The 138,427-nt window shown below is 36.3% G+C and overlaps 2 protein-coding genes across 10 annotated transcripts; both read left to right on the top strand.

The window, feature by feature from the left end:
• The first annotated feature begins 22,032 nt into the window (after positions 1-22,032).
• Positions 22,033-105,271, top strand: pcbp3 (poly(rC) binding protein 3). 9 transcript variants are annotated; one of them, XM_065252189.2, is made up of 17 exons: positions 22,033-22,297; positions 47,063-47,115; positions 48,860-48,914; positions 49,006-49,115; positions 49,473-49,613; positions 78,220-78,386; positions 79,023-79,046; positions 79,130-79,162; positions 82,236-82,352; positions 82,550-82,681; positions 83,594-83,722; positions 84,648-84,791; positions 89,201-89,242; positions 92,662-92,737; positions 94,775-94,827; positions 95,381-95,550; positions 101,001-105,271. In XM_065252189.2, the coding sequence occupies exons 6-17, from the start codon at positions 78,312-78,314 to the stop codon at positions 101,053-101,055; spliced, it is 1,050 nt and encodes a 349-aa protein (XP_065108261.1). In that variant the 5' UTR covers positions 22,033-22,297; positions 47,063-47,115; positions 48,860-48,914; positions 49,006-49,115; positions 49,473-49,613; positions 78,220-78,311; the 3' UTR covers positions 101,056-105,271. The 9 variants fall into 9 exon arrangements, with proteins under 9 accessions (XP_065108261.1, XP_065108269.1, XP_065108265.1 ...); XM_065252193.2 differs by having other exon boundaries at positions 22,034-22,297; positions 84,648-84,722; XM_065252191.2 differs by having other exon boundaries at positions 22,034-22,297; positions 101,620-105,271.
• Positions 105,272-119,995: 14,724 nt separating this feature from the next.
• Positions 119,996-124,198, top strand: lrrc3 (leucine rich repeat containing 3). The gene is made up of 2 exons (XM_065252202.1): positions 119,996-120,080; positions 122,521-124,198. Exon 2 carries the CDS (start codon positions 122,882-122,884, stop codon positions 123,674-123,676), a length of 795 nt encoding a protein of 264 aa, XP_065108274.1. The 5' UTR covers positions 119,996-120,080; positions 122,521-122,881; the 3' UTR covers positions 123,677-124,198.
• The last annotated feature ends 14,229 nt before the right edge of the window (positions 124,199-138,427 follow it).

The raw sequence follows: 138,427 nt of genomic DNA, 5'->3' as shown, positions 1-138,427 counted from the left end.
AATGGTTGATTAGCTAATTGCGTTAATGAGAAATTGAACAGGTGTTCCTAATAATCCTTTAGGTTAGTGAAAACCAATATAATCAGTATACCCATAATGTTATTGTGTCCATATACAATGTAATCTTTTAAAGCATCTTTATGTATATCTTCACCACAGCTGTCAAGCTCCAGAAAGCGAATTCGATTTTTTTGGTGAGAATCCATCTCTTAAATCCCATTCACCATATTAAAACTGGCACAGTGTTTAACCGAACTCTGTAATACTGTGATTTGTGTATTTGTGGGATTCTTATAAAATGCCTTATTTTATGTTTCACAAAAACAAAAGTTTGACATGAAATTGAGAAAATGGTTATAATTCATCTTTTTGGATTAACTTTTCCTTTTATGGTTGAGTTAGGATTAAGTAACATTGTGTTTATTTTCTCACTTTAAAAAAGTGCTTTTCATTCAGCGAACAACTCTCAGGCAAATGTCTGCTCTGCACTTATGGCAGAGGGGTCTGAAGTCCTGATTCATGCATGTCTCTAAATTGCACAGCATGCCTCTTTGATGACATTGCAATCCTTCCTCGGTGCCTATTGCACTGACTGTCCGCCTGAAGGGTTTTACAGCCTGTTCAATAGGATTTAGCAAGGTGGCCTTGGGAGGCCCTCAAGGCACAAATCATGGACTGCTGACAGGAGCTGGTGAAGGGGACTCTTTTGTATCTCAGGTCTTAAAGGTCTTCTGCAAGCATTTCAGACAAGTCAACTGAGCATGTGGTAAAATAACCCATGATAACAGATTTGGGAAAGACACAGTATACAAATAAATAAGCAATTAAAAAGATTTTGATAAGAAATAAAAAATGGCCCTGCGTGTCCATGTAGTTTACAAAAACCCATGAACTTTTATTTTTTTTTACAAACCACAATACGTAATGTAGTTTAAATGGAATCAGCTAAAGCCACTGCAGGAGTTCAGCAAGACGGATGGATATATTAAAAATCTTTTTGTGATTTGTGCGTGAAACCACAGAAAACATATAAAAAGTAAATTTATCATCTTAGGTCAAAATGTGTGAGGAATATCAATACATTTACTCCCATCAGTAGAAGGCCATTGATATATTTCATTTGCTATTTCTTATTTTTGTAATTTTCTTTTTTTCCCCACATGTATTTATCATACATATAATACATGCGTGGAAAAGGAAAAAAAATCCATTGTTGCAACATGTAATTTTGTATTTCAATTTGTATTATTTTTATTTATTTCGGATCTAGGATATTTCCCACCTCAGCCCGGAAATTATGCCTGTAATGGCGCTTTTTTAATGTTACTAAACACTTTAAATGTTTTGACTTTACTAAATCATTAGTAACATTACTAAATACGTTTAATTTTACTTAATCCATACTTTATTTCCGGTTTCAAGTTGTGAAATCCGACGAAAATTAACCATGGTTATATTGTGGTAAAAGTGTAGTAACCATGGTTTTTTGGTGTATTGATTACTATCAGCAAAACCATGGTTTTACTACACTAACTATGGTTTAACTATGGTTTTTGAAAACCATGATTGTCAAAACCATGGTTATTTTGTAGTATGGTTTTACTACAGTAACCATGTTTTTTTTGTTTTAACTGTAGTAAAACCATGGTTAATTTTCGTAAGGGTGTGCAACGCAGCATAAATCTGACTGTGACAAGCCCATCTGTTGACATGGGAAATGCTCTTCACGTACAGTCTGTCAGCTATTAAATCATAAAATACTTTAAAAACGTGTTAAATAAAAAAAACGTGTTTTTGGTATATTTGGATATTTTTGTGTATTTGACTTAATGTGTTACCGCTCAGCGCAACGTATGACGTTAAAATACCGCGAGGGCGATATAAACGCGAACAAAGCAATCTGATCTTGCATTCCTCTCACGATACTTTGGAGTCTGAGCTGCGCAGCGCTGCATGAAGTCGAACAAATCTGACGTTGTGGAATAAAATCAGTAATGATTTTGTATCGGTAATGTTTAGTAAATCAGTAATGTTACAAAAATACAGAAGTAGTCATGCAATAGCAGATGCTGCAAATGGTAAACTGTAATTGCGTTTATTTATTGTTTTTTGTCTAACGTGGCCTATGAAAAGACACACGTGCCATAAGCTATCACGTGCAGCTGCAACGGACATACAGGTATGTTTTCACAGCCGTCAGTTTTGGTTTTGTTATTAGCACAGACTGTATGTTATGTACTGTATTAAACATTAGGTTTTTGCATGATATACAAATGTACAAAAGTCATTTAGCAGCTAGATCACATCTCTGCAGCTATTTTCAGTCCATTCTGTCAACTTTTCCCATTTTGTCATAGCTGTGCATACTTTTCCAGGTTAAGATGAGTTTCATTTTGAGTTTATTGGTGTACAAAATCGTAAAATAAGTACTAAAGAACGAGTTAGTAGTATTTTAATATTAACCATAAAGTTCCCATGAACATTTGTAAGTGTAAGTGCCATGCATTTTGTATTTCCATGGTTTAACTATTGTGGTTAAGCTATGGTTTCTGTGGTGAGACAATGGTAAATTTGTGGTCGTTTTGGTTTAACTACAAATACCATAGTACAGTAGACCCATGGTTAATTTTCTTGAGGGCTTTCTCAGGATAAGAGCCACACCAAGGCATGCATGAAATTCAGTTTTAAAAAATGTACTAAGAAATACAAAACTAGATGTATGTTCAATAAAAACAAACATGCATATTTTCAATTGTAAGTGTTTAGCAGCAGAGGGATATCCTAAATTTAACACTTAAAAAAAAGAAAAAAAATTGTTTATTGCCCCCTCCCCAAACACATCAGATGGAGGGCCCAGAGTCAAATCTCGCTTCCCCCTTCACATGAGCTTGATGTACCCCACCGAGTGATATAGTATGTACGTAAATCTTTGTGACTGCAAACACGAGGAACAATCTGCAGCTGACTGCAATCTCTAGCGCTGGCACAGGAAATCTATATTTAGCAGCAAGTAAGTAATAACAAAGCGCATCCAAATGGTCTACAGACGGTAATGATACGAGAGCGGGACAAGATGTTGGCTTTAATTACATTGGTAGGAAAGGCAAAGCCATGTCTGTTAGACGTGCTGTGTTTATGCTGTCTTTGTGAGTCACTGAAAGATGTTTCGCTGCTGAATGCTTTTGGCTTTATAAAGCTGGTTAATACCACTGCTTCATTTACTCTCACTTACTTGTCTTTGTGTTTGAAGGTGCCATCAGAAAAAACATCAATGAGATGCAGCTTAAATTAGATTGCACACAAATAGCTTCAAAGATATGACAGCCCTTGTGCTTCAGTAATGTGTAAAAAAACAATATATAACTTAGTCTTTTATTGTTGGACTACAAGGACATTTTTAGATCAAAAAAATATCATAGTGATTGCAAGCACATGCTATCAATTCCGAAATGCACCTTTTCCCAGTTGTTTATGAGCAGAGAATTATACATGTTTTTTGCAAAAACTGTATATGCATTTTGTTTGAAAAGCACAACATGGCCAGCAAGGTCACAGTGCTCCCTAGCATTACGGAAACCTGCCAAAACATTGTGATTTTAATCCTCATATGTGCTTCTGACAGCAGAATTATCTTAAATATGATCTCAAATAAATATTTTCCTCAAATATTTATTTATATAAAATATTTTTGAGTTTTAACAGAAAAAGTTAGCTTAACTTCTTAGTAAAATGTGGAATAGGAAATAGCACATATAGTGCTGTGACGATGCAGTGTGTTTCCCATTAAAAAATATCTGTCTGAAATTAATTCTGTCTCGCAAGGCTCCGATTCTGTGTTTATGCACAACTTATTCGTGTACTACGGCTCTATGATCAGTAGGAAGTCCTTATCTAAAATCACTATGGCTGTGTCTTAATCAGCTCCCTTGTTCAGTAGTCAGGGCACTAATCGGCCATTTTAAGGGCTGTCACAATCGCAAAATCCTTCCAGTGCACTGGGACGTTCATTACCTAAAAATTCCCACAATTCAACCCAAAAACCAGTGAGCATTGATGGTCCCTTTGTAACCCTTACCGGAAATCGTGAATTTTTCTAAAGCTCTCAACACAAAAATCAATCAACCTACTTAATATTTAAATTAGGGCTGTCAAAATTAATGCTTTAATAACACGTTAAGGCAAATTAATTTTAACGCCAAAAATTGTATTAATGCAACACACAATTTCAGTTTGACCCTCGGAAATCGTGACTTTTTCTAAAGCTCTCCAACACAAAAATCAATCAACCTACTTAATATTTAAATTAGGGCTGTCAAAATTAATGCTTTAATAACACGTTAAGGCAAATTAATTTTAACGCCACAAATTTTATTAATGCAACACACAATTTCAGTTTGACCCTCGGAAATCGTGACTTTTTCTAAAGCTCTCCAACACAAAAATCAATCAACCTACTTAATATTTAAATTAGGGCTGTCAAAATTAATGCTTTAATAACACGTTAAGGCAAATTAATTTTAACGCCACAAATGTGATTAATGCACGATTAAAGCAACACCAAAGAGTTTTGGCTCTTTGCTCCCCCTACAGGTTAGAAGCGTAATTGTCCATTACCCACTGTCATAAATACTGAGGCATAGCTGGCTCTGATTGGATTGTAGGTCTGCCGTAAAGCAAGTTTTTGTAGTATTCATTCGGACTACAGGACCACTACCCGACGTTTGGAAACTTCTTTAGTGCGGTTTTGGCCGATAGAGGGCTGCAAAGCGAATGTGAAAGTGCTGTTCATCCTGTTTAGAGTGGATGAACGACTGAAACTGTTTTGGAAGCGTTATTTCAAGGTAAAAAAAACTCTTTGGTGTTGCTTTAATGCAACACACAATTTCTGTTTGACCCTTGGTCTAGCCCACAGCTGTATGAATTGAGACGCAGCAAGTGACCCGCGCTGTCTAGATGAGTCAGAGGTTTTCATAAAAATAAGAACATTAAGCTCTTGTCTAGCGAATACAATGCTCTAAATGGCCATTAAACATCTAAAATGATCTTTATTTTTACGTTTTCTGAGAGGCACTTCTGTCCCATATCCATAATCTAGATTAAAGATGCGTCTTCATTCACTTGTATTTTGGTTTCATTTTTAAAGCATGCAGAAATGATAGAAAATAGACTGCAGGACTTGCTTGATTTTAAAATAATTATTAAGAGGGATAAAGTTCAAGAACTGACTGATGTTAAAATAATTATTAAGAGTGACAAGACTCAAAAGCGATCTTCCTGACACTGACGTCTAAAGTGCATGCACACAAAGGCGCGAGTGCGCGAGCCCGATATATAGAGACATCTACACAAAATTACAGTTTTAAAAATATCTGTTTTGACAAGAATTCACACAAGTAGGACCTATAATCTGTTATATCTGAAGTGAATGTTTTGTTGAGGAAAAGTATCTGTTGTGTATCATTACATATACACAATATACTGATTCACGACCTCAGGATGTAGGAAGCTGATTGAGACACAGCCTATGAGTTTGAGTTGTTTATAATGTGCTTTTAAAAAAGTAACACTCGTCAAACACAATCATTCAAAATATTCTTTATTATCATGAAAAATAACTTAAACAATTTGAAGAACAGCAATATGAAAATGCTTATAGACAATTCCAATGCTGAGTCCCAATTCGCATACTATCTGTCCGAAATAGTATTCGAAACTAGAATTAGTACGTCCCAAATCGTAGTATGTTGAAATGAGTATCCCAAAGATACCCGGATGGTCTACTATTTCCGGTTAGAATTCGAAGTGCAGATCAATTCACACTCTAACGGCTAATATTGCCCACAACCCATTGCGTGCGGGAGGGAGGAGCTTAACCACACTGTAAAATGTATTGTGAAAAAAAAAACGATGAGAAATAAAGATGGGAATAGTAAATAAAATTATATTGGACATAAGTTATAAGAATGAATGAAATATTGTTAACAGTTGTGGTGTGCGTAACTAGGCAACCACGTTTTCGTTCACGTTGCATGACTCATCGAAGTACGTCCCAGAACGTGCATACTCTTTTGATACACACTCAAAAGTATGTACATTTTCCTCACAAAAACAGTACATACTTTTAGGTCGTAGTATAAGTAGGCGAATTGGGACTCAGCACAAGAATAGCGTTTTTATTAACATCTCTTTTGCCGCTCAAATTGAGTTTCTGCAATAGAGCGCCCTCTGGCTTTTGGATGTGGTGGCATTTCACCGTTATTCATTAAAATTCATTCATTGGGAAAACCCGGATTTGCTTAATTAATCATCCAAGCCCTAATCCTTATGCTTTAGTGTATGTTATGGATATACAAAATACCTGGATAACTTTATAAATAGACATGACAATAAGGGATACGCTATAAATCGCATTCGATTGTCATGCGCGTCTTGTCAGTAAAGTTGGTTCCTTGATTAGTGTATTTTCCGGACTATAAGTCGCTCTGAAGTATAAGTAACATCAGTCAAAAATGCATCATAAAGATGAAAAAGTCACAATGGACTACACATTAAAAATTGCACAAAATCCAAGCCGAAGAACAGAGATTTCATCTGGAAGGCAAGTTATTCAACTAAACAATAGCACACAGATTATTATGCTTGCAACAGTTTAATATTTTGCAGTTCATCATAAAGCTATAGACCAGTTTCTGTAACCAGCAGATGTTTATTTATGCCTGGTGATTTGTTCATTTTAGATCCTGCGTACACTTATATTTGTTATGAATTTTTATTGGCAGTTTTGTAGACATTCTGCACACTGCAAGTCATAAAGACATCAAACCCCAATATAATGACATTGGCTCATACAGTGGCACACGTTATAAATCCACATCTCTACGCGGTGCCCATCCTTCCCACTAAGCATGACATTTAAAGCGTGATTGTACTTCAGAATTAATGAATAATTGATGCTATCTAACCGAAATTGTACGCGTTGTATGCCATACTGTCTCTGCTGAAAATGTGTTTATAATGAAACCGATCTTTCACTTCAAACTGTCTCACACTCGATGTAAATCAGTGGGAAAGGATATGTAATGAAAGCCCACCTAAATGTTTGTTTTCTACAGTGGTTTTGGAAATTTACCCATCAAGCTATACACAAGCCATTAAATCTCTCGTGCATCAGTGGATTTATGTCTAAATCTGTGTTATTGCTGGCACAGCGTGGCAACGGTTTTGGCAGGTTTAGCAGTGGAAGTTAAGTGCTTTTCTCCTCACTTCTCGTCTGTTATCCCCGAGTTCACTTGTGCCTTTCAGACTCACGGCTTTCCACACACTAGTGTCTCTGCAGCCGGAAACATATCCAATGTGACATCTCCTCCTGTTGCTCATGAATTTTTTATAGGCCCCCCTCTCTTCCCAGCCCTCTCAGAGGAAGACCAGCACTCTGGAGCGTGCCATAGTCTATAGCACGACGCTGTCAACTCCAAACTTCAGTTCTTTTAAACAGGTTTACTCGTAAATACTGACAAGCTGATGTATGTGCTGGTAGGGCTGTTTGTGAATACAGGTTCAATCTGAACCCCCCTGCTGAATCATTACATGTGGTTGCTTACTCATGCCATGCATATCAGCCCAAGTTATTTACCCATGATGCACTTTGCTACCGATAGGTACATTGATTGAAAGCCGGCAGGGGTGCAGCGAGAAGCGAGTGCTTTTTTGAGCTTGGGATCCCCGACCCTGAAATAATTCCTGCGTCGCTGGGACGCCAGCACAATCGGGTGATAAGAAAAGTTCTCCACTCCTCTTCGATAAGCTTCTCGAAGGTACATCCGTTCCGTCATGCCCTCATTTATTGAGTTGCCGTCTTTGTGGGTTGTTAACAAGACATTATTGCATTTGGTCAATGTTACTTCATGCTTTGGTTCACTGTCAGAGAAAATAGTCAAAATATGTACTTCAGCTGTATCTTTAAAAAAAATATAAATCTTGCACCTAAAGAGTTCATATTAGTACCTCAGGATACATACCTGTACCAAAGAGATCTTATTAATACCTCAGAAATTAATATTAGTATTATAAATACTGTATACCTAATGGTAGGGGAGAGCGAGGTAAGTTGTCACAATGGGTAAGTTGTCACACTGATTATAACTCCAACACTAGAGGCTCAAAAATCAAATAGGCACTTTTTCTGAGGACGACTTCTATAGTTAGCTTTGTGTTCACGTGGTCAAGTTCGCTTGAAACTGACGTTAGCTAAATTTTCTTATTTTTGGCTTAAAAAGTAATAAAAATGCTTTTTATATTTTATGCAATACAACTCTGATAGATATGAATGTTAAAAAATTATTATTTTGCAAAAAAATAGAGGAGACAATAACATAGGGATGGGCGATAATTTGCATGTGATTGTCATTGCACGTCAGTGAAGTCGGTTCCGTGATTAGAAGTTAATTTCCATCAGCTGCTTTCAGATGGAGGGGCATTTACCACACAAAGCCGTAGTTCACTGACAATTGGGGCAATTTCGCATTAATTATCATGGACGTATCGCCTGCGATATGGCACAGCTTGTAAGTGAACTACGGCTTTGTGTAGTAAATGCCGCTCCATCTGAAAGCAGCTGATGGTGATTTAGTTCTAATCAAGGAACTGGCTTTACTGATGAGATGCGCATGATATTGCATGCAAATTATCGCCCATCCCTAAAATAAAGTGTCTTTTGATACTTTAGCTGATGTGCTATGTTGAGCTAACCCCGAGATTTAGCTAACATTAGCACACATGCCAGTTTGGGGCAAGTTGTCTCAATGACTTTGGGGCAAGTCGTCACATGCTTTTCACACTGGAAATTAGGGGTGTGCATTGGCACTGCCCTCACAATTCGATTCAATTACGATTCACCAGGTATCGATTCAATTCGATTCTACAATGCATTGCGATGCATCAGAATTCTACTGTACACAACAAGGCAAATTTTTCATCAGTCAAGTTGTAAAGTCAAGTGCAACCATTCTCAACAAAAACGGAAGCTTAGCAGCTTTAAGACAATGACAATTATATACCTGAGATGAGAATTTTACACACAGCGTTACTCTTGTCTAGTTTCCCATTAACTTTGTAGAATCCGAAATGTGCCCATATGTCTGCTTTCCATGGAAAAGGGCGGTTTTTATTGTCCACTCGAGGCCAGAAAATAAACAGTGACCTAATCGATTATGGCACTTTGCTGCATCGATGCTGAATCGGGTATGCACGCATTGCGATGCATCGCCGAATCGATTATTGTTTACACCCCTACTGGAAATAGTTAACCCTGGGTTATTCTAAACCCTCGGTTAACGGAATTCTGGGTTATCTGTTTCACGGTCCACACTGTTCATACTTAACCAGAGGTTAAGAGAGAACCCTGGGTATTCATAATCTGACGTTTCACACTGTGCATTCCTAAACCCTAGGTCAGGTGTATGGGGCTAATTTGATGCCAATATTATTGAAAATGGACAGAGTAAAAGTCACAAATAGATATTATAACTTGTAAACACAAAACGCAATCTACAAATAGATTAAAAATCCACAAACACAGTCCTCGTGATCCGCAAATGTAAAACAAGATCTACGAATCGTCTTTGTGATCCACAAATATAAAACATGATTTACAAAAAGAAATCAGTGACTTGTACTTGAAAACCAGAATTTGAATGAATGTAAAGTGACTTCTTTGCAGATGAATATCATTTTCTATTTGTAGATTGTGTCACATTTGTTTTCAGAATTCTGACACTATTGTTTCGCTTTGGTGACAAAATAATGCCATAATCGTTGAAAATGAAGAGACTACAATTTGTAAACACGAAACAAATCTGCAAATAGGTTCCAAATCTGCAAACAAACTCCTCATGATCCGCAAATGTAAAACGAGATCTACAAATATATAAAAATCCACGAACAGACTCTTCATGACATACAAATATAAAATGCGATTTACAAATAGATTTAAAATCCGCAAACCAACTCTTTATGATTCACAAATAGAAATCATCGACTTGTACTTGACAAACAGAATTTAAATGAATGCAAAGTGATTTGTCTGCGCATGAGGGTCATTATTTGTTTGTAGATTGTGTTGCATTTGTTTTCAGAATTTTGGCACAACTGTTTCGCTGTTTTCCATTAAAAAAATCTACAAATGCCCTCCTCACAATTTGCAAACAAACACAGTCTAACTTGTATTTTCCAACCATTGTAAAAAGACATTCTTACACATTCTGTGCAAAGTTCAGCATGCAAGTGTTGAATCTGTGTTTGCAAATCACAGGGCATTCACGAATCCTTCTGCACAAGTCTACAGATCTTTTTGGCACTATCTTTCCGCAGAGTTTGTCACTACGATCCACGCGTGTAGTCAGCCAATCAGGGGTATTGCTTCAAAGTAATGCCACGCCCCCTCAATAAGCTCTTTTCAAAATAAAAGCTGGGCACACTGCCATTTACCGTTGCCGGTGTTACAGCGCTGAAAGGCGGCCAGACCGCGTTATCGATATTATATTAATGATATTAAAGCATTTATGTATAGCATGGCAAATATGTAGCATTAACGTGAACTAGAACAACCCCTCGTTTAAGTTATTATCAGTGCCTGACAATTCAGCCGAGGTCATTAAATCGTTAAAAACACTGCATGAAGCGGTTTTATCCTTAAAACATCAGTGTCTCTTCAACGAACATTTGCCGAGCGTCAGCGAGCCAGCTGGATGGAGTGGAGCTGCTAAGGTGACGCAGCTAAAATAAAGCAAGCGGGTGCAACGATAATATTGGATGTAACTTGCCGTAATTATCAAAAACATGAGCCTTATTTGACAGCAGCACTAATTGAACTATTTGACCATATGCATTTGATATACATACCGTGACCGGAATGCACTTACAAATCGCGCTGTTATTAGAAACATTTAACTGTTTCCAGACTGAGCATGGAGACAAAGCACAAGCCGTTTATAGAAGCAGCTGCCTGTCAGCGTGTACGGAATGAAGTCAAAACGGTCTCGGTTTTTAGACCGGCAGTCTGCCTGTGCCATTCCACCCTAATCCGGACTGCAAATTACATGTTAATATTATATCCACCATTTACAATCCTTCCTTTAAGGTCTGTTCTGCTTTTAACAGCTCAAAGCTATTACTCTCTGTAGCTTTCGAGTCCGTTGTAGGCTACAGGTAAATTTTGCAGTTGTTTTAGTTAACTTTGCAGAGCATTTTATTGTCGGAAATGGTCCTGGGCTGGGTTTTCCTATAACGATTGAACTTAGCACTCAAGAGCGCTTTCTACAAGGTAAAACGATCGCTCGCAGCTGGGTTTTAAGTGCTACTAACGAGTCGTTATCCCTTTGTCAAGTGCTGAAATGTCACTTACTGAATGACTCGTAATTGTAGCAGAAGCTTATTTAGGCTAATGATCTTCAGCCGATGTGCACTAATATTTTTTAAAATATTATTAATTATTTTTCAATGACTTATTAAATGTTTTAATAATTTGTGCATCATGAAATATTCTTTTTTCATATTTAGTTAGGACTCGTCCCACTGCGCAATGCCTTCTGCATTTTATAATATAGTTTAGATTATTCTTTTTATTTGTTGTTTATTATCTATGTTTATTTATTATTAAGGATTATTGCATTGTACCGTAAATATTTATTTGGTTTCTTTAATCAGATGCCATACCCTTCAAAAAAATATTTTTTTACTGTAGCCTAGATGAAATATAGCAGCAATTGGTAGGAACCATTTATCAATTTGTTAGTACCAACTTTTACCAAAATTGTACCAAATACGTTTTCCTTCTTAATTAATTTATGTTTAGTCATTTAAATTTCATTTCTCGTTTGAATTTTAAATATATTATATTAAAGTAATTTAAACAAATAAACAAAGAAAAAAAACCCAATAAATAAATATAGCCTACATTGAAAACATTACATTATCGTTATTGCAGGAGTGCAATTTGCTGGTTGTCCTGCAGGTGACCTTGTAACACTGCTGTCTTACGATGCACTTATAAATTAACGATTACTCCAGAGCACTCGTAGATCTACGATGATTTTCGAGTGATACTTAAGCTACAAAGCTTTTGGGAAACGGCCCATAATTCTAAGATGAATTTTAAGATTGTTTTTACGATCTACTTAGCGATGCTTTTGGGAAACCCGGCCCTGCTCGTTTGGAATTTGCCTGGCGCACAGCTCTAGTCAGAAAGATTAAAAGGCGGGCTTTGTTTTAAAAAAATGTAATGCATTTCTTTATATTACAATAATGAACAAGTCACCCATTTATCAAGTATCGATTTATTATTTTCACTTAATCCTTTTTGCTTTTTACAAAAAGTAGAATAGGCACGCATATTCTGCATTTAGCCAAAATTATGACTGTGGCATGAAGAAACTTTCCTATTTTAGTGAAAAATAAATAAGTTATTTTGCTATTATTACGTAGCATATATTAATGACTTTTAATAACAAATATGACCGTTTTAAACAAACTAAGTACACTGATAAAAATAATATGAAAAAAATTATACGCTGGATTTACTAAAAAAAACAAAATACAGTGCATCATTTTTACATACACTTTTTTAAAGTAAGTTTTACATTGAATTTAAGCCTTTGCAATTTAAGCAATTGCAATGTTTAAGTAAGTTTTACATGGAGAAGCAATTAGGCCTACTAAAAATTCCATGTAAAATTTACTTTAAAAAGTGGATGCAAAAATGATGCACTATATTTTTAAGTTAATACAGCCTATTATTTTTTTATAATTATTTAATTTCCTTCTCACAAATTTTACATGATAAAATTTAGGAATTTACTAAATAATGTGTTAATCTAGAATTACTCACATTTTTGCATTATTTGTACTCAAAAATAGTTTTTGTTTTAACCTATTTTTTTATACAATTGACTAATTTTATTTAGTTAAATTTACTAAGCCACAAAACATTTTTTACAGTGTAAAATAAGAAAAACGAAGTAGGTAAAACCGCATACCCAGCTAGACACTCAAATCGAGCTAGGCACTCAAATCGAGTCAAAACAGTCTTGGCTTTTAGACCCGCAGTCTGCAATCCACCCTAACCCGGACTGCAGGTGACATGTTAAAATTATTCCACCCGTTACATCAAATCAGTAGTGGTTCAAGCATATGTGCCGAACCCCCCCTCCCCTTCATTGTCCCCCAACCCTACCACCAGTGAATAAATAAATACATTAAATAAAAACAAGCACTTAAAACAAAAAGCACACAGAATTCTTTTTTTGGTTTTTAACTGAATTCTAAACACTAAAGTTAATTCCTTAAAGTTAATTAAGGGTTAATCCCTAGTCCTCCCCTCGCGAGTTGTTTTTTGTTCTGGGCCTAAATGTGCATTGAAATATAGTTGAATGTATTTCATAAAATTAATAAAAGATATACAATTATAAATTATTGTTGAATTATCCCTTTTTCCAAGTCATTATGCACAATGTATCAAACTTTGAAAATGAAACAAAAACAATAACTTAAAAGTCCTTTTAAAAGCAGTAGTTATTAATGACATAACTGTATATACTGTACATTGTATATTTTGCACGTTTCTCATCCTCTTTTTAATCCTGCTTGACTGAAGGCTTCCGTTAGAACGTTTCTCGTTTGTCGTAAGGTTTTTGTACATTAAAGCTGTTGAGTTTCTCCCGCGGACTTTTCCCCCTCGCGCTCGGGCACGCTGTCTGCACATTAAAGCTGTAGAGTTTCTCCCGCGGACTTTTCCCCCTCGGGCACGCTGTCTGCACGCTGTATATGAACTTGAACGCACCGCCTAAAGTCGAGGGCAGGGCGCACACTTCTAGTTCTAAACAGGTTAACTGAAAGCACAATGACATTAAATGAGTGACGCCTATTTCGTTTTTTTTTTTTTCGCAGACGCGCACAGCTCCAGTCAGGACATATTAGCCAGTTTTGTATATCAGTAGGTTCCAAACTATTGCAACCCCATACGTATTTACAAGACCTACATTTTTTTATAGAAATATAGGGGAAAACACATTTGTTCCCTTTTAGTAGTTTTTTAACAAGTTTACTTAAATAATATTAAAATATAGGGCTGCACAATTATGGCAAAATCATAATTGTTTAGGCTACTGTATTTGCACTGAATTGGAAATGATATATTAGAAAAATACAATGAATTTTCAAGGCTGCAGAGAACAGTATAGCAGATATGGCTACTGAGGATTTAATTATATTATTTTAATAGTCAGCGAGTCCCACTCCGGCCCTCATTTTGAGTGTCTAGCTGGGTGCACATTTTTACCGACTTTCTTTTTCTTATTTTGGTAAAAAATTAACAAGTTCTATTATTATGTAATATGTAGCATACATTGATTTTTTTATAACAAATATGACTGACTTATTCATTGGCAAATGCAGAACAATGAGGAGAAAGCAAAGGTAGGCTACACGCCTTTCTCCCTTATATGATTAAAGGCTTAAATGTCATTTTTAAAACGAAAGCACATGCTTGTCAAATTTATGCTGGCTGGATAAATGCAGAATCAACAATATCTTAATTTTTTTTTCGATTTATTTGTTCGTATTCATTGACCCTTTTTTTTCTTGTGCAAATTAGCACGATTGTCTTTTTCCTGTCACTCAACACGAATTTATATAGCCTATATTGTTTTCCATGAACACAAATACATATATCAAATACTGCCTGACGAAATTTTGTGACCGAGCCAGCATAAATTTGACAAGCATAAACAGTCCGCTTTCGGTTTAAATTTGTTTTTAAATTAAATACATTTTAAAATTACATTTAGCTTATGTTCCCCATGATTAATCTTCTCATCGCAAGGTAGAGGCGTGTCGCCTACACAGTAAAACTCCCAGTGTTAAATTAACACTGCTGGGAGCATATATGGTCCCACTCTGCAGAGTGTTAAATTTACACTGAATCAGTGTTAAAATTAATGAGATAATGAAGTGATGATTAAGACATTAATGGTGAACACCTGCTGGTCATTCTGTGTCAAATTAACTTCATTTTAGAATTGTTCATGTCTCTAAGTTTTTATTTTATTTTTCTGGAGAAAGTAATACTAAAATAATGAAAAAGGTCAAAATATTAAATGCAATAGATATATAAAAACTGCAGTCTGTATATATGAGTCTATCTTACAGAGTTTTAAAAAGTTACACTGAAGCAGAGTAAAAAGCTGCAATCTTTAACTTTTGCCTCTCTATCATCATCTCTGTTTGAAACCCAAACTTACAACTTTGTTGTAGAGCTATTTTGTAGACGATGATAAGTTTAACTTCTAAACAACTGTTGTCAGAAAAAATAAAAGTGCTCAACTATTCCAGCATCCACACATGTGATTTAGTAGACAAATCTTCTTTCTGATACGATGTAATCACAAGTCAAATGGATATTTATCACAAAAATTATCACAATAAATCTCCAGTTTGTGTTTTAGATTCATTTGAAGTCACCATTATTGTGATTAGTGTTTCCTTTAGTTAGGTGTTTGTCCCTTGACCTTCACTAAACTAACTCTCCAATATTAGCAATTGCAACAGTGTTTCAATAAAAGCACTTGTTTGTTGCTTGATGTAGAAAAAATCTTATCAACCCACCTAAAATTGATTGTTTTAAAAATATTAATATATGATATGATATGAAAAAGGTAAAGAAAAAAGCATAAAAAATGTTTCTCTATGCAAATGACATAAGGGTGGTTTTGGATAAGGGTGCTTTGATTCTATAGTTTTTTTTTTTTTTTTTTTTTTTTTTTAGAGAGACTTCATGACTTCGGATACAAATCTCAACAATGGTGACAGTAAATGGTAAGAAAGTTGCACAACTGTGTCATGTTGCAATGCATGATGGGAGTTATGAAAGAGTTTTCTACAATCCTGGTACCCAGCATGCATTGCGGCATGAAGCTTTGTTGTTGATTGTCACCATGGTTGAGTTTTATAGGGTGATTGTTGATGTCATGAAGCTTTGTTGTTGATTGTCACCATGATTGTGTTTTATAGGGTGATTGTTGATGTCTCAGGGTGTCTGACTGAAACCACAGATTAGATTTGTGTAAAAAAATTAACTTTTAAGGGTATGGATTTACAGCATAGGAACATCACAGGTTTGACTGAACATAAAAAAATGTAACTTACATTTAGTGTTTTTTTTAGTTTGAGATCAGTGAATCACAATATTTAACAACTACTGTAGCACACCAACAGTTTATAACTTCATCTGTGTCACCTCCATCTGCTCCAACAGATGTGTTTAATAAACACAATGAACAAAAGAAAGCCATCTCTAATCTTCAAGACTCAAGTGCACAACTAATGGAAACACTAATCGGGACAATGGTGACTCACTTTATTAACCAGAAATACAGCTGTTGTATAGAGATTAAACTTATCATCCATGTTACTCTACAAGCAAGTTGTAACTTTAAGTTTCAAACACAGATGATGATAGAGAGGCAAAAGTTAAAGATGGCAGCTTTTTACTCTGCTTCAGTGTAACTTTTTAAAACTCTGTAAGATAGAATCATATATACACACAGCAGTTTTTATATATCTATTGCATTTAATATGTTGACCTTTTTCATTATTTTAGTATTACTTTCTCCAGAAAAATAAAATAAAAACTTAGAGACAGGTACAATTCTAAAATTAAGTTGATTTGACATGAAATGACCAGCAGGTGTTCACCATTAATGTCTTAATCATCACTTCATTACCTCATTAACTTTAACACTGATTCAGTGTAAATTTAACACCCTGTAGAGTGGGACCATATATGCTCCCAGCAGTGTTAATTTAACACTGGGAGTTTTACTGTGTATGTTCTACATGTTCCTTGTTGTTCTGCATTTGCCAATAAATAAATAAATAGGCTACTTAGTTTGTTTAAAACTGTCATATTTGCTAGATAATAATAGCAAAATAACTTATTTATTTATCACTAAGGGAAGGTTCCTTCAACGCCACAGTCATAATTTTGATTAAATTCAGAATATGCCTGCCTATTCTACTTTTTGTAAAATGCAAAAGGGATTAAGTGAAAATAATTAATCAATACTTGATAAATGGATAATCAGTCCTGACTAGAGCTGTGTGCCAGTCACATTCCAAACGAACAGGGCTGGGTTTCCCGATAACGATTAAACTTAGCACTTATGAGCGCTTTCTACGAGCTACTTAACGAACATTCGTTGTTCATTTACGTGCGTTTCCCAAAGATGTACGTATAACGATCGCTCGCAACTGGGTAATGCAATAATCCTTAATAATAAATAAACATAGATAATAAACAACAAATAAAAAGAATAATCTAAACTATATTATAAAATGCAGAAGGCATTGCGCAGTGGGACGAGTCCTAACTAAATATGAAAAAAGAATATTTCATGATGCACAAATTATTAAAACATTTAATAAGTCATTGAAAAATAATTAATAATATTTTAAAAAATATTAGTGCACATCGGCTGAAGATCATTAGCCTAAATAAGCTTCTGCTACAATTACGAGTCATTCAGTAAGTGACATTTCAGCACTTGACAAAGGGATAGCGACTCGTTAGTAGCACTTAAAACCCAGCTGCGAGCGATCGTTTTACCTTGTAGAAAGCGCTCTTGAGTGCTAAGTTCAATCGTTATAGGAAAACCCAGCCCAGGACCATTTCCGACAGTAAAATGCTCTGCAAAGTTAACTAAAACAACTGCAAAATTTACCTGTAGCCTACAACGGACTCGAAAGCTACAGAGAGTAATAGCTTTGAGCTGTTAAAAGCAGAACAGACCTTAAAGGAAGGATTGTAAATGGTGGATATAATATTAACATGTAATTTGCAGTCCGGATTAGGGTGGAATGGCACAGGCAGACTGCCGGTCTAAAAACCGAGACCGTTTTGACTTCATTCCGTACACGCTGACAGGCAGCTGCTTCTATAAACGGCTTGTGCTTTGTCTCCATGCTCAGTCTGGAAACAGTTAAATGTTTCTAATAACAGCGCGATTTGTAAGTGCATTCCGGTCACGGTATGTATATCAAATGCATATGGTCAAATAGTTCAATTAGTGCTGCTGTCAAATAAGGCTCATGTTTTTGATAATTACGGCAAGTTACATCCAATATTATCGTTGCACCCGCTTGCTTTATTTTAGCTGCGTCACCTTAGCAGCTCCACTCCATCCAGCTGGCTCGCTGACGCTCGGCAAATGTTCGTTGAAGAGACACTGATGTTTTAAGGATAAAACCGCTTCATGCAGTGTTTTTAACGATTTAATGACCTCGGCTGAATTGTCAGGCACTGATAATAACTTAAACGAGGGGTTGTTCTAGTTCACGTTAATGCTACATATTTGCCATGCTATACATAAATGCTTTAATATCATTAATATAATATCGATAACGCGGTCTGGCCGCCTTTCAGCGCTGTAACACCGGCAACGGTAAATGGCAGTGAGCCCAGCTTTTATTTTGAAAAGAGCTTATTGAGGGGGCGTGGCATTACTTTGAAGCAATACCCCTGATTGGCTGACTACACGCGTGGATCGTAGTGACAAACTCTGCGGAAAGATAGTGCCAAAAAGATCTGTAGACTTGTGCAGAAGGATTCGTGAATGCCCTGTGATTTGCAAACACAGATTCAACACTTGCATGCTGAACTTTGCACAGAATGTGTAAGAATGTCTTTTTACAATGGTTGGAAAATACAAGTTAGACTGTGTTTGTTTGCAAATTGTGAGGAGGGCATTTGTAGATTTTTTTAATGGAAAACAGCGAAACAGTTGTGCCAAAATTCTGAAAACAAATGCAACACAATCTACAAACAAATAATGACCCTCATGCGCAGACAAATCACTTTGCATTCATTTAAATTCTGTTTGTCAAGTACAAGTCGATGATTTCTATTTGTGAATCATAAAGAGTTGGTTTGCGGATTTTAAATCTATTTGTAAATCGCATTTTATATTTGTATGTCATGAAGAGTCTGTTCGTGGATTTTTATATATTTGTAGATCTCGTTTTACATTTGCGGATCATGAGGAGTTTGTTTGCAGATTTGGAACCTATTTGCAGATTTGTTTCGTGTTTACAAATTGTAGTCTCTTCATTTTCAACGATTATGGCATTATTTTGTCACCAAAGCGAAACAATAGTGTCAGAATTCTGAAAACAAATGTGACACAATCTACAAATAGAAAATGATATTCATCTGCAAAGAAGTCACTTTACATTCATTCAAATTCTGGTTTTCAAGTACAAGTCACTGATTTCTTTTTGTAAATCATGTTTTATATTTGTGGATCACAAAGACGATTCGTAGATCTTGTTTTACATTTGCGGATCACGAGGACTGTGTTTGTGGATTTTTAATCTATTTGTAGATTGCGTTTTGTGTTTACAAGTTGTAATATCTATTTGTGACTTTTACTCTGTCCATTTTCAATAATATTGGCATCATAATACCCCCATACAGGTGTCTGAAACCCTGCTCATACACCTGTCTGTAATTATCAAGCAACCCTGAACACCTTTAGTATCTGCTTAAACCGTGTTTAATTGGGGTCATAATATTCTTACCCTGCTTTGTTTCACACCTTTGGCACTGCAATGCGGGGTTAACCCTACAAAAGCAGGGCTAGCAGGGTTTCAAAACCCTGGGTAATTTCAGGGATAACCCTAGCCTGGGTTTCCCCATGCTGCCTTGCGCACAAATTTATACACGCTGCAAGTCTAGCATGGAAACCATGGACCATTTTTTCCCAGGAAATAGGGAACCAATCACAGAACGGGGAGGGGGCAGCAAGACGATGACACATCTATGCGAGACACCGAAGCAGTTTTGTTTATCCAACACGGCAGCAGAAGCAAAGTTACATTTCGATGCAGCCTTAGATAGTGTTCGAAGTAGTCTTGAACGTGAGTTTATTTTAAAAAAGCTCAACTTTCGGCGTTAAACAATTTCATATCAAAGAAGGATGTTTGAATATGGCAAGACATAATAGCCACGTTAGTTTTATAGGACCGACCTGCTAGGCGTAATCAATTCGTCTACGAAGTCCATTTAACTTATAAATGGTAAGTGGTATTTATTAGTATGAAATTGTCATTATGCCTGTACTGTGGTTTTGTACAAGTTGTGTTGCTTTTCAAAATCAATATTCAGCTACCGGTTTAGTGGCACAGCTTTCAGCAGTGTGCACACGCACCCGATAAAAGTTGTTGATACTTGAATTTATATCGCTCTACATACTTCATCTGGTATAATTGAAACGATTGGCTATGAGCTACGTACAGACGCATTTGATAGACATTCGTAGCGCCCAATAAACGGCTCTGGGCATTAGTAAACCACACCTCAAATACAAGAAAATTTGCATATGGTTCCCAGACCACGTCTTATTCTCTATGAGACTGGTCTGGTGTTAGCCAGGCTAGGATAACCCCGCTTCTAAATTACAATTGTGAAACGATCCTTAAAGGGATAGTTCGGCCAAAAATGATATTAAACCCATGATTTACTCACCCCCAAGCTGTCCGAGTTGCATATGTCCGTCGTTTTTCAGACAAACACATTTTCGGATATTTTAGAAAATGTTTTAGATCTTTCAGTTGATTAAATGTAATGTTACGGGGTCCACCCATAGTCCACGACCTTTAAGTCCAAAAAAAGTGCGTCCATCCTTCACAAATTAAATCCAAACGGCTCCAGGATGATAAACAAAGGTCTTCTAAGGGTAATCCGCGCGGTGTTGTTGTAGAAATATCTATATTTAAAACTTTTTAAACGAAAATAAATACCTTCCGGTAGCGCCGCCATCTTATTCGTGTCCGCATTCAGGATGAGAGCTTACGCAGCCTACGGAGGCTACTCTGCTGCTGCTCTGTGCCCCCGTCCTCCGAATTTGTCATACGTCACTAAGAAAAGTGCGTACACTACGCTTATAATCTCTCCTGAATACAGAGGAGTCTAAGATGGCGGCGCTACCGGAAGGTATTTATTTTCGTTAATAAAGTTTTAAATATGGATATTTCTACAACAACACCGCGCGGATCTTCCTTCTTTTATTTAATATGAAATTTATAGCATTGTGATATATGGTGCTCAGTAAATTTTAGACAGTGTTAAAAGTGGGACAACTTACCCCGCTCTCCCCTACATATTAGGATTGTTTTAAAGGGTATTGGCCCTTTGACAGCTGGGGTACATATTTTGACAATTTCCAGCTCAACTACTAAAGCATGGCTCTACCAACAAGCATACAAGTACATGCTGATAAAACAAAAGAAGTCACTCTAAAAGTGTGTGCCAGATGTAAAAATGAAAATGTAATTTAAATCGCTTCTTACTGCTGCGCAGATGATAGGACTTTTTATTTAACATTCTAACAGCTATATTATATATAACATTTGCTCATTTAGCACTGTAAGACCAGAATATCGATTTGGAAGATAGAAAAATAGGTCTTAATGAAATGAACCCTGTTCCGGCTCTACAGTTTCGGCTGTATGCGAGGAAACTGTTAATATTTGAAAGTCTCAACGTGGTCAAAATACCATAAAGTGATAATTGGGTGCATTGATCATCGTGGCACAATTCCTTACTCATGTTCCTTCTTTATAGGTATCCTTTCTGCCGGCTTTACTCCATTGCAGCCTTTCCGTGCCTTTGCCAGTTCTGCAGTGGAGCATGCCGAGTTATTCTGCTGGGTTAAGCGCCTCGCAATCTAATTACTCTAATGTCGGCCGTGGTCTTAAATCACACTTATTGGGTAAGTGCACCCGTTTGTCTGTCCTTCAGCAGAGAACCTCCATGCTGCTCTCCGACTAATTATTCCAACTGGATATGAGCAATTGCACTTATTGGCTAGGGCATGGCACCGGCTGCCCGCTCTCCTATTCGCTGCCGGTGATGCCTGCACGCGATTGGCTCCCGGGAGAGATTGGGAGGGGCTTTCTCTCTTTCCTCCCTGTGCCGGAACGTGTGTGGATGCGAGGAGTCTTTCTCTCGTGTTATTTGAGTGGCTGCAGGTACTGGTGTCTGCCTCTGTGCCGGAGGGGTAACGAGAGAAAAAAGAGGACTAGTGCTTGATATCCCCCTCTGGCCTCCCCATCTCCCTGCTCCCTGTCACTCCATCCTTCCTCCCTCCCGGACCACCCGTCAGCAGCTGGATCAACCCGCCCGGACCCTTCTCCCACAACCCCTTTGACTATCCTCACTTCACCGTCCCGTCTCATCAACTCTGTGCGGGTAAGATACAAGCTAAATGCGACTCTGTTTCAGTTCTTTCCTCTCTGCATGTCATTTTCTTTCACTCACACACACACATGCTCTCTCACTCGTTCATACGCACTCGTCTTTACACTGTTTAGCTTTCAAGTTTTCCCTCTGGCAGCTCCTCAAAGGCAAGCGTGCGGAGAGAGATAAGGGAGAATCTGTGAGGTCACTGTTTTCTAGTCCAAACTTAGTTCACACTGAGTACTTAGAGTAAGTGCTTTCTAAGATCTCTGCCTCCTCCCGTAATACCCAGTGGATACAGAAACCGATGCTGTGTGCATACTTCAGTTTTACACACTTTGGTGTTTGTTGATGTTTTTCAATGTTGAAGCGTCACAAAAATATGCACTTCTTCGATTGCAGACATCATGCTGCAGGAGTTATTGAATCGATAAAATGTTCACAACGTAATTTTGTCATAACAATGGTCTACATGGTAAGAAAAACTCTGTGCAAGTACGCAGTTGCTTAGTTAACACATTGCATGCGCACAGTCCTGTATGTTGTATTTAAAAAGTGTTACTTTTAATTGAATAATATAATATGCAGAAACCCCTAATTGATTAGTTTTTCCCAAAAAGTGTAAACACTGGTGTTTTCAACAAGCTCTGTTTTGTAGTTGTGCCTGCGAGCCTTAGGCTTGCTTAGCTACAAGCGTTTGTTTAAGATACGTTTCAGGCCTAAAGGTTTACAGCCCGTGCACAGATAAAACACGATGGTGAGGTTATATAGTCCAGTGATGTAAATATGTACTGCGTAAGATCGAAGTGGTGGAACTAGGGATTGCCAAAAAAAGATGTTGGAAATATTTGTGATTTTGCCAAAAATGATAATAAAATATAATTTGCATGTTTCAAAAATTTGCATGCGTTGGTGAAATTCAAAGAGTGTGACGAAGTATTTAAAGTGAATATGACGTTGACTTTTTACAAGTCGCGCACACACCGTAATCAGATGTGCTGCTACATGATGCTCTGAATGCGCATTTATGCAGTGAAGTGATGTACTCGATGATAAGATTTTATGCATCGTTAAAACAACAATTAAGATATTATCGCAAAGATAAATCTTGCACAGTTTGACACAACTTGAACTTTTTGGCCAAAAGTAAAGTCACTAAAAATGTTGGGTTGTTTTAACCTATAGTTGGGTCAAATATGAATAAACCCATCAGCAGGGTTAATTTAAACCCAAATGGTTGATTCTCACGAAATCCAGGTTTATAAGGTGTCCAGCATCAGAATTTTTTTTGCACATATAAGATTAAGGTCTGAACTTACTATAACCATTATTTTTAGAGGATTTAAAATATTTCTTATAGAATTATTTACATTTTTTAGATTTTCATTATCAAAAATTATCATTACCACAACATGATATTACATTAAATATATGCATTTATGAACTCATGTTTCGGTAATGAAAACTAAAAAGTTGTCTAGGTACTATGTCAAACAAAATTTCTAATTTATCTGGAGAGAAAAAATAAGAACTGCTTACCTGGTAGCCATCTTGAGTGTCACAGTCAATTATGTCCCTTCCAACTATTTTTTTTGAAAATGTTAGTTCCTTGAGGGCAATGATTAAAAATTGTTGCGGAGGATGAGAAAATTGGTCTTGGACACATTTATATTCCTTATTATTGTCTCTACATTTATTAATGATCACCAAATACCACATGTTTCTTTACTGTAAATGTTTGTAGTATAACATGCACTGAAGCTTTTTATTTTTTATATTTTTTATTATAAATATTTCAACACATTCTCACCCCATTTCGTCAATATTTGACGACACTTGACCATTCGTCATATGTTGACGTGAAGGGTATACCTTTCGCGTCATTTTTTGACGAACTGGGGACTTCAATACTATTACGTCCGTTGCATTCTCTTTCCTATTTTATTACCATTTGCGCGTCGGTTTAGGGTTAGATTACGCAAAATTAAACAGTGTACGCGAAATTAAACAGTGTACACGAAATTAAACAGTTGTCACCTGGCGTTGGGGTTAGAAACAGTTGTCACCTGGCGTTGGGGTTAGAGTTAGGTTTGGGTAGGGATGTCATTATGTAAATCTAACCCTAAACCGACGCGCAACTGGTAATAAAATAGGAAAGAGAATGCAACGGACGTAATAGTATTGAAGTCCCCAGTTCGTCAAAAAATGACGCGAAAGGTATACCCTTAACGTCAACATATGACGAATGGTCAAGTGTCGTCAAATATTGACGAAATGGGGTGAGAATGGGTTGAATATTTCCATGTCAAAGAACCCAAATCCAGTCATGGACACGTGCCGCTAATTAAATTTTTAAATGTGGAAAAAACAAAAAAAATTGGTTTGTATGATGTCATTTGAAATCATGTGCAAAATAGTACATGAATAGATGTTTATAACTATATGCTTCTTATTTTGATACTCTGCATTTACTTTTTTTTATCAAAATGTTTCATGACACCTCATAAGTCTAATTTTGCGAGAATCACCCAAATGCTGGGGTTGCTTCAACCCATAGTTGAGTTACAACAACCCAGCATAGGGATATTTATGGGTTTGTCCATATTTGATCCAACTATGGGTTGAAACACCCAGCATTTTCTAGAGTGCAATTTCCAGTCTGTTTGATTAACAGTGTTCTGGCATTTGTCATTTTTACAACCACGTTAAACGTGTATGTATCTCCATCTCTGTGTCCATACCTTAGACAGGCTGATTGATCACTTCTTGTAGCGGTTTTAAAATGATGCAAGGTTATTGGAAGCGATGAATAGCTGGAAGCGATGAATAGGTGTCTTAATTAACACATTTATTCCTCTGGTGCCACGCTGGACTGTTTCCAAAAGTGGGATACAGATAAAGCGATTGCTCAAACAATAATCAGATCTTCAGCTAACTTAATGTGCTACATGAACATAGCACGACTGAGGAGTTTGTCTGTACTGTATTTATCTTCCTTTAAAAACTGAGCATTGATCTGTCCAGCTCTGTAGCATCTTGTGTCCCGCCAGTCCTTGTAAATGGTTCTCAAAAAAGCTATTAGACGCATACAATATATTTAACATTAATTTCATGCATTGTCTGCCTCCTCCATTGTTTTATTATTGACAATCATAACCCGCATCATCACCTATGCATTGGGAGTTAGTTTTAATGTATTATTGTTACTATTTTTATTTATTTATTTATTATTTTTCTTTCTATTTATTTATTTAAAATGTATTATTATTATTACATATTTTCATATAGGAATCAATAGGATTGTTATTATTATTTTTGCAGATTATTGTCATTGTGTCACTCGCAGCATATATGAGACAGTCTCCTCCTAAATGCAACAAACATGCCTGACTTTTTTATTTAAAGTTTATCTTATTTACATTTAGTCATTTCACAGACGCTTTTATCCAAAGTGACTTACAAATAAGGTAACAATGGAAGCAAGCCAGATCAACAAAAGAGCAGCAGTGCATAAGTGCTCAGAAAACTAGCCTCACTTCTAACACAGTACACACAGCCGTAAACACTTTTTTCTTACATATTTCTTTATCTTAAATTTTTCAAATGAGTTGCTTAATGTGAGAAAAAAAAATCTTTATACATGGATTTTCCACTAAGAAGTTTTTCATATCGCTATCGCATAGTAGACCTTATTTTGAGTGGGACAAATTTTGTTAAAAGCTGGGGATGAGAGTTTATTTCTTCCCATAGGCCCACCCATTTTTTTTTTTTTTTTGTTAGCATGGGGCTTAGGACTTTTTAGTTAGTTCCACAACAGAAAGTTGCTGGTCATTAAATCTATGAATGTTGTTGAACAGCATAGAGTGTAAACAATAGAAAAATAGCAAAATTGTTAGAAATACATAAATATTCTTTTATGCCTTTTTCCAAAATCTTGCATGAACATAAGGTTGATATGTCTGTATAGAGCCAGATGGTAGTCACAAGGTAAAGTGTGATGAAAGAAGAATAGATTACTGTGGATAGATAACACGGATGAGATATAAAGTAACTGCACACTAACTTCGGTTTATTTACAGAAACATATCTTGTTTTTATTTAATTTTTTTTCTAATTTGCACTCCACAAACGTTTGCGTTTTTTCCATTATATGATTATTAGTTTATTGATGTTCATGGATGTTTATTTAAGCTAGATTTAAACAAAAAAAATTGTAAAATAAAATAAGAAACTTTTGTTTAAATGTAGCTTAAATAAATTGATTGCAATCACTTACCTTAAAAAATTGAGTAAATTGAATGAATACGTTTTTCAGTGCATATAAATCAGTTAAAAATTACATTGAAAGATCATATAATCTCATAATGCCATCTCTGTTTACTCATAAATAGCTCAGGGCTTTTATTTAGCTGATTTTAAATAGTGGTGGATGCCAAGTACAATACTGCGGTAAACACTTTCATTACCGTGACAGTCTAAATCCTTGAGATATAATAAACTTTATAATAAATACTAGGTTCTCGGCTAAGGAAGTTATTTCACTGACAGCTTGAGTATTTTGACATGTTCATGTCAGACGGTGTGGATTTGCTCTGCACTTTTATTTTGCGATTTCTGTTTTAGCTGTGATACTTTAGCTTATCACATATAGCATGACTATGATTACAAATACGGGTTGATTTTTAAGCTAGAGTAAATTGGAAATGTCATCGATGAGGGCTTATATTGCTAAACCACTTTAGATTAGTTTCAGTTGCGTATTTATTTCGCTGTATATGTTCATCGTCTCAAAACAGATGCATAAAGTTTTGGGAAAAGCTATTACTTGCCAGACGAGTTCAATTATATTCTCTCTAACAAGACATGTTTTTTTCCGCTGACGCCCGTGATCTCGAAGCAGCTGGTCTTTTTGTGCTTTGGCTGTTTTTTCCTCCGGATCTCACGCTGTCCTGGCTTCCGAGTTGCTGGTTCGGCAGAGTTGCGGTATCAAAAGGCCTCTGCCATTCCTTGGGCTTCCTCTCCATTCCCTATCTGCCAGGAAACCACGGGAGCCTGGATATCACTTCGGACTGAGATCCAAACTAATACGTACACAAAGATTGTTTTAAAAATGCTATTACTGTAGTGCCTGTTTACAGGATGTGAAAATAATCCAGCTTGACTTGACAGAGCAGGATATATTTTATGTATTTACAGTATTAAATTTCTGTAAAGACAGTTAGTTTTTCCTCTCATCCTCGCTGTGGCCGGATAGGTACGCAGGTCTCCTCCGCATGGCTGTGGAGTACGTTAAAAACGTCATGCCTGTCTCATAACTCTTAAGCAAATGCAAAGTGTTGCCGAGGGCTGAAATTGAATGCCGCACCTTTTCAAAGTAAAGGCCGGAAAGAATTATAGCCTATGAAATCCCGGGCCTTTTGTCTCTTCGCAAAACCACTCTGCAGTGTAATTTAACCCGCCGATGGTCCGTGAGATCAATCAGGACCAGGATGCTGAGGGGGCGGGGATGAAGGGAGTGAAACCAGCCCTGGACCCCCGCTGCTGTCGTTCTGAATGCTTGGCTGGGTGGTGCTGCTATTTTTATTTTTTCCAGTGTGTGATGTAGTGGAGACGTTCTGGAAAAGGTTAGGGAAACATTGCAGGCTTCTCTGAATTTGCAGATCCGTGGGTCACGTAAGCCTAACTGATCCCGCTGACTGTTTGATTAAGTCAGGTCATCCTGTTGTTAATCTGTCAATGATCCAGTTTAATCACTCCTGGAGTCCAGGCTATAAACTATGTCTAGGAAAGCATGCAGTCAGTTGACTTGTGCTACCTTCCTGTGTTTTCTGGTGGCAGAGATGGGAATCAAAGTCTGGAAATTTACACAGTTTAGTTTACTTTATAGCAGGGGTGTCACTATTCTCCAAATCCTCAATTCGGTTACATTTTCGATTCTAAGGTCACATTTTGATTAAATTCTCAATTTTTACATTCTTTTTAAAGCACAAAAAAATGCCATTTTTAGACTAGACTTTTATGAAATATAATATCTGACCTTGTACCCGGAGATGCCCTGCCATGTTAGTCGTGCAGCCAGTGGAAAATATGGTACACGAACACACCTGATAAAACGAAATTGCTGAATTGCTGAAACACGTTACGAAGACTGTGAACTATGTAGTACTGAATTGTGGAGTTAGCCTGTCAAACAGTTTTTGTAAATCAGGATTATTTTGGGTGGGACTAAAATGGTGGTTGATATTGCACTTAAGCCAGCGAGCATGGTCCCACCACTAAAGCAGTCTCGAGCATCCATTTAAGTTGCAGCAGTATTTGAAATTTAAAATGTACAGCAGCTTTCTCGCGAGTGGGCGTGGTTTCAACTCAGACAGTGGACACACCCCCAGCGTTTGATTGTCCCTTCCCTTTTTTTACAAGATTTTGAGAACTTATTTACTCTGTGTTTTTTATCATTAAAGGAGCATTTCACCCGTAGAAACATTAATCTTTATTGAAAGTGTGTCATATTTGTAGTCGAAATGTAACATACATTTCGAATTTGGTGCCTATTTGACCGAGAAAAGGGGTGTTTGTAGTCTGACTCCCTCAACAAAGATACAGCACTTCCTTCTTTCAATGATGCAAAATTATGATTTTTACATCATTGAAAGAAGGAAGTGCAAAACTGAAATCTGTATTTCTCCTGTCTCAGTGGCAACTAAGGAAATGATGCACGACTATTAAAAAACATGACTGGGGTTCTAACTATACAAATATTAATGCAAATGGGTGAAGTGTCCCTTTAAAATATATGAAATATATTAAAATATGTCTGTGTGGTTAACACGATCGCCGCAAACTCTTTATTTTTCAATCACTCCGCAAAGAGACTTAAATTACTCTGCTGACTTTTGACATACAGATATGATTTATACATCATTTAAAACATTAAAGTGTCTATTTTTTTCTGTCCACTCCCAATAAAAACAGAATGTTGTGCTTTTCGCAAAATTAAGAAAATAAACATGATGCGCGTTTTGTTCTCTCTCCCTCAGTGAAGTCCTTTCAGAAACGCATCAGAAAAATTTACTGTAACTTAACGAATACTTGTCATAGAAACAAAAGATACATGTCTACATAATGCTTGAAATGTCAGCTTTTAAATGATGTAAGTGAGATCGAAAACATATATTGTCATTCGGTGTAAACTGTATGAGAAGGAGGAGAGGTACCGTCTTTCTCCTGTTACCTGTTTGTCTGTAATGAGATGAGATCGCCACACCCCCGCGCCATTGAAGTGACCGAGCAGAAACATCCGTGAGTGATGCGCAGTGATGCGCGGCCAAGATGGCGACGGCAGGCACCGCCTACTTTAAGCTTCAAAAACGATCTTCAGAAACCTATGGGTGACGTCACGGACACTACGTCCATCTTTTTTACAGTCTATGCTTTAATGTCATTTAACCGGGAAGTAGAGGGCTGTAGTACAAACCGGACGTTCGCTGTAGGCTTTGAAGAGGGACTTCTGTTAAAGAAAATATATCGCCTGGCAGTGAACTTTTGAACTTTATCATTTTACAGGTATTATTTATGCTATTATAGCAACATTACACACTAACTAAAGTTTGAAAATGGGATCAGGAAGAACGTGACCTTTAACTGTGACAAAGTCTTTTTTCAATGTTTAATTGTTTTCTATATTAAATAATACAATAATTCTGTGAAAAATATAACTTTGTCATCTTCAATATTTAGTAAGGCCATATCAAAGATTTAAATAAATAAGTGAAATCAAAATTCAAAGATTTAAATAAAGATTTTACAGACAAGGTTTCAATTTCTTAAAAAAATAAATTTTACTCGTCCTTGTGTTCTTCTGTATGACTTATTTTCTTTTTCTTCTTTACAAAGTAAATGGTGGCTGTGAGTCACTATTCACGTTCATTGTATGGGAAAAAAGTCCAAACAGGTTGACTGCAAAATGTATAGCGTACTGTACCTATGCACTTCGAGTCATATAATATGCCAGGACAAATCTTAAAGAGATTGTGAAGCCTGTGTTATCGCTCTGTCCTGACAACATTGCTGGATCTCAGCGTTTTTGTTTGATTAAAAACACACAGGAGTTTGTTGCACACGTTAGATGGAAGAGAAGGGCTGACAGCTTAACTACTGATTCTTCAAGCCTCTTAGGCTAAGCCATGGCACTCTCGTGATGAACGCCTTCTTTACATTCTTGCTTCCTTTCCTTTTTTACTCTCTTTCTCTCTCTCTTTCACTTTCTCTCTCCCTCTCTTCTCATTGAGCAGTGGGATCAGTGACAGAGTGATTCATGCAGTGCTGAGGCTTTATTTAGACATAATCCGTTGAGTGTCACTATGGCATAAGGCTCTGGTCAGGTTCTCCTACCATGCGCTCGCCTTCCTTTACGCTAACGTGTGTATGGGTCACATGACATGACGTCCAACCATGAATGATGCAGCATTTTCCCATCTGCCTTGCCCCTGTTATCAGGGCATCGGCATCGTTTCCCTATAAGCGTCGCACGGAGGAGAGAGAGTACGGCCACTTTCGGTTACAAAACCTTAAGCCTCGAAAGCTTTTACTAAAAGCTCTTCCTCATGTTCGGCATCTACTGAGGCCCTCCCACCTTTTTGCTGGCAAAGCCTTCGATCCGGAGCAGTGTGACCGTAGCGATAGCCAGATTGAACCCCAGCGGGGTGGGGTGTGAGGGTAGAGGGTGTGACTTGCTGCCTGGAAAGTCTTTTTAGGTCCTGAAATGGACCCCTGAGTGTCACTTACAATCTTAAACCTGTACACATCAAGCGTGTTTTGACGCTTGGGTCTGTTTTGTCAGCTGCTTAGGATATTTCTTGGCTTGGTTTCCTTTCAACAATAAATATGCTTGCCTGACACACTTTCCCGGGCCGATCGCGTTCACTCATCCAAAGCGGGCTAAGTCAGCAATAACTGTGGGTGTGTGGTGGGGAGACAGAGATTGAGAAAGGAGGCTTGAGATCCTCTCAGCCCCGGTACCGTTCACTGTGTGTGTATGTGATTTGCATCTTTATATTAGCTGCCAGTATATTTACAATAAATGAGTGATTATTGTTATAATGAATATTTTTTTCATTTGACGGTTAGTTTTGTTTAACTTGTTTCACAATCCCTCTTTGTTTTCCAGTTCGCAAGCATGAAAGTGTTAAGACAAAGACATTTTAATAGTGTAATTGTTTTAAGGCTTCAGTAGAAAAACATATGTTATTAGATTAATTTCTGTACTTTGTGTTATTAGATCAATGCACATAAAGTAATGATTAAATATAATTCTGTTAGCATTCCTTGCTTTTTGCATTAAACATTTTGAATAGTAAAAAAAGTAAAAATGTCATTTCTGTGGTTAAAAAAACTAAATATAGAAATATATATTGGTGCCAACCAAGTGCCCAACAGCATTTGGGCTAGATCACTTCCCCCCCTAAAACTGTTTTCCTTTGATAATAATTTTGATAATGAAACTATACACCCTTGCTTCATTTAGTATACGCAAATGTAAATAGGGAATGTTTATCATTTGCACGTGTTTCAAAGGCTTGCAAATGTTAACATTCAAGTGATTTTAAACCATTTAGCCACAAAAAAGGCACTAAAGTGAGCAGATTCCTGTATGAACAGACGCACATGTGGTTAAATGTGTCCGGTCCAGCTCCAGTCAGACGTGATCATCCTTCAAAGATCAGAACTCTTGATGTGTAAACTTTAGAAAGAGTTGCGCTACTGTTTCTCATAATGTATTAACATACATTTGGCAAATATAGCAATGAAAAATTTAAAGTTTTTATGTTGGGCGACTGTTTATGCTGCGCCGTTTGGAATTCACCCTCCGTCTGTGTGTGTGTATGTGTGCGCGTTTAAGTACACTCAAAAGTACATACATGGAGAGACACGTTTAATAAAGCAAGCTAACATAAAATCTTTCTGTTAACAAAGCCCAGACTCCACAAACGGCAACAAAAACAAAGTGGTCAAACCTACCACCACGAAACATAACAAAGTGTTCCAGCCAATAAACGACAAGAAGGATTTGGGAGTGGGGGTTGGGCGCGTTCATGACTCTTTCAGAAAGCATAGAAGGAAGGGAGGAGGAGGGGAGGAGTTAGCTAAGCTCCCTTTTGTTTGACAACACTTCGAATGTCAACAAGAAGTGACGTCACACAGATTCACTTAGAGCGCCTTTAAATCTGTGTCATTAAAGGAATATTCAATTTTCTTAAAAGAAAAATCCATATAATTTACTCACCACCATGTCATCCAAAATGTTGATGTCTTTCTTTGTTCAGTCGAGAAGAAATTATGTTTTTTGAGGAATACATTGCAGGATTTTTCTCATTTTAATGGACTTTAATAGACACCAACATTTAATACTTAACTCAACACTTAACAGTTTTTTTCAACAGAGTTTCAAAGGACTCTAAACAATCCCTAACGAGGCATAAGGGTCTTATCTAGCGAAACGATTGTCATTTTTGACAAGAAAAATAAAAAATATGCACTTTTAAACCACAACTTTTTGTCTAGGTCGGTCCAGCGCGACCTAACGTAAATGCGTAGTGACGTAGGGAGGTCACGTGTTACATATATGAAACGCACATTTGCGGACCATTTTAAACAATAAACTGACACAAAGACATTAATTAGTATCAGATGACATACAACAACATAGGAACTGTCCTCTTTCAACACACTTGTAAACACTGTGGCGGAGTTTTGTGTTCGTCCTCTGTGACCTCTTGATGTCATGACGTATTACGTGAGGTCGAGCTGGCGCATCACAACCGGATCTAGACGAGAAATTGTGGTTTAAAAGTGCATATTTGTTATTTTTATTGTCAAACATGACAATCGTTTCGCTAGATAAGACCCTTATGCCTCGTTTGGGATCGTTTAGAGTCCTTTGAAACTCCGTTGAAAAAAACTGTTAAAGTCGCCATGAAACGGAAGTAGCGATTGCCTTATTTTTCCCGTGGTGACGTATATCCGAATGAAACGGCTTTTGAGATGAAATAAGGCAGGGCTGGATTTGAATTTGTCCATCGAGATCTGATTGGATCGTTTGAAGTTGGGTCGTGTTGCTAATTGCTAATCACTGCGATCTTCTCCCGGACCCCGCCCACCTGCCATACTTTTGACCGGAAGTGAAGAGAGATCGTTTTGAGGAGGGGAGGAGATTTGCATTTTTGATTAAAGATTATGAGCACACACGAATTTAAAAAAAATAATGAAGCTCACAGATAAGTCATTTGTTAATAATACCACACTATTAAAAATACATATATAGTTTTTCATTTCAATTTCATTGCGACTTTAAGTGTTGAGCTAAGTATTAATTGTTGGTGTCTATTAAAGTCCATTAAAATGGGAAAAATCCTGCAATGTTTTCCACAAAAAACATAATTTCTTCTCGACTGAACAAAGAAAGACATCAACATTTTGGATGACGTGGTGGAGTAAATTATCTGGATTTTTCTTTTAAGAAAATGGACTATTCCTTAAATGTTAATCAAACAACTCAAGACAAAGAGAAAATCACTAGCTCTAAAAAAATTATAATTATATTTAATAATAAAGACAGTATTATTATTAATTTGATTTGATTTCTGTACCTAATGCTAATTTGAGACGTTACTTAATGTGCAACTTTGTTCATTTTTATAAATGTTTGTAATTTCTTTATTTGCTCTTATTTGATTTTCCCCACCCTTTTATTTCCTGATCCGAAAAATGATCTGATCTGTGCCTCAAGAACTGTAATGTGATCCGAACCGTGAGTTTTGTGATCCGTCACACCCCTAAACACATATTGCTAGACAGGAAGGGACCATAATCTACATTAAGCTTTAATCGCGCTTAATCTATAGCAGAATAAAAGTTTTTGTTTACATCATATTATATGTGTGAACTGTGTATATTACCTTGTATAGATAAATGCACACACATGCATGCATATATTTAATAAATGTTTACTTGTGTATATACATTTGTTTATTTATGTAGTATTTATATTATATATATAAACATAAATACTTAATATATAAATATATATTTTGTTTCTTAAAATAATACATGCATGTGTGCATATTTATATATACATAATTATTAAACACAGTTCACACACACATATGATGTGAACAAAAACTTTTATTCTTCTATAAATTAATCGTTATGCATCCCTAAATTTAATTTTTCTCCAAATTTATGCATGGATATGTAAGAGAATAATACAAGTGTTTTTAATAATATAGTCAGAGAGATGTTGGTTTTGCTGATTGTTGATGATTACTGGCTGTGATTTATCACAGTGTGTTTAAGCAGTCACGTCACAGGAAAATAAGTGAACAGTGTTCCAATGTGAAATTAGCTAGGGTCCTTATCATTGCCCGAATCTGTGTACAGGATATACTGTACTGATTCACAACCTCGGCTGATACGTTTACAACATATTTTTTCTGGCGCTGATGTAAACTGGTTAAAGCAGCGAATGCTTAAATTGCATAAGCAGAGTTTATGCAGGGTCCATACATATCTATGGCTTGCACTACTGTTCTGATCCACATTTTAATGTGATGGGTTGCATGTTTGTAATGTACAGTAGGATACCTAGGCAATTCAAACCTCTGTTTGAAACACTTAAGATACAGTATTATTTATCTTTGTATTATTATCCTAAGATAGAGCTGATATATATTTACACTGTAAAAAAATTCCGTAGAAATTTGCAGCTGGGTTGCCGGTAACTTACCGTAGATTTAAATTTATGTTATTACTGGCAACATTTTGTTTAAAGTTAAATTAACATAAAACGTTTACAAGTCTTTGTCTTTACAGAATAAAACTAGAAAAACTGCATCAAGCAAAACATTCTGGGAAACAAAATCTGAAGCAAAAAACAGAAAAAGGTTGATGATGATTTCTGGTTCCCAGAATGCTTTGCATGAGGCTGTTATTGTATAGTTTTATTCTGTAAAGATAAAGGCTTGTAAATATTTAAAATTTATTCAACTTTGAACAAACTCTTGCCAATAAATTTAAATCTACGGTAATTTACCGGCAACCCAGCTGCAATAACATTGTAATTTCTACGGATTTTTTTACAGTGTAGATATACGATATATATTGTTGAATATTTTCAAATAATATAACGTTTTATAGCTTTATCCCCTAGCCCTAGTTATGGAGAAATGCTGTGTGTTAGGCCAAATATCGAGTTTATCCTTTGTTGTTATTTTGTGAATAAAGGCTAGGTCAATGCCCTTACACATTACTTCATCATTATTAAGGTAAGCTGCTGAGTTCATATTGATCCTTTCTGTTCATGTACCTTTAATATTTTAGATGATACAGTCCTGTACAGCGAGAGAAAGACTGATTGAGTACTTTGGAACAGGGCCATGAAATACTGTTTATACATTACACCACAAATGATGCACATACATTTTCTATGTCATGAGTGATAGAAACGTTTACCCAAACCATACGTGAAGGATTTCACCCATGGTGAAGACACTAAACTCAAAGTGTGGGCAATGCATGAATGATTTAAATGTAATGTAATTAACAGGATCTATTTGATTTTTTTGACATTTTAACAGCACATCAGAAGTTGAGACTCAATCTTCTTCCTGCAGGAAAATCTGAGCCGCAGATTAGTTAACACTCGGCAATTTCTCCCACAAGGTTGGGGGATTTGATCTATGGGTTAATTCCCCTCTATCTTAACTCGATGAGAGCTGTCTGTGACATCACAGCAGTATCCTCCACTGCGCTAATACCTCGGCGGTGAAGGTATAAAGCAGAAGATATCACTATCTATTCTTCTCTGGAGGGGCGAGGTACAGAGCTGAGGAGATATTCAAATCTGCAACGTGCCTTTGAATTTCTAAAGGAGCATTTTTGCTGGATTAAAACTTGAAGGCCTCTAAAGGAGAACCTCTCCAGGCATATAGATGTGAAAGTGTCAGGCGTTCTTGCATGTCTCCCTTTCTTTATGCAATGCTAATTTACAATCTTTTACTTTGGCATTTACCAGCTCTTTTGAAGCCATTTCAGGGCAAAGCTAATTATTGCTTTTTTTCTACCATGTATATGAAAACACTTTTAAATTTATAATAATATGCCTTGTATAATTTTTCCTATGAATCAATAAATCTTACATGTATCCATTTGACAGACGCTTTTAGTAGGATGGTCTTTATAATGGGTCAATTTTTTTTTTAATGTTCAACTCTCACCCCCAAATGTGTTAGAATATCAATAAAAACACACTGTGCAAAATTTTGAATTCTTCCTACAATATCTAGAGGTTGCTCAAAGCCTTTGAATATGACTAAAATCACATATTTTTGCAAAAACTTTACCATTTAAAAACGCACAACACACATAAAACTTGCTTCTTGGAGAGTAACTTTGTTCCAGTTATTTCAGTCTCTTCTGATCCGAGTAACTTATAGCGGTTGCATAGCAGTGTTGCTTCAGTGTATATTGTCTATTGTGCTCAGGGGCGGAGTGGGACCCAAAAATCTACCGGGAAATTTCATAGACCACCAGCCCTCCATGGTAAAAAAAAAAAAAGCAAATGCTGAAATCTAAAATTACAATAAAATGACTGCACAACAACATGAAATACCAAGTGTAATAACTATTATTTAAAAGATCTTAAAGTCAACAACAGTTCCTAGTTTTAGGTAAGATTAAGCTTACTATGGTTGCAAAGCAGTTGCTTATAAAATGATTAAGCCTGTTTGGAGAGAGATGTTTTATGTGACAAAATGTCAGTCATCGTGTGATAATGAAAATATAACGCAACTTGCGTGTTCTGAGCAGGTGTTGTCAATGAACAGGCTGTAAACTGTTGGCTAAGTTACATACACTCGTGAAAAACTGATGCTGATTATCTGGGAAACATTCTCTAACAGCAGTCAAGTTGTCATTGTTTGTGTCAAAGTTGTGCATTTGTTGTAACATTAAAACAGAGATCAGACTTACTCTGTGCTGCTCAAAGTGATGCTCGGAGCTCCATTCCTCTGTGGTGTGCGAGGCTATGCTTTTTATTGGTTGTTGCGTTAAATCTTACCCAGATACAACAGTCCTATTTTCTGATTGGCTATTGTGTAGCCTCTTTCTTTATTTTTTGATTGGCTGATAGAACTCCAGGGGAGACGGGCTTGATAGAGAGAGCGGTGCGGCCAGATACATTTTGAGCGCTAAAGCATATTAAATATATGATAAATAGTTTTTAGTGTGGCCAGAGTGCACAACTAAAGACTGAAAGCACGGCTATTATCAGACCGGCCTTCGCGGCCTTAAAACACTACCGGCCCACCGGGAAAAGTCCCGACTTTCCCGATTGCCACTCCGCCCCTGATTGTGCTTCACACATTGAAGCTTTCTTGCTTTGAAAGACACATCACAACTAAAACAGGTGGTCAAATAAGTCCATTGCTGCCATAAGTATATATTATTAAACAATTATACATGCTAGCACAAAGTATCACATTATACGCGAAAGTGTTAAACTTCAAAGGTCTTGAGCAACCTCTAAATATTAATTAATATTGAAAAAAAATTGCCCAATTTTTTTTTATTCAAACATGTTGGTGGGGTGAGAGCATGAACTTTTAAAAGTTGAAAAATAAGGACCACCCTAGCTTTTAGCCAAAGTGAAGTACAGTGCATTTAAGGCAGGGTTTTCCACAGCACTTTGCAGTTCAGACGGCCCGCCTAAGCTGGGAAACCCTACCGCCTTAACTAGGTTGTTCAAAAAAATAAATAATAATTTCGCTGCACAAAAGGCCATCAAGTGCATCTCGGAGAATTACATTACAAGCGCATGTGGTAGTAAAAACTAGGTCTGGAGATGCGTGTTTGACGTCGTGTCGAGCTACGCAGACCGACGTATGACATCAGTTACATTACCATGTGTGATTCAAAAACAAACAGATAATTATTCGTGACTGACCGCAGCAACCCGCCGATCTGTGCAATGTGCGCCAGCCCGCCGATCCCGTGAAGCCGGCGACACAACTCACATCACTGAGGCACTATGGTTTAAAAGGATGCCGTGATTTTCGGAAATACAGTCAGTCAGGTGCAAAATGTACAGCGCCGTCAAAAGTTTAATGGGTTATCATCTCATATTTAAACATCAAATGTCAAGAGATACCAGAGAGCCATACGAGCATTAACATTACATCTTGACTGAGGTAAGAGGACGCCACGACACAGCTAAACGCTAAAATGATAGCAAAACACTTAAAGCTGCTTAATGTTATGCAGTTAGAGCTTTGACTGGACGTGTTTAAAAGTGCGCTGTTTTTGATGCACATCCACAAAGGGAGTTAAACTTTCTTTTTTTTTTAGATAACTTAGTTGAAAACTTAGTTGAAGTCTTGCATTTTATGCAGATAGATGCACGTTGCACATTTATGTTGTATAAAGGCTTAATATTATGCAGAGTGCATCATATAGAAAGCGCTTCGGTTTGTGTTAATTAACCCTTTAGTTTCACTTCATCACGCAGCTATCCTGTTAGAGGTTTCTGTTAAAAATATTTAATTCATTAAAAATCTAGTATGTGTTCATTGTTCTGTCATAGTTTCTTTGAAATTAAGTTTTATTTGAGTGTTTTTAATAAAAATATTTTCATTTTCACCATGACGTGTACACCACGCCCATTTGATTGCCCCGACCCCAGTTAATCGAGTACTAGTTCTTCAGACCTATGGATTAATCGAAATGAAAAAATGACATAAATGCACATCCCTAATAAAACATGTGTCTGTGAGAACTGTAAGTGGACTTATGTTTTGGGTTTATTTAAGCCTGTTATTGTATTAGTGTATAGTTCTTGCAAATTTAAAGTTTCAATAAAATAAATTCTTTGTAATATAGGTAACCACTTTCTTCGTACTCAGCATTTTACAGCAGTAGATAGAGTGAGTAATAAAACAAATTTTACAGTATTTATAGTGTACTTGTCCTCAGTACTTGACTCTGCCCTTTTACTAAGTGTGCGAGGGACTTCAATAGAAACCCACCCGTACTTTGAGCGCACACCGTGAAGGGGACTTTGAGACGACCGTCTCCCTCCGGCATAGATACCCAGGTGGAATAGAGGCTTCTGGGGGATTCAGTCTCTTCTCAGCACAAAACTGCAATACACAAAAGGAGTCCGGCACAAAAGAGGTCGACTAAAGGATATCTATGAACTGGAATTAGGTCTCAATTAACGCCAAGGGCGTATAAAGCGTAATGACTCATGTGGGTAATATGATGCAAGTGTCTTGATAGGCTAATACGGCCTATTGAAAAACAGAGCTTACTGAAAATGCTAAGAAATTAATAAGTGTGTGTGGCTGTATACACTGTACTTGGGTACAGTATGGTTTGGGTGTATTTCTTATAAAGCGATTATGAGGTTCCTGTGTAGCTCAGTGGTAGAGCATTGCGTTTGCAGAGCAAAAGGCGTCTGCCAAATGCATAATTAAAATCAAATTAATAATTTTGTAAAATAATTTCTTTCTTAAGCCATATGCCATTGTCTATCCTACATAATTTTAAGAGTTAATGAAGTGTCTGTACTGCATTTAATGCCTGATTGAGTTGCAGTGTTTTAAATCATCACTATATTTCACAGGCTTTGGCTCAAATCTCTATTAGGTTTTGTCAGTTTTATTGGGTTGTATCACTTAGGAGGCAGTGGAAGTCTCTAAAGAATACACTGACACCTTTGCTGAAATTGCCTTTTGAGATTTGGTCATCTGTTGAGGCAATTTTTCAATTAATTTCATGTTTCATTTTGTTTCGCCAGACAGATGGACTGCTGTAGGAATAAGCCTTGTGAAAAATATGCTTGCATGTACAGTATTACAGTGTTGGTGTGAAATACTTAATAATTTATTATATTGATTATGTTGTGTTTTTCGGTTGCTCAGGAATATTTACATATATTGTCTTTTATATTCGATTAATGATTATAATTACTCAGATTGACGCCTTTAATTGAGAATAAATAGTTTGATTTAAAACATTTATTAATAAGCTGTTATATAAATGTAATTTACTGTATGTGCAAAAGTCTTAGGCCACCACCACCAGACTTGTTGTTTAAGAAGTTTTAATGTCCATCCATTTTTTCTAGGGATGCACCGATAGGATTTTTTTGGGCCGATACCGATTTAAACAGACAACTTCTGGCCGATACCGATGCCGAAACGGATATTAAACACTTGTATACAATACTATACAGTTGGTCTATTAGCTAGTTTATTTCTGCATCAAATTATTTTTACTGAACATGGATTTGATCTGATTAACATTCAGCTGACCAACATAATAAGAGAGGCACAAATTAAGCTAAAACAAATATAATAAGACAACATGACAACCTTCAAAGGTGGTTTTTGCTGTTCAGCATTTATTTTATTAACAACATTTACTCATTTTTTACATATAATGGATTTCTTTATGCAGTTAATTAATAAACAATCGGTATCGGCCTTTCTCGTGCTATTGCCGATATGCCGATGGTTTCAAATTCGTCAAAAATCGGCCGATAAATATCGGCGGCCGATACATCGGTGCATCACTACTATTTTCTTAAGATACAAAAAGAAAATACATGATATATGTATAATATAATACAGTATATTTTTTATGACTAAATGTCATCTTTGGACATCGGCAGTGTTTTAGTGTGACCTCTCTTGACACTAAACACATCTTGAGCATTTTTGAGCAGAATGAAGTAAAAATACTTATTTCTTTAAAATTAGAAATAAGTTAGAATTTAATTTTATTGAAGTTTAAGAGATCCTGCAGTTTTCTACTAAACTGAAAAAATTATTCATTAAATTTACTCCATTTTTTTTAAGGTACCTGTAAGTGGTTGCAATCAATTTATTTAAGCTACATAAAAAAAAATAGGAATACAAAATAAACCAAAAAAAAACTTTTGTTTAAACGTAGCTTAAATAAATTAAGTAAATTGAATAAATCATTTTTTTTAGTGTATTGTGTAAGTGGAAGGGGAGTTTACCCTAAAAACTTGAAACATCAGTTTACATTTTTATACAGTCTTTAATACTACACACACATTTCCTGTTGTTTCTGGATGTATTCTGTTAAATAGAATAAGAAACAATTATATATGATCCCTATAACATTGCAAAAAACAAATCGTGTCATGATGGCCTAAGACTCTTGCACAGTACTGTATGTTTATCCCATTCCCAATCAAAATGATTGATTGGTCGCTATTGGCTTGCTACCAGAAATGCTAATTTTAATTACTTAGTTTAATATTAAATTGATGTCTTGTTTACAAAATCTAAGTTATAATTCACAGATAAGGGCATTGTATTGAAGATTTGTGACCGCCAAGCATGAACAGGTTTGTAATGCAGAACATAAAAAGTAAGCTTACGTTGATGAAATGTCTTTAAAGGCTAAGTCATTACATCACATCTTAGTTAAAACGCACAGCTAAGGACATTGTATCGAAGATTTGTGACCTCAGCCATGATCACGCACTAATGTCTTTGAACAGGTTTTAGATGCAGAAAATGAAAAGAGCTGAATACAGAAAGCTGGTGTTGGGGAAATGCTTTTAAAGGGCCCGTGATAAGCTCCTTTTCTTGGTGCTTGTGTTTGTAAGTGACAGGGCCCTCGTACCCCTGTCAGACTGTTTCTGCACATAAGCAGTTCTCCTAACATTATGCTTACTGCTTCTCCTCTTGTTTTGTTCCTCTGTAATCCCTCCTGCATTCGCTCGGCTTCATTCCTTGTGCTTGCGCTGCTGAAACCGCAGCTCGCTTTTTAAACGCTCCCCTAAAGTTTTCGAGCTGACCTTCAAAACACCATGCGATGAGAATCCAAAATCTTTCTTTTCGTTGTGTTTCATCACTTTTTGTATTTGAATACAATGTATTACAGCAGCAAAAATGTTATTAATTCAGAAGACTTTATATGTTGTCGTTTTGCTGTCGGATGCTCTGAAGAATGCACGTTTCTGTGATGTCCTTGAAATCCTTGAAAGTTTGCGAATCTGGGGGTAAAACTCACTGGGAAGTTTTTAAAAATATACATGCATAGATACAGGTCATTAAAAGTGCTTGAATCTATTTTATGTAAGAAGTTTTTTGGAAAAAAATCCATATTATTCCCTGTGTAATGTAGGATAATATCATAAAACTTCTGGGGCCCTATTTTAACGATCTGAAACGCAAGTGCGAAGCGCAATGCGCAAGTGACTTTCTGGGCGGATCTTGGGCGCTGTTGCTATTTTCCCGGCGGGAGAAATAACTCTTGCGCCAGGCGCAAATCAATAAGGGGTTGGTCTGAAGTAGGTTCATTATTCATAGGTGTGGTTTGGGCGTAACGTCAAATAAACCAATCAGAACGCTATCCAACATTCCCTTTAAACGCAAGTGCGCAAGTTCCATAGCGGGTTGCTATTATTATGACGGATTTACCAGGCGCACGCCAGGAGCGGTTCACAGCCGAGGAGACCGACGTTCTTGTAAGAGCAGTCAAAGAAAGAGAAGTTGTTTTGTATGGGGATAGGAGAAACCCGCCCAAATCAGCATAGGTTAAACAGGCGTGAGAGGAAATAGCCACAATTGTCTCATCAGCTGGCATCCCCATCGTTGTGCCAAGCGCTACAATGATGTCAGGAGACGGGGGAATCCCAAGCTTGCCAGCATAAATCGGGCACGCAGTGTAACGGGAGGTGGATCTGCCTCTACACAGATCTGCGTCCACCCTCACCGCTGAAAGGGTTTGGGGGCTTTGAAATCGGAAGCAAGGTCCAACCCCAAAGTACACTTACAAATCAAGTTCATATACATTAAGGTTTCTTATGAAAACATTTTAATTATTATTTACATAAAATAAACGTAATACAGCCACACAACAAACTTATGAAAATATTTAAATTGTTATTTGCATAATAATTTTTTAACGCAGCCACACAAAATAAATAAAAACTATCACCACAATGCTCACCACTATGATTTCCCTTATCTCATGTGTTAATATTTTTTATTGTAGAAATTTATGATTTGCAAAAATAACTGTTGCATCTGTGTAGATTAGATAAGCAAAGTGTGTGCGTGTTGTGCATGCTATACATTATAGTCAAGCATGCGCCCTTAAAATAGCATAATGAACAACGCGCAACAGTGGCGCAATTGTTTTTTTAACTGCAAAATAGCATCAGGTATGGTTTGCGCCGGAACACGCCTCCTTTTTTGCGCTGAACCGCCCAGGGAGCGCAAGTTCATTCCCTAGTTTGCCGACGTGCGTCTTTGGAGGGAAAAACCCGCTGTGCGGCGGTGCAAAATACGAATTATACATGCGTCACTGACGAAGTCAATTGCGCTGGGTGCAAGATAGGGCCCCTAGACTTTTTAAGCACATGTGTTAAACTGTCTGCTTTAAGTGGTTATATCTTCTATATGCGAATGTTGATTCATACCAAAATGCTTTTTTGCATAGTTGTGTTTGACACATGAAAACATCTCGGGGTACGTTTGTAACTGTTGTTCCCTTAGAAGGGAACGATACACTGCGTCTCCCTTGCCATACTTCATGTGTCCCTGTAACGCCGTCTTTGGCAATATTTCAGATAGCGATATACTTCCTGGCTCCCATGTCACCCTGTCTTTGTCGTTAAGCCTCACCATTGGTCGAATTTGATATAAACATTCAGACGCCCTTTCCCCCTCGAGCCGTCCCCAAAGTGTCACCGCAGTGACGCAGCGCGAGTTCCCTGGAAAGGGAACTGTAACAAAGTATGTTAAAAGGTAACACGATGTAACCTTGCTCTCACTTGAAATGTGTCCCCACATTTAGTCCTTGAATTTGAGGGTATTTGCTGTCACAAATATGCGATTACATGTTTATCTGACAAGTGGTTTTGTGTCCGCAAAGTACTGTAATTCTACCATGTTTAGTTATTTATTTGATATAATACATGTCATAATTTTCTATCTTTTAAAATCAGAATTAACTACAATGTAACTACAGGTCGGATGCTCTGAAGAATGCACGTCCTATAATGTTTTGGCACTTTTTTGGTGCTTGTTGTATTCGAGAACTAAATTAGGCAGATGCTTAATGAAGAATGACATTGCAACCCACACTACTTTATACTGTTTGGTTTGCATTCGATGATGCGATTGTCAGCAGTAGACGTCCAATTTTAAACTGGATCCTAAAGCAAAACCTATGAGAACCACTGGGGTGGGCAACCCATATAAATGTAGTCGCAACATCCCTGGTTAAAATTATTGAGGCGTTTGATCGATTAGACCTGCATTTGAGAGAGATTCCTTTGCAAATCGATGACTGCATCCACGTAAGCGCTAATGAAATTGCACACCGGCAGAACGGAGTCGACTTTTCCATGACGGAGTTCAGAGTCGGCACTTTCTCTAAAAGCCCTGCGGAAGTCTTTCTTCGTTTAATGTCTCCATCAAAATGTCATTTAATTCCTGAATTCCAATTCTTTGTGTTTATTTGTGTATTTATATACTTATTAGTGAATGAAATGCTTAAAGCACTTTTTTTCTGCTGCTGTAGTTTTATTGCCCTCGAAATGCTTAGAAAGATTTACGTATTTGATTAATACATAGGTGCTTAAACAGTATTTATCAAAGTTAATTTATAATCCCCCAGCTAGATGGTAATGAAAAATATCTGCTTTCTTCTTCTCGAGCATGATATTACGTTTTGAAGCACAATGTTGAAAGGGCTGCAATTCATTATTAATGTGCACAATATAAATAGTTTAGATCCTATTAATATTTCATTTATATTTCAAAATTTGAGTGACTGCTACGGTATAGGAGAAATTGTAAATAGATTATAAAGGCTGTTTATCTGAAATCAAGCCGATAGGAAAAACAACCCTGTATCTACATTTGCCATGTGTTCGTGTCCCACTGAATCAGAAGCAAAAACCATAATAAATATGAACTTGCATCGTAGTGGGAGACTTGTTTACTGTATCACCCGCATGCTGTCATTTTAATAAGTGACTTGTGGCGGTGCGTCTAGTGCGGCTCACTGGGCCGTGTGTCTTAAAGAGATAACTTATGTATTTTATGGATCTTTTGATCTCCACCGTCACCACAACTCGCTCAGGAGAGCAAGCTTTAATCTGGCTGATGTGTGCTGTTGTTCACGGCAGAACAGGCCTTGACTCAGGTGAGGGTCAGGTGATAATCTGTAAATGCTGGGACCTGGGGTCCTTGGAGAACAGTTGGGTGAGATACAGTGTAGGAAGGAAAATAAGCTTTTAGAAATCATTAAACATTTAATACAGTGTGATTTGTGTGTCAAGTCCTCATACTTAATTTCGGTGGACATCATTTCATCTCAGTAGCTTGTGCTGTGTGTGTCAAACTTGAGATGAGATCATAAGTCTTTTTTGAGGAGCTTTTGTGATGGTGCAAACAAGAAGTGTTTTATTTGCATTCTCATGCAGGGGTTGTAAATACTTCGGACGAATTGGATAAATGTTTTTTAGGCTGACTGACAATTGGAGAGTGATCAAATTAAGCCAATATTTGACATGTCTTTCTTCTTATAAGACAAATTTTTCGTTATAACTAAAGTTATAACATGCATATAACTAAAGTTATAACTAAAGTCTATATGGGGTGATTTCCTAGACATGTTTGAACTGTCTTATCTTAAAAACAGCTTTATATATATGTGCCATTGCTTTGTCTTTAGATGCACAAATGTGTTTTGTAAGCTATGTTTTTGAAAATGAGCTAAATATCCTAAAATAAATAAAGACAAGATTAATCTAAACCCTGTCAACCCAGTTTTTACCCTCTTAAGAAAATGATTGACATTGTACTGCAATAGCAGGTGCCTTATTATGCCAATAGATGGCAGTGTTGTCTTAAGTACTTCAAGCTGTATTTTATGAGAGGTCAAGGATCAAACTTTCAGTATAATAATGTGATATAACTGTATAATAATATATGAGTTACTTTATTACACTAAATGTTTCTAGCTAGTTAAATAAAATAATTGTTTGTATAATATAAGACAGAAGCAGTGATTTCATTTTGTTATTAAAGGGCTAGTTCACCTTAAAATGAAAAATCTGTCATCATTTACTCATTCTCATGTTGTTCTAAACCTGTATGAATAAATTTTTTTCTGATGAACAAAAAATTAAATATTTTGAGAAATTATGGTAAACACACAACAGATAGTGACCATTGACTTCCATAGTAGGAAAAAATATTTTGGAAGTATTGTGATAAATTATATTTTGATAAATGATGGTAAGCACACAGTTGATGGTACCCATTAAATTCCATCATATTTTTTATTCCTACTATGGAAGTCAATGGTCACTATCTGCTTGTGTGTACAATAATTTCTCAAAATGTCTTCTTTTGTGTTCATCAGAAAAAATATATCAATACAGGTTTAGAACAACATGAGGATGAGTTAATAATGACAGAATTTTAAGGTGAATTTTAAGAGCAGATAAAACAATTGACTTTTATAAAGTAAACAAATAAATAAATGGCTAAATGTTTTTTATTATTTTAGAATAAATACCACATATTAAATAAAATTGTTCACTGAACAGATGGTGACACATGTTGTGTTTGACTCCCGATAAACAAAAGAACAACATTATAGGAAGCTTTGTTTACAGTAAAATATTTATTTACATACGCTTATTAATGCATTTTTGTCTGTTTGAAGGAATTTATCATTGCTTGAAGTGGAAGTCTGGATTTGACGGTGCAGTCACAGACGTAAGAAATGATCCTCATTGTAATAATGTGTTTCAAATGTACAATACATCCTCATTTTTTGAACAAAGGATGAACTCTTTAAGCTCAAAATCCAAATTCTCAAGAAAATTTGCTTTGGAGCAATACAATATGTATTGTGAGAGGTGTTATACAAATACAATGAAATTGAAACAGTCACACATGAATCAAAGACATCTGGGCAATTCCATGCAAATGTCAACCTTAGAAAAGTTTTTAATCATAGTGATATCTCAGTTATAATTATCTGGTGGTTTATACACCCATACAAAGTCTCTATTAAAGTTTTTAAAGCATTTTTTTGTTATGTTTCATAGTTAAGTAAGTGCACATTTTAGAATTGTCAACTCCGTAACGTAGACTCCTTATAGGTTCCTTCATTATAAATGTGCATACAAAACTTAAAAAATTAAATAAATATTTGTTCTTTGAAGAGCCATCCACTATATACTTGTTGGGTATTATTGCTTCTGGTTGGTGCTTTTTTAATTCACAGAATTCCTACAATGTTGTCTCCCAAAAACCTTCACATCCATAATGCATATGTTTCCCTCATCTAAAATAGAAATCATGAGTATACACTGATACTAGACCAGTGATCTCAAACTCCAGGCCTGCGGGCCATTTGCGGCCCTCCCTCCCCTTCTCTGCGGGCTGTGTCTGCTGTCAAAAATATAACACAACTTGACCCATAGAGTGTTTTTTATTTATTTATTTATTTTAATATTCATTTGTTTATTGATTTAAACATTTAAGGGTCTGTTCACTTCTTTGTTCTTTAATTTTCTTTGTTTAGGTTTTAATATAAAGTTATTTAAGATAAGGTTAAGAAAAGATTTATTAGGGGTGGGCCGATCCACTTTTTCCATTACCGATCCGATTTCGATTCCTATATTCTGAGTATCGACCGATACCGATCCCGATCCAATTCTTGTATTTTTCTTGATCCATTTAGAATTGTGTGTGTGTACACACATAAATATATATACGGTTATTGTGTTTGTGTGTGTCTTGTGTGTGTTTGACGTGTTTTATTCACCGCTACTCCAGTGCATTAACTCCGCGAGCACCAGACCAACCAGAGTTTTTGTGACCTTAAATATCTTCATATATGCAATTGTTTTTCACATAAGACTTTGAATATAGTGTGTAAGAATGTTTATGGTGCTTATATGGTGTTTATGGTTATAATAGACTTTTCTATAGCATGATAGTAACAACAACGAGTACCGCACAGTATCGAATTTGGATCGGCCCCGTTATTCCGATATCCGATCCAGCAAAAAAGGTCCAGATCGACCCGATATCCGATCCAAAGTATTGGATCGGCCCACCCCTAAGATTTATACTGTTAAAATAATATATAAAAATACAGAAAGCACTGTTTCTATATTTTTTAAGTATTATTATATTTTAAATAATAGAAAAGAATGTATATTTACAGAAATGTTGTGTTTTTTATGTTAAAATAGCTCTGCGGCCCTCCAACGAGATGTCAGTCTCAGAAATGGCCCCAAGCTAGTCTGAGTTTGACACCCCTGGTCTAGACTTTATCATCAGGGGACTTATGAAAATCTAAACAAATTGTTCAATATATTGGTAATAAATGCAAAAGTTTTGACTGCAAGTGTCACATCCATAACGCTAGAATTGCACATCAGTGAAACAATTTTGTTTTGCAAAATATAAATCTGCAAATGCTTATTATTTTCTTTACTTCTTGCAGAATCTTGGTTTGAGAAGCATCACTAGCCTCTTTTACAGAGTGAGGATTTGCTCAGGTAATGCATCAGTTTTTCATTCGAAACACAATCTGTGAATAATTACATTTTTTTTAAATTGTTTTCTCACATGTTTGCGTCTTATTGAAAGGTGAGGTACACTGGACAGACACAGTTCTCCCAAGTCTTCTAGAAGTGTGACGGCACGTGGTCACATGACCTGGAAGAGAAAACCCAAGAGACTTTTGGGATCCCTATCTGGTTAGTGACTCTATCATTGCATGAATACTAAATGACTTCTCTGAAATCTCAGAGATATATATGTCCAAAAATATATGTAATATATTTTCTGGTTAAAACCCCACTTCATTTTTCCAGACTTAATCCATTTGACCTCCAATTGTCAGATGTTCCTTATCAAGGATTCACTTAACCATGTGATAAGTAAATCAGCCACATATGTTGGCCTGTGTTTTCTCATCCATGATTTTGAGGCAAACCCCTTATGAGTACACAGGACCCTGATGTGGGGAAGGTGCAACGTATGGCGGCCTCGCATGACTGACAAAACATCCCGATGATGCAGTGTGTTGTTTTAATTTGCCCGTATGCCTGCAGAATGGGCCGGTTATCAACCTGGAAAGAAGTCTAAAGGCTGATGAACTGATCCGCACAGTGACACAGCTGCGCTCTCTTCCCCTCTTCATCTGTCAAGTCTCTCCATTTATGTCCTGAGATCCACCACTTTCAGCAACTCCGGTAAGTAGTCTTTTGAGAACCCTTCAAAGCCTTTTCTTCTCAGTGAACTAGATCTTGCTGGTTTCTTTTAGGCCTTCGGGCCCATTTTGAGATCGAAAATTCCATTAGAGGAAATAAGATGACCTTTTGCAGTGGCAATGTATGGATGATTCAGTACCCATTTATCCTGGAGTCGTCACCGAGTGACATACAGTACTTTAAGTGGGTATAGGTGCTAAATAAATTCATACAAAGAGTACAAGTATACATTTTTTCAGATTGAAGGTCTGTTGTTATGAGCAGGTTTCTGGATGGTTTAGCTGTGTAGGATAATCAGACCATGATTAATTTATCCGGCATGCCTTGAGATCTCCGTGCTGACTTCAAGCTTTTAGTTCAGTAGGGCTTGTTTGCCTCTGACGTAGTGGATGTTATTAAATCTAGGGTAGTATGGTGGTAATTCATACTCTTAATTGTGTTTGCATGCATGTTTTGCATCTGTCAGGTAGTTACATTACCCGCTCTTCCCAGCACGTGCCATTGCGTCATTGTTATTTCCATCCCACTGACCTGTCTTAAACACTTTAAAGGAAATTCTCGGGAGGTTTTCTCCTTTGTCATTGCAAGTAGTTTTACTACATTGGCAGCTTTTGCCCAAGGGCATTCAGGACTGCGGAATAGTGCATTAAAAATAACTCCCTGAAAGCGGCGAGAGTTGTCACAAGTTGGCTCGTGAGGAACAGAAAGCTTTGGTGGCAAAAGGGAAGACCTGTCATGAGTCATGATGATGCAGTCGAAAGCTCACCCTGAGATGTTTGGAGATGATTGTGTGGGAGATAAGAACAGTAATCGAGAGCTCAACCGGACAGGGTGTCCTTAGATATTTAGAGATATTTTGGTTTGTGTGGTAGATTTATTTGAACTATCCCAATAGCACATGACCAGACTTCTGGGGCTCTATCATACATCTGACGCAAGTGTCTTTTGCTAGTTTGAACCCGGTGCATTTATCCTTTTCACGTTTGTTTAAATAGCAAATGCATTTGCGCACATGGGCCTTCTGGTCTGAAAATGAGGTGTGTTCATGCACATTGTTGGCGCGTTGCTATTTTGAGGCCACTAAAATAGACTACGCCATTGACCAACTAAAACCTGTTCTAAAGTCAATGGCACAATGTTATTTTTGTTATTTAAAGAGGGCGTTAGTAATATGCACCTATAGACGGTTTCATCGGACGCACGTGATACACGTCTGGATCCGAACTTTACTTCCGGTTTGGTTTTTTTAATGGTCTGACTAGTTGCTAAACTGATCTTTTGAACAAATGCCTCGTCGAAAATAACAAATGTTTTGGTTTCCTAGGTAATCTATGTGTTGTTTTGTTTGCTTGTTATATAAACTATGTTTAAAGAACTTTGTTGTTATTTATTATTAGCGGAGTTTACCGGAAGTTACGTGCGGGCCGCGACAGCGGCTTGTTTATGTTGTTACTGCTGAAACGGTCTATAAACGGGACGACAACGCGCGTTTGCTTATTACACATATGGACAGCACACAAATGTTTTTAAATATAAAAATTAAATGATTAAAATGGAAAAGATTATTATTGAGTCTCTTGGACATAAATGAGGAACGATTATGAGATGTTAGTATTGTATATGATGACTTTGTACCTGGGGATATGGTGAGATGAGAACCTTTTTCAAACAATGCTTTTCAAAACACTCACAGCGCTGTCCGAGTGCTGAAATGTCTCCACACGTTTGTAAATTCTTTATCTTCTGTTTGTTACAAATAAAGTTTTTTTTAGAGTACAAACCTTTTCTTGCATATTTGTAAATTATGCTTTGAGATTACATTGATCATGTAGGCTATCCATACATTTACAACAATTAAAAGTCTGTTAATTTGACTGCCATGACTGAAAGAATACAACTTTTAAAGGTTTTAATACAAAAATAACAATTTCAATACAACTAAAAACAACGCATTTTTTAACATCAATCTTAAACTGGTGGTCTTCTTCCTCCGCTTAGTTTTTCAGTTTACAAATTTCGCCATCTAAATAGGGAATCGGCATGGCGTGAGCGCAACTAGCTTTTAAAGGGGATGAGAGCTGAGACTCTCATTGGTTTATTGCACGTTACGCCCAAAACACACCCATTACGAGAATAGAAACAACCCTTTTAGACTCTGCGATTGGTGCAAAAAAATTTTTTCCTGTCGTTAAATTAGCAAAAGTGGATTCGGACACGCCCGTTTAGACAATGCCCTTAGATCATTAAAATAGGGCCCCTGATCATCCCCTGCTCGTTATTGTAACAGCATAGCTTTTATTCCTTTAATCTAAAAGACAACACTGTTTATTACGACATTCGTTATGGAATTACAAAAATAACAGTAATTATGTATACATCAATATACACTATGATTCTAAAGTTAAGAAATACTTTGAAATGTTTGTATCATTTTAAAAGTCTTTTAATGTAAAGGTATACGTTTAAATGTTTTACTTTTGTAGACAAAACTATAATTGTGCTAACTAAACAATTTTTCTCATTAGAATACTAAAATGCCAATGCATTTTTTTAAATCAATGACTTAAGCCAAATAACGAAGAAAAAGCAGCCGAAAGTGCCCAGAATAGATCCTCCTGAAAAAAATGTACAATTTAAAATATATATATATATATTAGGGCTGTCAAAAGATTAATCGCGATTAATCGCATCCAAAATAAAAGTTTGTGTTTACATAACATATGTGTGTGTACTGTGTATAATTATTATTTATATATAAAAACACACCCAATCATGTATATATTTAAGAAAAAATTGTTATATTTATATATTAAATATTTATATTTATATATAATATAAATTATAGAAATGTATATACAGTATTTAAATGCAAATATTTCTTAAATATATACATGAATGTGTGTGTATTTATATATACATAATATTTATACACAGTACACACACATATGCTATGTAAACACAAACTTTTATGTTGGATGCGATTAATCGCGATTAATCTTTTGACAGCCCTAATATATATATATTTTGGCTAGGGATGCACCGATACCGATACTATATCGGGTATTGGCCTCGATACCACATTTTCTAAAGTACTCATACTCGTTAAAAGTCCCCCGATACTAGGGATCGATACCACGGTCTGAGAAATGTCTATGTTTGAACGGCGTGTAAGGGGTTAATGCCTCTTGTAATGTCCAAAGAGGCAGAGTTTACAACAAACTGGAAAACTAGTCCCTTGTTTTTTTGTTAAATTATATGACTAAAGCTGTTACCTTAAATCATGTTTTTTTATTAAGTACTCGGTATCGGCAAGTACTGAAATGCAAGTACTCGTACTCGTATTCCAAAAAAGTGTTATCGGTGCATCCCTAATTTTGGCAATTAGTTACTACATTGCAGATGATAAAATATAAAAGAGTTTTGATTTATTGGGAACACTTTACAATAATGTTGCATTTGTTTACAATTAGTTGACGCATTGCATTAGCTAACGTGAACTAACAATGAACAATACTTTTACAGCAAGTAAAGCAATTTATTTTAGGTGCTTTTAGTCACAACATAATTCCTATAGTTATATTTGTGTTATTCCATAGTTTTAATTAGTTTACTATTATTATAAAATGTGGAAAAATATAAAAAAATTGTAAATGTTTTGAACGGTAGTGTCCATTATGTAAATAATATAATGTTATTTAGTACTTTTTAGGGGTAATGTGAATGGCAGGGTGGTGGTTAATTTTCATAAAAAATAATGTCACATTGAAAAAAACCCTAAAGGGTCCTAAAAATAGGTCAAAAATAATAAGTTTAAGCAATACTATAATTATACCTGTGCCTCATATGGTTACATGAAGTTTCTCTTGTTAAAGGGATAGTTTAGCAAAAAAATATTATTACCCCATCTTAATCGCCAGCATCGATTAGCCTCAGAAGGTCTTTATTAATCCTCTGTGGATTACTCCGTTAAAAGATGAATGCACTTTTAGGGCTTAAAAGTCATGAACCCTGTTTTCTACTGTTATAAGCTTAGAAAAGCCAGGACATTAAGATAACTTAAAATGTGGACATTGATGGACATATGTAGTCAACGTGGTTTGGGAATGTAATGGATAAAGTCTTGTAAAAAGGATGAGATTTTGGATAGTTAGCATACTGGAGCACTTGGGTACAGATTAAAGCAGGCCTGTCTGTGACTTCATGGTGGGTGAATGCAGGACTCATGCAGATTACTCTTATTAACAACTCAGAAGAAGCAACATTATCAGCTCAGCGGGGACTGGAGTCTCCCGTTTGTCACTGTTAATGTTTCCAGTCCGTTTCTCCGCTGTGTAAGTCTGTCTCTGTCTGGTGTGCGTGTGTGGTCATAAACTGTAATTTGTTGTTCTTTAGTATTCATCTATTCATAGTGCACAGCTTGGGCAGATTTGCTCGTGTTTGTATGTGATGTCACAAATGCATGGTTAGATATTTGTCCCATCCCATTTTTCCCCAGATTTCATAACTCATTGAATGTCTCTTATCGTATGCAGTGCATGATTCCAGATCCTGGAATTTATGTAAACCACAATGCAAATGTATTAATTCAGTATATAACCAAATATATTTATAAAATACTTTAGTTTCAGCTACATTCTGTCCCTTGTACATAAATGTCTAAATATGCACATAGACGATTAACAAATGCTACTCAGCTACTGAACCAATGAGCAAGTTTAGTGACCCAATTGGCCACATGACTACAGCCTCAGGCCCAACAATGTCTCATTGTCAAATGACCTCTTGCAATATTTATCAACTTGAAAAATTGTTCTCCGATAGCGTTTCTGCTTTTCAGATTTTTTATGTACACCACTGTGCATTCTTTTCCTGCGTATCTAAGCTCAACGGCCCCACACTCCAACTGGACTCTTTAGAAATAACAAGCGATCGTCGCATCGATCCCATCTTGAGCATTGCAGTGCACTTTAGTGTTTTGCATAATTCACATTGTTAAACCGTCATGTTTTCAACAGCACTTGGTTGTTGTTTTGTGTTCAGGTTTTGCAATACTTCCCACTTTCAATAATGATTCACCGTGATGCTGATGAAGATCCTATTTAGATTTTGTTTCTTTGCATTGCACGTTGAAGTCGCCGACATGCACCGAAGACTGTGATTCATGCTGTACATGCAGTAAAGAATAGCCCGGAGTCTATAGAAGGAGAGCGAAGTTGGCAGGATAATTATACACTAGACAGTCACAGTGACAAATTCCTCTGCCACTTCTGTCCTGTGTTACTGGGGCTTGGCACCCGGCCACATGAGACACAATGTTTGGCCTGTGCTTTCTGCATCAGACAGGGTTTGGTTCTCTAAAGCAGCATTTTGATAAGATATGGCTAAGGACAGAAAGGAGAGAAAGAGCCAGAAGACTCTAGAGATCTCTCTGAATCACTGGAGCTGTTTGAAGTATGATGAGGCTTTGCTTTAAGGAACGCCGAGCCATGTGGGGTTCTGCCAAGCTGACCCAAACAGACATCTGTGTGGAGGATGCTCCACATTAACATTAACAAAAACATGCACTCTTAAAAAGAAAGGTGCCATAAAAGAAAAAGGTATATAATAAACGGTATAAAAGAAATGATTTTTCTATGGCATTGCTGTAAAGAACAACATTTGAATTGCTTCTATACACTTCTACTCTGCTATTGCTTTTTTACTTCTTTTTCTGTTTTTAAGATTATTTACTTCTAGATATGTTCTAGAAAGCATTTGCTATTGCATTATTCTTATCTTTTTATAGAGGCGTTTATAGAAGTGCAGGGAGTTATTTTCTTTAGGAACGTGATTTCTAATGTGATGTCTGCCTCTATCATGAATACAGCACTTGAATAGTACTGCTATCCACATTCATTGAATTGTAAAATAATGTGGTTTCCCACAGCTGTCACTGCAATTTATGGGACTGCCCACAGGTCCCTGTTTTTCAATATTATATTGTTGGTAAGAAAAGTGTACTTGTGGACTTGAAGAAAATCTTCACAAACGTGTTTATTATTATTTTTTGTTTTGTTTACTCGACTACAGCACAGGATGCAATTCAATTCCTTTTAGAATGAGATACATTGAATGCAACACATGTATTCAGCGATCCTTTATTAAATAAAAAAAATCTGTCTTGCCAAAGATAGCCATGTAATAAATAGTACTGTACCAAAAACAGCAAGCATCAGACACAGGACTATGCGGATTTGAGACAAATTTATCATAGAAATTCTGAGGGAGTAGACAAACCTTTGCCAAATTTGAATGATAGCTTTTAAATAAGTATTTAGATGAGTTTATTAATAAAAAAAAATATTAGTAAATATGTGTAAAGCCCGAAATACACTGCACGATTTTTGCCCTCCTATAAGATCATAACCTTATCACACTGTGCGACATGTATCGTTTAAACTCGAGTACGAGAGGCAGACACGTTGCGCAACGTCACCAGCATGCGCTCTTGGTAAACAAATACCGGCGCAAAGGGTCGTAGCAGCAAACACACTGTGCGGTGATCATGCCGAATTTCTGACACTGTCAAAAAACTATCGTAGGCAATCTTTGGACACAAGACCAGGAAAACGGCCGTCTTTGAACCTCTCTCATTGTACGACATAGGACCACCGATGAAGAGCCACGATCACAGAAATCGCGACGATTGTTTCACGATGGCAATCTTTCGTCTGGGACAGCCAATAATCGTGCAGTGTATCCTGGGTTTGAGACAGTGAGACTGGGTCTATTCGTCTATAAGTGTTTTTAAAGTTATTGCTGGAAACTAATAAAACCTAAAGGGCTTCAAGGATTGTCAGAAGCTCATATAATAGATCATTTATTAGTTGATTTTGTGTACTGTTTGGCTTAGTTTGATAAAACTATTCGATTAAAATATTCACAGCATGAGCACTGAAAAATATGCATTTCAAGAGAAATTAAACGAAGTGGCAGATCTTTCATCTCTGTTAACAACAGTCATAGAAATGTTTCTTAGTTGTGTTTGTATCTGCTTTCCAGAAAAATGCATTTTGAAGTATTCATAAATATACGGATTATAGTGGAGCTGCATGCTGTACCGTAGGTCTAGCTTTGATGTTTTGTGTTTCGATGTAGCATCTGTCTTGGGACAGTGTGATGCACAAGGGAACGAATCCTTTAGAGACATTGTTGTTCAGGCAAATGTGAAACGTCTGTCATTTACTCATATTCGTGAATCGTGTCATTACAAACCTGTATGACTTTCTTTCATGACTGTTCATAGACTTTCATACATTACTGTACCTAAATGGTACATCTTGGGACCTTTTTAACTCTTTCCCTGCCAGCATTTTTTTTTAAAGTTGCCAGCCAGCACCAGCATTTTTTTGATTTTCACAAAAGTTTAATGCCTTCCAGAAAATTTTCTTTTTAAAGGGGACAGAGAATGAAAAACCATTTTTACCTTGTCTTTGTTGAATAATGGTAGTCTAACCACATTCACAAACAAACAAAAAGTGCTAAACATGCTAAACATCTCAGTCTCATAGAAATTCCTCTTTTAGAAATGTCAGCCAGAAAACGGCCCAATCTGAAAAACTGATGCTTATGACATCACAGGCATCTCACTGCCCCTCCACTGTAAAATAATTGGCTACATTTTTTGAGTGGCAGCAAAGTCAGCCAATCAGTAATGAGATTGCAAGTTAAGCCAGTAGGGGGAGCCAAATAGGTGCAAAACCACTTGTTTAAAATCCCCCACCCTAATAGAGCTATCTGAGAGAGGTTTTTAGGAAGCTTCTAAGGCATTACAGACCCAAACAAAAAAAATTTTGTCTACATGTCACATCACAGAACAAGGATAAATACTCCGTTCAATCATTCTATGTCACCTTTAAAATATATAAACATACAATATATCAAATGAAAGAACAGACCATATGCTTTCAAAAAAAAGTTTCATCCTACCTTCATTAGTTCTCTTTTTATCACCTCTCAAATATGGGTAGGTTTCTTCAAAATTTCAAATTTCTTTTTTTTTTAGATAATTCCATTTTTTGATAGAGTTTAGATGCAGAGCGAACCTCAAAACACGGATATACTTCCAAGTTTTATAAGTTGTGGAAGAGTGGAGCAAAATCAAGTTGGTAGATAATAGCGGTATTGTGGAAAGTCGGAAATACTCGTCAATTTCGAAAAAATGCTTCCCTGCCAATGACAAGTTAACTCGTCAATGGCAGGGAAGGAGTTAAAGGGACACTCCACCTATGTTTATTTTCCAGCTTCCCTAGAGTTAAAACTAGGGATGCACCGAATCCAGGATTCGGATTCGGATTCGGCCGAATACTGGGCTTTTTGACGGGGTTCGGGTTCGGCCGAATCCAAGAATTTTTTTCCACCGAACCGAATCCTAGGCTTGCGCTACGCTGCTCGACGTCACGCGGCCGTTGATTACACACATCGGGTGCTGACGTGGAGATGAGCTTTTTCTTTCGGTGAGCTTTAGGGGCTGGACACACCAAAACTTTTAAACACGGCTGAAAACGCCTTGAGGACACCAAATGCCAGCTGTTTTTCAGCCGAGCGCTTGGTAGCTGTGATGCTTCAGCTGTGAGCCGGTTGGTTGCTGTGGTAATGTCCCGCCCCTCCTCCATTGTAATTGGACGGCCGTGTGAAAACTGACATTGACGAGCGGAGCTTCTCAATCAAAGTTAAATATTGTTTTCAGCGCGGAGCTGCTTGCTTATTGGAAAAACGAGCGTGTCGCAACGCATCGCTTTCATTATGCATAGGCTTATGGTAATTGTCAAAATAGTTTTCCAACTTGTCATCCTGGCATAATGTACAGTTAAAATTAAATAAAATTAAAAATACATGCTGTGGACGTTGTATAATTCATTAATGTGTTTTACTGTGTTAATGGAATAAGGATGCGAGTAGGATTCGGTATTCGGTTTCGGATTCGGCCGAATCTTAAACGATGGATTCGGGATTCGGCCGAACCTAAAAAATCTGGATTCGGTGCATCCCTAGTTAAAACATTTGATTCTTACCGTTTTGGAATTCATTCAGCTGATCTGGCGCTAGCACTTTTAGCATAGCTTAGCACAATCCATTGAATGTAATTAGACCATTAGCATCAGGCAAAAAAAAACCCAAAGAGATTCAATATTTTTCTATTTAAAACTTGACTCTTCTGTAGTTACATCATGTACTAAGACCGACAGAAAATTAAAATGTGCGTTTTTTTTTTTAGGCCGATATGGCTAGGAACTATACCCTCATTCTGGCGTAATAATCAAGGACTTTGCTGATGTAACATGGCTGCAGCAGGCGTAGTGATATTACGCACTGCCCGAAAATAGTCCCCTGCCATTGAATGTAACCAAGGGGACTATTTTGGCTGCTGCATAATATCACTTCGAAACTCTTTAGTTAATCTTTAGCGCGATGCTAATGGTCTAATCAGATTCAATGGATTGTGCTAAGCTATGCTAAAAGGGCTAGCGCCAGACCCGGAGATCAGCTGAATGGATTTCAAAATGGTAAGAATCACATGTTTAACTCTAGGGGAGCTGAAAAATGAGCATATTTTGGTACTACCTTCAGCATATAAAGGCTACTACCTTCAGAATTTCACCTTTCCCCTCACTAGGAAGGGAAAAGTAATACAGGGACAACATAAATAATGACAAAATATTTATTTTTGGGTAAACTCTTACTGTAATAACAACGTTTAGCTTGATCCCATTAATGCAGCACCCAACATGTTATGCACATTACCCAGCATTGCATTTTTGAGCTTTGTGAATTATCAATTTTGTTAATGCGCCGTAAAGGTGACGGGTCCACCCTGAACGACGTTCCATTTCAGACTGATGTCCCAAACTATTGCTTTTAGCCGCAGGGGTGTCCCATTATTGAAATTTCTGACTGGAACCAAATGGAGGGTCAGGCGAAATTTTCCATTACCTCCTAGCTGCGTCTGTGTGAGTTGGGTGGCTTAAAAGCTTTTTAGAGCAGCGACCAAACGCCTTTCCACAGTGGTGCGACTGAGGCCCTGGGCAACAGAATTTTCCACTTATCTGCAGCCTGTGTGTGAAGGTATGGCCAGAGGATGCACTTAAACTACACAATCCCACAAAACCTCTAGACCAACGTGTGTCTTGAACTTTTAGAAAGGAAGATCCATTCTTTCGCTGACCTCAGGACAGGCACTGATGTAAAGAACGGTGTGAAAAGAACTGAATTGTCACAAAGGGAGTCATAAAGAACTGGAGAGTTGTTTATTTGCGAGCATCTGTGGAGAGGAGTAAGAGGCCGCAAGCGTGCAGTACTGGCTTGGGTCTCTCTTTGCGCTCAATGATTTATGGATTTTTTAGGGTACTCGAAGCACAGCCACTACAGCGGCCCTTATGTCACAGCCCAGCCATGCAGTCAGTAATGCGCTTCTTAATTAAACCCTGCAGGCTTGCGGCTCAATTTGTGCTTACAAAGTTAAACTGATCAATTCGGGAAGTGCTTCTGCAGAGCATGACAGCTTTGTCAGCCGTAAAACATAAAAACAAGTCGTTGGTACTACGTAATCTTACCATTATGTTCCATATGCAATCAGATCCCATTGGTGTTTAAAACGTCCATTTCTTTACGATTGTTCTTTATTGTATCCTTTATGCCCGTCAGAGCCGATTTGCTTGATCAATTGATGAGTATGTGATGCTTGCCTGATGGACCCCACCCTGCCTGACCTTGCTGGGGGCAATGGTTGAGTTTACTTATAGGCCAGAGAGCTTTCGATTTCTTTTCATTGTGCCTACTGTATTCCATCTTTGGTCCTTATTCATCCTCAAGAGCATTTTCCTTTCTTTGGTAAGGAGACAAGATCGGTATGTATTTCTGAAATGATTGAAAGTTCACGAGCGTTTGAAGTCTTGTCACTTTAATTTAAGTTTTTTGTGTTCTTTGGTTTCCATTAGTGGCAGGACAAAATTTAGATGCGATTGAGTCGCTGGCTGCTCTGAAAACACACTGAGATGAGACCTGACGTTTATCTGTAGGCCTACTTTAGTTTTGTTATAGTGTAGACGGACCCAGAATTTTTAAGAAAATATATTTTTTATTTTATTGGTGAGTTTTCGCTCTGTTCGAGCTTGGGATACTTAAATGCCATTTAATTTTTATAATTCTCACAAAAACACAAATTTATGCATAAAATAGAAGATAAAAACAAACAAAATTTAAGCTCACTGAAGATAAACAGTCAGTGATGAAAGAATAATAATAAATTATAATGTATATTATATATCTTATTAAAGGTAGAAAATTGATTTAGTCAAGAGCAGTGAAAATTTCACAAAAACATGAGTGACAGACCTAAGCAAAATTGGGTAACTTCCCCTTTAAGACCAAAGTACGGATCCAATCTACTGTTACACATGCATTTTCCTTTTCAGCTGTTTACTTTCTCTTAAGCCCTAAATGGTCGTGTAGGATACTTGCAAAGGGAATTTTGACGCATATACATATTTAAGGCGGACACTACTTAAGGTATTTTAAGTAAATTTACCAGGCATTTGTGCTTTATCAGAGTGTTTGTCTTGGGAAAAACTTTATTTTTCTTTACTAAAAAAAAATTCACTACATTCTAAAGCATAGAATCATACTGTGTATTCCTTTTATATTGCATATTAAAATTGATTTAATACCTATAAAAATTGTGTACTTTTCTTGAGTAAAAGTACCAAAGTAAAAAAAAAAAGATATTTAATGTACTTAAATATTAAATATAAACCAAAAACTTGAAATTATGAAATGTAGTGGAGTAAAAATTATGATAATATGGAATGGAGGTTTTCCAAAGAAAAACACTAATAAGATACAAATACTTAAAAATTTACTTTTGTGTAAAAAAGTAAAAATACTTAAGTAGTGTCCGCCTCTGCATATAACACTGTTGAGTGATTCTTGCGAAATTAGACTTATGAGGTGTCATGAAACATTTTGATAAAAAAGTAAATGCAAAGTAAGAGTATCAAAATAAGAAGCATACAGTTACAAACATCTCTTCATGTACTATTTTGCACATGATTTCAAATGACATCATACAAACCAATTTTTTTTTCACATTTAAGGGGAAACTTTTCATTACCGCAACGTGTCCATGACTGGATTTGGGTTCTTTGACATGGAAAATGTATAATTAAAAAATCTAAAAAATTAAAAGCTTCAGTGCATGTTATTCTATAAACATTTACAGTAAAGAAACATGTGGTATTTGGTGATCATTGGTAAATGTAGAGACAATAATAAGGAATATAAATGTGTCCAAGACCGATTTTCTCATCCTCCGCAACAATTTTCAATCATTGTTTAAGCCCTCAAGGAACTAACATCTCAAAAAAAATAAAAAATGTTGGAAAGGAAATAATTGACTGTGACACTCAAGATGGCTACCAGGTAAACAGTTCTTATTTTTTCTCTCCAAAAAAAGTTGAAATTTTGTCATAGTACCTACAGTAGACAACTTTTTAGTTCTCATTACCGAAACATGAGTTTGTAAATGCATATATTTAATGTAAAATCATGTTGAGGTATAATGATAATTTTTGATAATGATAATCTAAATGTTAATAATTCTATAGAAAATATTTTATTTAAATCCTCTAAAAATAATGGTTATAGGAAGTTCAGACCTTAATCCTATATGTGCAACAAAAAAAAAATTGGCTTCAAGGACTTTTTAAAAAATTCTGATTCTGGACACCTTCTAAATCTGGATTTCGTGAGAATCACCCTGTTGTTTGTGTTTAATGGCTTAAAATTACTTATTTTAAAACTGTGGTGCTTAAATACGTGTACAAACGTTAGGTTTTTGTGACCGTGCACAAACCATGTTGACGTGGGTGCGTAACCTCGATAGAGACGATAGTCCAAAATCTCTACCGGTTTATTACCCACCCCTAAATTAAAATGAGACACAGTAAAAGGAAAGAATTGTAAAATAAATTTGTATTTAACCTTTATAAGACATCTTTGAGTTAATATTGAAATGCCTGACTTTTTGTCTTTTTTTATTGTTTCCTGGTGGCTTACACCTTTTATACTTAACCTATAAACTAAACCTTTTTTAAGTTTTTCTTTCAATTTAATTGTCACTATCCAAGAAAAGTAACTGAGATATTAAAGAGATCTCATTTTCTAATTTGTTTGATGTAGATAGCCCCCAAATATTATCCCGTTTTCACAAGGTAAATTCTTTAATCCTTATTCCGCTGGAAAAATAGTCCCTGACTAGCTGTGAATGGCAACAGAATGTTCCGCAAAAGTGAATAATAATGTTTCACATATTATGTTGCTAAGTCAATAGCTGTGTTTTATTTGTAATTAAATGACCAATCAGAATCAAGGACTGGAACTAACCATTTGATAAAATATGTGACATTGGACAATTCTCAGTAAACATTTCTATTAGTTATATATGTTTAGTTCCCATAAATATGATGCTTTTGACCTTAGTGATTTATAATTAATTCCTGTTTTGCTGGCCAAATCTAGCGGTGGAGTTTGTAATCCAGCAGAGCTTCCCATAATTCCTCAGATTAAAATGAGTGCTAGGCAGAATGACTGTCAGATGATGTTGATGTTGATTGAAAGTTGCCCCTCACCCCACTTAAATCTTCTGGTTTTTAGGCCATGCCTGTTTTTGCCTGTTTTCGTGCCATTGGTCTTTAGCTCTGAAAATGAGGACAGTGGGGGTGAGGGAAAGGTGGAAATGGGCATGAAAGCATATGAAGGTTGAAACCAAAATGTCACAACAGACAAACATTCATCGTAATGACAGAAGTAACTGATGTTAGAGACTACAGATGGTAAGAACACCAGACAACCTGGATTGGACCAAACTACGAGTTCGGGCATTAGCAGTGGTGGGTACTGTGGAGATACCCAGACGGCTGCGGTCTTGGGTCTCGTATCTGCCCCTGAGGCTTCATAGTGAACATAGTGTCTCTCGTCTACTCTTAAAAACCTTATCACCAGACGAGCAATGACAATAGGCGCCAACAAACAAGGGATTTACTGCAGTGAAATTTGGATTTAGGCGATTTTTTGCGCATCATATTCGGTAAGAGGTCACGTGTCCAGTGCCTCTCCCACATGACCTCGTACCAGGACCAATCAAATGATGCCATTCTATCTGGGCTGAGCGAGAGGACTTTGATGAAATCATTTTCCCTTTGTGATTTTTAATTTCAGTCCTTTTACGAACGTCAATATCGGTGGCCGTCGATTAGGAGCCCTGTAAAGGTAAATCTACATTTTTAAACATTATTTTTAGCATAAACTTCTATATGAGATTTTGGCCTAAAATTTGCAGCTGTGATATCTATCGTCTTTTTTATGGTAGTTCAATGGAAAATAAAAACCTTACGGCGTACGAATGAATGTTTCTGCTAAGGTTGAATAGGCATCGCATCTGGTGATGCCCAAGCCTTCCTATGTTGCCAGTTAGAAGGATCTTTTTTAAGCCCTAGACATTTTGACCAATAAAATGGTCTTTACGTTTCAAGAAACTGTGAGATGTATTGCTCAGGTCTTAGTCAAGTGGCTTGCGATTGATGTCATTTCAATACAATCGATTTGTTTTGTGCTGTAGGTTCAAGCAAACAGCTAGCCATTTTTACGTAATATTCGTATTGCATTCGACAGTTGTATGCGTGCCGCAGACAGTATGGCGTGAAGGATTGTGACTTGTGTGTCAGTCTCGATTTGTAACACTAAACACGTTCATCTTTTCATTAATGATCGGAGAGATGCAAATGTCTTCGTTACTTCAATTATTGTCATGGGGACTTTATCTGTCACAATGAATGTTGGCGCAAGTTACCCAATGGCAGCATTTCAGCAGACTTATATTTGAACAGGACAAGTTGATATATATATTTATTTGGATAGTTTTTTGGAATTGTGAAGCATACGAATGTGCACAAGTGGTAGCTTTACTGTGACATATATCTCTAAAATATTTAATGGATTGTTGGTGCCAAGCAAACATTTTCTTTTATAAAAAGGATTGGACTTGGCGTTTGTTTATGTGTAGATATTCACTTAAATTTTGCAGGCTGACTCATTGATTCAGTTTAAAGCATCATCATGTTTTTCTATGTGGTGCCTTCAGACGACCAGAGGTGTCTCCATTTAGCGCGTTGTCGCATTCATCCCCCTTCGATCAGCAGGCCGCTACAGTAGCATGTGTTATCGGTATCAAAATAAGATCGTTTTCTACATCTCACATTGACATTGCTGGGCGACTGAGCTCTTGATTATAATTTGGGTTGAGATCCAAGCAAGGGCGACTGATACGGGATGACAGTTTTCTGGGCGACTGTCAGGCTATGGAGGGGAGGGCGCCCCTGCAGACACGTGTGGCGCAACAAAAGGCTTTCATAGAGTTGGTCTCATCGAGAGGCCCCTCCTTTCTCACCATACAATGTGCAACCAAAGGGACCCCGGCCTTGGTGATGCCGCTTGCCCTCAGGAAATAAACATGATAAAAATCCGCATTTTACAGTGAAATGCTTCGCTCTCACTTTGTGTTAACATTTCATGTTTGGATGGAAGACATTTTCTTGAGGAAAAAATAGGAGCAAATGACATGATCTGTGATTGCTAACCTGGAACTTAGTAAACAATAACTGGACCTTATGCAGAATTGGCTGAGTTATAATCAGTGGTGTTTGTTCTTTGTTGTACTTGCATTGTAAACTTTCAGGAAAAACAGCTGAGGATGTGCTTAACATTTTTTCAGCAGAATATTACACTGCAAAAAAAAGACTTTCTAACTTAGTTTTTGTCTTGTTTTCTTAAACAAATTCTTAAACAAATTCTTAAACCAAGATACAATTTAAGTGAGTGTGTGCCTAAAACAAGCAAAAAAATCTTCCAATGGGGGTAAGCAAATTTTCTTGAATTTTTCTTGAATTTAGTGTTTAAGAAAAATGTTCAAGACTTTTTGCTTACCCCATTGGCAGATTTTTTTGCTTGTTTTACATTCAAAATTACTTAAATTTTATATTTTTGGTCTAAAAACTAGACTTATTTTCTTGGGTCGTTTTGCTCATCAAGAAAAAGCATCTTATTTTTAAGAATTTTTAGAAATTTTTACTGAAAACAAGACAAAAATACTAAGAATTTTTTTCTTGAAAATAATTTTTTGCAGTGTAAGTAAGAAAGTCAAATTATTTTAAGAAAAAAAATCTTAGTATTTTTGTCTTGTTTTTAGTTAAAATATCTAAAAATCCTTAAATTAAGATGCTTTTTCTTGATGAGCAAAACGACCCAAGAAATTAAGTCTAGATTTTAGACTAAAAATATCAAATGTAAGTGATTTTGTGCATAAAACATGCAAAATAAATCTGCCAGTGGGTAAGCAAAAAGTCTTGAAAATGTTTTTTAAACACTAAATTCAAGGAAAATTCAAGAAAATTTGCTTAAACACTAAATTCAAGAAAAATTCAAGAAAATTTTGCTTACCCCATTGGCAGATTTTTTTGCTTGTTTTATATACAAAATTACTTAAATTTTATATTTTTGGTCTAAAAACTAGACTTATTTTCTTGGGTCGTTTTGCTCATCAAGAAAAAGCATTTTATTTTTAAGAATTTTTAGATATTTTTACTGAAAACAAGACATAATACTAAGAATTTTTTTCTTGAAAATATTTTTTTGTAGTTTAAGTAAGAAAGTCATTATTTTCAAGAAAAAAATCTTAGTATTTTTTTCTTGTTTTTAGTAAAAATATCTAAAAATTCTTAAATTAAGATGCTTTTTCTTGATTAGCAAAATGACCCAAGAAAATAAGTCTAGTTTTTAGACCAAAAATATCAAATGTAAGTGATTTTGTGCATAAAACATGCAAAATAAATCTGCCAATGGGTAAGCAAAAAGTCTTGAACATTTTTCTTAAACACTAAATTCAAGGAAAATTCAAGGAAATTAGCTTAAACACTAAATTCAAGAAAAATTCAAGAAATTTTTGCTTACCCCATTGGCAGATTTTTTTGTTATTGCTTTTTTATAAAACTTCATTTTATAAATTGTACCAATTCATCTCTTGTCAAGATAAATAATAGCCAGTTAATAAGACTGTCTAATCTGAGTTGATTAAACAAAACAAATTAAGGCAGCAAAGATTTTTTACAATGTACTTTAGCTTGTGAAAGACTTAAATTTTTGTAAATCGGACGTTGATGGATGGTGGACACATTGGTTGACAATCGTTCATAAAAAATTTTTGGAGCCCTTATGTGCTTGCAACAATCAAAGTGTAATACTCTGATCTTTGTTTAACACTTTTACTGTGTTCAAATCCCTGGATGGATTACTTCACCCCCCTCCTTTTCAAAATCATCCGCCATCAAAGCTTGACAAATCAAAATAATGTCTGTCAACTATTGCACACTTCTAAAAAATACAACTTGTGGTGTTTTGTCAGAAAATGTTAGCAAGTTTATTCTGAACGTCATGTCTATAGTTGCTTTCTGCCCGTGGCTTTGAATTACTGAGCGGGCTTATGGTTTTATGTTAGAATGTAATGACTGCCTTGGAGGATTAGGACAGACCAGATGACGATGGATTATATTTAGCATTTTCTCTGCGCGCCTGTTAAATTGCTTTGTGTTTTCTGTGTTTGTAAAATTTCAACTCCTCCATTATCATACACCATTGTATATTCTGTGCATCTGTAATGGCAGCAGATGAATTGCCGTAACCCAGATCTCTGTTCTGAGGTTTTAATTTAATTCCTCCCCACAGTTAGCGCAGTGACCCTTTAAGGACCTCATCAGAGGACACAATATCCGCAGCGCTCATCCTTATATCGCCATTACAGAGACCATTTGCATGTATTATACACTTGGGAATGCTTCATCAATAGGAAATTAATAAATTAGATTACTTAAATGGGTGGTCTGTTGTTGTGATAAGGGACCAGCTTGTTATCTGTATTACATACCCATTTAGGCATCAGTACTCATATTTTATGTTATTCTGAAGCTCACTATACCCGATAGAGGTTAAACTGAGATCTGATTTTTTGTAACACTAGACAGGCTAGTATAGTCATGCATATACATTTATTTTCTGTGATCTCTTTATCATTGCACAAACCTAAACCCTGCCTTAAAATTTTGTGATAGTATCTTGATGTGATTTTATAATCTTGTTTAGAGTCACTTTTTCACATGTAAGAGAAACATTTTTGTCTGAATGGATACATAAAGAACCTTTTTATAGTAGTGAAAAAAATAATCTATTACTATATTTAGAAAAACAAATTTATTCAATTGTAGAGAAGGGTTACACCAGGACAGGATTTATAAACAGAGTAAGCAAAAATAGTTCAGACAGCATGAACAATTGAATTTGTATTCGTATAAATAATATTTGACAGACTTTCAAGTACCGCTTCCGCCATGCCATTGTGACGATTATTCCTCTCTTACCTTCCCCATTCCTGTTTGCTTTGTGTGTCTCATCCCCGTGCCGCCCATAGTTGTGATTTCGAGAGCAAGAGGAACGACAAGGAGCCTCGGGCTGTAATTTGCCCTGAAATCTCGAATGAGCCCGTGTCTCCAATAAACACTGTCGTCTCTCATTAGACTCTTGCACTTGATACCCTGACAAGACTAGTGATGTGTTTAACACGATAAATCATGGCGCTTGATCTGTACAGACCCCCCATCAACTCACGTCCACTTGTTCTTACATGGACAATGGTCTCAAAATGAGTCTGCTTCTCGCCACATTTACTTTTTCGGTGGTTGTATTTTATAATTGAGAAAAAGCATTAAAAGTTTTACATCAGATTAAAGCAGTTTTTAATGTTGATTTAATGTTGTTTTTGATTGATTTCTCTTTAAAGCTTATAGGAAAGTGCTAATTTTGAAATCAATGAATTAAATAATGTACTGTAAAGTAAAGTGAAAGTACAAACTCAGCAGCCTGTAACTCATCTACAAACACAGGAGTTTGATGAGTGCTTCAGTGGTAGACGGCGTGTCAGCACTTTGCGCAGATGTACCTGCATTGATGGATCTTTTGTCACCCAGTTTTTGATATAAAAACATGGAGTGCAAAAAAATTTTAATTGAAACATTTGTCAGGGACTATTTTTTACTATTTTAAGGCTTTTAGTGATTTTACTTCACAAAATTTGCATTGGTATTTTTTGCATTATTGTTTGCTTAACTCTTTCCCCGCCAGCGTTTTTTTTTTTAAAGCTGCTGCCAGCCAGTGCCAGCATTTTTCATGATTTTCACAAAAGTTTAATGTCTTCAAGAAAATGTTCTTCTTAAAAAATATATAAACATACAATATATCAAATGAAAGAAGAGACCTTCTGCTTAAAAAAAAAAAAAAACGTTTCATCCTACCTTCATTAGTTCTCTTTTAATCACTTCTCAAATATGGTGATTCTCGCGAAATTAGATTTATGAGGTGTCATGAAACATTTTGATAAAAAAAGAAAATGAAAAGTAAGAGTATCAAAATAAGAAGCATACAGTTACAAACATCTCTTCATGTACTATTTTGCACATGATTTCAAATGACATCATACAAACCAATTTTGTTGTTTTTTCCACATTTAAGGGGAAAATATTCATTACCGCAACATATCCATGACTGGATTTGGGTTCTTTGAAATGGAAATATTTATAATTAAAAAAATCTAAAAAATAAAAAGCTTTAGTGCATGTTATACTATAAACATTTACAGTAAAGAAACATGTGGTATTCGGTAATCATTCGTAAATGAAGAAACAATAATAAGGAATATAAATGTGTTCAAGACCAATCTTCTCATCTTCCACAACAATTTTCAATCATTGTTTAAGCCCCCAAGAAACAAACATTAAAAAAAATAGTTGGAAGGGACATAATTGACTGTGACACTCAAGATGGCTACCAGGTAAGCAGTTCTTATTTTTTCTCTCCAGATAAAAGTTGAAATTTTGTTTGAAATAGTACCTAGACAACTTTTTAGTTCTCATTACCGAAACATGAATTTGTAAATGCATATATTTAATGTAATATCTTGTTGCGGTAATGATAATTTTGGATAATGATCATCTAAAAAATTTAAATAATTCTATAGGAAATATTTCTTAAATCCTCTAAAAATAATGGTTATAGTAAGTTCAGACCTTAATTTTATATGTGCAAAAAAATTGGCTTCAATGGCTTTTTAAAAAATCTGATGCTGGACACCTTCTAAGTCACCCGGGTAGGTTTCTTCAAAAACACAAAATTTTGAGCCAAAAGCTGAGATAATTGCGTTTTTGTCAAACACTTCTGATAGAGATCCCATTCAGAGTGATCCTCAAAACATACACGAACATACAGCTGTTTGCCCTATAGGGCAATACTTCTGGGTTTTATAAGTTGCGGAAGAGCCACCTGTTGAATAACAGCGGTATTGCAGAAAGCCGGAAATACTCATCATTGGCAGGGAAGTGTTTTCTTTTAAATGACGAATTAACTCTTCAAAAAAGAGTTAAATATTTGTATTGTGATGTAACCATTTTATAAAGCAATAAGGTACTCAAAGGCTAGTGCTGTATTGTGTATAATTCCATGATACAGCACAAGCTCTCGTACATTATTGCTTATATATTTATTATTTAAAATATATTTAAATTCCTCGTGAAACGGAAGTCGCTACCAATTTTACTTCCATGTTGTGACATATTTCCGAGTAAAAAAATTTGTTTTTCACTGTGCTTTAATTGGTTTTAGAAAAGTAGGCGTTTCATTCAGAACTAGAACTGGCATTAGACTGACAGATGGAGAGGGGGCGGAGTTAACGGATGCTCCCGCCTAAACCATCTAGCTGACGTCATCAGAGAATGATCGCCACAAGAGGGCGGAAGTACATTTTCAGATTTTGATTGAAGTTTATGAGGGCACATGAATTAAAAAAGTGTCTTAAAATGATTAATTGTTTATAAAAATACTTCAATACTACATTGAACCTTAACTTGATTATAAGTCTTCTGAAACCATGCAATACAATGAAATTCAAAGTTATTGAATTATATTTTTGTTTTTTCCAAAGCAATTTTACTTTTGTGCTACGTGGTAGAAACTTAGAGCTCAGAGATTTGAAATACCATGGGTGGGAGTAAACAATCCCAATTTTCTTTTGAGAATAAATTACTTCTTTAATATAATGATTTTGTCAAAGGGAAAATTCGATGGTTCTGCCCGCAATGTACCCCATATATTTCTGCTCTATTGTGATTGGTCAATACCTTTGGGCATATGACAAATGGCTTGGTCATGCAGTCTTTTCCTCCTGATGTTAAAAAAATGTTTTTCCATTTTGTATTAATTAGAAAAACAGCCTTTGGTCTGAAAAAGGGTTTTGATTTATATTCTCATTTCAGAAGTGCTTAAATTGCAGTGGTCAGAGGGACGTTTGTGGTCTGGTTTCGTGAGCGAATTGCAGCCTCAGGTTCTGTCTCCTGTTTTCTTTTACGAGGTTTCACCATTGTCGTTATCTTTCAAGCAGTTACCACAAATGAATATTTCTAGTCCGTTTTGTATACGCCATGTATCCACATCTCTCCTCATTGTGCAAACCGGCAGCAATAAGGATTGATTTAAGCAGCCATAAGCAGTAATCAGACCAGCTTAAATGTTTGTTCATTCCTCACGTGTAATGTTTGTCTTCATGCACAGATTCATTTGAACAGTACTTTAATCATTTCAATAGTTGTTAGGGTTAGCTGAGTGTTAAGGACATTAAGCCAGATATGTTTGGACAAAGAGATAATATGAATTTCCTGCCAACTCCCAGCAGCTAATTATTTAATATGAAGATCCGACTGAAATTCATGAACTTCATTATTCCTCATGTGCTCTGGAATTTTCATGCGTATTATTGTGCAGCTTTTAAATAGAGTTATAGATTTATGAAACTTAGTAAACAATGTCACCAAACTATGGATGAAATAAATATTAGACTGCTGGTCATTAATACGATATACAGTGTGCCACTGCTGCGCTTGAACCAATGAAATGAGAGAAAAAGGAGCGTTTTGAGAGCGCTGCCCGTCCAACCGTAAAGCGTGATTAATTCAATAGGTACCACAGAGGAAGAGGCCAGAAGCTCTTTCCATGACCCACTTTCCTTGTCCTGTGCTTTAGTAAAAACAGAGCTTATCTAGCGCTATGAAGATATCAGACTTGCGATTAAAACAAAAAATAAAAAAAAACAAATTTTTATTTGCTCATAATTTGTTAAAAGGTATTCGAGATGTGCTTACTCACACAGCATCAGTATATCTAGGTGGACACGTGCCTTTTAGGGTAGCACTGGTCTGTTCATGCAGCTATAGCTTTTGCTCTAAGGACTGCCAAAATCTGCACAGATGTCTCTGTTTTGGGGTCTGTTTTTTACTTGCATGCAGTACTTGCATGCAAAACATTTGGGCTTACATATGTACATATAAATATGAAGAGTTTTGGTTCCAAAAAAAATGTTAACCCCAAAACCAGTTTTGTATCTGGTCAGTAATAAAAAGTAAATTCTTTATTTTACGCAAAATCTAATATCCGCTGTGTTATTCTGTGATCTTTTCTATAAAAAACGCATCAAACATCAGTCCTCCTTCTCTGCAGAATGCAATAAATCTGCTTAACCAATCACAGTGCACCATTCCACGCATTGTAAACAATAATGGCGGCGCTTTAAATACACAAGGAATCCTAGTTTTCTTCATCTACTTTGTACTTTGTGATCAACAAACAAACAAAAACAAAATAATACTTTTGATGGCATTGATAAACCTGTGGTGGGTTTCTGTTTCGGGGAAGAAAGGTAAGCCATCAACATCGAATAATTTACGTGAGAGGCACTCAGGCGAAGGAAAAATGCCGGCTGTTGCTTGTTCTCACACGACAGCATCAGGCTTCTGTCATGCTAACACATTGATCCCAGGGGATCTTATGAAAAACTTTATATTATTTTACTCAAAGTCAATGAAAATCGAACAGGACCAAAACATTTTACAGCTGATCGCTGTCAAAAAAGTTCAGAAACGACGTCCCAATGATGACAGCAGCAATGACAGTGTTCTCTTAATATGACAAAGTAAGTGTTTTGATTAATGCCGTTATTGTTTATTTTTTTAATCAGTGTATACCACTAGTCAACTAAATGAATATAAGATGGCAAAGATGAATGCACATTTATATATTAATTCAATAGATTTATAGCATTTTGGGCAAAAAACGTGTCATGGATTTATTGCATTTTACGGAAAAATGAGTTTTTATAATAAATCTGTGAAAATCTAATTATGGATTTATTTATTTTATATATATGCCATGTGAAAGTTTGTGACAGAAAATAGTGATTTTCATCTTGTCACTTTCTTGGTTTTACCCAAATTAGTCAAAATGGATTTAATGTGTTTTAGAACCAAACTCTTCATACAGTATATACTTGACATAAAAGTCGTTTTCCAAAAAAGACATTTCCACAAAGGTGTCAATTTTATTTTCTCAGCTGTGTGTAAAAAATATTGCCCAAATTTACAAAGTTTAATCTTAAATTGGAATTGAAACTATAAAATAATTTTACTTTTTTTAAATGTATTTTTTATCAATTGATTGACAAAATATATTTTTCTTATATTTTTATGTAATCCTTATGTGACCCTGGACCACAAAAACTGTCAAGCACGTGTATATTTGTAGCAATAGCCAACAAAACATTGTATTATTCAAAATGATCGATTTTTCTTTTATACCGAAAATCATTAGGATAGTATGTAAAGATCATGTTCCATGAAGATATTTTGTCAATTTCCTATGTAAATATATCAAACATTTATTTATCATTATTAATATGTGTTGCTAAGGACTTCATTTGGACAACTTTAAAGGTGATTTTCTCAATATCTAGATTTTTTTATACCCTCAGATTCCAGATTTTCAAATAGTTGTATCTCGGACAAATATTGTCCTATCCTAACAAACCAATGGAAACCTTATTTATTCAACTTTCAGATGATGAATAAATCTCAATTTCTCAGGGTGTCCGTGGATCCTTAAGTCTTAAAACGTCTTAAATTGTGTACTATGAAAATAAGGCTTTAATTAGCATTAAATAGTCTTACATTTGTGTATCAAAGGTCTTAAAAAGTCTTAAATCTAACTCTTGTAAACCTGCAGATACCCTGATTTCAATCAACTGACCCTTATGACTGGTTCTGTGGTCCAGGTTCACATATAACATAAAGGTAATTGATATTACCAGAAAATCTTTTAGGTTCTAAATGTGCTTAAACAAACTTCCTTTCATGTCACCTAAAAATATACCAAGACGTTCGAGAGCATCCATTGGGCATCCTTCCCTTCAAGTAAACATGATAATCTGAGTAATATTCATGCAAATCATGCAGCGTTTCATTTGAAGCACCAGAACTGAAGCATTAGCATCACATCAGCGATAAGAATTCATTTCCACTATCCAGGTTCGGTGTATTCGGCAAGTTGCCAAAAGGTGTTAGTACCTCACACACATCCTCTGAGTTGTTTGCTGTCTTACAGGCTGATTTAATTAGAAAAGATTTCATGCAGGCTTGGACTTGACGACATTTGAGGTTTATGTTGTTCTGGGCGGATAAAGAAACATTACATGAGTCATAGGAAGAAGCACAGAATTTTTTTCAGTGCTTGGGTGTCCATGTATATACTGCGCATACAGTTTTCACTCTTTTTGTGAATGCGTAGTCACATTCTGTACACACCCTGAATTCACATAAAATTTGTGAAGTTTGAACAGAACTGAACATGTACAGTATAGGTTAATGCATTGGCAACAGTGGAGTGCTGAGCTTGAATATCACAGAAATGAAACCACCATGTGAGACGTGAACCCACAACCTTGGTTTGAGGTGTTTTTGTATTTTATTGAAGTACAACACACCTTATTTTTGGGTTCAGTGACAGATTGCGCCGGAAGTCGCGCCCATAATTCGCACAAAGCGTCATGGGGCGTAGGAATGGTGTGTGGATAAGGATGGAAGGTTTCAAGGATTCAACCTAATTTTCATGATAAGAACTTTGCATTTGCATTGATAGTTTATAGTAAAGTGAAAAGTGCATTGCTACACCCTTTATCTGAACCTATCAACAAGGCCACCGTCACATAAGACTTCTTGTGATTTATGAGGCAGTTTATATAGATGTGCAGGCCTTAGACAGTTTACTTCTGTTCATTTACTTTTTTTTCTTTGTAGCCTTGTATGCTCTTAATGCAGATTACATTTATGCAATCTGTGTTAAGCATGGAGATTGGTGGACAGCTGGCGGCTCATCTCATCCACCCTTTAGAATCTGCTCTCTCTCTCTCTCTCTCTCCATCCTTGAACACACATGCTATATACTGTTTCTCTTGTTAAATGCTTTTTACAGTTCCCATAATTCTCCTCTCTTTTCATCCTGCTCTCTATTTGAAGGTTTGGCAGCTGGACTGGAAGGGCTTAATGTTTCAATCTCTCAGTCGTTGTTGATCCTAAACCCACGTGACTGTGTATGGCAATGAACACTGGATATAGGGCTATAGCTGAGAGTCAACATTCACTGTCCCATATGCTCTGCTGAATCATCTTTACATTATGAATTTGTAAGATTTTGAACCACATCTATTCATAAGGTAGATATGCCCCTTTGGGGGCATGAGATTCAATAAAATTTTATTTATATAGCGCTTTTCACAATTATTAATTGTTGCAAAGCAGCTTTACATGAGTAGATGTAGGGGAGAACACAGAAATTCAATAGATAATATAAGAAGTAGAATATAGCGGGTAAGGATAAACCGTACAAGCGAGCGTATTAATAATGTAACGTATACAGTAAAGTGCTAAGTTAAGCCAAAGTTGGCTGACTCTCCCGGGGACGAAAAAACCCCTAGGAGAAAACCCGGTGGGAAAAACTCCTAGAAGGACAAAAACCCTTGGGAGAAATTAATATATATTTATGTATATAAACACGGTAGAGATAGGAAGCGGGTAAGCGGATTAAACTGGTTCAGCCGGTGGTCGTTGGTCGTGCATCGGCTGGGCATCACGTTGAAGGACAGCCAGTAGATCAGTGGTGCGATGACCTTCACAGCAACAGGAACTGGGTCTGTTTGTCTCATTGTCCTCGGGGTCGAGGACGATACAGGGAGACAAAAACAGAATTCTATTAGCATAGGGGCCGTTCGCATGTAATGCAAGTGTCATACATTAAGTCAGCTTGGTTCCAGACAGGCTAACTATTGCGGCAATAGTATATTACCCATATGAGGTATGTGAGTGCTTTGTACTAGACAAAATAACTATTGCGGGATAAGTTCATTTACTGGACATTTTATGTGAATGCTTTGTTAAAAAAGAATGTCTTAAGTTTAGATTTAAATTGATCGACTGTGTCTGATACTCGAACATGGTGGCATTTTATAAAAAAACATTACTTGATCATAAATCCTCTGTAATCAAACCTCAGAAAAGATAGCTACCAACCAACCAACAACACTACATTGTATCATTTAACGCTTTCCCCGCCATTGACAAGTTATCTCCTCAATTAAGAGAAAACATTTGCGTGAAAAAAAAACGTGTTCCTGATAAAGTTTTTATGGTTATCTGTAATACCGCGATTATCCCTTAGATGGTGCACTTACCCAATTTATAACAAAACTGAAGCAAAAAAAATTAGTTTTACACTCCGTGTATGTTTTGACAATCATTTTGAATCTGATCTCTGACAAAATTCCTTCACAAAAATGCAATTATTTCAGCTTTTTGCAAAAAAAATATATTTTTGAAAAAAAATACCCATATTAAAAGGGACAGTAAGTAGGGTTTTAAGTGTTTTATTAATCAAAAATATGTCCTCGTTGGTGTCAAATGATCTCTGCCAGTAATCTGACTTTTCTTTGTAAGCTTAGAATTTATTCTCTTCCATGTCGTGTCGCCGTATTGATTAACCATAAAAGCAGAGAGGGTTAAAAAGCACTAGCCAACCAATGCGTTTCCACAACGTGTTTTCATTCAGAACACGTGAACCAGCTGAAACGGACAAGGAGATCAGTGAGTTCATAACGGCTACCAGAGTTGCAACACGCATTTGGAAAAGCGAGGCGCTAGAGAGCACTATTCAAATTGCAAATTACAATTTCACCACTAGATGGTGGTAAATCCTACTTATTGTCCCTTAAAGAGCGTATAACCAAGAAAAAATATTTATAGGATGAAACGTTTGTTTATTGTTCGTTTGAAAGCAGACACATTTGATTTATTTTAATGTTAATATTTTTTTTAGAAAAAAAAATCCTGGAAGGCATTTTGTGAAACTTTTGTTAAAAACAGGGGGGGCAACTTTTCAAAAAAAGGCTGGCGGGTAATGAGTCAATATGTTTTGTTTAATACAAATTTTAAATAAAAAGTTTTACGTTTGTTTTGTGTCATGATTTTTCTTTGGAGAGGGGGGCCACAAAGAGATGCATACAAAGGGGGGCACACTCTGAAAAGTTTGAGACCACCTGGTATAATATTAAATGGTGCCAGGAATGCACTTTTTGGTGGCTAAAAACATAATTAAATAAGCATTAAATTAATATTAAATAAATCATTACACAAGTGACGATATGGATCTTTCTTGCTTTCTGCACCCATACATTTTGTGTAAACCCAGCCATAACATTAAAAGTCATCAGCCATGTATCTGTGTTTGAAGCATTCCCATAATCCTGTTGAGACATTTGTACATCCCTGCTATAAAATCGAGTACCTTCGTTTTCTTATTTTTTAAGATTTGACAGGGATCAAGTTCTGTCAAATGTCAGATTTGTGTGATGTACGACGTCTTGCGCTGGCAGTGTATGCTGACCATATGACATATGCCGAAAGCTGTATGATCTCGCAGTCACAGCACTGGCTGATCCTCAGATTAATTTGGAAATTACTGCCGGGGATGATGTTGACTTTGATTACTTGTGAAGTGCTCCCTCTTGTGTTCACATTCTGCATATAAAAGGTTGTTAATGATGTCACATTGTATTATAACAGAATAGAAATCGATCAGCAGCATTTGTGGAAAATTTTGGAATAATCCATTAGGAAAAAATACTAACAGTTAATGTACTAATTTATAAATTAAAATAGACACGTTTTATACTGTACATGTATAACATGGTGCAAACTACAACCACATGAATTATACATCCAGCTAAAAAGGCGATCTGACCTTTTTAAAGGATGATTTAGAGAACTGTACTGTTCAAAAAGGCTTTACTAAATAATTCATGTAAGAGCTTTAATGAAAAAGCAAATGCATTACTAATAATATTCTTTGGTAACCAACAAGTACCCATAAAACTATCCAAACTAGTAATGAACCAGAACATTCATTTCATTCTAAGCTTTTATTCCTGAGCAGGAATAAAAACACAATGCAAATGGCTCCATTACTCATTTGAAAATCTGCGAGCTTTTTATGACTTTTCTACGGTCACCCTTTTCTCCTCACGCAGGTGACTGGTTGGCTGCTGAACCATCATTCTTGTCCTGCTCCTGGGAATTTCCTGTCACGTGATCATATTCCTGCTTCACCTCCACTCCTAGTATGGAACCCGGCAAAGTCCAATCTGAGGGCGGGCTGAATGTGACCCTGACCATCAGGCTTCTCATGCACGGCAAGGTAAGCTGAGCCCGCAAAGCAGTACAGAGAAAAAGGTTTGTGGGTAGGTTGGTGATGTCACAGCAGTGTGCCTCAGGGGAGTGTCCTTGTCTGACCTACTGTTTCAGGTTCAAGTACAGTAATTCAGGGTACCAATGGCCTTTCAGATTTATGAATACAAGGATTGAATAAAGAATAACACTTTTGTGAGATTTGATTATATTCACTGCCGTTCAAAAGTTTAAGAACATTTGACTGAAATGTTTCCCATGATCTTAAAAATCATGCAGTCTTTTATAGAGTATGCTTAAATGTTTGAAATTACTTTTGTAGACAAAAATATAATTGTGGTAGCCTATTAATTTCTTTCATGGGAAAACTACTCTTTTATAAAAAAATGGAAATGGATGACTTGTATGATTATATGATTTATATAAAAAATAGCCAATAAAAGATTGTTGGATTGATACAATGCCAAGAGTACATTTCTGCAAATTCTAGGCAAAGATAAACAAGATAGGTTTGATTTATTTTCAATGCATTTGGTCTAAACATAATTGTCCGTTATATGTGTGTTGATTTCTTTGAATGGTAGTAATGTTTTGCCTATTATTAAAATGTTGTGTTTGACTGTTTATTTTTATTTTATTTCTGCAGGAAGTTGGAAGCATCATTGGAAAGGTATGTTAGATATATTGACTCTTAAGTTTAAAAATAAGTTTTAATTTCTGTATAATGTAAACATTTAATCTTTTTTACTACAGAAAGGAGAAACTGTGAAGAAGATGCGTGAAGAGGTATGTTTACTTCAGCAACATGTTGTTACTTCCAACTCTGACTTATGCTGCGTTCACACCAGCCGCCGTAGAGCGCGAGTGATTTCAATGTTAAGTCAATGTGAAGACGCGTTGACGCGCATCTGGAGGTCTCGCTGAGTGAATGAGGCGTTTAGTGCGCCGTGGTAAACGCGATTCAGCCTCATTCGCATGTCTAGTTCGCGCAAATGGCACAAAATGAGCGTTGCCACGGAAAAAGCGCGAGTTGAAAATTTTGAACTTTGGCGGAAAACGTGCCGCGTTATCCAATCAGGAGCTTGCTCTAGACGTGATTACAGTAAGAGAGCCCCGTCCCATTTATGTGAATTTCAGTGTGAATGTCTCGATGACTAGAATTTCACGCGCAAATGAAACGAGTAAACTCAAAATGTTCAAGCGGCAAACTAGACGGGGTAGACGCGAATTTGACACCTCAAACGCGGCTGGTGTAAACCCACAGTTAGGTCTAGTGCAAGGGTTTTCAAACCTGTCCTGGAGGACCACTAATACTGCACAATTTGCTTGTCTCCCTCATTAGACGCACCTGGTTTAAATCTTCAGCTCATTAGTAGAGACTGCAAGACCTGAAATGGGTGTGTAAGGTGAATGAGGTGTGTCACAAAAAGGAAACATGCAAAATGTGCAGTACTAGTGGTCCTCCAGGACAGGTTTGAAAACCCCTGGTCTGGTGCACCTTTAACTGAATAAGAACTTTTTTAACACTTTCCCCACCATTGACTAGTTAACTCCTTAATTAAGAAAAAAACGCTTCCCTGCCAATGACGAGTTTTTACGTCAATCTATATTTCTGCTATTATCCACCAGGTGGCGTTCTTCCCAACGTATAAAACCTGGAAGCATTCTAGGCCAAAACAGTTAAAACTCTATTTATGTTTTGATAATCACTCTGAATCTGATCTCTAACAAAAGTCCTTCACAAAAATGCTGTTATCTCAGCCTTTTGCTCAAAATTTGGTATTTTTAAAGAAATCTACCCATTTTTGATTGGTGATAAAATGAAAACAAATGAAGATGAATTTTTGTTTGAAAGGAGATGGTCTGTTCTTTGATTTGACATATTGTATGTTTATATATTTAAAGTAGGGCTTGGTCCAGCCTATAGTTGGATATATTAGGACGCAGCCTTACTGTGACCCGTGCTGTCTAAATGAGTCAGAGGTTTTCAGAAACACATACACATTAGGCTCTCTTCTAGCAAATCCAGTGCTCTAAATAGTCATTAAACATCTAAAATTATTTATTTGTACGTTTTCTGAGAGGTGAACCGTTATAAATGATCTAATACAAAGAGCGTATTTTGGTTTCGCTTTTAAAGCATGCAGAAATGTAAAAATAAATTGCAGGACTTGCTTGATGTTAAAAGGGTTATTAAGAGAGATCATGTTTGGGACCTGATTAATGTTTAATGTCTAAACTTTATTAAGAGCGTCAGACTCAAGACTCAAAACAATCTTCCTCGCGTGCACACAGAGGCACAAGTGCGTGACCCCGTAGACTTCTACACAAAATTACAGTTTAAAAAAAATCTGTTTTGACAAGACTTTATGCAGGTAGGACCTATAATCTGTTATATCTGAAGTGAATGTTTGGATAACTGTGGAAAAATATCCTAAAGCTCACGTAACACACGCTGTTTCTGCATTTCTGATGTTAATCTGGAGTACCTATAGAGTAGTATGACATCCTTTATATCTCCGAAGAGTCTTTAGTTTAATCAGATTTATAAAAGAAAGATTAGCTTTACCGAATCTTTCCGATAACGTACGAAACAATGAAGAAGGAGGAGTTACTACCGCAGGTGGAGCGAGTACGAGTCATGCAACACTTTATACAACACTGTTTAACTTATGATACACTACATGTTCGTGTCATTTATATAATATGCACGCGCATATTTACAACATAAGACAGAAGTCTTACTTACCGCATGCAACTCGTGACCCGGTTGGGAAAATCCAGTGCATCAAACACACAAGCAAACTCCGCTACCCAGGATAATAAACTATATCCATTGTTTCTATAAGGCTGGCTTTCTTCTCCTTACATCCAAAAACACACTTCTTCATTCGTGCCATTGTTAAGTTTTGAAATTAAACAAAGCTGTCGAGTGATGTGAATGTTTGTCAGTTCTAGCGTCTCCCGCTGATTGACGGGTGGGGGGGGGGTTTCCGGGGGAAGTGCCCATATAAAGAAGTGATACGTATAGAAAACCCCTGAAACGTCAGTTGGACCTGTAATCGGAAAAAACTTTCCGAAACTTGTACGAACCCTGGCGAAGTGCATTCGGCACAGAAATACTCTGTAACACATCCAACTGCTTTTTTGACACTTTGCCTACGTTTAGCATGAGGAAACAACTCTATAACTGTGTTAATAAGTCAGAATGCTTGAACTACCATTGAACCCCCCCTCCTTTAACATTAAAGATCCTTTCATTATAGTAGATCTTAAAGTTGTCTGTCTCAATGTCAATCAAACAAAAACAAAAGAAAAAAGTTAAACATATATTGATATTGTTTTTGACTTTGTGTGTGCTAAATCTATTTATTAAATATATTATTTTAAGGTATGGATGTGGTAATTTGGGATTTTTCTCAAAATAACCTTTGCTGACTTCAAACAGGTTGAAGATTCAAACACGTCATGCATTGTTTTAAAGTTTTTTATTAGAGAATGTCAAAATATAAAAAAAATGCTCATTCCGAATTAATTTGTCTGATTAATTTGCGATTAATCGCGAGTTAACTCATGAAATCATCCGATTAATCTCAATTAAATATTTTAATCTATTGACAGCCATATACTGAATAAATCTACTTAAATTTGAATGTAAATGCAAGGCATAAAATGTAGTATAAAATGTTGGTTCCAATTAATCTTAACTCAACCCATCAAAACACACTGTGGAAAAATAGAAGAAAAAAATATATAAACTTGCTGAAGTATTTTAGCAAGTGAAAATGAATACTTAGCATATATTGCATTTATTCATGAAATATATTTTTGCAATATCTTGACCTTTGTTTTTCTGCAGAGCGGCGCTCGCATCAACATCTCCGAAGGAAACTGTCCTGAGAGGATTGTCACCATCACTGGGCCCACAGATGCCATCTTTAAAGCCTTTGCTATGATCGCATACAAGTTTGAAGAGGTGTTTAAACCAAACCTGAAAAACCACTACAAAGTTTTTGTGTCATACCCATCTCTACTTTATAGCATTGTGTGGTGTACTGTGTATTTATCTTGCTTTATAACAGTGAATTGAGTTGTCCATAACAGCCCCTGCTTTGTTTCTTCAGCCCTATTGAACTATTGCATATATTTCATTGTTGTGTTATGTTTTTTCAGGATATAATCAACTCCATGAGCAACAGTCCAGCCACCAGTAAGCCACCTGTCACCCTGCGCCTTGTGGTGCCCGCCAGTCAGTGTGGTTCTCTCATCGGCAAAGGAGGCTCCAAAATCAAAGAAATGAGAGAGGTGCAATTCTCAGCCTTTATTATTTAAAAAATCTGTTTTTGAAAGTGGAATGGATTACCATTGTTCATTAGACTTTTTTCTACCGTTTGTAAATATTTCAAACGTGCCTTAAGGCTTATTTTTGAATTTGCATCTAAGTAATAACCACTAGGTTTGAACAGATGCATGTGTGATGTTTATTTTATTTATGTATCCTATATTCTTTTACATTTTTTTTCATTTGTCTGTTCTTTTACTGTTTCTTTTATATGATTTTTATCATCTTTGATCTAACAATACAGCACTTTGGTACACACTGTGTACAGAAAAATCAATTGGATGCATTTAAATTGATTTCTAGACTTCATATGCTCTAGCCATATTGACTTTGCACTAGGGATGTTAATATTGACCGGTTAACCGTTAACCGAAGGTAAGAATTTATAACTGATTAATATTATCTAATTAATATTGAGTATGGTTTGAAAGCTGCACCGAGACAAGACGCTTAACCCCTAGTTGCTCCAGAGGCGTGCGACCTCTGACATATTTGGCAATTGTAAGTCGTTTTGGATAAAAGCGTCAGCTAAATTAATAAATGTAAATGAATTGTATTTACCGGGTCACGGACAACTGTAAATCGTATTTTTACTCAATGACAATTTAATATTAAAATCTTATCAGTTAAAGATGAATGTCTGGTTGACAAGCTGCGGAAATTAATTGAAATTAGCAATCCTACTATGCACTTTACCACAATTGGTTAATAAACGTAAACATTAGGTTTTCTTCATTTATAAATGATGTGAACTGTAACATGTGCTTTCGTGCAGATGTGTCGGCAACATTCCCCTGAGAGCGAGTCACATTGTGGTCTCAGAAGGAATCACACATTCAGTAGCAGATTCACAGACTGTGTTTTTTCCACTTCAGTCCACAGGAGCTCAGGTGCAGGTAGCAGGGGACATGCTGCCTAACTCCACAGAGCGCGCTGTGACAATCTCCGGCACCCCGGAAGCCATTATCCAGTGTGTCAAACAGATATGTGTGGTCATGCTGGAGGTACAGTACGGTTAATGGACAAATTATAAATGTTATAGCATACTGCATGGCATACTTTATCCCACAATGTTAGGTGCTCGCTCGACCATTCATTTGAGGAACTGATACCAGCTATAATCTGTTTGTTTACATTTACATTTAAAATATATATTTATATTAAAGAGGACGATTTATGAAAATCTGACTTTTTCCATGTTTAAGTGCTATAATCCCCAGTGCTTCTATCAAATTAGAAAATGTGAAAAGATCAACCCAGTAACTTCGTTTTGGTAAATCATTCTCTGCAAGATTGTAAAAAAAATAAGTCATTGAAATTTGGCTCCCCCTGTGATGTCAGAAGGGGATTATACCGCCCCTTAATCTGCACTATCCAACCACGGCACTGCCATTTAGGGCAGAGATCAGCTCATTTGCATTTTTAAGGACACATCCAAAAAATGGCACATTTTTGCTCACACCTACAAAGTGGCAATTTTAACATGTTATAATAAATTATTGTGTACTCTGGAGATGATGCTTTGAAAACAGGACAGCAACATAGTTGCAAGTCTTAAAATGCAGCCTTTGGATGATGCAGCCTTTGAATTGAGACACAACTACTGGATAGTTGCATAATGCATACAGTTGCACATACTAATATGCTTAGTAAACAGTATATAGTGCACAATATTCAGTATTTGATTCCAAGTCCAGCCTGTGCCTCCTTCAAACTTTCTGCTATAGCGCTCCGATGCTTTAAGGTGACTTCCAAACCTTTTTTCCTTCTGTACACATCTTTCATACAGTAGACAGTTCAGCCTTAACTCCACATAGCTTACTGAATACCAATCTTCACACAAGATCCATGACTATACTGCAAATTTACTCTGTCTTCTGTTTCCTGGTCTGACACTCTTTCTGCCTTTTGCCTGTTCCCCTCTCCTAGTCCCCACCGAAAGGTGCCACTATCCCCTACCGCCCCAAGCCCGCCACCACCCCCGTCATTTTTTCAGGTGGCCAGGTAAGAGCCGACCCGCTGGCGGCGTCTGCAGCCAATCTCAGCCTGTTACTCCAGCACCAGCCACTGCCTGTTAGTCTACTCAGGTTTCTCACATTCTCACTCGCATGACGTCACACCATCCTAACCAGGGGCGCGCTTGTACGGAGGGAGGAGCTTTAGATTGCAAATGAGGTTTTTGGTTGGACCTCAGTGGAGACATAGTTTCAGCAACAATATTTTGACCAAGTGTAGGATTGGCTGAAATGCACATTAAACTGTTAGTGGAAAGGTTAATGACACACTTCAACTTTGCATGGTATCGAAAGTGTCTGTGCGATGGTATTTTTATTCAAGATGCTGCCCACTCAACCATCTCATTTGCAAACTCTTATTGCAAATAAACTCCTCCCTCTCAAGGCAAATATCATATCCTTTTAATATTTTCAAAGCTTGAACCAAGCTAAAGTGAGGAAATACTTTAGCTGTGTTTGTCCACCTGAATTTGCATTAATTTGGGATTCCAATAAAACTTAAAATGTCAAGTTATAAATATTAAACGGATATGCTGACAGACATGATTCACGTTCATCCCCACTCATTTGCTAACCAACACACAATACAATGTGTTTTTAGTTTTTTTATTTAACATTTCTTTCTACAATGGGTGATAATATCCTTTAGCAATGCGCTTGATATTTTTTTAGCAAAACTTTTATGTGATCAACCCAGTCTCACCCCATTTCGTCAATATTTGACGACACTTGACCATTCGTCAATATGTGACGCGGAGGGTATACCTTTCGCGTCATTTTTTGACGAACTGGGGACTTCAATACTATTACGTCCGTTGCATTCTCTTCTCCTATTTTCTTACCAATTTCGCGTCGGTTTAGGGTTAGATTTACATAATGACAAACAAACCTAACTCTAACCCCAACGCCAGGTGACAACTGTTTCTAACCCCAACGCCAGGTGACAACGGTTTAATTTCGCGTACACTGTTTAATTTCGCGTACACGGTTTAATTTTGCGTAATCTAACCCTAAACCGACGCGAAATTGGTAAGAAAATAGGAGAAGAGAATGCAACGGACGTAATAGTATTGAAGTCCCCAGTTCGTCAAAAAATGACGCGAAAGGTATACCCTCCGCGTCACATATTGACGAATGGTCAAGTGTCGTCAAATATTGACGAAATGGGGTGAGACTGGGTTAATGTGATCATGTAGGGGAAATCCAGGCTAAATCTCATTATGTAATTATGAGATTAGGAGCAACAAAGTTTGATTTCACTCATTGATTTTAAAATATTTTTTTGTTGTGGCTTGTAACATCTTGTGATCCATCTTGTGATCCATGACAATAAGTACCAGATAATTAAAATAATAAAAAATATAACCATTTGAAAAAAGCAGAATAAACAATGACTTTGGACACATTGTCACTAGGACGGTGGCTTTTAAAAAGGTCCTAATATTGGTACACATTTGAGGTACCTACATGCAAGTTTTCGGTACAAAGGTGTACTTTTTGAAAAGGTGCCGTAACGCCCCAGTGACAACTTTTGTACATTTTTATACATTTTATTTGATAGTGTACTTGCAATTTTGTAATCACCCACACTGTTACAAAAAATGGTCAAAATATGTAGCCCAGCTGGGGCAGTACACATGAAAATGTTTTATGTGTTTATTTGTTACCAATATTTCCCTTTGAGACTCTAAAGTGCCATTTGGACGGGATTAGTTTTACATAGGGAGGTAAATAAAATTTTATCAGAGATTCTCTATCAGATGCTTCATGTCAGTAATCATTACGGACAAAGTCAGTAAAGATTACGGTGACTTTTATCTTTGTCTCTGTAAAAAGCTCCGGAGATATTACCTCAGGTAATACTAATCCTGTGTGAATAGACCAGCTGTAAATTTACACGTAAATTTTGTAATTTCTTATAATTTTGTGCAGTTTATTCAAATATAGAAACGCTTAAAGAAGCATTCACTTGCGTTCTAGGGGGTGGAACAAGTCAGTGGCAAGTCAGTTCATGCATACCACGACAAAGACAACTGTCAAAATCACTTCTCAGAGCCACCGAACTGTTTCTGAAACTAATGTTCTCCCCAAACCGAAATTGAAAGCAGTGTTTTCTCCTTGGTCCGATTTCAAGTTTTTCTCGTCGGCGTCATGTTGCGTGTTTGCACATGTGATATAGAAAGCAACATAATGTGCTCGTGACAACAAGGGAGGCAATGCGCTGCGTAATCCAGTTACCCCTCCCACTTCTGAATGTTTTACTGAGATTTCTAATCCCGTGCGAATTGACCATCAATATTACATACGTCCTGTGGTAAAATTAACTTCAACTTATTTTTTTTTCAACTTATTTATTTATAAAGCACATTTTTCTGCAACTATGTTGCCCAAAGTGCTGTACACAATTTAAAAAAGAAAGTCATAAACACACTTTATATAGCGCACACTAACTAATCGACGTAAAAACATTAAACCAATAACAAGTACAAGCAATAAAACATTTTAAACACATAATACATTTACAGACTACCCAATAAAAACCAGCAATCACTCCTCTTCAAAGGCCAAACTAAAAAAATAGGTTTTTAGCTGGGATTTAAAGATCACTAATGATGGCGCCTGACGGATGTACATTGGTAGACTATTCCACATTTTGGGGGCTATAACGGAGAATTCCCGATCCCCTTTTGCCTTCTTTTTGGATTTTGGAACAGTCAACATCAACTGGTTTGCAGATCTTAAAGGCCTTGCTTGTGTGTACAACTCTAAGAGGTTAGAAATATATTTAGGGGACATACCGTGTAGTGCTTTAAAAACCATGGTTAAAATTTTAAACTCAATTCGAAACTTAACTGGTAGCCAGTGTAGTGACGATAAAACCGGTGTGAAATTACATTACTCCATCTACCCCCATAAAACTAATCTTGTTCGAAAAGGGCTTCATATGCATTTTTAGCCCTATTCGGACGGGATTCGTTTTATAGGGGGACCTCTGAGAAAACCGTGCTTCTCAGAGGTCCTTTGTGTTTTTAATCTCTTTACGAATTTCGAAATATCTGTGTTTTCTCACAAGCTCCATAAAAATTCCAGAGCAATTTACCCAATTTACCAAACTCAAAAGTCCTCTGAGAAATGTAATCCTGTCCGAATGCAAACGTCCGAAAACGCAGTAAAAAAAAAATAGAGCTGGATTTTTTTTGTACTTTTTTAAGACAAAGTGCTTCCATGCGGCTTTGAAAGCTGCAGGTGTTATTAAATTTTCTTCCATTTTCTCACTCGCGCTTACTTGAGACATTGGCCAAATGGCCGTATATGACAGACAACTGGACAGCAACAACTACAGCAGCAGCGGAGGAGGTCGTTTGACGCACACAGAGGGATTTGACGTGTTTTTCTTGAAATATCGATTGTAGAGTTTGAAATATCGATACGTGAAAAATTATCACGATAGTAAGTTGTATCGATATTTTTGCACGGCCCTATGAACAAACATGTCTTACTAAAAACATTACTTCTGTGCATGTTCAGGCTAAACAAAGGGCACTGATGTATTTAAAGATATGTCAGTGCAAGTTGTTTTCAGTTTGGACAGCTCTTACATTTATTTTAGTCTAGGACTAGTCTAATCCCTGTACGAGAAATCCCCCCAAACTTGTGGGGGACACATTGAAACTCAAACGTTGTTTGGAAAACTAATCCAGTCAGAATATTGCTTTTAAGGTGCTAATAAGTTCTCTTTGTTACCAATCTGTACCTCTAAGGGAACTAATATGAACTCTTTAGGTGCAAAAATTAACTTTTTGAAAGGGTACAGCCCCAGTACCCCTGGGGTACATATTTTGACCATATTTTCTAACTGTGTTATAACGGGTAGTTTTGGAAAATATAATACGGCCTGAAATGCAGTTCAGAACTTTATGGCCTTGCCAAAGGATATTATCTGTTCATCTAATCTAAACCATTCAGATACAGACTTTATAGGTACACTATACACTCTTAAAAATACTGGGTCATTTTCCAACCATCATTCGGTCAAAAAGGGACGAGCCCAGCCCTTTGGGATGTAAATTAACTCATACTGGGTTGTTGTTGGTTCAAATATAAACATTTTCTGGGTTAATCTAACCTAAAGGCTGGACTCCTCTCTTTTTGACCATATGCACACACAAAGACAGGAATCAATATACTGTTATGTGAAAATTGTGTGAAATAACCTCACATATTAAAGCCACTAAATAATACACTCGCTGAATATTATTATATTACTGTTTATGGAGATTATTTTTATAAAATAGACTTCTAGGTTTTATAAGCTTTTAAATCATTTGAAAGTAGGTAAGAGTAAGTGTTCCTCTAAAATATGAATAGATCTTTTAGTGGTTATAAATAAATTACTTGTGTTTGTTGGGCCTTGAAGCCATGTGAAAATGTGTTTGATTTTTCTTCTCTTTTGTTTCATCTTTACAGGCCTACACGATTCAGGGACAATATGCCATTCCACACCCAGATGTGAGTCCCCAGCCAACCCTAACCTTTCCCTCAATACATATTATCATCAGCAGTCTGCATGATTTTGTACTTAACCTCTCTATTAATATTAACCAATAATATTAATATGACGTTTCTGATGTGTAATTTTTGTCACATTACAATCTGAAATTGTTCTCAGCCTTCAACCCTCCAAAATGTAAAACTTCTGAGGACTTGGCCTGTTGGAGCAAATATCATCGCAATCTTTGCGAATTAAATATGAAGCATGACGTGTTCGCCTAATTCAAAATTTGTTCATTGTATACTTTCACGTATCGCAGTTTGAGAACCACTGACCTATTCAAAATTGAAACGCCATTACAATCCTGATGGTTCTTTGATCGAGATAGCAATGCTTTCCTCATCGATAATCTAAATGAATATCTATCGGAGTGAAAGAGAGATGGCGTGTGTCAGTTTTTCATTTAAGATAGGCAGTGATTGATGCTTTGAGACGCTTCGGTTGACACTGCAATAACTCAAGTCGAGGTTGAACGTCTGTTTCTGCTTGCTTTAAACTTAGATTTAGAGTGTTCAGAGGCTTTTAATATGGGAGGTTGAGATGAACGAGGAACGTGCTCGAGGTTTATGTGTCCTCTCAAGGTTGCCCAAGCACTTATGTTCATATTTCTGAAGAATAATACTTCATGTGTAGTTGAGGCATGTGTCAGAGGGAAAAAAAATCTGGTGATAATGTTGCCCATGAATCTGTTAAGACCATTTCATAGCGTGTAGGTTACATAATATCAAAAACAAAGACCCTTGATCTTGAAACAAGCCTGTATGATAAATTGTATCACATGTTATTTAAATGACACTTCTACCAGTAGAAAAAAGCCATATATATATGACCTGTGCTGGCAAAATGTCAGAATAGGCACCATCTAATTTTAAGCTAGAGGCAAAATAAAGTATAAATGTCGATTTTGGTCGAAATTGAGAATTTCGTAAAAATAATAACATTAACCCCTTGTCTAGCGATCCCAATGCTCTTAAATAGTCATTAAATATCTAAAATGATCTTTATTTGTAAATTTTCTGAGAGGTGTATAGTCTGGCCAAAATTATATTAAACCCATGATTTACTCACCCCGTAGCCGTCCGAGATGCATACGTCTATAATTTTTCAAACAAACACATTTTCAGTTATTTTACAAAAAGTTTTAGATCTTTCCGTAAATCAAATGTGAAGTTACGGGGTCCACGTCCTTCAAGTCCAAAAAGTGTGCAAACCATACTTTACAAAATAAATCCAAACGGCTCCACGATGATAAACAAAGTCCTTCTGAGGGTAATCTGTGCGGTGTTGTTGTAGAAATATTCACATTTAAAACTTTATAAACGAAAATAACTAACTTCTGGTAAAGCCACCATCTTAGTCGCGTTTGCATTTAAGATGAGAGTGTACACAGATTTCTTTGGGGAAGGATATATGCATATTTATTGGACTAATGGGAGCTAGACCCCATTACTTTACTGTTAAGCAGCTGGAAGATATAAGACATTTTCTAAAATAACCGAAAATGTGTTTGTCTGAAAAGTGATGGACATGCATCTCGGACAGCTTCTGGATGAGTAGATCATGGGTTTAATATAATTTTTGGTGGAACTATCCCTTTCATGCTTAATCTAATACAAAGATGTGTGTCCATCCACATGGGCATTTTGGTTTCGGTTTGAAAACATGCAGAAAATTAGAAAATAAAGTGCAGGACTTGCTTGATGTTAAAATAGTTATTAAGAGCGATAAGACCTGAAAACGATCTTCCTTGCGCTGACAGATCTGAAGCATGCAGACAGATGTGTGAGCGTGCGTTTTGACAAGGATTCACGCAGACATAATGTCAAACTGTAAGTGAATATTTGGTTAACTGTTGGGAAAAATATCAGGGGCCTCATTTACAAAATGCTGCGTAGAAAACATCCTAAATTCGGTCTCACGATCATTTTTCAAAAGTGCGTATGTGTATTCATAAAACGAACGTGAGCACAAAACGCGCGAATAGATGTTAAATCTATAAATCGCAAATTATCTTGAAATTGTGCGTACCTAAATAGTTTCAAATCATCGCATTTAAACAATGCCTATTCAATATCATTGACATATAAAAATCACCTGTCAATGTTTAAATGCTTTACGAGCAGCAAGAAAGACTTACAGTGCTGTGCAAAATTGTTTTAGAAGTTTTAATGTCCATCCATGTTTATTTTTCAATCTATTTTATTAAGATACAAACAGAAAATACAGGAAATATGTACACACACACAAAAAAACTAAATGTTTCTTCGTGCATCAGTCAGTATTTAGTGTGACCTCTCTTGGCACTAAACACATCTTGAGCATTTTTGAAGAGACTGAAGTCATTCAATTAGAATTAGAAATTAGGATTTCATTTCATTTAGGTTTAAGAGATCCGGCAGCTGCATGTCCTGTATTTTCTGGTTTTATTTTAATAAAGAACCTGAGAAATAATTACATATGTTCACTATACAATTGCAAAAACAACTAATCTAATTATGGCACAGTGGCCTAAGATTTTTGCACAGTACTGTACTGTATATTTCCAAAAGCCTGCAACATTAAGAGACAAGCAAAAGTGCGTACGTCTGCACAGACCCGGATGTGGCGCTAAGCACTTTTCCACGTCAAAGACAGTTTTCATAAATATGGACTTTGCTGTGGATATCTGTGCATACGCACTCTTTATAAATGAGGCCCCAGATGTGAAACATTATATTAGATTTTTGCATTACAGTAGATATTAAAGCTGTCTGTGTCAATGTCAATCAAACAATAAAAGAAAGAAAAAAGTTGAATGTATATTTTTCCTATAGCATTGTTTTTGACTTTGTTTTACCAGTGATTTTAAGGTATGAATGCGCTGATTTCGCTTTTGAACCTTAAAAATCTTTAACTCTATTGTTCTCAAAACTTTAAACAGGTGTACAGTAGCTCTGTCTTTCTTGTCCAATTTCAACAAACCATACATCGTTTTGAAGTTTTATTTAATAGAGAATGTCAAAATATATATAACTTAATATAAAACTAACAAATTTGCTAATTCCAACTTATTTTGCCAGCACATGTCACATATATATGTGTGTTCTTTACATTATGTAGGATGATTTTATGTAGTAATTCACAGAAAATGACTTTAGCTTGGTTTTCACAGACTGGATCACATATTATAACAATATGAGGTTATAGGCCCAAGTCAGGCCAAGTCCTACTAAAGTTTCTATATCTTGAGCTTTCTATTGCTCTTCTTCCACCACAGTGTGTCATGGCTTCTTATCCTCAATGTATCTTTGCTCTAGTGTAGTTTCTTGATTTCTTGGTGTGACCTGTCTTATAATAATAAACTCTTAGCTCTACTGTCCCTCCAAACCCTCAGCAGTTGACCAAGCTCCACCAGTTGGCTATGCAGCAAACCCCCTTTACTCCCCTCGGACAGACCACCCCTGCTTTCCCTGGTACGTACCCACGAGCCCTTTTCAAAATTCCTTCTCTTTGTACCTGTAGAGACGCTCTCTTTGTCTTTCTATTTCTTCTTTCCTTCTCGATCCATGTCGAACATCATGACATGCCCGTGGTGGTTGCTCTTGCCATTGTGGCATTTTTAGTTTGCGTACGTTTTTTGTTTTTGTTTGTTGTTTAGGCATTTAGAGGTTGTTTGCTTAAATCATTTGCAACCCACTATTTTATATATAATTTTTGGTGTTTTAAAAAAAAAAAATTAATATGAAAATAATGTTACACTAACCAACAATGGTTTTTACAACTCCTTTGTACTTACATAATCTTATAATGTTCAGTCGTAGATATAATAGTGACATTTTCTTATGCAACATTGTCAAGTACATTTTTGTACTCAAAAAGGAATTACAAATAACTTAAAATGTGTTCTTACCTGCCCTTCAGAAACTACAAGAGAAGCATATCAGCGTTTACATTTTACATAACACAGCAAGACATTAATAATGTGTGATACACTCGGTTCGACCTAGCCAACCAAAATGCCTGTGTGCCTTGCTACTGTATTCACGCATAGTATATCAAACATTTGTTTAATAAATAATATATGCACCAAACCAAGGACACTGGAAAGTTTGTAGATGACAAGATGGTAGAGACGCTAGAGATATTTACACTAGTTTGAGGTGAAACGGCCTCCATAGAAATGCTCTCTTTAGAGATTATAGCTGTGTTTCCATTACTCTTCAAATTGCGCAAGTAGCGAATTGCAAATGCGCCCAGTGGCAACTCCCAAATATTTCAAAAACGTTTTTTTACGCTCTGGTAAGATGGTTTTTCAGGCAATTCCAAAAAGGAGCATATAACAAAATAGTTTTGGTATTAACAGGTCACCTGACGTGCGTAAAAGTCCTCATTCTTTAAAAATGGCGCGGTATGTTTGGTTTGAGGACAAGACAGAAGAGATATTTTCGACTTCATGTGGCGTCACAAGAACAGGCTCGGCACCGCATGAACACACCCATCGGCACGGTTTTTGGAATGACTTATCGCAAGACATAATTTTTAGTCGCATAACATCGGTTAATGAAAATGCTGTCAATTCGCAATCGTTTTTTTGTCAATATTTAGGAAATAACGCAAACGTTTTGTGCAAATCTTAACCCTTTTTTCGCCGCCATTGTAAAGTTATCTCGTCATTTAAGAGAAAGCACTTACCTGCCAATGATGAGTATTTCCGGCATTCCACAATACTGCTATTATCCACTAGGTGGTGCAACTTATAAAACCCAGAGTATCGCCCTAATCGTCCGTGTATGTTCTGAGGATCACTCTGAATCTGATCTCTAACAAAATTATCTTAGCTTTTTGTTCAACATTTGTGTGAAGAAACCTACCCATATTTGAGAGGTGATAAAAAGAGAACTAATGATGATAGGATGAAACATTTTTTGTTTGAAAGCAGAGGTTCTGTTCTTTTATTTTATATATTGTATGTTTATATATTTAAAAAAGAACATTTTCTGGAAGGCATTAAACTTTTGTGAAAATTATGAAAAATGCCTATGCTGCCTGGCAACTTTTTTTTAAATCGCTGGCGGCGAAAGAGTTAATGGAAACGCAGCTTATGTTGAGTTTCTGGACATTATTCATTAGGGCACTGTTTGTCCAAAGTCTACTTTAAAAGCCATATTTAAAGTCCATACTGGCCCCATGTTGTTTTAGTTGGTCTAATGCTGATCCACCCATGCAGTTTACTGTATCCACAAACTACGTTATCAAAGTTAGTTGGCTAAGCAGTCTTTATCATGGCTAGTCAACTCCGGTTCTGAAGGGCCTGTGTCCTACAGGGTTTAATCAAAACCCCCTTCATGTTATTTACGGATAATCCTGTATTCTACAATTAGCTTTTGCAGCTAAACCCTCCAGGACCGGAATTGATTAGCCCTGGTCTATGTGTTTAAATTAGTCATAGTTTTGTACAGTAGTGTTGTTTCTAGGCTGTGTCCCGACCTTCCCTCTGCTCTCTGATCCAGGTTTGGATGCCAGTCCCCCGGCCAGTACTCATGAACTCACCATTCCAAATGATGTGAGTAAACAACTTTATATTCCAGTCTGAGTCTGATTTATCTTATTTAACTTCTCAAGTAATCTTGTTTGAAGTGATAATTAAAATAAAGTTGCAATCTGTAACTTTTGACTCTCTATCGCCATCTCAGTTTGAAACATGAAATCACAGGTTACTTCATGCACTTATCTTTACGTCAATTAAAAATCAGCTGAAATCTCCCACAAAGTCTCACACCAAATGCAACCGGATATCTAAAAAACATCACCCTAGCAGGAGTTTTCAAAAGTAGTAATAAGTAAGCTTACCATGTTAAAACTGTGGGGAGTTTATGTATTTGCATAATATCTGATATTTGTTGATTTTTATTTTAAAAAGAGATATGGATTGCAGCTTTATTCGTGTTAGGATTACATCAAAATTCTTTTTGCGTGTCAACAAGGGTTAATTAGTTTGTAAAAAAAAATCAAGTACACTTTTGATACTACTTGGACTTTAATATTGTAAATATTATGAATGAATAATGCTATATATCTGTGTCTCAAATAAACAAACCTTTGTTCTTTCTTCCCAGCTAATAGGCTGTATAATCGGGCGCCAGGGAACCAAAATCAACGAGATCCGTCAGATGTCTGGAGCCCAGATCAAAATCGCTAATGCCATGGAAGGGTCATCAGAGCGCCAGATCACCATTACAGGAACCCCTGCCAACATCAGCCTTGCCCAGTACCTCATCAACGCAAGGTAGGCCCAATTTTTACACCAACGGTTGGGTTTGAACTTATGTAATCCAGCCATGGGTTGATACAATTTAGCATTTTCAGAGTGTACGGTAACATTGTAACAACATTGAATAGAATCTGCCACCATCAATAGATCACCAGCCTTGCTTGCTGATTTCATTGTTGCCATATCCACCTTCTGCTAGATATTATCACCACTTCAGCCCTCGCTCAGTATTTAATATTTTGATTATTTTTTTTCTGTCATGTTTAAAATCTTCTAAACAAAACTTAGTGGTGCTTTATAAGATTTTTTTATATTGTATAGATCAGGGATGCCCAAACTCGGTCCTGGAGGGCCCTGCAGAGTTTAGCTCCGAATTGCCTCTGCACACCTGCCTGGAAGTTTCTAGTAGGTTTATTAAAACCTTAATTAGTTGATTCAGGTGTATTTATAAGAGTTGGAGCTAAACTCTGCAGGACACCGGCCTTCCAGGACCGAGTTTGGGCACCCCTGGAATAGACAAATCACAATTTTATTATTTACTTCTACAAAATCATTGTACTGTATTTTTTTTTTTTAAAGTGTTTGGAGTATCAGTAATGTAGAGCATCAGTTTGTTTAATGTCAAAGGATTACTCCACTTTTATTAAAAAATCTCGATAATTTACTCACCCCCATGTCATCCAAACTGAATATGTCTTTCTATGTTCAGTCGAGAAGAAATTTAGTTTTTTGAGGAAAACATTACAGGATTTTTCTCCATATAGTGGACCTTTAAAAGCAGTTTACAGTTTCAATGCAGTTTAAAATTGCAATTTCAAAGGGCTTTAAACAATCCCAACCGATGCATAAGAATCTTATCTACCATAACAATTGTCATATTCACATTAAAAAATATGTAATGTTAAATCACAACTTCTCGCCTTGCACTACCGTATGACGTGCCAGCGCAGCCTTACGCTTTAAGTAATCATGGCGAAATGTCAATGTCATGTTACATATGTGAAACGCACACTTGTGGAGCATTTAAACAATGACACAAAGACATTAATTTGTATCCTTTCACATACAATAACATCGGAACTGTCCTTTTCTCCACAGTTGTAAACATTGGTGACTTTTTGATGTGACTACGTAATATGTAGGGTCACGCTGGTGCCAGTGTCCCGATATGGCGCTGACATCTTGGGTCTTGAGTCTGCACAGTAGCGATTTCGGGACCATGCGCAATAGTGAAATCAAAACTCTCGCAGAATGCGCATATAACACGATATCACAGCTGTCAATCATGACGTGACACCACCGTTTTTATATCATTAAATAACTAACTAAACACAAACTTATTTTAAAAACAAACATTTGAATTTACATCAGTGTGATAAAAACTACAATAAATGACAGAAACCAGGTTCAGAAAAAGATAATTGAAGTGTAATTAATTTTTTTAGTTGGTCTCAAGTCCCATTGAATAACATGGGGAGGCGGGGTTTATGACCTATACTGGGACCAGTCACTGGGGGGCGATCGAGACGTTTTGGCTTCACTTTTCAGAGCTTGTGCGGCACGCTTGTCTCAGTACAATAACGTCGGAACAGTCCTCTTTCCCCACAGTTGTAAACATCAGAGCGTATCCTTTCTATGTGATTACGTAATATGTAAGATCACGCTGGCACATCACACGGCTAGTGCAAGTAAAAGTGACGCCCCATTCAGACAGCCAGCGACCAGCAGTAGCAGAGCGACGCGATCTCATTCATTTCAATGGAAACCGGGTGACTTCCGGCGACACGAGCGCAAGTGACCATTGGCGACCGTATGGGCGTGTCCAGCGACGCGAGAAAGTTAAGAAAAGTTTAACTTAATGCAAATGTCGAGTGAATTTCGGGAGGGACTACCAATGAGAACAAAGTAGTGGAGTTCACGTCATCCTTCTCTCGTCAGTTACTGGCGTGGATGGTACTCATTTGTTTATAACAAGCAGATTTAGAAACGCCTCATTGAAAGAGACGGGCGACACACAGCGATAACGTCGCTGGCTGTCTGAACGAGGGGTAAAGGTAAAAGTACTTTTTTTGCGAAAATAACAATCGTTTTGCTAGATAAGACTTTTTTGCCTCAGTTGGGATCGTTTAGAGCCCTTTGAAACTGCAATGAAACCGTAAACTGTAAAGATCCACTATATGGAGAAAAATCCTGGAAAGTTTTCCTCAAAAAACTTAATTTCTTCTCGACTGAACAAAGAAAAACAAAAATCTTTGATGACATTGGTGTGAGGAAATTATCTCAGTTTTTTTTAAATGGAGTATTATTTTAAGGACTACACTCTTAAAGGGACAGTCCCCTTTTTGAAAATATGCTAATTTTCCAGCTCCACTGGAGTTAAACATTTGATTTTTACCATTTTGGAATCCATTCAGCCGATCTCCAGGTCTGGCGGTACCACTTTTAGCATAGTTTAGCATAATCCATTGATCTGATTAGACCATTAGCATTGCGCTAAAAAATAACCAAAGAGTTTTGATATTTTTCCTATTTAAAACTTCACTCTTCTGTAGTTACATCGGCCTACTAATCATCCCTCATACTAATTGGCTATATCACTCTGTCTCCTCTCCACTAATAAGCTGGTGTGTGGTGGGCGTTCTGGCGCAATATGGCTGCGTCGCATCATCCAGGTGGATGCTGCACATTGGTGGTGGTTGAGGAGATTCCCCCATTCATATGTAAAGCGCTTTGAGCACTGGAACACTGTAACTAATTATTATTATTAATTATTATTATTATTACTAAGACTGACGGAAAATTAAAACATGCGATTTTTCTACAGATATGATTAGGAACTATACTCTCATTTAGTAGTGCAACGGATCGCAGTTGATCCGTGATCCGTACGGATCACGACCCACGGTTCGGCTCGCATGTGATTCGCGGATTAATACGCAAATTTAAATAGGGAAAGTTTATCATTTGTAAGTGTTATAAAGGTTTGCAAATGTTAACATTCAAGTGATTTTAAACAGTTTAACTGCAAAACGGCGCTAAAGTGATCAGTTTACTTTACGCATGCGGTTGAATGCGTCCGGTCCAGCTCGAGTCAGACATCATCCTTCAAAGATCAGAACTCTTGATGTTTAAATTTCAGAGAGTTGCGCTACTCTCTCTAATACTGTAGTGTATTAAAATACATTTGGCTAATAGAGCAATGAAAAACAACGTAACGTTTTTATGTGGGACAACTGTAATGCTGCGCCGTCTGTAATTCACCCTTTGTCTGTGTCTGTGCGCTCGTTTAAGGGGACTCGGTAGTGCACAAACGGAGAGATGCAGTCTGTGCATATTTGGTCTTAAAGAGACAGTAAGCTCAATTGACCTACTTAAGTCTGTGTCATTAATGTTAATCAAAGAACCCAAGACAAAGAGAAAATCACTTCTGAAGCTTTAAAAAAATAATAATTACATTTAATTAATACAATAAATGCAGTGTTATTATTCATTTGATTTCTGTAACTAATGATTTTAGACCTTACTTAATGTGCAACCTTGTTCTTTTTATAAATGTTTGTAATTTCTTGATTTGTTATTAGAATTTTCCCATACTTTTTTTTGCTGATCTGAAAAATGATCCGATCCGTGCCTCAAAATCCGTAATGTGATCTGAACCGTGAGTTTTGTGATCCGTTGCACCCCTACTCTCATTCCGGCATAATATTCAAGAACTTTGGTGCCGTAACACGGCTGCAGGAGGCGCAATGATATTACGGACACTGCGTAGTATCATTGCGCCTTTAAATAGGAAAAATATCAAAACTCTTTGGTCATTTTTGAGCGCGATGCTAATGGTTTTATCAGATTCAATGGATTATGCTAAGCTATGCTAAAAGTGGTACTGCCAGACCCGTAAATCGGCTGAGTGGATTCCAAAACGGTAAAAATCAAATGTTTAATTCAAAGGGAGTTCGAACATTAGCATCTTTTCAAAAATAGTGGAGTGTCCCTTTAAGAAATGCTGGATTGTTTGGGTAAAATATGGACAAATTTAACCACTGGTTTACAGTAACATAGAAAATGTTCATGTAACTATGGGTTGAAACAACTCAAAAAAACTCAATGGTTGGGTTTCTGCATATTTTACCCATCCATAAAGTTAAAACAACCCAACATTTTTAGTTTAGCAGAACTGTAGAAGTGTTCCTGTAGCTCAATTGGTACATCACGGTGCCAATTGGTAGTAATTGGTAGTAACAGTTTTAGGGATGCACCAAAATGAAAATTCTTGGCCAAAACCAAAAACCGAAAATAAGGAAACCAAGGGTGAAAAACCGAAACACTGAAATAAATTATTATGCCAATTATTAGTACAAATGCATTTATGGCTATCACTGTGTACTAACTTTACTAGGGGTGTGTGACAGATCACAAAACTCACGGTTCAGATCACATTACAGTTTTTGAGGCACGGATCGGATTATTTTTCAGATCAGCAAAAAGGGGGTGGGGAAAATCTAATAACAAATAAAGAAATCAAACATTTATAAAAAAAGAAGCTGCACATTAATAAGGGCTAACATTAGCATTAGGTACAGAAATCGAATTAAATGAGTCATAACACTGTCTTTATTGTATAAATTAAATATATTATTATTTTTAGAGCTATTTGTCTCTTTGTTAGACTTAAGTAGGTTAATTGAGGTTACTGTTTCTTTAAATAAGCAGAGACTGGTTTATGACTGTAATCTATACATACACTTAAGACATAAACAAATGTTTTTATTAGAAAAAGAATACTGTGGAGATCATTTTGTTTATATGTGCCCTGTCAATAACAGAAAGATTTTACGTTCGCTTGTTTGCGTCTCACTCGTGTGTGCACTATTGAGGGCACTTAAACGCGCGCGCACACAGAGAACGAAGGCGAATCCCAAACAGCGCAGCATAAAAATGTTACGTTGTTTTTCATTGCTTTATTCGGCACATGTATGTTAATGGACTATACAGTATGAGACACATTTGCGCGACTCTCTCTAAAGTTTACACATCAAGAGTTCTGATCTTTGAAGGGCGTACTCACTGTGATGATCACGTCTGGACCGGACACAACCGCATGTGACTCTGTGCGTAGCATACTTTAGCGCCTTTTTGCGGTTAAATACATCCACGCCGCATACATGTTGCTTCAGACAAGCACGTGCAGGTCGCGGTTTCTGTTTGCGTCATCACAACATTTCGGCCGTTTTGTTTCGGTGATAAAAGTCTTTCGACCGAAAACCGAAAATGCTCCTGTGGGCCATTTTCGGACGAAAATTTTCGGTGGCCGAATATTCGGTGCATCCCTAAACAGTATGGTAGTAATGCAAAAACCAGTGATTCCCTGCAAACACAAATTCCTCTGTCAAATGCATAATGTAAATGTAATGCAAGCGGCTGGGGCGATACTAATGTATATTGCTTCCCTACGGTTCTGATGGCAGGTTCAGAGATGTGGCAGCCATGTGGACTGACCCCTCATCAATGACTACATCTTGAAGCCCCAAACTGCTGATTCCCAATAAAGCTTACATACAGTGTTCCCCTAAACCCCATGGTCAAATTCATTAGTAGATACACTCATGTACTGTAGGCAGACTACTGAAAAGTAAAAAAAACAATGAAACATGAAAACAGTAGTATGATTTGTTTATGTTATGCAGTGTTTTACAGTAGTGCTAGTGTTTCAGCATGCTGAATGCTTGGATCTTGTCGTATACCCATTTCAATTTGTCAGATTAGTTCAGTATGGTTGCCAAGTCTTGTAGTTTTGTCAGAAAAGCTTAAGAATTGCATCTCTAATTGCTTTTTAGCAATGCTGTTGGCAAGTGATGTGATGCAAATTTGTGAAGATGTTGATAAACTGAGGAATGGCTCAAAAATGATTTCACATTCGAGATGAATTTGATTGATTTCATCTCAGAAGGAATGCGTTTTACTAAACATGGAGAGCAAGTTATCGTTCCTTTACAGAAGTGTGAAATGCTTTCTGAATTATTTTTACGTTATCTATTTTTTTCTATCTTTTCCCTCCCCTTTTCCTTCTTCTCCGGACTGTTCTAGGCTGACGTCTGAGGTCACTGGAATGGGCACTCTCTAATTTCTACCCATGATCCTTCACTGCATCACATGACCCTTGAGCCAATGGCATTGCACCTATAGTTTTTCTCTCTGTATTCAGCTGTCATGTATTTGAAGTCATTTTGACACCTTTATATTCTATAATGTGCACATATTTAAGATGTCACTCCTACTGAACTTCTGTTGTGATCCTGACTATCCCTATTTATAAATTGCAACCTGTTTATTTTGAAGTTAACTTTTTTGGTTCTCTAGTACCTCATGTCACTTACTGGTGTATTGGTTTCCCATTGCTTTACTGTGATGTCATCATTTTCCTTCCATATTTTATGTTATGTCTGCACTGAGATACTCTGAAACACAGGGCTCTGTTTACTATTTACTCCACCTTACAACAGTGCATCTCATACATACTGATGGAATTGGACTCTTTGCATATATGCCTGTACGTATTTTTCATTTTGGCACGTTGAGTAACTCCGAATCCATTATTAGACTCTTGTATTCACTTTTAAATTTCAAAACGGGGGCTACAAAATAACCCATGCACTATTTGAGGAAATGGTTTTAGCTTTTCTGCATGCTTACAATCTTGAGTTTATCGAGTGATTAAATATGGTACATTACAGCATCATTATTTATTACAAATATTTTATATTACTTCAGTTATGGAAAAATTTAAAGTCCTTTTTTTGAATACAGATGTGAATACAGATGAGCTAATAATGAAATTCACCTCATGCTTTAATCTCCCGCACTTCATTTTGTTTTCCATATTGCTCTCCAATATCTCTTTAAAATATATCGGATATTTGGAAATCGAACGCTAAAGAGAGTATCGAGCTCTGAATACATCAACACACAAATTTTACACAGAGGACGAGGGCATTTCTGCTACGGTACATCAGAGCACTTTGCTATTGTCTGCAGGTCACCTCATCAATAATAATAATAATAATAATTTAGGATCATTAGTATTTATGATTCTGGAATGTTTATGTGTTGAAACTGTTGTTGTGATGGCAGGTCAAGCGATGCTTAAATATGATTGTTTCTACTTAACAGTTTCAAGTAAGGCCACCATGGCTTACCTGCTGATCTTAAAGTTGTAAGCGATCAGCACTATGATTTGTGCTCTTAGATGCAAATCCTTTAGTAACTAACTCTCTATGTGTTGCATGTCATGGTTAATTTATAATACAGCTTGCAAACACCTTAAACATGCACACAGTTACTCTTACCTGTCATATACTTTGTTTTTACCTATGGCCACCTTTTGAACATAATTTTTTACATTTTGCCGATGATAATGTGATGGTTGTTGTAAGGTGAAGTAAGTCATGCAACATGCTGGCTATAACAACAGTGGCTTAGTTAAGTGGGGGGGTAGTTTGTGGGCGGAGCTACCTGTGTATCTGAAAATGCTTGATGGGAGGGTCTTTGATAGATTATTGTTTTGTGCCGCAGAACCAACCTGATCTGACGAGAATTCGTACATATTTTATGAGTCGGCTAATTTGTATAAATTTGTTTGAAGTAAATCGGTACAATTATTTGAAAAAAAAACTATAAACCCAACATCACGGGAACGAAAGCAAATGATACAAAAATGTATGAATTTGGTAGTACAGTAGCCATTTCGTAAAATATGTACAATTTACTGAGAGATTGTGTCGTAGATCTCATCTCCCATCAAAATTGTCAGTGTAATCTATACTTATTGAAGCCCTTTGATTAAGCTGTGGATGTTTTGCACAAGCAGTGGTTGCGTTTGTGTTTACCATTTACCCTAATCTGAATTTACCTCAATCTAAATTTACCTTAATCTGAATTTACCTTAATCTGAAGTTGCTTTAATCTGAATTTACTTTAGGCTGAATTTACCTTAATCCGAATTTACCTAAATCTGAATTTACTTTAACCTGAATTTACTTTAATCTGAATTTACCTTAATCTGAATTTATCTTAATCTGAATTTACCTTAATCTGAATTTACTTTAGGCTGAATTTACCTTAATCTGAATTTGCTTTAATCTGAATTTACTTTAGGATGAATTTACCTTAATCTGAATTTATTTTAATCTGAATTTACCTTAATCTAAATTGACCTTAATCTGAATTGACCTTAATCCGAATTTACCTAAATCTGAATTTACCTTAATCTGAATTTACTTTAATCTGAATTTAACTTAATCTGAATTTACCCAAATCTGAATTTACCCAAATCTGAATTTATCTTAACCTGAATTTACCTTAATCTGAATTTACCTTAATCTGAATTTACCTTAATCTGAATTTACCACTGAATCTGAATTTATTCAAACAAATGTGGAATTAAGGCTGAAAGTTGAATGTAACTGCTTCAACATGTTATTCATCATATAACAGACAATGCTACTCTTTTTTTACATTTCTTAATATTCCAAATGCATGCTGTAACATGAGAAATATTTTATTTCCTGATCTCGGAACAGAAAATGCATTCACATTGATATCATCGGGTACAATGGCATGTTTGCAAAGCATTAAAGCTATACAGAAATATTCTATATTTATATATTAAACGTTTAGTATTTCGTAACGACGAATCAAAGATATGCACCCAAGGGTTAATCTCCATCAAAGGCATAATCTGAATATAATCTGATTTATTTCTAATCTACTGTAGGGTTTATTTTGAGCTACCGTATGAGCACAGAACTTTTGTAATGTTGAAATTCAACTCACAAGGTCAAGTATGCATACGGTCATGTTAAGCTAACCACAGGTATGACCAAAATGTCATATAGTGACTCATTCATTGGGAATTATTTAACATGTTTTGTGGTTGCTTTAGATTAAGAATTACGTTAGCATATGTTTTGCACTGCTTCAAAATGTAATATTGTATGTGTCAGTGGTTTAGGCTCGGTTATAGATTAAGTTAGATTGTACGTTCACACAAGGCGATGTCTTGTGATACTTATGGAATGTTTTATTTGATGTTACGTTTAGTCCATAATGTGGTGTACTTTAGATTTACGCTGTACAGAAACATAATAATATTAGTCAACAGCATGCGTAACTGTTACATTTCTGCGTAGTGGAATGCATTACTATGGGAGGCTTTTATTTTTCATCACTATTATTTACTATTTATTATTGTTATACTATTTTGTCATTTATTTTACAAATGCAATAATATAAATGTGTGTGTGGAATTGCAGTGATACTGTATGTTGTAAATGATTTGGTGGAAAACACGGTAAGTCATTTCAAGCTACTTTTATAGTTTTGTCATATTTAATCTTCAACTGGCTTCATGATATCTCATGATAATCGTTCTCATCTAAATCATGTGCTTGATTTGTACTCATAACACACAAATACACACTTTGTATGCATTAAAAATCATTGTATTCATTTTGTTGGTCATGCAATTTTCAATTGTACTAGAGCAGCAAAAAAAGAAAATCCCTCGATCTGTCTGTGCTTCTGTAAATGATTCGGTTTGAAAATGTAACAGAGTAATTATTTTATGTTGAACAATTTGCTGCTTGCAGCTCTCTATAATAGATTTAAAGTATTGCTGAGGCTAGGTTAACTTTGAAATGTTTTGTAAAAAGATGAGAATAAAGTTTGTTTTTCCCTTGAATTGTTTGTGCTCTTTCTTTATCTAGGGCTACCCACAGGCCTGTGTTGTTGTATGAGAGATGACATGAAGTGGTTTTTGATGAAAAATAAAATAAAGTTTGCTTTGAAAAAGCTGAATTTGAAGAAAGAACACATAGTAAAACTGTAAACAAAACCTAAAACAGATTTTAGATAACTAAGGTAGCCGTTTCTGGGATGGTATGTGTAGATTTATTAGCAATTTTTGCATTCTTTAGGTACAAATGTGTACTTTTTGAAAGGGTACTGCCCCAGTGACAGACTTTTTTGAAGGTGAATATGACTTTAGTAAGTGTGTATAATCATTATTTAAAATGCAATCTACAAGAGTGACATGTTTATTGTTGTAATTTGTGACCCTGTCTGTGAAATCCGGGTCTCATAATCGAATTGGCTTACTAAAAAATCATTTCAATCGTTGACATGACCTTACTCAGTTAATATTCAAGATATCAAGGTTATATTTTTACAGAATGTTCTTTACACTAATATGATTTTATTTAAAACCGCAAATCACAGAAAAGATGACTTTAGCTGGGTTTGCAGGCTGGATACCATACTGATAAGAATTTTTACATTCGACATGCACCCTTTTCAATACATAAAGGTGTGAAGGTTAAACAAATTCCATGTAAAATACAATAGAGGTGGCACATATTGCATTTTACACTATCACAAAAGTGTCCAAAGCTGGGGCGGTACACTCAACTTATGTTTAAGTAAAAAATACAATTGTTACCAATTAAAAGTAATTTTCTAAGTTGTTCCAACTTTTCCCTTTTTACATTGTACCCTTTAAAAAGGTCATAACAGGTACGAATATGTACAAATAAACAAATAAATAAAATTAGGTACAAAATGTACACTCTGGGGTCAAAATGGTTAAGGCCCAGCCGTTGGGTTAAATAAACCAAGAAAATGTTTATTTTTAACCCAACAATTTAATATCCTTACATATGGTATCAGTATGTAACTCTGAGGCACTCTCTTAAGGTGCAAAGTTGTACTTTTTGAAACGGTACCGGCCTATTGACCGCTACACACAAAAAATAGCTGGGTTATTTTTAGCCCATGCTGCATGGGTAAATTTTGGACAGAAACATTATTATATGCTTGCACAACAATAACCAAACATTGGGCCATTTCCCGGCATGTTGTCCATTGTTTACCCAGTATAGGTTAAAAAAAACAACCATTTTTAGAGTGTATGGACCATTGTTTGACCATTTTTTCTTACAGTGTAGAGCAGAGGTGCCCAAACTAGGGCCCGGGGGCCAAAGTTGGCCCACAGTGATCTTTAATTTGACCCTTCATGCCACATAAGATTAACGCAGATGTTGATATTTCTAATTAAACATTTTCTAAAATATAAAATTTTTGTTTAATATGTGCATTACAAAAATGTAAACTGAAATGAAATGCAAGTATTTAAAGTGAATACATTTTTTTAAGTACATGCATATAAAGGTGTATTGCATGCATCATGAAACTCAGTGAACTCTGGTATTGTCTGCTAATAATGGAGAAGTCAAGGCAGTGGCACAGAGACAAAAAGAAATGTAAAAATTATTTTGCAAAATTTACCTTAACATTTTTTTACTGCATTAGTTATGCTTAAACCGAGGAATGCTTGCTTATTTATTTTTTTAAATATTAGAAAATTATAAATTAGATAAATCAGGTCAACTTTATTTTAATATGCAACATTAACATTCGGCCCACGGGCCTCAGTCAGGTTTGGTTTTTGGCCCTTGGTAGGAAAAAGTTTGGGCACCCCTGGTGTAGAGACTTCATGTCTTACAGAACTGTGGCCTTGACTGTATATCATAATGGGTGCATTTGTCCATTTTTACCACTAGATGGCGATAAATGTTGTACAGTAATTAGCTTGATCATAAACCTACCATCACAAACAAGCAACTGCAGTTTAAAGTGTTTGTGAGACTGCAAATGTGCTGTTCTTTCTGTGTGACCTAAACTAAATCAAAGTCAATAGAAGCTGTTGGCTAAAGGACTCATTTACACTAAGACCTCTGAGTTCACATAGCTAAATTCAAGGTTACCTGAACCGTGCCATACTGTAGGCAGCATGCAGGATTCAACTGGGAACCACAGCCATTAACCCTTATTTAAATCAGTTAGGTTTCAAACAAAAGTTTATCTTGTAATTTCGTGCACAAGGTTGCTAAAAAAGTCCTTGTCTTTAAATGGGAAATGTCATCGTGGCTAATTGCTGGCTGATCCGACTGGCTTTTCTCAAACACCAGGGGAGCACAACGAGAATAACCTCATATGACTGCCATGCTTCAAAATTAGTATGGCAATTCAGAGGAAGAAGGTGACCTGTATCCAGTCCTTGTCATTGGCCTCAGTTCATTATAAACTCATATTAAAAGCTCTTGATTGTCCTCCCAGATCTCTGAATACATCTGGCTGTAAATTTTCCCTGTGGAAAAAGTAGACAAGGTAGAGATGATAAACTCCGTAACACCAGTGCTTGCTCCGTTTTTGCTACTATATTTTTCTTCCTATCCTTACTATATTTTTAGAGAAATGATTGATGCTGTACAGACTGCCAGTGTTGTAGTCAAGTCTTGGTCTTCTTAGTCTTGACACAGACTTGATAACAACACTGCAATCTACTGCAAAATTCAATATCCAGAGATTGAGATTAAAGCAGAGCGTGGTACAAAATTGTGGGGTCTCAGTTAAAATGAATTTGTATAAGGCAAATAAATTATTCATCTTTTGAAAATTTTAGTATTTAGGAATAAATTAACTTCAGCCAAAAATAAAATAAAGTTATTTTTACTCGTCCTCATGTTATTTCAAACCTCTACACCCCACAAATTTTTATTTTTATTTTCGATGTTGGGTCAAAAAAGGACAACACAGGGTTGTAATTTAACCTATGTATGCTGGGTCATTTCACCCCAAAATGCTGTTTAACCCATTGTTGGGTCATATTACATTATTACAAACGCCAATAGCGCTTTACATTCTTATGCTACGTACACACCAAATGCGGGGCATCACTTTACTCGATCTAGATTACTCGCGGGATTTAACTTCGTGTCATGCGGATTTTTTGCTCAAGTTGAATATTTTCAACTTGGGCAAAGACTCGTTGGAGGCGAATAGCGCATGTTTTTGCTGCAAACGCACTGGCCATATTGCGTCATTCGCATCACCCCAAGCGAGGACGTGTCTGATTGTCTTTGCGTTGAGTTTGTATGTAATCCACTCGAGCAAAATGTTGAACTCGCATCTGGTGTGAACCCACGGTCAGCTAACGAAATGATGCAATCGGTCACTAGACACACGAGAGCCTTTATATTGGGTTCACACCAGATTAATATTCAACTTGAGCAAAAAATAAGCATGACACGAAGTTAAATCCCATGAGTAATCAAGAGCGAGTAACGCGATGCCCTGCGTTTGGTGTGTATGTAGCATCAGGCTTGTTCGACTTTATGCGGCGCCACAAGAATCGACAGCTGGATAACATCAAAGTTCCGCGAGAGCGTTTTAAAAGTAAACTCCTCCGTATGATTTTGCGAATTGCTCGCGCGCGGTACTTTGATGTCATCCGGCTGTCGATTCTTGTGGTGCCGCATGGAGTTCAACAAGCCTAATGCTATGTACACACCAAACGCAGGGCATCGCGTTACTCGCTCTAGATTACTCGCGGGATTTAACTTTGTGTCATGTGAATTTTTTGCTCGCGTTGAATATTTTCAACTTGGGCAAAGACGCGTTGGAGCCGAATAGCACATGTTTTCGCTGCAAACGCACTGGCCATATCGCGTCATTTGCATCGCCCCAAGCGAGGATGTGTCTGATTGTCTTTGCGTTGAGTTTGTATGTAATCCACTCGAGCAAAATGTTGAACTCGCATCTGGTGTGAACCCACGGTCAGCTAACGAAATGATGCAATCGGTCACGAGACACACGAGAGCCTTTATATTGGGTTCACACCAGACGCGAGTTCAACAATTTGCACAAGTAGATTACATACAAAGTCAATGCAAAGACGCAATCAGACACGTCCTCGTGTGGGGAGATGCGAATGACGCGATATGTGTGGTGCGTTTGCCACCAAAACACACGCTATTCGCCTCAAACGTGTCTTTGCCCAAGTTGAAAATATTCAACTTGAGCAAAAAATTAGCATGACACGAAGTTAAATCCCACGAGTAATCTAGAGCGAGTAACGCGATGCCCTGCGTTTGGTGTGTATGTAGCATCAGGCTTGTTCGACTTTATGCGGCGCCACAAGAACCGACAGCTGGATAACATCAAAGTTCCGCGAGAGCGTTTTAAAAGTTAACTCCTCCGTATGATTTCGCGAATCGCTCTTCGCGGTACTTTGAGGTCATCCGGCTGTCGATTCTTGTGGTGCCGCATGGAGTTCAACAAGCCTAATGCTATGTACACACCAAACGCAGGGCATCGCGTTACTTGCTCTAGATTACTCGCAGGATTTAACTTTGTGTCATGTGAATTTTTTGCTCAAGTTGAATATTTTCAACTTGGGCAAAGACGCGTTGGAGCCGAATAGCGCATGTTTTCGCTGCAAACGCACTGGCCATATCGCGTCATTCGCATCGCCCCAAGCGAGGACGTGTCTGATTGTCTTTGCGTTGAGTTTGTATGTAATCCACTCGAGCAAAATGTTGAACTCCCATCTGGTGTGAACCCACGGTCAGCTAACGAAATGATGCAATCGGTCACTAGACACACGAGAGCCTTTATATTGGGTTCACACCAGACGCGAGTTCAACGATTTGCACAAGTAGATTACATACAAAGTCAATGCAAAGACGCAATCAGACACGTCCTCGTGTGGGGAGATGCGAATGACGCGATATGTGCGGTGCGTTTGCCACGAAAATACACGCTATTCGCCTCAAACGTGTCTTCGCCCAAGTTGAAAATATTCAACTTGAGCGAAAAATTATCATGACACAAAGTTAAATCCCGCAAGTAATCTAGAGCTAGTAACGCGATGCCCTGCGTTTGGTGTGTACGTAGCATTTGGCTTGTTCGACTTTATGCGGCGCCACAAGAACCGACAGCCGAATGTCAAAGTTCCGCGAGAGCGTTTTAAAAGCAAACTCCTCCGTATGATTTCACGAATCGCTCTTCGCGGTACTTTAAGATTATCCGGCTGTCGATTCTTGCATTGCCGCATGGAGTTCAACAAGCCTAATGCTATGTACACACCAAATGCAGGGCATCGCATTACTCGCTCTAGATTACTCGCAGGATTTAACTTTGTGTCATGTGAATTTTTCGCTCGAGTTGAAAACACAAACGCGTCACTATATCGCATCATTCGCATCGCCCCACGCGAGGACGCGTCTGATCCCGTCTTTGCATTGACTTTGTATGTAATCTACTCGCGCAAATCGTTGAATTGCATCTGGTGTGAACCCACAGTAATGCCTTTACACAATCATAGATGACGCGGCATCTTCTGGCGGCAGTTTTTGAATCAGTGTACACAGGATCCCTGTGTATTGTCATTACGTTTGCATCTTTTCTTTAAATAAATCTATTGTTTGACATCGGTACACTTTTTTTAAGTACATTTTTAAAAAGTTGTGACTGTTTTGTATGCTGTGTTTATATCATATAATAAATAAATGAGTACGTTATTTGCCCCAATAGTGTAATGTGTAATAAAATACAATTAATCCTGGTGGTTTAAACTGAAAATCTTATCCCAGTACAAAATTACACCCCAAAATATAATTTTATTCCCTAATATATAAAGTTTCACATGCTGCCGGTAGAGGCGCTAATTTAGTAAATGCATCTATTGGTTGTATTTGGTGAAATGGACGAACGACCAAAGCAATTGTATGGGTTCGAGAATAGGTTACAAAGTTTCCAAAAACATCCATAAATGTAGGTTTTGCATGCTGTAGTAGTTCTTACCTTTCCTAGCACCTCATCTTATTTTCCTTTCTGCAGCTGGCACGTCACATTCAGTTATGATACATAAACCAATGCATTTTACTAATGTAAGCAAATACAACCTTATTGAAACATATATCAATGTTTTTATAAAAACAGCAGTTGCTTGCCTATACAGCCACATCTCTGAAGCCGCATACGGTACATGCATTTCTTTGCATTGTGATTTTGAACATGTTATGGTAAAATAATCGTCAATATTCTAGACTTGCTTCTGATGAATATTTATGCTTATACTGTACATCTTACAAGGGCGCTACCCATTTTATCTTCATCTCTTGATAGCTGTTGGATCCCTGCTGACACTCGTTTGAGTTAAAACTTTTCCCCTGGGAACCGGCTCCATCCCAAATATACTTTATGCCAAAAATGTACGACTATTCCCTTATGTCCCATTCCTATTTGAAGTCACATAAAACACAGCTGCTATACAAAAAGAAACAACGGCATGAAAAGATGTATCTGAAATGTGCATTGGATCAAAGTCAATTTGGATCTTGTATGACTTGAAATGTACCATAGCAGCATGGGCTCAATGCTTCACCATCATTCAAACGCAAAGTATTTCATTTCCTTATGGTGGCACCCTCTGAAATACTTAAAAGGTTGGCTTTTATGTTGGACAAAACGTGGCATGGAAACTAATTAGGTATTTTTCATCAATTATTAAGCAGGATGGGACATTTGAAGTGTATTTAAAAGATAAGGACACATCTACAGTACTGCATGCATGCAATCTTGTAAATAAAAAGGAAAAGACGACACAAATTGTGAGGTATTCTTGAAAGATATATCAAATGTCATTTGTAAATTGATATTATATTTGCACTCTGCCTTATTGAATTTGTATTTAACTTTTGGATCTTCTAGACTCAAATGTAATTATAAGACTCCAAATCGCAATTATAACCTATACCACATATCCCCGAGCATTGCATTCTTATTAAAATAAAAGACTTATACTGGGTACTCATTTTTTACATAAAGAAAATGTATTGAATTTTATTGAAGCAAAACGTCTTTTCAAGTTTTATGCGTGGCACAAAACACAATAATTTCCCTCTTTCACACTTCAGCACTTCTCCTTATCCACCTAAGATTGTTTTACATGGTTCAGTTACATCAATGCCACATTGTGGAGGCTTTATACAACAAAGGGTTTTTAATTAACCTCTGAAACAGTCCTTTAATCTCCATGCTGTCTCGTACTGACAAATGAAAGTTCACTATGGGATTTGGTTTGGTGACCGCAACTCTGACTGGACCTGCATGCGGAGCTAATTGTGATAAATCTGGACAGTTTAAAGACCAGTTTAATTCAGGATCCGTTCCATCAGAGAAGATGGATTTGCTTTGTTAGCATTGACACACTTAAATTAGTGCAGTGGTTACAGAGGCACAATTCACATTTGGCACCTAACAGAGGTAATTTATCTATTAAAGACACTTGCGAAAGGGAAATTCGTTTGTGTAAAGGGGAAAATGGGCTGTCTTAACAAACAATTAGGTACAGTTTGTCAAGGGTTAATGACTGTAGGGTGCTTAATCCAAGTCTATTTGATTCCCCTTAGAAGTAGTACAGGACAGAATTCACTTCATTGGGTCTTTTCGAACTTTAAATTAAAGTATGATGTCATCAAATTATTCTATTGTATATATCTATATAATTTTCTTGTAAGGAATGTTAAGGAAAAATATCCGAGACAAACCTGACGCTTATTGTAATGAAGTGCAACAGAGAAGTCCGACATCCAAGCGGACACCTAAATGAGACGTCCATGAAATATAAATAAACTGTGATCAACATTTCCTCTGGGCAGCAAAACTAAACAGCATTAAATTTATTTAGCACATCAAACGGGTGGAACGCAATAACTGCTTTATCTAAGATTATGCCTTCATGCATCTCAGGTCCAGATATATTAGTATTTCATAAGCGCATGACATTATCTGTATGCTTTTTATCAGTTCATAACCATGCACTTTGGCAGAGATATAAATAATGTATAAGAAAAACCATCTAACTAAGCAGAAAGGTCAGAGACTTTCTTTATACAGAAAATATCTCCACGCACACCATTGAAAGTCCAGATCTGCCCAAGGTTGCTTATTACAGTACATTCATCTTTACTGTATATATATCCTGTACTAGTCTGAACTACATTGATGTTGTGAAAACCATTTCTTTCCTCTCTGGACAGTTTTGCATTTCATGTATTCTATTCGGCAAACCTCAGAACCTCTCCAGACTTTTCTCCCCTGAAGCTGCGTTCAGTCTTTACTTTTATATTCATCAATCGGTTGATGTTTTGAAATATTCATCAGTCTGAATTCAAACCTCATTACCCTCAAGAAGTCATAATAAGTGATATGGTGGATATTATTTTAATAACTTTCAGGTGTAAGTTTATCTCAAATGCATTGAAGTTTCATTGTTGTAGGAGATTCTAAGAGGTCAGACAGATGGCCACTATCTTTGCTCCTGCAGACCGGTTGCTGTCTGCCCATATGAAATTATTTCTGTTCATTTTATATTGTAGCTACCAACATAGTCCAACAATAGGGTTGGTTGGTATAAACGTTAAAGGAGCCGTATAGGTTTTTGACTGTACTTAATTAAAATAACACTATAATATATTTGTAGATATTTAGGAAACATGCTAAGTTATTTTATCTACAGTGGCAGCCGGTGACTTCTTTTTTCGAGGGCGCTCGATGCGAAGTTCGTCACAACATGTATGTAGCCCATCATGTGTGTGGTTCCTTTTTTCAAAATATGTATTCTGCGCATCGACAGATCCTGTGTGCATCACATGTTTTGTCAAAATAAGTGCCTGCTGCAGAGGCGTCTAAAGGGTTTATGATAAAAGAGACGCTTCTGTTGCCAGATACTCCAGATACATGTGTAATCAAAGTTTACTGTTAAGGGAGTGTCTTGTGTGTGTTTTATGAATGTGAGCGTCTCTTTTATCATAAACGGTTTTGACGCGTGTGCAGCAGGCCCTTATTTTGACAAAACACGTGATGCACACAGGATCTCTCGACACGCAGAACACATATTTTGGAAATGGCAACCACTAACATGACACTCTGAATATTTATTTTGAATTAGTGCCCCTTGGATGAGCAGTCACGAGCCGCCACTGTGTATCTGTTTATTTGAAAAATCTTTTTTAAATGTTTTTGTTTTGGCCAGTTTTCCCATGGTGTACTGTATTTGGACAGCTGGGCTGGCAGTTATATACTTAAATGAGACCACAATGGCCCATAAATTCGACCTCCGGTGGACGCAACCTTCAAAATAAGCAGCAGATTGTGTTATAAAAATCCACACGAGTGGGTTTGTAAAATATTATATAATATATTTTTTAATGTTGTATTTTATATTAAGATAAACATGTATTGACATTTTGTAACAGCAAAATAATTCAGTGTCCCCTAATGACAAACGTCCATGGGTACCTGTAATGACGCTGAAAGTCAATAAATCAATTATTTTTGTAAACTTATTATAATTTAATCTGGCAGTACATCATTATGTACCAGTGACCCGCTGACTATACATTTTCATTTACATGCATGCATAATTATAGCTGTCATAGGCTATAAGTTCTTGCTAATTATGTTCTATTTTCTGTGGTAAGTGGGGTTTATCCATAATACATAAGGTTACATCGAAACTTTTTGTCGCAGTAGAAAAATATAATAAGATAACTCTGACCCACCAATGCATTTTACGTTGACTTGTTTTCTGGTAAAATATACAATGAATATCTGAGAAAATAAAAGAGACTCTGAAAACTGCTTACAAAACCCAGAACAACACAAACTTTCAAAAAAGGTCAGTGGCTGTCTGCCATGAGCAAATGTGCAATAAAAGCCAGATTAATGCTAAGCACACACTTTGGCCAAAGGAGGAAAGGTATTGCTTGCAAAATAAAGAGAAAACAAAGTGAAAAATTATTGTACATCTCCGATATGCAACATGTGTTGTTTTAATATGAGATTATGTAGCTAATGTGTGTTTGTGAATTGTTTCTCAGAGTAGCAAAGCTATTAGATAGCTATAGAGTTCAGACAAACTGTAGGTCATTAAACCTGTGCACTGTCAGAAATAAAGGTACAAAACTGTACCTTTTCTGTCACTGGGGCTGTACCCTTTCAAAAAGTACAGTTTTGCACCTAAGGATTTCATTTTAGTACCTCAGAGGTACATACTGGGACCAAGGAGAGCTTATTAGTACCTCAAAAATACATATTAGTATCTCAAAGGTACATATTGGTACTAAATGTTTACATATCTGTACCTAATGTTCCATACAATGACCTTTTTAAAGGGTGCTGCCCCACTGACAGCTAGGGTACATATTTTGACTTTTTTCTAACAATGTAGGTCCTAAAGGTATACGGTAATCTACCCAAAATTGTATTCTGTTTTGTATTCCTGTAAATGTACCAAACGGAAACTTAGGGTACAGCCCCAGTGACAGAAAAGGTACAGTTTTGTACCTTTATTTCTGAAAGTGTGGAGAATAATAAAAAGATGAAAAACTGAACATCTCCAAGTTCTTCTGCGTGGTCTCAGTGAAGATTTAAGCTTGAGTTTGTTAAATTATAATGTCTCAAATTCATATGGGCTTATTTAGATGTGCGATCTTTAAAAAATATATACTTTATTTTGTACACTGTCAATAATTTTCTCATTACAATGTTCAGCATTGAATCACATGAGAATTCTTTAGCCTTCTTTAACACAACTTAAATTATTTATTTTGTTTAATAGCATTATGTGGTGGAAATGACTATTTGAACATTTGTAATGTTAAGTGCATAATTAGCATCATATGTCAGCAATAAAAGCATCACATTTATTGACATTTAATGTGATTCAAAGTCTTTAAAATCTACACCTAAAAGGTGCCTATAAAAATATATTTTATTTATATGAAGTTGAGAAATGTGTGCACCAAATAACCTCTATAACTTTTAGTGGTTTTAAACTACATTACCCATAATTCAACTGAAGGCAGTAATTTGCAGCAGGCAGCTGTTTTAGCTTGACGTGATTTATTTGGTGTTGGAACAAACATTTTGAAGGTAAGTAATACTTTGGATTTTACACTTTAGCGTTCATCCAAACTATTGCCTGGGGTTTGTTTAAAACTGTATTGATTGATAAGTCACAAATTACATATATAAAACAGTTATTTTGTGTTACTTTTAGACATATACAGTATAAAATATTCTGAAAAGCTCAAAAGTTGTCCCTTTGAGACATAAAAGTAGAAACGGTTGTGATGTAGTTTGTTACTTACATAAAGGCGGTTTTCTTGTGAAATGGCCTCTAATTCAGAGTCAAAATCTGTTATCAGACAATAGAAACAAATACATTAAGGAACAGACATGCCATACAGTTTTTGTCTTGATTTTACATAGAGCAATGTACCCTGACATTTAAAACTTGCAGCATGGGCAGAATTTGACAAGGTTTGCCATCCTGTGCTGAGTCTCACCTGTCAGCTGTCACTGACACACACCTCATTATCCTTTGTCATTTTATATGCAGCAGTAGGCTATTCTATTCAAAAATGGTTATTTTAGGATCTAGATTTGAATTAGAATAGTGTTACCAAAATTCAGATGGTACATGCATACATGTTTACACAATCCCAATGCTGAACTTCTAACCTACATCTTAGGATGTCCTGAGAGACATGCATGCACCTTGCATGTAATACATTGCTGGGAAGTGACAGGTGCTTGTGTTTGTTTTATCAACCCATTTTTTAAACATGGGTAAAATACCGGATTCAGTTGTATTCAGTGGTGTAGTCTACGTGATACACAGGACTACGCCGTATACCCACTAGAAATTGTCAAGGATTTCCTTATACCCACTAAAAATAGCGTGAGGATGCGTAACAGCATGGTTTTGTGACATTTCATACTTTTAGTCATAATTTAGATGTGAAGCACTAACCATTAGCATGCTACACTTGCTACTTTAGCGGGTTTAAATAGATATACATAAGCTATTTATTTGATGACTTCCTGCCGAACTGCGCGATCCGATCGGCGTATGAAATCAAATTAATACTATAGCAGCGCTAGAGTGACTGGGGAGCAGACTGCTGTGGCGCCACAAGAACCCACAGGCGAGTGACAACAAAGTAGCGCGAGAGCGATTACAGTTATCACATGGAGAAATCTGCTTTGAATCGCTCTCGCGGTACTTTGACATCACCAAGAGGTCTGCTTAGCGCCAAATGAAGTTGAACCTGCAGTGTAGCTGCTCACGTGACACTGTAAACAAACAGTCCGTTGAGAAGTGAACGAAAGTTCACAACGCACATGTGAGTAAACAACATTTAAATCATCAGTCCAGTTTAATACTTTATCTCGAGGTAAGGTTTCAAGTGCAATAAAATAAGCCAGTGTTTATGTCCTGATGGTTTCAGCATGCTTGTGCTTCACAGTGTTAAACTTCCCTTCTCTGTGTTCATTTACTGTATATATCTACGTTCAAGACATGATCTTATATATCTTAAACTTCTATGATATATGATCTTAAACTTCTGTGAGGAAATTCATGTCTGCGTTGATGTTCAGTTCAGACTTACAAATTAAAGAGATCATTTTCTTCACTTGGTTTTGGTGTCTATATATGGTCTTGTAATAATAATTAAGTAAAAGCCTATTTTCATTTTTAGACAATGCTTGTATTATATGCAAAAAATAAGCTTTTTATATCAATGACTATGCAAATTTAATTATTAGAATTTGCTGTATTAGAGTTAATCCATGGTCATCTTAAATGTGTATTAATTAAAAACATTTACACCATTAAATTACACATGGTAATGTTATCAATAGTTATGCATGTGTTAGCCACGGATTGAAGATTGTAAACAGTTTATTTAATTTTAATTAACAGTTGAGTAAGTTTTGGCCCCGAGTTAGATGTTGATCACTAAACCAGTCTAAAAATCAGTCCAGTTTCTCCAGCTGTAAACCCATTGGCTATTAAACTCTTTTTTTTCTTATAATAAACTGACATGTTGATAACACACTTTCAAAATGCTCTGTTACATGAAGATCCATACTGTATGCATCTGTGAGTGTGGTGGTGCGTTGCGCTGGGACGAGTTAGCAAGGTTGAGAGGGGAAAAATCAGAGTATTCACTACAAAAATCTAGACTACACCACTGGTTGTATTTGTTTATGATAAATCATTCACGACTATGACAGCTCCACCAGCGATTCTGTGTTACGTTGCACAGCACCTTTAGCAATGTGACATTTTCTATTACTTTTCACAGGCGGTTTTCCCACACAGGGTTTATCCTAGAACCAGACCAAAGTGCATATTTGAGCTGGCTTAATTTCAAAACACCTTGCACTGGCATATCTTAACATATCAGTGCCATTGTTTTGTGTCAAGATGCACAACAATATGTTTTTGTAAGGTTTATAAAAACTACTTAAATGTCCAAATATAACTAAGGCCTAGTCCTGGATTAAACTATACCCTGTCTGGGAAACTGCCCCTTATAGTGATATTACTTAATGAAAGTTGCATTAATATGTACTTTTTTGCTTAAACATTTGTATTGTGTGGTAAACATTTTATTAAAGCAATTAGGAGGCTAGTGCTGTATTTTGAATAAATCATTGCTGAAGGGGTTGCATTGACTCTGCTTTGCGTCACCCTAACAATGCCCTTCAGCTGTGACTTATTCAGTATACAGTACAGCCTCTCCCTCATTTAAATTGTCATGCAGCTCTTGTTAGTTAATTCAAATGACCAAAAAAAAGTAAAAGAACCATAAAATTACTCGTATCATCAGAGTCAGCACGTAATATTTATACCCGGTCTCTGATTTGTTTGTGCATGTATTATGACCTGTCCATCAAACTGTAGGCAGTTGCATTATACTTGCCCAACACCTGAGTAAATAATTGTCATGGTTGTTGTTGGTAATAGATGTACATCATAGAACAAACAGAAAACAAAAAGGGAAACATGGTGAATAGTATGAAAAGTTTGCATATACACCCCCACATAGAATGCACTTTTTTTAACCAATATGTGAGTCCATCAATAAGTACTTCTTTATCTAATTCAGTACACAAACTTAAAAATTCTATCTCAATTTTTTGATACAGTAGCCACTTGGTAACTTTATGTATGATGTTTTGTATTGTATTGTGTAATTGTATTAGTTTTGTACGTAAATAAGAGACAAAGTATGTTATGGGATGCATGACAAGTTTCTGCAGGATCCCTGACAATAAAAGTGAAATTGCGCTTTGAGGCTTTTCGTATGGGTGGGAAATAAGAATTTTAAAAGGCTATTTTGGAAAAGTAAAACAATTTCTAATATTGCCTACACTTCACAAAAGGTTATAATTTTTGTTGCAATCATCAGCAGGACCCATAACAGTTATTATAAATATGAACGGTGGTTTTGGTAATATCGTCAAAATGACAATTTGTTTTATAGCTTTTCATTAGTTATGTTGCTGGAATATTAAACAAAACAATTGTGTTGAAAATTGATGATATTACTTACTTTCATTTCTGAATTATAAGAAAACGCGTCGCTCATTCAATATTGTGTAAATTAAATTTTGAGGGCGAGCGTTTAGCAGTCTGTCAGCTCCGGCGGGACCGCGCGCGTCATCCACAGGCACGAGCTAGACTCGCTGTCCAATCAGCGCGAAGCTGCTTTCTTATAGCTGCTGTATGCCTGTTTCATTTACACTCACACACTGCGAAGCAACGGAAGCACACAAGTGTCAACAATATGGTAAGTCATGATGATACTTTTGCATGCAATTCACATATAAATTCAGTAGTGTGTGCTCAGTCTGAATGCAGATTTTTGTGATTTGTTACGTATTGCTGGTTTCGTCTTGTGTTTTAAAGTTGAAATAGGGTTGCACGAGGATTTTGCATTTGTACAAATTCTAAAGCGCACCAGAAACTGCTGTGTATTTTAACATAAAGTAAGTGCAACCTATTAAAATTGTGTACTTTTTTCTTTAGTTAGGCTACACATAATTGCATGCGTTTTGTGCACAATTACTTTGTGCGCATGAGCAGATCGTGTATCCATCAATCACCGTAGCCTAATTTGAAAATTAAATTATCCATGTTTCGTACCAAAATGTACAACGTGCCCATTTGTTTTACTTCAGCTTTGCTTTCTCATATTCATTACATTCTATGAGTGCCTTGCTGTCAGCATCTCTTTTGCTTTCTCAACACACTTCACAGATGAACTACATGATTTCCAAGGGATTTAAAACGAGGCTTGTGCTTTTTAATCCATCACAATAATCGTTACATATGTCTGTTGAATAAGTCTTTAATTCTGAGCAGTGCACAGTGTTTTGCCCAATGAATTAGTTTTTCATTTCACCAATTCCACATGATGTATTCCACCTGTCTGGCTTGTGACAAAGTTTCATTCAATGAATGAAAGTACACAATTGCATGCGCTGGGCATGTTAATGTTTTATACCTGCCTGTGTTGCACATAAATGAGATGCTGTAGGATTGTATTAGAGAGCAAGCTGTATGTGTAGATAATGTCATTGAGTGCACACAGCGCATTCAGTGTTGGGATCTAAAAATGGAATGAAGACTTTGTTTTACCTCTTGTACCTGTATGTTTAAATATGCTGTAATATGCTTGTTTTAATACCGTGTCGAAAATTCCTCATGATATGTGACCTTGTCTGTGAAATCCAGGCTAAAGTCATATCATCTAATGACAAGATTAGGAGAATAAAAGTGTGATTATTGATTTCAATCTTTAACATAACCTTACTCGGTCAATATTAAAAATATCAAGATTATATTTTTAAAGCATGCTTTTTATAGTAAATCACAAAAATGTATTCAGCTTGGGATTCACAGACTGTGTCTCACATACCTATCAGTTATCACTGCATTCGCACCTGTCCACGATTCTGTAAACAGCAAAAATAAATAAATTAAAGGGCACCTATTTCTGCTGTATGAAGAGGAAGGTGTTGATTTATTAGGAATCTGTTTCTAAGACCTTTATCTTTATTTCCCCTTTGTTGTGCATTGGCTATTCTAGACCATGTTTACAGAACGGCAATGTTTTCTAAGGCAGCTAAGACAGAGCTTTTACAAAACAAACCATGCATCTGATAAACAAATAAGGTTTAATTGGTTGTCAGTTAAATGTCATAATCTTGCAGACAAATGCATTGGTTATGCTTCAAATAACCTAATTACATTAAAAAGGAGTCAATTATAATCAGAAAACAAACCAATTTCATATCTACCTCATAGCAACACATTGCTCACTGATGGTAATCACAATCTCTAATCATACAACAATGCAATTCTATTAATTTCAAGACTGCCTCCGTCTTTTATCTGAATATGAGATGTTAATTACATATTTGTTGCCTAAAGTGCAATAATTTGCATGTTCAAATCTTGCTTAGGTGAGACTGATTTGTTATAAATACAGTAGCTTAAAGGGACACTCCACTTTTTTTGAAAATATGCTCATATTGCAGCTCCCCTAGTTTGATTTTTACCATTTTGGAATCTATTCATCTGATCTCCGGGTCTGGTGGTACCAATTTTAGCATAGCATAGCATAGACTTTGCTGCCGTACCATGGGGCGCAATGATATTACGCAGTGCCAGAAAATAGTCCCCTGTTATTGAAAGTTAACAAGGGGACTATTTTCAGGTGCTGCGTAATATAATTACGCCTGCTGCAGCCATGGTATGACAGCAAAGTCCTTGATTATTACGCCAGAATGAGAGTATAGTTCCTAGCCATATCGGCCTAGAAAAGCGCAACTTTGAATTTTCCGTCGGTCTTAGTACACGAGGTAACTACAGAAGAGTCAAGTTTTAAATAGGAAAAATATCAAAACTCTTTGGTTATTTTTTTAGCGCGGTGCTAATGGTCTAATCAGATTCAATGAATTATGCTAAGCTATGCTAAAAGTGGTACCGCTAGACCCGGAGATCGGTTGGATGGATTCCAACACGGTAAAAATCAAATGTTTAACTCTAGGGGAGCTGGGAAATTAACGTATTTTCAAAAAAGGGGAGTGTCCCTTTAAGGTCAAAGTGCTCTGATAAATATTTCTGTAACATGCAAAGAAATACCTCAATTTTAATGTGTTTATTCATGAACACAAACGCGTACATTTGTTATTCTTATCTCCTCTTGTTCTTTCCGTTCTCAGAGTTTCAGAGAGGGATGTAAAGTACAAGAAGTCCCCTTCATATTTCTTCTGGTTCCTTCTACTTAAATCCTGTCTCGAAAACATATCTCTTTCAAAGGTTTAATCGCATTAACAGATCTTGATGGAGTTGTTTGGATTGTCTCCAGAACACTTAGGATAAACAGCCAACTTGTGCTTTGGATTCGTGATGATGTCTTCAAATACCTGAAAATTTAACTCCACATGTGAGGCTGCATATTAATACGAGAAACACACGGTGGAAATGACACGTAAAACTGATGTTTATTTATTCATTTTCTCAAATGACATGGATTAATAATGCCCGGCATTGAACTGTAAAGCTTTCAAAAACTCTCTGGACATGACTTTCCCTTTAGGGGCTCATGTGTCAAGGAACGTCTTCATCTATCACGGCTTTTTCTTGACAGTACTTTTAGTCGTTTCTTTTTTGAGCGTGATGGCTTCTGCGTGTCCCAAAATCTGCCACTGTTCTGAGAGGAACGGATTGACTGTAGTGCAGTGCTCCTCTCGAAACCTGGAGGAGATACCTCCTGACCTTCCCCAAGACACCGTATCCCTTCTTCTCTCCTCGAATCACATCACCAAAATCCCAAACCAGGCTTTCAAATACCTTCCCTGGCTCCAAGAGCTGGACTTATCACGGAACGCTATCGAAACAGTGGACGCTGGAGCTTTTCATGGTGTCGCCGAAAGCTTGCAAGCCCTCGACCTGTCCCATAACCACATGCGAAGCGTACCCAAGGAAGCCTTCGCTCGGCTTCATGCCAAGATCAGCCTGTCCAACAACCCGTGGCACTGCGAGTGTCAGCTGCAGGAGGTGTTGCGTGAACTCAAGCTGGATCCGGAGACGGTGAACGAGGTGAGCTGCCACACGTCCGTTCAGGAGGAGTACGCGGGAAAGCCGGTCATCCAAGTTTTGGATTCTGGGATTAACTTTTGTAACTTCCACCATAAGACTACAGACATTGCCATGTTTGTGACCATGTTCGGTTGGTTTACGATGGTCATCGCTTATGTCATCTATTACGTACGGCACAACCAGGAAGATGCCAGGAGACATCTGGAGTACCTTAAGTCTTTGCCAAGTAGCTCCCAAATTAGTAAGGACTTTGACACAATCAGCACTGTTCTCTAGCATCAGTCAATGTGGCCGTGGGAGTGAATGTGTTTGGCACCAAAATGATGGCACACAACAGCGAGCCTTATTTCCATTTGCTTATGAAGGATCATAATTGATTTTGATTATTTGGTTCGACTGTATACGGGTTTTAGCACAATGAATGTTTTGTCATGCGATGTTCCCATTCATACTTTTGCAGTCGACCTTCATGGCCACTTTGTGTCTCACGACATGTTCTGCAGAAGCTTCACTTACTCTGCAAGTGCTTAAATCTCATTATCCCCTGAACTGATTTCTGAAATGACACTGAATTACCATACAAACTGATGGGAGATCTAAATGCTGGATTCTGGCCTTATACACATAGTTTTCAGAACCAACTACTGCCAAAAAACTAAAGTTGGACAACTTGCCCCGTTTTTGACTTTGACTTTACGCTCAAGTGCCTACATCCCGGTACCTCAACACCAATACACTGTGCATTGGGTATTATTTGGCTTGCTTTGTTCCTCTGCAATTACAGAAATACAACCCCAAAACAGAAAAAGTTGGGACACTGTAGAAATTGTGAGTAAAAAAGGAATGGAATAATTTACAAATCTCATAAACTTATATTTTATTCACAGTAGAATATAGATAACGTATCAAATGTTGAAGTGAGATATTTTGAAATGTCATGCCAAATATTGGTTCATTTTGGATTTCATGAGAGCTACACATTCCAAAAAAAGTTGGGACAGGTAGCAATAAGAGGCCAGAAAAGTTAAATGTACAAATAAGGAACAGTTGAAAGACCAATTTGCAACTTATTAGGTCAATTGGCAACATGATTGGGTATAAAAAAGCCTCTCAGATTGGCAGTGTCTCTCAGAGGTCAAGATGGGCAGAGAATCACCAATTCTCACAATGCTGCGGCGAAAAATAGTTTTCTGAGTTTCTCAATTGCAATGAGATTGAAGTTATCATCATCTACGGTGCAAAATATCATCCAAAGATTCAGAGAATCTGGAACAATCTCTGTGCGTAAGGGTCAAGACCGGAAAACCATACCGGATGCCCGTGATCTTCGGGCTCTTAGATGGCACTGCATCACATACAGGAATGCTACTGTAATGGAAATCACAACATGGGCTCTGGAATACTTCCAGAACACATTGTCAGTGAACACAATCCACCGTGTCATTCGCTGTTGCCAGCTAAAACTCTGTAGGTCAAAAAAGAAGCCATATCTAAACATGATCCAGAAGCACAGGCGTTTTCCCTGGGCAAGGCTCATTTAAAATGGACTTTGGCAAAGTGGAAAACTGTTCTGTGGTCCAACGAATCAAAATTTTAAGTTCTTTTTGAAAAACTGGGATGCCATTTCATCCGGACTAAAGAGGACAATGACAACCCAAGTTGTTATTAGCGCTCCTTTCAGAAGCCTGCATCTCTGATGGTTTGGGGTTGCATGAGTGCGTGTGGCATGGTCAGCTTACACATCTGGAAAGGCACCATCAATGCTGAAAGGTTTATCCAAGTTCTAGATACATATGATCCCATTCAGACGTCGTCTCTTTCAGGGAAGACCTTGCATTTTCCAACATGACAATGCCAGACCACATAGTGCATCAATTACAACATCAAGACTGCATAGAAGAAGGATCTGAGTACTGAAATGGCCAGCCTGCAGTCCAGATCTTTCACCCAAAGAAAAGATTTGGTGCATCATAAAGCGAAAGATGTGACAAAGAAGACCTAAGACAGTTGAGCAACTAGAAGTCTGTATTAGACAAGAATAGGACAACATTCCCATTCCTAAACATTGGTCCTCCTCCAGCTGTTCCTTTATATGCACATTTAACTTTTCTGGCCTCTTATTGCTACCTGTCCCAACTTTTTTTGGAATGTGTAGCTCTCATGAAATCCAAAATGAGCCAATATTTGGCATGACATTTCAAAATATCTTACTTTCAACATTTGATATGTTATCTATATTCTACTGTGAATAAAATATAAGTTTATGAGATTTGTAAATTATTCCATTCCTTTTTTACTCACAATTTCTACAGTGTCCCAACTTTTTCTGTTTTGGGGTTGTAATATTTTAATAATGAGTTTTGGACAATCTCTGTTGCCATGTGTATTAAGTAGAACAAAGTGTCATTGTAGATATGTATTGTGATGATTTCTTAGATTGATTTTTTTATTCATGGCACTGTTGTTTATGACTGCAAGTAACAGATGGTATGTCAAAATGGTACCTGTACAGTTAAGGGCTTGAAGTTATTGTTAACACATGTCCACATGTATCAGTTCGTTTTTCGTTGTAGCAAGCCTTTCTGCAAGATTTGTGTGTGTGTTATAGCAACATAAAAAATAAAGATATCAGAAGAACTGTCTGTCTTGTTTGTTAACATGTCTTGTGGCATAACTACAGTATTAATGGTTATTAAACATTGCAAACAATTAGATCCTTACTTTGGCCTAGTATTTTTGTTTTGTTTCCCAGATTTTACAGATATCTAATAATTCTTAAGTCAAAAAACCTTTACTGTACTGGAGAAGCAAAATTATTACCCAAAAACGATCAAAAACATTTAAAGGATTACTCCACTTTCATAAAAAATTTACTCACCCCCATGTCATCCAAGATGTTTATGTCTTTATTTTTCAGTTGACAAGAAATTACTTTTTTTGAGGAAAACGCTATTTGTGCAAAAAAAGCACTTTAATGCACAACTTCTCGTCTTATATATACTAATATACTATATATATATATATATAATATACTACTTTTATGTATATTGGGTTTATAATTTTAGATAGTTATATTTGAAAATGAGACAAAAATACTAATAATAATTTTAGTTTTGGGGTGGGTACCAAAACAAGATAATTTTTTTTAATTTTTTGTCAAAACATGTTTATTATTATGTTATTATGTTTTTATTGTGTTTTATTGCGCCGCTTAGCTGTTTATTTTTTGTTATAAAGGCTTAAATCAATACAAACCAACTGCAATTTGAATGATATTAATTGGAATGCACAATTAAAAACAAGATTTTTGAAAACCAAACTCTTCATATGTCCTTATGTAAATGGACGTCTTTTTTTGGACGAACGAACGCGTTGTCCCAATTATGATTTATGTTTGTTTAATGGTCTCTCTAGTGGCTAAACTGAACTCTGGAACAACCTGAAAAAAAAAAGTGTTAAAAAGTGTTTCCCAAAAACGAGTGTAGATGGTGATCATGGATTACTGCTATGTAAAGAGAGGTTTGGCGGCCGGTCTATAGTCAACATTTTATACTTAAAAGAGCACCTATTTCATTGCTAAAAAACAACGCTATTTGGTGTGTTTGGTAAAAGTCAATTTTTGTAGCTCCAGATTTCACTTGCTACCTGAAACACACGCATTTGAAAAGCACTGTGTCCCTGATTGGCCAGCTAATATATATGTTGTTATTGGGCTGAATACCTCTGAGGTCAGCCAGAAATGTGACACTCATTACCATGTTTGAGAGATTCGCTCACAATGCAATGCTAACAGGAGTTAACTTACAGCCATTGAGTCAAAGCGGGAGAAATTATGTTAATGTCGGTCTTGTCTACATCACCAATCCCAGTAAGTAAACTGTTGCCTACAATCCGTGTGTTTGTTGTAGTCCAAGAGAAGAGATTTACATAGTAGACGATAACTCGCATCATCGTTTACTTTGGGGTTTGTACCTTTTGCATATCATTTTACATGTACTACTACACAATTGCACACCAAAGGACATTTAAAAATGTGAATCGAACAATAGGTGCTCTTTAATTTTACACATTAACGTTAGCTCAGTGTAGTTACGCTTTAGCTATGATTTGAACTAAGATAATCTACTTATTTATTTTGCTCGTTATCAGAAATAAACTACCCTAACAAAACTCAGTTATTTATTATTTGCAGAGTTTACCGGAAGTTATGTTTGTTCCACGTGAGCCGTTTGTTTATGTTGTTACTGTGTTTGGTATGAATAGCAATATGTTTTACTGTGTGAATGTTTTGAAGACATGTATTCTTCAAAAAGGAGAAACGAATGGTATTGGGGTACAAAAGTACAAAACAAAGCCTTGCAGCATAAGTTCAGGGTTTCTATGAGAAATAACCCCACTGAGAGAGGATATTATGATTGGTTTCCTGTAGGGGACCCAAGGTCGCAGTGTATGTGTCCGAAGCTTTACATCAATAGCAGATTCATTATATGGATAGGTTTGGAATACCGTGGTGACATTTAAGGCTTGCTGTTCTGGGACTTCATGACATCTTCAATACAGTGAAGATCAAAGCATAAGAAAAAGCATCTATGGTTTTACTTCTGTCTTTAGAGAAAACAAATAATGTGGGTGGTTGGCCTTTGCATGATAAGTGTTGAACAGTCAAGTGCTCAATAATGATTTACTCTTCTGTTCTCTTGTCACGTACTCTATAAGGCTTGAATTTATTTGCGTTGCATCTCAGAGGATACTTTTTCAGAAAATGTCAACTTGCTCTTTTCAAGTAAATGAAGCATAATTAATAACCTAATCAACACTGTCTCATGTTGTTAATTAAAATGCGCTTAGAAGAAACAAAAATGAACACAAATTAGATCAATTAGGATATTCATTAAAACTGAAATACTAAAATAATGTATAAAGCATAGTTTAGATAATCTGGAATTAAAAGTATTTGTTGAGAGAGGTCTTAGCATTGTTTAAAACAAAAGCAAAAGCAAATTTTTCACTTTTTTAATATCATTGCTGTCTATAAAATAATATATGTGATTTCAAACCTAGTACTGGTAATGCAACCATAGAAGTTAGAAGCCAAAACTACTGTATAGTATACAGTAAATTACCTTAGGCATATCCACATATGCAAGGTGTCTTATTTGTTCTTCTTTTGCAAAATCCTATGCAATTCTTGTGCCGTTCACTTTCCACGTCTATTGATTTCCAATATGTATCCACTGTATCTGTCTGTGTAATTTAGTGTATATGGATATGATTGTATTTAAAGAGTTGCTAGCCTGGCCCTTGTGTAAGACCTCAGGTTCAATTTGGTTAACCCATTGTTTGATTACATGTGATCTAGTAAGCCCATTAGCAATGCATTAACTTCACTATATTCATCAAGACACAGTAGATGGGTATTAGTATAAATCTAGTTGATGATATCTGTTATCACAAGGGACTTGTTTTAATAAAATAGGTCAACTTAATGTAAAAGGCTGTTTAATCATGTCAAAGGTTGGACAGTAATGTATACAGTTTATAATTACATTGTTTTACTAAGGTTCTTGGCTGAGAGCTTTTATTTATACAAATAGTTACAATTATTACAATATACAATATACAATTATTTATACTTTTTTTAATAGCATACCTTTTTAAGGTTTGCCCTCAGATATTGTGTATTTTTAGGAATGTGTGTTCATGTATGTGTGTTTGAGGTTTTCGTTTTTGTAAATCTATGCATGCAACACTGTAAAAAGTGAAAGTTGGATCTATTTCAATTAGTAAGTTACACTTAAAAAATTAAGTTTTGTTAATTTAAACATTAACTCTTTGCCTACCAGTATCTTGTCAATTACACTTCACTTCAAATGTGGTCACCCTGGTAATTTGTTGTATGGGTGATTCTCACGAAATCCAGATTTAGAAGGTGTCCAGCATCAGAATTTTTCAAAAAAAAAATTTTTGCACATACTGTATAAGATTAAGGTCTGATTTTATAAGCATTCTTTTTAGAGGATTTAAAAAAAATCCCTATAGAATTCTTTACATTTTTTAGATGAACATTATCAAAAATTATCATTACCGCAACATGATATTACATTAAATATATGCATTTACGAACTCATGTTTCGGTAATGAGAACACAAAGTTGTCTAGGTACCATGTAAAAATAAAAACTGCTTACCTGGTAGCCATCTTGAGTGTAACAGACAATGTTCCTTCCAACAATTTTTTTTGAAAATGTTAGTCCCTTGAGGGCTTAATCAATGATTGAAAATAGTTGCGGAGGATGAGAAAATTGGTCTTGGACACATTTATATTCCTTATTATTTTCTCTACATTTACCAATGATCACCAAATACCACATGTTTCTTTACTGTAAATGTTTATAATATAACATGCACTAAAGCTTTTTATTTTTTAGATTTTTTAATTATAAATATTTCCATGTTAAAGAACCCAAATCCAGTCATGGACACGTTGCGGTAATGAAAATTTTCCCCTTAAATGTGGAAAAAGCAACAAAATTGGCTTGTATGATGTCATTTGAAATCATGTGCAAAATAGTACATAAAGAGATGTTTGTAACTGTATGCTTCTTATTTTTATAGCATTTCGTTTTTTCATCAAAATGTTTCATGACACCTCATAAGTCTAATTTCGCGAGAATCACCCGTATACAACTTGCATCTGTCTGGAAATAAAGCCAATAATAGAGTCGAGTTAAATAAAAATGTCTGGTAGGCTGATGCCACGTCATACAGGAACCAGACTCTCCACAGACATTACAATCTAAACTGGATTTGATTGTCATGCTTTTAAAACAAAGGATAAGGGTTAAAAGGACATCAGCTACTGTAGTACATCATCACTGACCTAGTTCACCTTTGTGAGATGGAAGTTGTCTTATCCTTTCACTCTGGCATATCCATCAGTCTCTGACAAAAACAAATGACGAATGCTCTGTGTACCCTAAAATGGCACGCACTTTGCTAGTATGAAGATCTCTGCTACGTATTGAAGTTAAGTTGCTCGCTCTTGGGGACCTGGCTGTGTATTTACTACCCCATTGAGAAAATTGATGATAACTTGCATGTTGCTCTGTTGACAAAAGATTTTGAAAGTTCACCTTTAATGTACACAGAGTCCACCGGTCAAAAGTGTTTGAGACAAAAAGAAATTGATTTTCTGCAGCGTTGTAAGCTACAGCCTCATAAAAGAATCGGTCATGAAGACATTTAAAGTGAATAATACTAGCTTTCCAACAATTGATTTGTAATAAAACATTGACCAGAATGTCTCAAACAGAACTCTAAACAACTTCAATAGTTTTTTTTAATAATGACATTAATACTACACATTTTCCTTGTGCGAGTTACATTTTTGTGATCCTACAGTATTTAATCCTACACAAAACTTCATAAATAGTATTTCATTATCAAAATTACTGATCCAAAGCTTCAATTTCTAACAGACTGATCTCACGGAAAGTCATGTTATATTCATTAAAAAAAAAGATTAATTTATTCGTGTCCATGGCACGAAATTCAGCTTTTTTGTGCCTTGAGCACAAATGTTTTCGTGTCACACTCATGAATTTCTATAAAGAGTTTTTCATGTCCGTTGCACGACTTTCTTTTTCGTGTCACTTTATTTATTGTTTTCTCATTGTTTGTTTCTATTTTCTTACCATTGTCGCTTGGGGTTAGAATCACTTTGTTAAATTTTTAGACATCCTAACCCAAACCCAACTCCAAGTGAGAATAGTTTTAAAAGCAGAAGAACATGTAGAAAAAATACATAAAAGTACATCCTAACCCAAACCCCAAATCTAAACCCAACCCCAAGTGACAATGATTTAAAAATAGGAAAAAAAAAGAAAAAGAAGACACAAAAAAAGTTGTGCCACGGACACGAAAAACTATTTATAGAAATTAAAAAGACGTTCGTGCTCAAGGCACAAAAAAAGGCTGATTTTCGTGCCAATTAATCACATTTTTTGTGACTATTACATGACTTTTTGTGAGATCATGTTAATTTCTAATCTGTCAGAAAAAATGGTTCCTAGCTGTCACTAGGTCAGTACCATTTCAACACAAACACTCTTAAACCTAAATAGTTCATATTAGTACCTCAGAGGTACATATTGGTACCAAATGTATATACATAAGTAACGTATTTCTGCCTAAACGGTACTTAATAGGAACTTTTTAAGTTTGGGACAGCTTGGGACCAATTCTGACCATTTTTTTATACATATAGTAAAAAATATTTATGTATTTTTCCAGGTAAACTTTAGGACACATCCAACCTTTCTAGCAGTTTTTATGTGCTTTAGATTGTAATTTCCAAAAGTGTTATCTCTATTTAGCCATGTGTCGTCCCGCTGAGAAGCTGTACTTACTTACACTGCAGGGGTTATCTGTGCCTTCCAAATAATACATTCCTATTAGACTTTGTGGTTTACCTCTTGCATTTATTTATCACCCCCTCCTGTCACTTCTTAGAAATAATTTAAGAAATCTCTTTCTATTCATGGTTTGTATTACACTGCCAGTCAAAAGGTTGCGCACACCTGTGTGTTTTCACTGTTGTTCCATAATAATCCTGATAAATAATTCAGATTCATTTATAAAACTATTATACTTCATTGTTAGCTGTTCAATTGTTAACTTCTTCAAAGCAGACACCTTTTTGTATCGATTACTGTATGAGGTGTATCATGTGATGCTTTTAAAACAGTGCTGAATTCTCTAACTGAGATTTGATGTATGCTGGCCACGTTTGCTGGCTGCTTTCCATGCACTTTCTGGTGAAGTACACTCTTAAATGTGCTACACGATACCATAGGGGAAACGATTGTAGCTTTATGGTTCTATAAGAAACCTTTAAGATCCAGAGAACCTAAGGTTTTTTGTAGTGGAAAAAGGTTATTTAGACTATAAAGCTTATGTGTTTTAGACTATATGTTTACATAAATATAGATATAATGAGACACAAAGAGTTTCCATTTGCTGATCTTCTGGTGCTTTGCCATGTGAGGATCTAAAAGTCACCTCATTATCCATTATCATTGTTACACCGGAGAGACACGCTGTCATTAAATGTACTAATTTATGTGAAAGAATGTGACCCTCTGGTGTGAGGTCTTTTTTGGCCATTAGCCTTATGTGCCATCTGTTCATAACAATATAAACACTTTTAGCTTAAACCCCCTGATGCTTCTTCCTGTAAGCTCACAGTTATTTGTCCTTGTTGTGATGCTCTACCTATGCTGCCGTTATTTCCATGCACAGCAAAAATATGATGGAGGGTTTAACACCATGGGTGTTAAAATTAACACTGCCCGGGTGAACACACAGGTCCATCTTTGATAGTGTTCAGTCAACACTTACCAAAGTGTTGCTTAAACAAACACTGTTAAAGTGTCAATTTTTAACACTCTCTGTGTTGATTAACAAAAACTCAGTAGTGTAAATGTTCAACACTCTATGGTGTAAATCATTTTCATGTTAAAATCCCAATGCAGATAAAAACTAAAAGTTTTATACTATATATTTTTCTAAATAAATACAAAAAATAAACAGTCAGAATTGAATTTATTAAATTCAATTACAAGAGTCTGCAACAATTTAGCAATAAACATGTGGGAAACATACAATTCAATAACATTTTAAATCTTCAGTTTACACTTTAATAATACACTTTACTCGAGAAATACATAAAATCAACATACAATTTAAAAAAATATTTCTTAAATATTCAGTCTCCACTGGAATAAAATTTTACATAAATAATACAACAATTCAACATGTAATCCATGAAATCATGTCAATGTCACTATGGTTTGTAAATATACACTCATATATATATATATATATAGACAAATATACAGTCTAATTAAATATAACATTATATATTCAATTCAATTTTATTTATATAGCGCTTTTCACAATTGCTAATTGTTTCAAAGCAGCTTTACATTGATACATGTAGAAAAAGCATAGAAAAGCGAGCATAGTAATAATGTAACGTATACAGTAAAGTAGTAGGTTAAGCCAAAGGTGGTGGACTCTCCAGGGGATGAAAAAAAAACCCTAGGAGAAAAACCCTCCTGGCTTGTCCAGGGGGAAAACTCCTAGAAGGGAAAAAACCCTTGAGAGAGATGCATATATATTTATATATATAAATACTATTGGGGTATGTGAACGGGTAAGCAAATTAAACTGGTTCTGCCGGTGGTTGCTGGTCAGACATCGGCTGGGCATCTCGTAGAAGGACAGTCAGTAGATCAGTGGTGTGATGACCTTCACAGCAGCAGGAACTGGGTCTGTTTGTCTCATTGTCCTCAGGGTCGAGGACGAGACAGGGAGAGAGAAACAGAATCCTATTAGCGTAGGGGCTGTTCACATGTATGCAAGTGTCATAAATTATAGTGGTTTAAGTCAGCTCGGTTTTAAAAACAAATGTTTTTTAGTTTTACATACTTTCTTGTGTCTTTGTACTGCGTTCTTGCCCTTACTGTGCAACCTGTGAAAGGTAAACAAACTTTGCTTTTACCAGAAATAAAAATGACACATAAAAACACAAATACATCAGAGTATAAAGATTCAAATCAGGCCGACCCACTCACTAATGTCTGTCTTGCACTTTTAAACTTGACAAATTTGTCAGTCGATCAGATAGAAGATAAAACTTGCTCATTGTTTTACCAAATTATTACATTTAGCACAATGAAAATGAACACGTTAACTTACATCTCTGCTGTCCTCCATTAAAGAATTGAGCCACTTTGCTTTCAGCCATGGTGGTGTCCTATGAATTTGAGGTTTTAGAATAAACATTACCATGGCAGTCTTGTAATTCACTAAAAGTTAAAGCATATTTTAAAATGTAACTCAGTTTTACCTGTAAAATTGTTCAGACCTCAGGACTTATCGCCAGCATCTGAAGTAACTTAGAAAGCTTGCGGAGTTTACCTGAGGTAAAAACACAGACAGTTAACTTAATATCAACTAACACGTATGTTACAATTTATCTATACTTCATGTTTTTATGTTAAAAGATATTTACTTAACGTTGATATTTTTTGTTAAATAAGAAATATTCATACTCCTCTTTAATAGTGAAATGTGCAGTGCAAATGCTCCAGCAAATTAATTTTCACACAAACGGTTTAATATAAAGTAAATATAGGTTGTTTATGATAATATACAAGTTAATACGTAAATCACAAGTTGATAAAGTAATACTATACCTTGGAACATATTCCGTTGTGTGCAGACAAATCCATAAATATGACTATATGGGCGGGAAAGTCGAAAAGCATTGCACATGCGTAGATATGGATGCGTGTCAGTCAGCTACCTTGTACGGAGGTCGCATTTGTAGGATGCATACGTCATAAAGACTTAATTCAGAATATTAAAAATTCTAAAGTTGACTATTATTTTAAGTTAATCGTAAATTGCTGTAATATGCTTATGACTTACGAATGTAATGCTCAGTTAACTTAAACAAACCAGGCTTAATGACTTATGCAGCCTGCATATGCGACCTCTAGAGGCTGCATTGAGAAACGGTCTTTGTACTGTTCCATCACCGAAAATCACGTGACCCTACGCTCGAGCTTACTTACTTACAAGCCAATTCAATAGACGTATAGCCTAATAACTGCTTCTCAATATTGGTTTCTGTAAAACTAAATTTAGTTTTAAGTCTAGTTTAGTCGAGAATATGGTTGTGTAAACTTCATATCTAAGGTCAGTTAGTAAAGATAGCGCTTATTTAAAAGTCTGCTCAGACGATGTCGATGTGAGTTCCAAGTTCGACCAGCAGGGGACAGCGCTCATGTATCCCACGGAGGGCGCCCATTTCTCGGCCACTCCTCTGATATTTCCGTTGGCTCTGGTGTGTCTGAGTGTCAAAAATGAGATATAATTCGCTTTTGGTTCATCTAACCAGTAGTCTCGGGTCTCATGAATTAATTATTTGTTTCGTTTACTCATATTAAGTTCCTTTGTTTAATCTTAATGCTGAATATACTTAATATATACTTTTGTTTAATTCTAATGCTGTACTAGCACTGTGTCTTGTCTTTAGTACATAAAAGAGAAAAATTCAAGTGTTTTCCAAAGCGTGTTTAATCATAAATATGATGATTTATACATTTTATTTTATTTTTGCATCCTGTTAATGTAAAGGAAAATACTGAGGTGCAAACAGTATCTGCCAATATGTGTTTATAGCATCCATTACCATTTACACGTATTGCAAAGAATTGGTACTTTTGCAAAGATTAATTATAATAAAGTGTAAATAGCATCTTAAGCTAAATGATTTACTGAATCACAACCTAGGGGGCTATGGAACTGTTTGAGACACAGGGCAGGGATTGACCCATGTTAACACCCACAAAGAACACTGTGTATTAACACTAAATAAGTGTTAAAGCATGAAAAATGTGTAACTGAACACCAGATTTTAACACTGGCTGCCCAACACTAAGTTTTTATCACTCAATAATTTGCTGTGTGAATGGCATCCAGGTGTAATGTTTGCGTCACACAGTTGGGCTGCTCTCATGCTGTGCCTCTTCTGACTTTTGTGGCTATGTGAGAATTATATGAGATGAACTCAGACCTGTATGTAGTATCTGATGATATTTCATCATGTGAATTTAATTAACTCAAAAATAAATCTGACGCCTGTTCTCTTTTCATTATTTAGGTCATACAGAGTTGAGTGGTACCCAATATTGCTATGACATTTTGCCAGACAGACATTTCCTCATAAAATGCAGTTTTTTTTAACCAATGCATTCATGTATTAAAACAAATATTAAGGTTAGAAGGATTTTTTGGTAATGCCACCTACGTAATACATTCTATTTCTGAAAGACTTTCTTGGCTTACAAGAAAATGGCTTTCCTCAATTTTATACAATCAATATACAGTCAAATGTGTCAAACTGGATGTATGAATTTGCGACAACATGTCTTGCAAATGTCACGCTCAAGTTGAACATTTTCAACTAGTGTAGTAGACGTGATGTTCATGATAATTTCGTCACCCAGTGTGAATTTGTGTCTTTTTGCGTCTATTTGCATCTTTGCATAGCCTGGCTAACACCAGACCAGTCTCATAGAGAATGAGACGTGGTCTGGGAACCATATGCTAATTTTCTCGTATTTGAGGCGTGGTTTACGAATGCCCAGAGCCGTTTATTGAGCGCTACAAATGTCTATCAAATGTGTCTGTACGTAGCTCATAGCCAATCGTTTCAATTTTACCAGATGACGTATGTAGAGTGACATCAATTCAAAAGTAAACGAATTTTATTGGGAACGAGTGCAGCTGAAAGCTATGCAACTAAACCGATAGCTGTATATCGTATTGAAAAGCAACAAATTTTAGTGGGACTACGACAACCACAGTACACGCATAATGACAATGATATTAATAAATACCACTTATCATTTATAAGTTAAATGTACTTCGTCGACGACGATGCCTAGCAGGTTGGTCCTATAAAACTGCGTGTTTATCATGTCTTGCCATATTCAAACATCCTTCTTGGATATTTAATAGCCCAGTTTAACGCCAAAAGTTGCTTTTTTTTTTTTATAAACTTGCGTTTAAAACTACTTAGAACACTATCAAAGGCATTGAAAAGTAACTTTGCGTCTGTTGCCGTATTATAACAAATAACAAAACTGCCTCAGTGTGCCGCATAGACGTCGTCATCGTCTTGCTGCCGCCTCCCCCGTTCTGTGATTGGTTCCCTATTTCAGGGGCAAAAAAGGGCCAGAGTTTCTATGCTAGACTTGCAGCGTGAATAAATTTGCGCGCAAGGCAGCATGGGAAACCCAGGCTAGTCTTTGCATGGACTTTGAATGTAATCTACTTGCGCAAATAATTAAATTGCTTTTGGTGTTTAGCTAAACTCTTTCCCCGTCATTGACGAAGAGAAAACACTTCCCTGCCAATGACGAGTTTTCCAGCAATCCGTAATACCGATATAATCCACCAGGTGGAGCTCTTCCGCAACTTATTAAATCCGGAAGTATGTCCGTGTGTGTTTTGAGGATCGCTCTGAATCTGATTTCTAACAAAAGTCCTTTACAAAAATGTTATTATCTCAGCTTTTTGCTCAAGATTTGGTGTTTTTGAAGAAACATACCCATATTTGAGAGGTGATAAGAGAACAAACTTTTTTTTTAAGCAGAGGGTTCTTTCATTTGATATATTGTATGTTTATATATTTAAAGAACAACATTTTCGAAAAGGCATTAAACTTTTCTGAAAATCTTGAAAAATATTGGCGCTGGCAACTTTAAAAAAAAACGCTGGTGGGGAATATGTTAATAGCGCCACTATCACTTTGGTAGTAATCCAATTCATTTTTTAATATGAATGGTGTGGTCTCAATTTTCATTGAATTCTGTCATTACATTAATGTCACATTTTAGAAGAAAATTAGTTTGATAAATTCAGTTTTCAGCTGTCTTCAGAACGTCACATCGCTCCCTACAATATGTTAATGGTAAATGATTCCTTTTTTGACTCTGGTAATTGCAAAAGATTGTATCTTTCATAGCTTGTTAAAATTCATATTTTTTACAAAACAAATAAATCGACATCATTTGTGAGGCAGTGACCTGAATTTTAAGGCATTTACGCTGACTTTCTCCAATTCAAATGATAACCAAACATTTTTTTATTTTCTTGAAGTGCCCTGTGTTTTTGTATGCGGGGAAGGTATTGAAATTCGATTTAATTTGCGTATGTGAGTTCACACGTTTATTGTTTTCTGCATTTATTTCCTGTCTTGTGTAGATTAGGCGACCTCATTTGTCTTTTCATGTAGATGCTAAAGTGAAATGCTGAATAAAACAAAGCCCCTTTGGCCTGGAGAACATGGATAAGATCAAAAAGAGTCTAATGGAAGATGCATGCCTATTCTTTTTTTTCCAAAGCTCCTGTTTCACGAGTGGATTGTCTTTCATGTGCTTTCCCATTCTGT

Source organism: Paramisgurnus dabryanus, chromosome 15 (assembly GCF_030506205.2).
Source record: "Paramisgurnus dabryanus chromosome 15, PD_genome_1.1, whole genome shotgun sequence".
Taxonomy (NCBI): domain Eukaryota; kingdom Metazoa; phylum Chordata; class Actinopteri; order Cypriniformes; family Cobitidae; genus Paramisgurnus; species Paramisgurnus dabryanus.
The sequence above is the reverse complement of the archived record's forward strand: the minus strand, read 5'-3'. Positions and strand labels throughout refer to the sequence as shown.

Bases quoted from the DNA above. Each gene is read 5' to 3' on its own strand.
- lrrc3 (XM_065252202.1), top strand. From the start codon at position 122,882: ATGACTTTCCCTTTAGGGGCTCATGTGTCAAGGAACGTCTTCATCTAT.
- pcbp3 (XM_065252188.2), top strand. From the start codon at position 78,312: ATGGAACCCGGCAAAGTCCAATCTGAGGGCGGGCTGAATGTGACCCTG. The intron at 79,163-82,235 runs GTATGTTTACTT...GTTTTTCTGCAG, and splicing joins TGAAGAAGATGCGTGAAGAG to AGCGGCGCTCGCATCAACAT. The intron at 82,353-82,549 runs GTGTTTAAACCA...ATGTTTTTTCAG, and splicing joins TCGCATACAAGTTTGAAGAG to GATATAATCAACTCCATGAG.